At 49.0% G+C, this 142,306-nt stretch overlaps 3 protein-coding genes across 10 annotated transcripts in view; all 3 read left to right on the top strand.

The window, feature by feature from the left end:
* Positions 1-39,334: 39,334 nt before the first annotated feature.
* Positions 39,335-49,236, top strand: OPN4 (opsin 4). 2 transcript variants are annotated; one of them, XM_029201016.1, is made up of 11 exons: positions 39,390-39,533; positions 40,757-40,902; positions 41,467-41,502; positions 41,968-42,101; positions 42,423-42,626; positions 43,283-43,454; positions 43,826-43,990; positions 44,921-45,028; positions 45,864-46,044; positions 47,221-47,364; positions 49,198-49,236. In XM_029201016.1, exons 1-11 carry the CDS (start codon positions 39,390-39,392, stop codon positions 49,234-49,236), a joined length of 1,473 nt encoding a protein of 490 aa, XP_029056849.1. The 2 variants fall into 2 exon arrangements, with proteins under 2 accessions (XP_029056848.1, XP_029056849.1); XM_029201015.1 differs by lacking the exon at positions 41,467-41,502 and having other exon boundaries at positions 39,335-39,533.
* Positions 49,237-50,133: 897 nt separating this feature from the next.
* Positions 50,134-110,575, top strand: LDB3 (LIM domain binding 3). Of its 7 annotated transcripts, XM_029201160.1 has the most exons (14): positions 52,057-52,166; positions 61,547-61,698; positions 62,181-62,256; positions 67,821-67,843; positions 68,924-69,127; positions 73,742-73,911; positions 74,407-74,443; positions 86,743-86,925; positions 90,066-90,208; positions 95,494-95,908; positions 97,097-97,277; positions 97,893-98,013; positions 102,063-102,178; positions 107,532-110,575. In XM_029201160.1, the coding sequence occupies exons 1-14, from the start codon at positions 52,074-52,076 to the stop codon at positions 107,619-107,621; spliced, it is 2,004 nt and encodes a 667-aa protein (XP_029056993.1). In that variant the 5' UTR covers positions 52,057-52,073; the 3' UTR covers positions 107,622-110,575. The 7 variants fall into 7 exon arrangements, with proteins under 7 accessions (XP_029056988.1, XP_029056986.1, XP_029056989.1 ...); XM_029201158.1 differs by lacking the exons at positions 67,821-67,843; positions 86,743-86,925 and adding an exon at positions 63,642-64,009; XM_029201159.1 differs by lacking the exons at positions 67,821-67,843; positions 68,924-69,127 and adding an exon at positions 63,642-64,009.
* A 17,557-nt stretch (positions 110,576-128,132) lies between these two features.
* Positions 128,133-142,306, top strand: part of BMPR1A (bone morphogenetic protein receptor type 1A) — a 139,112-nt gene continuing 124,938 nt past the window's right edge. The window contains exon 1 of the mRNA XM_029244746.1: positions 128,133-128,384. The gene's annotated coding sequence lies outside the window, so the exon portion shown is untranslated. The remainder of the gene's footprint in view (positions 128,385-142,306) is intronic.

Consider the following 142,306-nt stretch of genomic DNA (forward strand, 5'->3'; position numbering starts at 1 on the left):
CAATTGTATTGCAATATAAATGTATCAAATCAACACACTGTACACCTTAAACTTACACAAAGTTTTATGTCAATTGCATCTCAGTTTTAGAAAGTGAGACCTGATATTCGGTTGTCACTCATCAGCCAACTCAGTGAAGTGTCTGGTTCACTTTGTCCTTCCCTTTTCTTACTGGAAATGCAATAAAAGACATGAGTGATGTCTTTAAAAAAGAAAATCACCTATAATATAAGAAAATCACCTAACATAGCAACCTTTTTTTGGAGTGTGTTTTCTGGTCTTTGTTCATTTCACTTCATATTATTTTACTATAGCTATAGACCATTTTCTCCACTTAAGTGTTTTTCAGTGGTGCAATGGTTCAACAAAGACTTCATAATTATCATTCTTTAATCACTGCATAATATTCATTGAAAAGATACACTGTAATTTATTTGACCTGTTGTACATTTATATTATTCTAGTTTTTTTTTTTTTTTACTTTTATAAGAGAATAATGTCATGGACACTTTTATACATCAAAGTTAGTTCTTGAGGCTCATTTTCCCACAGTTCCCGAAACAGGATTCCAGGGTATGGGGCTAAAGATGAGATACATGGTATCAGCACCAAACACTGCATGTCTAAGCTAAGTCCTGCAATGTTGGGAAACCTTCTGCTTTGTTAAAACAAACATGTTTGTGCCTCAGAAGGGCCAGGGTTTGTAATGGAAAGATCAGTCAAGCACGCTTGGGTGTACATCCCTGGCTTTGTGAGGCTATGCATTAAAAACCAATATACCACACTGAGATACCATTTGGAGATGGCTGTTAGTTTTAAAAAATGAAAAATAAGTGTGGGTAAGGACGTGAAGAACTTGGAACCCTCATATATTGCTGATAGAAATATAAAACAATGCAGTCACTGTGGAAAACAGCATGGCAGTTCCTCAAAAAGTGAAATGTAGAATTACCATATGACCCAGACATCCCACTTCTGGGCATATACCCAAAAGAACTTAGAGCAGGAACTTGAACACGCATCTGTACACTAACGTTCACAGCAGCATTATTCACAACAGCCAAAAGGTGGAAACACCCAAGTGTCCATCAACAGATGAAAGAGTAAACAAAAGGTGGTACATCTATACAATGGAATATTATTTGGCCTTAAAAAGGAAGGAGATTCTGACACACGCTACAACGTGGTTGAACCTTGAAAACATTATGCTAAGTTAAATGAGCCAGACACAAAAGGTCAAACATTGTACGATGCCATTTTATGAGGTACATAGAATAGGCAAATTCATAGAGACCGAAAACGGAACAGAGACACCAGGGTTGGAGGGAGGAAGGAACGTGGAGTTACTGTGTAATGGGTGTGGAGTTTCTGTTTCGAATGATGAAATGGATAGTGTTGATGGTTGAACAACATTAGGAATGTACTTAATGCCACTGAATTGTATGTGTAAAACTGGTTAAACTTATAAAATTTATATTATGTGTATTTTACCACAATAAAAAAGATAGATCCAAATGAAGAAAAAAGTAATTATAAATTCCTTTATTGTCATTTTATCGGGGTTCCCAGAGTCGTAAAATTAGATGCACATGTTTAATTCACTTTTTTATCTGCTCAGTGAATATGTATTAAATGAATAAATGAATCAGATCTAATGGAAGTGTTGTTGGACATATACAGAGGAGCAAACACACAAACCTTCACGGCTGAATCCCTTTTTCCCATCTGTCTTTTAAATTTCAAGAGCAATATATGAATTCATGGTTGTTATTAAAAATTATACACCCTCAAACAGTAACTATGTGACAGTTCACTTTCACAGATTCTCTATCCTACCCCCACTCTCAAGCTTTTACTTCCAATGATAATTGGCTGAAATTAACACCCATGTGTACCTGTCAAAGCTTGCCTTCCAGCTTAAGCCAGGACCCTGGTCCAGCAGCCTCTTCTCAGGAAAGCCTCTTGTGTTCTCATGTCTGACTCCTACCCGCACTGCTGTCCTATGAGACACGCACACACACACACACAATTTTAAGATTAAGGGGACTTCTGTAGCCTCTTTTACTTTTCCACCAGCAGTGCATGCCTAGAGATCCCTGCTAGGTTGTGGGTTCCCTTATTTGCTCTGATTTCTATCTAGAGAAACTCTGACAAAATCCAGATGCCTGAATCAGGGTTACTAGCTGCAAACAACAGAAGCCGACTCTGACAGATTTAAGGAAAATGGAATGTATAGCATGAATATGGGGAGACTCGGAGACCCAGGCCTGGAAAATGAACAGGTCCAAGGGAAGCTATGTAGCCAGAGCCACAGCAAATATTATGCTGTAAAACGAAACCAGTGATATAAAATGAGGCCGCTGCGGCATCTACTTGGTCTGTTAACATGGAATCTGGGACATCACCACCGGACCCACTGTCAGCCCTAGACTCTCTACTACCATTGTTTCTGGCCTACACTGTCCCAGCACCTCGGTGGCACCCTTGTTGCAGCTGACGGCCCTAGAAGGGATTCTTCACACCACTGGCTCTCACTTCAGGCTCTAGGGAGGATGCAGCTGATTGGCTAAGCCTGTGTTGTACGTGCCCATGCCCTGTTTGTAAAGGAAGCTGGAAAAGTGGGTATCTGGCCCTTATGGCTTCCATAGTGGAAAATGATAATCTCTGCCTCCCACCAAGAGACATAGATACGTTCATGCTTGGCAGCTTTAAAAGAAAGTCAAAGCTCCATTCTTCCCATCTTCAGCTAGATTTTTCCAAGCCTCCTGTGTCACTGTGCTAATCACTGCCCAGACATCACATTACTCTGTAGTGCAGAGCAGAGTTACTGAAGATTTAAAGAAAAACCAGGGAATTCCCTGGCGGTCCAGTGGTTAAGGCTCTGCGCCTTCACTGCCGAGGGCCCGGTTGGATCCCTGGTCTGGGAACTAAGATCCCACAAGCTGTGCGGTGCGGCCAAAAAAAAAAACAATCAACTGAAAAATGATCTCTGATGCTGGCAATGAATGATGCTTGCTTGGATGCAGATGGAGCTTGTGTGTGTGCATATGTGTGCATGTGTAAAATAATTTTATTACATTCTTCCTAGATTTGATGATATCATTCTTGTTGGGTTTTTCTTAAATTTTTAAAAATATTGGTAATACATTTACCTGGTTCAAATACAAAAACAGTATATAAATGTTCATGCTCAGAAGTGTTGCTTGCACTCCCATCCCCATCACCCCGTTACCTCGCTATCTGCTCTCTGCCGAGAACCACATGTATTCACTTATTGTGAATACTTAGTGTTTCTTTATGCAAACAAAAGAAAACACAGGTAAGTGTATATTACTCATCAAGTTGTATTATTAAATATATACAGTTTTTTGTAGGTCAATCAGACCTCAATAAAGTCGTTTATTTATACACATTTTTTCTCTCTTTCTTACAAAAACAGGTGGTGTGTTATTTACACTGTTTTGTGCCCTGCTTTTTCATTTAATAATATTTTCTAGAGAAATTTCCATATCAGTATACAAAGAACTTATTCTTTTTTTTTTTTTGCGGTACACGGGCCTCTCACCGCTGCGGCCTCTCCCGTCGCGGAGCACAGGCTCCGGACGCGCAGGCTCAGCGGCCATGGCTCACGGGCCCAGCTGCTCTGCGGCACGTGGGATCCTCCCGGACCGGGGCACGAACCCGTGTCCCCTGCATCGGCAGGCGGACTCTCAACCACTGTGCCACCAGGGAAGCCCCAGAATTTATTCTTTTTTAAAACTACCTGCCACTATATGGATGAAACATGGTTTATTTAATCAAAAACCCACAGAGGGACACTTGAGGAGTTGCCAATATTTACTATTAAAAACTATCTTATAAGTAAGTAAACTTGTATACACATCTTTTTGTCCATATGTAGGAATATCTGTCAGATACATTCTCAAAGGTGAGATTGCTGGGTCAAAATGTATGTGCATTTGTAATTTGGTGGTTATTGCCAAATTTCCTTCTTTGGGGAAGCTGCCGTTCTGCATCTGGACCAGCTATGCATGAGCTGCATACATATGTGACTGTCCCATACATGACTGCTTTCCCACAGTCTCAGCGGGTGTGTTATCAGTCTTTTGAATTTTGCCAATCTGATAGGTGAGAATGCAACCCCATTGTGGTATATGTTTGCATTCTCTTTTTATAAGTGAAGTTAAACATCTTTTTCATATTTATATTGCTTTTTCTGAAAACTATATTCATACCTTTCTACATTTTTCTGCATAAATGTTCTGCATAAATTGTTGGTCCTTGACTTCTTGATTTTTAGAAGTTCTTTATTATTAGAGAGATTGGCCTTTGTGATCTGAATTGCATATATATATATATATATATATATATATATATATAACCACACCATGAGGCTTGCAGGATCTTAGTTCCCCAACCAGGGATCAAACCCTGAGCCCCCAGCAGTGAAAGCATGAGTCCTAACCACTAGATTGCCAGGGAACTCCCTGAATTGCATACACACACACACACACACACACATATTTTTTTTCACTGCATTGGGTCTTTGTTGCTGCGTGCGAGCTTCCTCTAGTTGCAGTGAGCAGGGGCTACTCTTTGTTGAAGTGTGCAGGCTTCTCAATGCGGTGGCTTCTCTTGTTGCGCAGCACGGGCTCTAGGCGCGTGGACTTCAGTACTTCCAGCATGCAGGCCCTAGAGCACGCAGGCTCAGTAGTTGTGGCACATGGGCTTATTTGCTTCATGGCATGTGGGATCTTCCCGGACCACGGATCAAACCTGTGTCCCCTGCATTGGCAGGCGGATTCTTAACCACTGTGCCACCAGGAAAGTCCCTGAATTGCATATATTTTAAAAACCAATTTGAAATTTAAAAAATCAGCTCAATTGAAGCATAATTTACATATAATAAAATGTTCCCATTTTGAGTACAATTTGATGGGTTTAGAAAAACATACACACAACATGTAACCAGTACCACAATCAAGATATAGAATATTTTTATCATCCCTAAATGTTCCCTGTGCCCATCCCCAGGTGATCTACATGCACCACTCTCAGATCCAAAAAATCACGTATCTTCTTTCTCTAACTATAGATTTGTTTTTCCTATATTTTGTATAAATGGAATGTACAGTATGTACCCTTTTCTGTCTGGCTTCTTTTGCTCAGCAGATTGTTTCTGAGACTTAACCATGTTGTTGTGTGTATCAACAGTTCATTCTTTTTTTTTCTTCCTTTTCCTGCATAATATACCACTGTATGGATATACAATCATTTATTTATCCATTTACCTCTTGATGGACATTTATACTGTTTCCAGATTCTAGCTATTATGGATAAGGCTACTATGAATATTCATGTACAAGTCTTTATGTAAATATATATTTCCTTTCTCTAGGTAGTACAATTGCTGTATCTTATGGTAAGAATATGTTTCATTTTTTAAAAAAACTACCAAACTGTTTTCCTAATTGGTTTTAACATTTCATACTCCTACCAGAAATATATGAGAGTTCTAGTTTGTCTTTATAATCATAAATACTTGCCAGTCTTTTTAGCTTTAGTTGATCTAGTGGGTGTGTAGTGGTATCTGATCATGGTTTTACTATGAATTTCTCTGATGATTACAGACAACGAGCATCTTTTTCTGTTTCTTGGCCACTCATGTGGTGAGGTTTTTGTTCCTATTTCACCAGGCTTTTCTCTTTTTCCTTAATTGAAGGAGTTCTTTATACATATTGGAAACAAGTCCTTTGTCAGTTTTGTGTATTGTAGATATTTCCCCAGTCTGTGGTTTGCTTTTTCATTTTCTTCATGATGTCTTTCAAGCAGCAGTTTTACATTTTTGAAATTTATTTAATCATTTTTCCTTTTATGATTTGTGCTCTTTGTGTCCTATCTAAAATGTATTTGTTTACTCCAAGGTTGCAAAGGTTTTCTCTTATGTGTTCCTCCAAATGTTTCATAATGTTAGCTTTTTATATTTAGTCTATGACCCATTTTTTAATTATAGCTTTATCAAGATATAATTCACATACCGTAACTGTCACCCTTTAAGTGTACAATTCAGTAATTTTAGTATATTCAAAGAATATACTATAAAATTTTTGAACATTTTTATCATCCTTCAAAATAAACTCCATATGCAGTTGCTACCAATAAATACCAGTTACTCCCAATTCCCCCTCCCCAGGTCCTGCCATCACTAACCTACTTTCTCTATTTTGGATTTTCCTATTCCAGGAAAGTCATATAAATGGAATCATACAATATGTGGCTTTTTGTGGCTGGCTTTTAAAATCTAGCATCATGTTTTTGATGTTTAGCCATGTTGTAACATGTATCAGTACTTCACTCCTTTTTATTCCTGAATAACAGTCCGTTGTAGGGGGAGTTCCCTGGTGGCCTAGTGTTTAGGATTCCAGGCTTTCACTGCTGGGGCTGGGGTTCAGTCTCTGGCTGGGGAACTGAGATCCTGTAAGCTGCTCGGTGTCACACACACACAAAAAAAAGACCATTGTAGGTATATACGACACCTTGTTTATCCATTCATCAGTTGATGGACATTTGAGTTGTTTCTACGTTTGACAATTATGAATAATGCTATGAAACAGTCATGTTCAAGTTTTTGCATGAACATGTTTTCAGTTCTTTTGAGTATATACTTAGGAGTAGAATTGCTACGTCAAATGGTAACACTGTGTTTACCTTTTCGAGGAACTGCCAAACTTTTCCACAGTGGCTGCACCATTTACATTCCCATCAGTGATGTATGAGGGTTCTCTACATTCTTTTTAACACTTGTCATGTTCCATTTAAAAAAATTAAACCCATCATAGTAGATATGAAGTGGTATCTCATTGTGGTTTTGATTTGCATTTCCCTGCTGGCTAACGATGTTGAGCATCTTTTCATGTGCTTATTGGCCATTTGTATATCTTTTTTTTTTTTTTGGAAAAATGTATTGTGCTCAAGTTTAAAATGGATTTTTTAAATTGTTAAGTTGTAACAGTTCTTTATATATTCTGGATATAATCAGCCCTTTATCAGACATATAATTTGCAATTATCTTCTCCCACTCTATGGTTGTCTTTTCACATTCTTGATGGTGTCCTTTGAGTCCCCAAAGTATTTAATTTTGATGATGTCTAATTTATTCTCCCCCACTTTGTTTTCTCGTGCTTCTGGGGTCATACCTAGCTTAAGGTCATGAAGATTTCATTCTATGTTTTCTTCTAAATGTTTATAGTTTTAGCTCCAACAGTTAGGTATACGATCCATTCTGAGTTAAGTTTTTTTCCATATGATGTGAGCTAGTTCACTATGGCATGTGGATATCCAGTTGTCCCAGCACCATTTGTTGAAAACACTATTCTTTCCCTTTGAATTGTCTTGGCATCTTGTCTCTCAATTGACCATAAATGTAAGGGCTTATTCTTGGACTCTCAGTTCTACTTTATTTATCTCTCTAGCTATTCTTATGCCAGTACTATACTCTCTTGATTCCTGTAGCTGCACAGTGAGTTTTAAAATTGAGAAGTGGGACTTCCCTGGTGACACAGTGGTTAAGAATCCGCTTGCCAATGCAGGGCACACAGGTTCAAGCCCTGGTCCAGGAAGATCCCACATGCTGCGGAGCAACTAAGCCCGTGTGCCACAGCTACTGAGCCTGTGTGCCACAACTACTAAAGCCCGCGTGCCTAGAGCCACAATAAGAGAAGCCATTGCAATGAGAAGCCTGTGCACCACAACGAAGAGTAGCCCCACTCACTGCAACTAGAGAAATCCTGTGTGCAACAACAAAGGCCCAACTCAGCCATAAATAAATAAATTTATTTTTTAAAAAATAAATAAAATTGAGAAGTGTAAGTCTTCCAACTTTGTTCATCTTTTTCAGGACTTTTTGGCTATTCTGAGTCTCATTCATTTCCATATGAGTTTTAGAACCATCTTCTAAATTACTGCAAAAAAGTGGGGGCACCTGAGACTTTGATAGAGATTGTTTTGAATCTTTAGAACAATTTGGAGAGTACTGCCATCTTAATATTGTCTTCCAATCCATGAGAGTGCAACGTCTTTCCATTGATTTAGATCTTCATTAATTACCTTAAACTACTGTTTTGTAGTTCTCCATGTACAAACCACGCACTTCTGTGAAATTTATGCCTGATATTTTATTCTTATTGCTGGTACTGTAGATGGGATTATTTTCTTTTTCTTTCTTTCTTTTTTTTTTTTATAAATTTATATTTATTTATTTATTTATGGCTGCACTGGGTCTTTGTTGCAGTGCCCGGGCTTCTCATTGCGGTGGCTTCTCTTGTTGCAGAGCATGGGCTCTAGGCATGCAGGCTTCAGTAGTTGTGGCACACAGGTTTAGTTGCTCTGTGGCAACTGAGATATTCCCGGACCAGGACTCGAACCCGTGTCCCCTGCATTGGCATGCAGATTCTTAACCACTGGGCCACATGGGAAGTCCCGTGGTTATTTTCTTAATTTCAACTTCAGATTATTCACTAGGAGTGTATAGAAATACAATTGATTTTTGTATATTGACCTTACATCCTGCAAATTTGCTTAACTTGTTTATTATTTACCAGTTTTTAGTGCAATTTTTAGGATTTTCTATGTAAAAGATCATGTCATCTACACATAAATATAGTTTAATTTCTTCCTTTCCAATCTGAATGACTCATTTCTTTATGTCACCTAATTACCCTGACTAGAACCTCCAATACAATGTTGAATATAAGTGGAGAGAGAGAACATTCTTGTTTCTGATCTTAGGGAAAAATAGTCTTTCACTATTATGTTTGTTACCTGTGGGGTTTTCATAAATGCCCTTTAAAGCTTGAGGAAATCTCCTTCCATTCCTAATTTGTTGAGTGCTTTTGTCACAAAAGGGTGTTCAATTTTGTCAACTGCTTTTCTGCATCTATTCATGTGAGTGTGTGGTTTTGTCCTTTATTCTATTAAATATGTGTTAGGGAATTCACTGGCAGTCCTGTGGTTAGGACTCTGTGCTTTCACTGCCAAGGGCCCGGGTTCAATCCTTGGTCAGGGAACTAAGATCCTGCAAGCTGCGTGGCAAGGCCAGAAACAAAAAGAAAAAAGGTGTATTAGTGTTTATAGTATTCCCTTAAAATACTTTTTATTTTTGTAAGGTTAGTAGTGATGTCTCTTCCTTCATTCTTGATCTTAGTAAGTTTAGTCTTCTCTATTTCTTGTTCATTTTACCTAAAGATTTGTCAATTTTGGTAATATTTTCAAAGAACCAATTTTTGGTTTTGTTGAGCCTCTCCATTTTTTTTTTTTGCGGGGGGCGCTACGCGGGCCTCTCACTGTTGTGGCCTCTCCCGTTGCGGAGCACAGGCTCCGGACGCGCAGGCTCAGCGGCCATGGCTCACGGGCCCAGCCGCTCCGCGGCATGTGGGATCTTCCCGGACCGGGGCACGAACCCATGTCCCCTGCATCGGCAGGCGGACTCTCAATCACTGCGCCACCAGGGAAGCCCGAGCTTCTCCATTTTTAAAAAAAATTCTCTATCTCATTAGTTTCTGCTTTGATCTATATTATTTCCTTCCTTCTGCTTGCCTTGGAATTAGTTTCCTCTTCTTTTCCTATTTTCTTTTTCCCAGCTGTATTATGATATAATTGACATAGAACATTGTGTAAGTTTAAGATGTACAAGATGTTGATTTGATACACTTATCTATTGCAAAACGATTAACACTACAGCTTTAGTTAACACCTCCATCATGTCACATAATGACCATTTCTTTTTTGTGGTGAGAACGCTTAAGATTTACTCTCTTAGCAACTTTCAAGTACATAACAGAGTATTATTAACTATAATCCGGAGACATGCTGTGCATTAGGTCCCCAGAACTTATTTATCTTTTACTGTAACTGGAAGTTTGTACCCTTTGACAACATCTCCACATTTCTTCCACCTCTGAGCCCCTGGTAACCACCATTCTACTCTTTGTTTCTATGAGTTCAGCTTTTTAAGATCCTACATATAAATGATATCACACACTATTTGTCTTTTACTGTCTGATTTATTTCATTTAGCACAATGCCCTCAGGTTCTATCCACATTGCTGCAAATGGCAGTATTTTCTTCTTTCTCATTGCTGAATAATATTCCATTGTGTGTGTGTACATACATATATATACAAACATATATATATGTACACCACATCTTTTATTTTTAACATCTTTGTTGGAGTATAATTGCTTTACAACGTTGTGTTAGTTTCTGCTGTATAACAAAGTGAATCAGCTATACGTATACATATATCCCCATATCCCCTCCCTCTCGCATCTCCCTCCCACCCTCCCTATCCAACCCCTCTAGGTGGTCATAAAGCACCGAACTGATCTCCCTGTGCTATGCGGCTGCTTCCCACTAGCTATCTATTTTACGTTTGGTAGTGTATATGTGTCAAGGCCACTCTCTCACTTTGTTCCAGCTTACCCTTCCCCCTCCCCATGTCCTCAAGTCCATTCTCTACGTCTGCGTCTTTATTCCTGTCCTGCCCCGAGGTTCTTCAGAACCTTTTTTTTTTTTTTTTAGATTCCACATATATGTGTTAGCATAGAGTATTTGTTTTTCTTTCTGACTTACTTCACTCTGTATGACAGACTCTAGGTCCATCCACCTCACTACAAATAACTCAATGTCGTTCCTTTTTATGGCTGAGTAATATTCCATTGTGCCACATCTTCTTTATCCATTCATCCATTGACAGACACTTAGGCTGTTTCTGTATCTTGGCTATTGTGAATAATGCTGCAATAAGCATGGGAATGCAGATATCTCTTCAAGATTCTGTTTTCGTTTCCTTTAGATATATACGCAGAAGTAGAATTGCTGAATCATATGGTAGTCCTATATTTAATTTTTTGAGAAACCAGCATACTGTTTGGATGTACCAATTTATATTCCCATCAATAGTGCACAAGAGTTTCCTTTACTCCACATCCTCCAACACTTGCTATCTCTTGTGTTTTTGATGACAGCCATTCTACCAAGTGTGAAGTGATATCTCATTGTGTTTCTTTATTTTTGGCCGCACCATGTGGCATGTGGGATCTTAGTTCCCTGACCAGGGATTGAACCTACGCCCCCTGCAATGGAAGCGCAGAGTCTTAACCACTGGACTGCCAGGGTAGTCCCTCTCATTGTGGTTTTGATTTGCATTTCCCTGATGGTTGCTGATGTCAAGCACTTTTTCATGTACCTGTTGGCCATTTGCATGTCTTCTTTGGAAGCATATCTGTTCTGTTCCTCTATTTTGTAATTGGATTGTTTGAGTCTTTTTTTTGTTGTTGTTGTTGAGTTGTATGAGTTCTTTATATATTTTGGATATTAGCCCCTTATCTTTATTTTTTCCTTTCATGTACTTATTTTAGATTTAATTTGTTGTTTTCCTAGCTTCTTAATGTACTAAATTGGATTTTCGATGTTAGACCTTTCTTATTTATTTATTTATTTTTTGGCTGCGTTGGGTCTTTGTTGCTGTGCGCAGGCTTTCTCTAGTTGCGACAAGCGGGGGCTACTTTTCGTTGTGGTGCACGGGCTTCTCATTGTAGTGGCTTCTCTTGTTGCAGAGCAAGGGCTCTAGGCACACGGGCTTCAGTAGTTGTGGCACACAGGCTCAGTAGTTGTGGCTCACCAGCTCTAGAGTACAGGCTCAGTAGTTGTGGTGCATGGGCTTAGTTGCCCTGCGGCATGTGGGATCTTCCTAGACCAGGGCTCGAACCCATGTCTCCTGCATTGGCAGGTGGATTCTTAACCACTGTGCCACCAGGGAAGCCCCTTTCTTCTTTTTAAATATAAACATTTGAAGTTATAATATTCCCTTAAGCACTGCTTTAGCTTCATCCCACAAATTTTGAAACGTTGTGTCTTCATTTTCAATCAGTTCAATGTATTTTCTGATTTTCCTTGTGATTTTCTCTTTGATTAATGGTTATTTAGAAGTGTTGTTTAACCTCCAAATATTTGGAGATTTTTCTAGATTCATTTCTAATATTGATTTCTCTTTTAGTTCAATTCAACTACTAATTCTTAATTTAATCTCATTCATACAAATGTTAGACTGCTTGATATTGTCACATAGTTCATTGAGTGCCATTCACTTTTTTCAGTCTTTCTTTTGCTCATTTTGCTTCATTTTGTATTTGTGTAATTTCAATCCTTTTAATATTATTGAGGCTTGTTTTATGGCATTTGGTATATTTTAATAAATGTGCATGTGAAAATTATATATTGAGTAGACTGTTCTATGAATTTAAATTAAGCTGTTGATAATGTTTTTAGGTTTTCTACATTCTTACTGATTTTATTCCTATTTATTGAATCAATGACCGAAAGAGGCATGTTTGTATTTCCAAATATAATTGTCGATTTATTCATTTATTTTAGCTTTTCTGTTTATTTTTTCATGTATTTTTAAGCTTTGTTATTGGGTATGTATGTATTTAGTATTTTTATGTCTTCGTAATGTCCCTCCTTATTCCTTGTAATATTCTTTGTGTGATATTAATTTAGCCATTCTAGCTTTCTTATGATTGGTGCCTCCATAGTATATCTTTCTACATTCTTTTACTTTATTTTGTCTGTGTCTTTATGTTTAAAGCACGTTTCTTGTATACAGCACATTGTAAAGTATTGCTTTTCTATCCAGTCTGATACTTCTGCCCTTTAACTGGAATGTTTAGACCATGTACATTTATTGTACTTATTGTTATGATTGGGTTTAAGTCTACTATCTTCTATTTGTTTTCTACTTGTTCCAACTGTTCTTTCTTTTTCTACTGCTTATTTTTGGATTTTCTTTTTCTTTTGCAGTGCACGTGGCTTGCAGGATCTTAGTTCCCAAACCAGGGATTGAACCCAGGCAGTGAAAGTGCAGAGTCCTAACCACTGGACTGCAAGGGAATTCCCTTGATTAATTTTTTATGCTTCCATTTTACCTCTTCTATTGGCTTACTAGCTCTACCTCTTTGTTTTATTAGTTTTAGTGGTTGCTGTAGCACATACAATATACACCTTTAACTTTTCACAGTTTACCTTCAAATAATACTATATAACCTAATGTAAATTGTAAGAATTTTACAACAGCACACTTCCATTTTCCTTGTTCCACCCACTTTCACACATTTTACTTCTGCATTTGTCATGACCCCGAAGCATTTATGGTACCATTCCTTCCTGTCTATAGATCAAGGTTTCCATGTGTTTCATTTTCCTTACATCCAAAGAACTTCCTTTAGTATTTCTTCTGGTACAGGCCAACTGGTGACAAATTTACTCAGCTTTTGTTATTGTTGTCTGAAAAGTTTTTTATTTTATCTTCTTTTGTAAACAATATTTGATACATATGTATTCCAGGTTGATCATTCTTTTTAGCACATTAAAAATGTACCATGGCCTTATGACTTACATAGCTTCTGAAAAGTTTTCATTAATTTTTATCTTTATTCCTTTGTTTCTTTTTTCCTCTGGCTAATTTCAAGATTTTCTGTTAATAATATTTTGGCTTTCAGCTATTTGATTATAATGTGTCTTGATTCTGGTGCTGGTGGTGATGTGCATGTGTGTAGTCATCCTGTTTCGTGTTTGTTGATGTTTTTGGATAGTATTTATCACCTATGGAAAAAATTTTGACCACTATTTCTTCAAATATTCTTTTCCGTATTATTATCTCTCCTTTCTTTCTGGGTTTCCAATTAGAACTATGTTAGACCATTGGATACTGTCCCACAAGTCACTAGACTCTGTTCACATTTTTTTTTTTTTTTTTGCGGTACGCGGGCCTCTCACTGTTGTGGCCTCTCCCGTTGTGGAGCACAGGCTCCGGACGCACAGGCTCAGCGGCCATGGCTCACAGGCCCAGCCACTCCGCGGCATGTGGGATCTTCCCGGACCAGGGCACGAACCCGTGTCCCCTGCATCAGCAGGCGGACTCTCAACCACTGCGCCACCAGGGAAGCCCTATTCACTTTTTTAAGTCTTTCTTTTATTCTCATTGTTTCATTCTGAATAGAATCTATTCCTGTATCTTCAGTTTTACTGATTTCTTCTTCATTGTTTAACATGCTTTTAATCCCATCCAGTGATTTTTTTTTTATCATAGGTATTGTTTTTCACCTCTAGGAGTTTCATTTTGCTCTTTTTTTCCTATCTTTCATCTCTTTCTTTATTGTGTTCATGCTTCCTCTCCTTATTATGTTCATGTTTTCTTTTAAATACATGAAATAGCTATAATAGCTGTTTTAATATTCTTATTTGCTAGTTCTATCAAATCTATCATTGAGTCTATTTGTATTGACTGATTTTTCTCCTAGTTATAGATCACATTTTCTGGCTTCTTCCATGTCTAGTAAATTTGGATGTCAACAATTGTTTTACATTGTTGTGTGTCTTATTTTTGTTTTCTACCTCTATAGGATGTTGGGCTTTGTTCTCATGGTCAATGAGAACAGCTTGATCCTTTTGAGGCTCCTCTACAGTGTAATTAAAGTGTGTTTAGAGAGGCCTATATTCTAGGGGTAGTTGAGCCTTTCTACTAAGGCATGGCCCACTTAGGGCCCCAAGTAATCAATTAGATCTCTCTATTCTGGCTGGTCAGAACTCAAATGTGTTCCAGTTTTTTGTGCGTTTGGGGAACCATTCAGCTCATAGCTTCCCGGTTGGTCTCCATCCAGCCTCATGAAGTTTTATCCAATACATTCACATGTTAGTATTCAGCAAAGATTCATGGAGGTATCTATGGAGATTTCTGGAATTCTTTTTCTGCATAATCAACTCCTCTCTGAACTCTGCCCTGCAATTTCCAGCCACCTCAGATAATCCTGAACTCTGGCTCTTCATCTAAGCAAGACTGTTGGACTATGTTTGGACTCCTCTTCCTTACTCTATAGTTTGAAATACGCCTCCAGGCAGAAAGCTGTGGAGATCATAGGGCTCAACTCATTTGTTTCATTTCTCTCAAGTATCACAGTCGTGGGACTTCTCTGGTGGCGCAGTGGTTAAGAATCTGCTTGCTAATGCAGGGGACACAGGTTCGAGCCCTGGTCCAGGAAGATCTCACATGCCACAGAGCAACTAAGCCATGCGCCACAATTACTGAGGCTGTGCTCTAGAGCCTGCGAGCCACAGCTACTGAGCCCACGTGCCACAACTACTGAAGCCTGCGCACCTAGAGCCTGTGCTCCACAACAAGAGAAGCCACCACAATGAGAAACCCACACACTGCAACAAAAGTAGCCGCCACTCGCCGCAACTAGAGAAAGCCAGCGCACAGCAACGAAGACCCAATGCAGCCAAAAATAAGTAAATAAAATAGATAAATTAAAAGAAAAAAGTATCACAGTGTGTGTTGCCTGTTATTTGATGTCTGAGATCAATTTCACATATTCTGTCCAGTTTTTTGTTTAATTTGTCTTTTGGCAGAATGCTAAATCTGGTCCTTCTTATTCCATTACAGCCTGAAGTGAAAACCTGCCATTTTTTGGATAATTTGTTTCTAGAGTTTTCGTTTTGTTATTAATTTTTTCCATGCAGAAATGTCTAGATTTTATGTAATCAAATTGACTGAACTTTAGTCTACGACTTCTGAATTTTGAAGAACTTTGAAATTAAAAAGGATGTCCCCACTCCAAGTTTAGGGAGACATTCTAGGCCATTTCTTCACGCTGATTCTAACCTTGTTTTCCATGCAATTCATGTCCCTGTAACCTTGACTTGAACACTTCTAATCTCTTTGCCAGGTCATATTTGTCCTGCCTGTCCCCAGGGAAGTGGAAATTTTATCTCAAATGTGTGAAGTGGGGTTAATTTGGCATTTTACCTACAGTTCCCCAAAACAGTTATTTATGGCATAAGTTAGATGCCCTGAGTTCTTTTGGGCTTTATTTTTGACATCCAAGGCAAGGGAAAGCTTTGGGAATTCTAAAACCCTTTCTATCAAAGTGGTGTCTTTGTCACAAACTCTAAAAGCCTATTTTAGAACTCAAAGAGTTCTTTGATACCTATGCCCATTTGAAGTAATTGACCTCTATTGAGACAGAATTGGGAGACGGGCCTGGCTGATTGGTCTGGGGAGGGCCACAAGGCACTAGGAATTGAAAAGGGAAAAGCACAAAGATTAATATATCAAAATACGTTTCTACCACACCCTCTGTCTTCTGCACTTTCAGACACACCAGCAGAGTAACACCATCAAAAGAGCAAATGAAGTTAGCCTGATACTGTCTCTTCCTCATTCTGGGGTTCACTGCCTTTTAGGTCAGCTCACAAACCAACCTCTCCAAAAACTCAGTATACAATATGACCTTGGGTCTGCAGGAAGTTCACTATGGAGAATTCTTTTTTGGAAACTGGAAATGGTAACCAACTAGTTTTGTTAGCTTATTTGCAAGTTTTCCAGAATGTAATTCGTCAGAGCAGGAGACCTGTATTATTTAGAACAGTTTTCTTATTAATGCCGTCACCCATCTTTGGATCAACTCCCTTTTGGTGAACTTGGTTCTGTACTTTTCAGTACCATAAACAAGGCCTTTCTCAGAGTCATCTATCAATATTATGTCTTTAGCTTCCAACAGAAGACTCCATTTCTTGCTCCGTAAATTATTTGCAACCAAGTTTTGTATTCCCTGTCTTATTTGAAACATCAGTTGAATTTACCATTTTATATGCCTTTTAAAATATTAAGCTGCTTTTCCTTCTGGTGCGGGGGCTGGATTTTTTTTTCTAGTGGGCAGGACTCTTCCCATTAGGAAAAGTGACCTGTTAGCATAAAAGCGAAGCAGAAAGCTTATCCTGAGCTTGGAAAGTAAGACACTGAGCGCCCCACTGTCGACAGAGCTGTAGGAGTATTTCCTGACTTGGCAGCATAGCCATGGGACTCTCAGGCAGAGAGCCCTGCTGCTGGATTCATAGAGTCCAAGGCAGGAACAGGTCTCACCTCCCACCTAGCGCCCCATTCTGGCCAGCTGATAGCCCAGCCTCTCTTTGTTGTCCTGGAGCAAGGGTCAGGAAACTCAGCCTGTGGGCCAGATCTGGCCTGCTGCCTTTTTGCAAATAAAGTGTTATTGGAACACAGCCGTACCCGTTTCTTGCCATATTGTTTATGACTGCTTTCATACCACAGTGGCAGGGGTGGGCAACTGCAACATAGACCATATAGTCCACAAAGACTAAAATATTTCATTACTGGCCCTTTACAGAAAGAGCTGGCCAAACCCTGTCCTAGCACACTGGAACTGTGAGGGAATTTTGGTATTCTCCTTTTTCTAGGTTATTCCAGAGCCCTAACTTGGCATCAAGGAGTGATTATCGCCCTCAAACCCCCTGGCTCCTCCATCCTGGCTGATTCCCATTTCCTACTTGCTAACGAAGCAGAGCCTCTTAGGTTGAGTAGACCCAGGAGCAGATTCTGACATAAGGATTTAAATGAAAGTAATTTATTTGGGAAGGGCTCCCTGGAAACCCCATTAAGGGTGTGGGAAAGTAAGTTAGGGAGGGAAGTCAATATACAATGTTATCAAGCAAATTACCGTTGTGGGCAACAGGAAGCCAGGCTGGTGTGGAACTCTGGAAGTCAACGTAGAACAGCTGGCTCAGTGTTCTGCCAGCTGAGGAGTGAGGGAGCTGGGGTGTTTATACACCAACTCCTGCCTATGATTAAGTAGTGGGCTGCCACCAGGAAGGATGAACCCTCTGGCACTTCTGGACTGTCTTTGAAGGCACAGTGGGCTCTAGAGAATGGTCTCAGGCAATTAGGTGCACATGCCAGCATTCAGGCCAGCATAGAATGAAGTGATAAAGTTAAGAGGGTGCAGGTAAGGTAGCATCTGCTACAGGAAAATACAGAATACCAAGGTGACTGCCGGAAGATCCTCAGGGCAAAGGGGCTGGCTCTCAGAAAAAGAAAAACAAAACGCTCCTTGTGAAACATCTAGTTGAAGAGAAGTGAGCACTCACTTCTGACTGTGTGATCCTGGCCAAGCTCCCTACACTCCTGGGGGTTCAAGGGGCCCACCTGTAAGACCGAGGTGAACTGACTGACCTCCTCCCTGACCTGGTGAGGGGCAGTGTTTTGTTTTGGCAAAATTTGTGCACAGCAATTTATTTAACACAGGTTCCACTGTGGGAATTTCACAAGCTAAGAGCATACAGGATAATGTCTCTTAATAAGCCAATAACGAAATAACATACCCCAAACCACACTATTGTTCCAGGCAAGGGGAGAGGAAAGGAATAAAGTCCAAATTCAGCATGAGGTGTACCTTTATACAAGCTGGGAGGGGACAGATGCCTTAGCCAACTACTAGCTGATGTCCAGCTGCCAGGACAAAAGTCAAAGTCCCTTGTTGGTAGAGCACATTGCTAGGGAACGAAAGCGCTGTTGTTGATGGGTGAGATGGCCTCCTTGCAGGAGCCGCCGAGAGGCTTTCCCTACAGCCAGTAAAAGACTCACCCTTATCTAACAGGAGCTAATGTCTAACAGTCCCCCAGACTATTTAGTTCAGCAAAGGGCTGCCTGCCCAGACGCTCAGATAGCTCCACAAACACTCCGTATTTACAGGCATACCTTATTTTATTGCATTCCACTTTATTGTGTTTTTTCACAAATTGAAGGTTTGTGGCAACCTTCTGTTGTCAAATGGTGATTAGCATTTTCTAGCAATAGAGTATTTTTAAGTTAAGGTATGTACATTTTTAAGATATAATGCTATTGCACACTTAATAGACTACAGTTTAGTGTAAACATAACTTTCATATGCACTGGGAAACCAAAAGAAAAGTATGACTCGCTTTATTGCAGTGGTCTGGAACTGAACCTGCAGTGTCATCTCTGGGGTATGCCTGTGTCAGTTCTTCACATGTTCTTATCAATAAGCTCCCAGTGGGGTCCCTCAGCAGCTGAGCTACTGAGTGCTTACCAGTGACAACAGACCAGATGATGACTGCCTGACACTACTTACTTCATTCTTATATCAAAACAATTTTACCTCTAAAAACACCTTTTCTTTGGTCTTTGGCCATAAACAAGTAGATTAAAACAACTTCACTTCAGTCATAAACAAGTGGGTTTGAAATCATATCAAACCCATTCACAACAGGCAGATAACTCATGAAACATCCAAAGATATAGGGATTAAAGTGCTGGAATATTTGTTTTCTCCCCAGATGGAAACTCTGTTATTTTTACTGACCATAATACTAAGAAATACTACAAAAGTTTTTTTTTAATCCAAAAGAGTAGAAATAGGAAATTTTAAATCCTTCCCAAAGCTAGCTACTCGCAAAAGTTTAATGTGCTCTATAACTTTCCAGATTTTCTATGTATATATAGATTTCTATTTTTACTTAGAAGAACTCACAGGAACATACTAGTTTTTAATCTGCTTTTTTTTTACTTGACAATATATTGAAGATCTATTGGCATACATTAAGAGGTATGGATCTGGGCTTCCCTGGTGGCACAGTAGTTAAGAATCTGCCTGCCAATGCAGGGGACATGGGTTCAAGCCCTTGTCTGGAAGGATCCCACATGCCATGGAGCAACTAAGCCCGTGTGCCACAACTACTGAGCCCGTGTGCCGTAACTACTGAAGCCAGCGCCTAGAGCCTGTGTTCCTCAACAAGAGAAGCCACTGCAATGAGAAGCCCGCACACCACAACGAAGAGTAGCCCCCGCTCGCCGCAACTAGACAAAGCCCGTGTGCCGCAACAAAGACCCAACACAGCCAAAAAAAAAAAAAAAAAAAAACACAGGTATGGATCTACTGTATCCTTTTTAATAGTTATACGGTATTCCATTGTGTGCTTATACCATAGTTTAGCCAATATACTCTTTTATTTTTTTAACCAATCTACTCTTGATGGACTTTTATGATTTTTTCAATTTGCCTATAAAGAAAATAGTACTACAAGGAAAATCCTTTATATCTGTCTCTGCTTAGGTGGGCAGGGGTTTCCTCAGGATGAATTTCTAGAATTGGAACTGCTTGATCAACGAGTATACACATTGTGACGTCACTGGTGGCACAGTGGTTAAGAATCTGCCTGCCAATGCAGGGGACACGGGTTCGAGCCCTGGTCCGGGAAGATCCCACATGCCGTGGAGCAACTAAGCCCGTGCACCACAACTACTGAGCCTGTGCTCTAGAGCCTGCAAGCCACAACTACTGAGTCCACATGTCACAACTACTGAAACCCGCGTGCCTAGAGCCCGTGCTCTGTGACAAGAGAAGCCACCGCAATGAGAAGCCCACATGCCACAACGAAGAGTAGCCCCCGCTCCCCACAACTAGAGAAAGCCTGCGTGCAGCAACGAAGACCCAACACGGCCAAAAATAAAAATAAATAATTAACTGATTAAAAAAAAAAGAGTATACACATTCAACAATTTTTAAACTATTCTCAATTGAAAGACTGTATAAAATTACACACCTAGTCATAGAAAGTGAGGGCCAGTTTCATCTAAAACTGGGCATTTTTAACCTTTTATGAATTGTATTTTTCATCCCTTTTGCCCATGTTTCAATTGGGGTTCTCATTTTTTATTTGATTTATATGAGCTCTTTATGTATTAAGGATAATACATCACCAAGATACTGACAAAGTCAACAGTAAGCTCTTACTGATGAAATGACCAGACACAACATCACTTGCTTAAATCTACATATCTAAAATTTATAAAAAGACTCAGTGGTGTCAGGACACCCCATAAAGGGATTAGAAGCATTCTGCAGAAGAGGTGAGGAATAGGATAAATTCCCAGCTTCCCCAAATCCTCTCCTGGAACCCACAGTTGCAGAAAACAAAGTCTGTTCCTGGGGGTTGCATCATGCCTCTGGAAACTCAGTTGCCCCTCCTCCAAGGCCAGCTTCTGTGCTGAAGCATTTCTGCACCTAGTCCGGTCTGACCTGAAAGCTCCTCATCCATTTGGGGATGAAATTACATACAATCTGACCACAGAGTGTGGTACCACAAAGCCTGGGCCAAGTGCATTTCTTGACCTTCTTGCTGCATGACTCTTTGTAACATTAAAAGGTAATTGTTTAGGAGCAAACGGGCAAAGGCAGAGGAGAGGGCAGGACCAGAGGGCTTTATCTCCCTTAATCCCTATCAGCTCCCCTCAGGCCATCCTCCTCCCCTCCCCTCATTACTCAAATAGATAGTTACAATATATAAATTTTCTGTTTCTTTGCAGAACAACAGAAATGTGTAATTAAAAGCAACTTTGGAAAACTGCAATTTGTATTGATCTGTAATACACTATTTAAATGAAAAGGTTGTGCAGCCCTATACACGTGTTGCTTGCAGCAAAGCCCCTTGTGCCTCTTCTGGAATCTCTAAAAGGTGACCTGGACTCCCCAGCTGGGGTGGGCAAGTCTGGCTCTGGGGCTGGAAATTGGTGGAGGGGAGTGTGAGGAAAAGCCCCCTCCCTGGCAAACCCTGGGCACCTCCAAGCACCCTTATCACCTCTCACCAGCGTCACTTGTAAATGAAAAAAAGAGGCACAGAGTATCTGCTCAAAATGATACACCAAGTCCTGGCCTGCAGCCTCTGACCCAACCTGTCCCTCCTGTGCCTGCGGTAGGATTGTGGGCAGAAACAGGCGGCCCCTTCAAGTGATGGGTGTGCGTGGTAAGAGCCCGCCGACCCCGACGCTGACCACCTGCGATGCACGGGTTTGAAGTCTCCAATCACTACCCTCCACCAGTCCATCTTCACTTGAGCTTCTCTTTAGGAAGTCGATTTTAGTTCAGCCTTTGGAATGTGGGTTTCAACATCATGATGCATTAATTTCTGAATAGAAAATTTGAAAACAGAGAGTCTTGGTTCCATCTTTAAAAACTTGATGAAAATATATCTAGCAGATATTAAACCATTTATTTCCCTGCTGCAAAGTTGGGCCTATCAAATTTTACAGACTCTGTGGAGATCAACTGTGCTCCAAGGACAAAGCCATATTCTGGTTTTCCAGTGGGCCCTGGCCAGTCCTGAAGTGAGCACAGGGAGTCTGCTGCCCCCAGCTGCCCCACCTCCCAAAAGAAGACCGGGGCGCACCTTCAGGTCAGCAGGAAACCACATGGGCTGTTCTGTTGCTATTTGACTTATTTCCCCCCACCCTGTGGCTTCTGACAAACGTTTTGCATTTTCAACGTATTTGTGCACATGAAAGACCCCTTTTACAGATGCAGTCACTGAGCCCCAAGAGCTGTGGCATCTGGGCCCAGGTCCTGCAGCAAGGTGGCACCAGAGCTGGGACTGGAGGCCGAGCTCCAGGAGGGCCAGGAAGCGAGAGGACAGGAGGCCGCTAGTCTTCCATCCCTTCCAGGGGTTTCCAGCATTTTCTAGTTGTCCTAACACCAGGGGCCTCTCCACGTCCCTGAATTAAGTGCTTCACGGAAGTAAAGAGCACCCCGGGGGGGGAGGGGGGTACGGGGTTGCGGCACTGAGGCTCCTGTGCACAGAGGCACACCGCTGCTGACGGAGGCCTCCCGCCGCCAGCTGCCCTTCTAAGCGCCCTGCAGAATCCTCTCCCCCCACGCCACGTCCGCACACTTTGCCGTGGGAGCCAGCACCATCCCAGCCATCCCGTCCCAGCATGGCCTACAAGGAATCCTGTATCAGCATTCAAACACCTCCTCCCCCTCGCGCCCTTCAGCTGGAACCACTCGTCAGAACAATTAATTAGTTATCCGTGTGTCTCTCTGTCTCACCATGGGATCCTGGAAGGCAGGAACTATTTCTTGTCCCTCTTGTAACCCCAGTGCCCAGCACAGGAGGGCCCAGCATTGCTCCCACTTCTTTTTGTGGCTAGTATCCCGGCGGGCCTTCACCTTTCTTGAGGAGCCGCAACGCCACCCAGTGGCGGGCTGGCTGTACTGAGGATGCTGGCCGAGGGCTCTTCCGCTCCACCCCCTGCTGGTGGAGGCCGGTTACTGCAGGAGTTGAAGGTGATCGATGGGTCACCTTCTCGGCAGGGCCCTCCAGCACTCCACAGCCAAGGTTAAAATGGGGGTGGAATGTCAGAGAAGCAGGCCCAGTGCCTTTGGGATCCATGGGCACAGAGACTCAGCTCTAGGTTGCTGTATCTGCCTGAGGCTAACGTTGTTCTTCCCTTCCTGCTGTCCTTCCTCCCTTCCCACTCTACCAAAATGCACTTCCAGGCTCAGCTCAGACACCGCCTTCTTCCTTTGCCCCTCGTATGCATACAACCACAAGAATCTAGCTTATTCAGCCTAGATTCACATCCCCGCTTTGCCCGTTATCTGTTGTGAGACTACAAGCAAGTTACTTAATTTCACTGGCTTCAGTTTGTTTATCTACAAAATGGAGAATAATAATAGTACTGGCCCTGCTGGATTGTAAAGAATACATGAGTCCTTACAGGTAAAGTATGTGCAAGTGTTGTGCCTGTTTAGTTGGTGCTACTATTCCTCAGTCAGTTTCACTGCCTGGAGACAAGGACCAGGTCTAATCCATTGCATCCTCACAGGGCTGGCATGGCATATGGCAGGAACTCAAAAGCTGCTGCACCTGCCAAATGCATGGGAACAGTCAGCCTTTGACTTTGGTCATAGTGAGCAGTGGAGATGCGGGAAGACCTTCATCCTAGTCCTGGCTGTGACACTTTATCATTGTGTATCCTTGGACATGCCGCGCCCCTCCCTGGGCCTCAGTTTCCTTATGAATAAGTTAGGATATACTGGAGGAGGGACTATGCCATGGTGTGAATACTAGAGGCAGGGATCACAGGGGTCATTTCGGAGGCTGCCTACCGCACAGACTCCTTAAAAATAGATAGAAAAATATTTTTATAATCTTGGTAGCTAAGCATGTCAATAAATCCAGAAGGCAAAAAAGAAATATTGATCATTTTATCTACAGTATGGTAAAAGACATGACCAGTACTTCATTTCTCTCTTTTTAAATATATATATAGCTTCCTGGTTTTCTTTTGTAAAATTGCTTCTCTCTCATCGTGTGCAGTTTTGGTGGCTGTGATAGTCTGGGTATGCTAGCCACTGTAAAAACAACCTCCAAAACTCAGTCTCAACCCAGCAAAGGTCTCTTTCTGATTCAGGCCAGAGGTGTCCAGTTGGGTGACTCTCCTGCAAGCAGACAGGGAGCCAGGCTCTCTGCATCCAGTGACCCAATGGTCCCCAGGGCTCTTGAACTCTCCTCCTGCATCTGGCCAGCTGATGTGTAATGGGGGAACGTGGAGGGCTGCATGAGAAGTTTAAGGGCCAGCCCTGGAAAAGGCACACATTTGGTTGGCCAGAATTAGACATCTTGATACCAGGGGCTTGGAAAATGTAGCTTTCTTTACTGTGTGCCCAGGAGAAAAACAAATCAGTTTGGTGAGCACGTGATTTTGTGTCTGCCATGTGGACCTGGACCAGGATTTCTATTCTTCACCAGCCCAGGCTTGGCTGTCCAATGGGAGGACTCATTCTTTTCAGGACTTCGAACCATGAGCCAAGTGACTCCAGGACTGAATCAACTGGGAGAATTACTGGAACTCAGCACCTGAGCCTGCAAGGTCTCTGGGTCGGTCAGGTGTTTTTGACCCCTCATCTCTTTTCCCAGGGAAGTCCTGCCTTGTATAAAGAAGTGCTAAGTGACATTCCACGCACAGCTTCAACATCGTTATAAGCTTCTAAAATGCTACCCAAGGGAATTTTGCTGAATATCCTTCAATTTGCCTCCCCAGATGGACCTCTGACACTTCACCTTGCTCTGTTTCTCGGAAGCAGATCCGAATGCACTGCATCACGGGTGCCCTGGCCCTCTAACTTCCAGTTGGGTTCGGCCAACAGGAAGCACCAGCAGGAGATCCAGAAAGTGGAGTTCCTGGAGGATGTCATACTTAAAAGCAAAGAGAATAGCGTAATCATCCCCCAAGTACTCAGCAACCAATTATCAATTGTGGCTAATCTTGCTTCCGCTTTACTTTCCCCTTCAACACACACACACACACACACACACACACACACACACACACACACACTTCCTCTCTGTCTCCTCCCCAACCTCTGCTGCTGGGTTATTTTAAAGTAAATTCCAGCTATTATGTATCTTTAAGAAAAGCACTCAGGAATTTCCTGTTGGTCCAGTGGTTAGGACTCCACACTTTCACTGCCGAGGGCCGGGTTCGATCCCTGGTCAGGGAACTAAGATTCCCACAAGCCACGTGGCACGGCCAAAAAAAAAAAAGACTCTTTTAACATAAACACCATTCCATTACTTCATCTTTAAAGCCAATAATCATTTCTTAAAAACGTCTAATATCCAGTCATGGATAAAATTTCCCTGATTGTCTCCAAATGTTGGTTTGAGTCACACACTGCATTCTGTTGACATGACTTACATTTCCTTTAATCTATCGAAGTTCCCCCTCTTTTTTTTTTAATCTAAGGAACCCTTTTGGATCCTTTGTTCGTAACCTAACCTGCTGTGACCATGTCACAAGTCCCAGGGTCATTTGCTTTTCCCACCTTTTAGTAGACAGTGCTATGGGTGCTCCCTTGGTGTTACACCAGTCTCACACCTCCACTGAGTGGTCAAGTGGGTCCCCATTTCCACCTACAATAAGTGCACCATCTGAAAACTTATTTCCTTGAGACCTTTTTGATGGTAAGTGGGGAGCTGGAATTCTCAGGCTTTTTGGTTTTCTGTTCTCAAGAAATGACTTTTTCAAGAAACCTGTTGGATGGCTCAACAGGAGGCTTTCGGGTGATAAAGACACTGGGTTGTTTCACAAAATGTGGAATGGAACAAAGAAACATTTATAGATTGAAGTATCACTTTAAAATATGGTTTAAAGCATGAGTAACTAAATTAATAAACTAAATGAATGCAGATGTAACTATTTCCTCTATATTTCAAAAGTTTTATATATTCATGATGAACAAAAATTGGAAAAATTGAGGTATTTTGATGAAGAGTTGTCATGCGTTGGGTTGTATAAGGTGCTTTTCTAGTTACAGAACGACAGACTCATTTCCTAAGAAGACTGCCTCCCCTTGTCCCTCTACATTTTTTTATTTTGTGAAGTTACTTCTCCTTCCACTGCCCTTGATCAGGTGTCTCACTTCCTCCACACAAAGAACTCTGAATATGCTCTGGCTGTGGTCCCTAGTTATTGGCCATCCTTGGATACCACCAGCCCTGTCCCCTTTTATCTGAGTCTCTGCTGGGTTCTCACCGGTTCACTTCCCCTAACCGCACACACCCTTCATGCCAGCTGGTAGCAATCGCTCAAGTGCAGGAGACAAGGCAAACACAGTCTCAACAACCTCAAGCCTTAGGAAGCAGGAGTTAAGTTCCTTTATGTTTCCTCTGTGGCCAGGAGGGATGCTCCAGCGGCTTCTACTTGGCTTTTCCTGTTACAATAGACCTACTCTTTTTTTTTTTTTTTTTTCCGGTACGCGGGCCTCTCACTGTTGTGGCCTCTCCCGTTGCGGAGCACAGGCTCCGGACGCGCAGGCTCAGCGGCCATGGCTCACGGGCCCAGTCACTCCGCAGCATGTGGGATCTTCCCGGACCAGGACACCAACCCGTTGTCCCCTGCATCGGCAGGCGGACTCTCAACCACTGCGCCACCAGGGAGGCCCAATAGACCTACTCTTTAAGTCAGGGAGCAGTTCCATGGCAATCAGACCATCTGACCATTCAGAAACTGGGGAAATGACCGTGATGACTGCTGCTTCACAGGGCCCGCTGTTGACTCTAGCCAAAATTTCAGTTATCATCTGATGCTCTGAAAGCCCTGAGTGGTGCAGCAAGCTGGTGGTCTACGTATCAAGGAATGGGTTTTATCTCAGAGCCAGGGTCAGTTGTAACTGAAAGTTTGCGGGGGGCGGTTCCTCTTTACCTGGTAGAGTTACCTGGCAAAATCACCACAGGTTCCTCAGTGGAAGACTAGGAAAAAGTGCATAGTATGTGCTTGTGCTGTTAAAGCTGGTCAGGGGCCTCTTAAGTCTGGAAATGGGCTCATGAGGGGCTGCAACTCGAGTAAAATTGGGCCTCTATTCCCCAGACCCAGAGTACCTTCAATTATACAGTTCATCTGCAGCTGAATTATGCTGTTGATCAAATATTTCCTGCTCTCCACCTTCGGGGGTCCTGGTGGTTTGCACTTCCCGGCCACCTTGTGGTTGGGTGGGGTACTACATGACTAGTTCTGGCCAATCTGCTCTGAGCAGATGTGTGTCACTTCAGGGACAGAACATCTAATTGCTGATTTGTCGCCCTCTAGAACAATCCCTCTGCTTTTGAGTCTGGCAACATTCAGGATCATGACTGCTCCATCAGCCTATATCCTAGAGTGAGAAGGTGTAAAGTGAAGAGGACCTAGCAACTGGCAATAGATATACAGCATGAACAAGAAATAAACCTTCGTAGGGACTTCCCTGGAGGTCCAATGGTTAAGACTTTGACTTCCAGTGCGGGGGTGTGGGTTCAATCCCTGGTCGGGAAGCTAAGATGCCACCTGCCTCACAGCCAAAAAACCAAAATATAAGACAGAAGCAATATTGTAACAAATTCAATAAAGACTTTAAAAACGGTCCATATCAAAAAAAATCTTTAAAAAAAGTAAATAAATAAACTTTCATTATTTTATGTCATTCAGATTTTGACATAATCTAGCATACTCTGATTGATACAAAAACTGATGCTGAAAGACTGAGGGTGTCTTTACAAAATCTGACTTTTGTGACATTGATGAATGGGGCAAGGAAGATGATTTTGGAAGCTATTTTACAGGGGTACATTTGACAAAACCATCACCTACAATAACTTGGAAGGTAGGCAATGAACCAAGTAAGCTTGTAGCTCCAGGAGAGGGAGACTAGCAAACAAAATGTTAATAGCAGGTGTTGGTCAGTGTTGACTGCAGCCTGACACACCCACATCCCTGAGGCACAGGGAATGCTTGGACCCTCATTGGAGGGAGCTTCCTGAGCTGGGCACAGCCCTGTGGTACAGGCTGTGTCTGCCTAGTGCCACCCTGTCCAGCCACCTGAGCCTGCAGCACACCTGTCCCCCCAATTCATGCTGCATGTCTCTTCCTCCTGTCCTGAAGCTTGTCCCCAGAGAGACACAAGCAGCTGAAGGTCCATTTGACACCTCTGCACGCTTATTGGCCTTCCAGGCAGCCTGCGGAGTCGCGGGCTACAGGATGGCAGGTGGGGAGCGCCACTGGCTCCTGCCTACTGCCTGGCTTACCCCACAAGCTGTAGCCGGTGCTGAAGGTGCACCACCATGGCCTTGGGATACAGCTCTTCCAACGCCTGCTAGGGCCGCAGGGGGCAGCACACACAAGTGCAGGGCTGGAGAGATCCTGGCAAGGCCACCCAGTAAACACAGCAACCAGGGGGTGGGAGTTCGTGGGTCAATTCTTCTCCCCCACCCCAACCCCGAGGCAGACTTTTTGGCGTCGTGGTGGTTCCTATGGCCCCTCTGAAGATAGCTTACACAGCTGAGTGATTGCTCTGCTTATCACAGCACTGTGGCCAACTCAGTCATGCCTTCCCTCCCTCTTTGCGCGCCTCACTCCTGCTTCCCTGGGATTCACTCCCCCCAAGAAGTGTTAACATCTAAGCTTTTGCCTCAGACTTTTCCAGGGAATCGAGGCTGAGGCAAAGCTCATTCTTCGCACTTTGTTTTACAAAAGTTGCCCTGTGACATCAGTTCTGCTCATCACACAGGCACTTAGCACCTCCTCCTGTTTTCTGGGCACCAGGAGAGACCTCGGTGACACAACAGGTACAGTCTTTCCCCCAGAGCCTTTGGTGGGAGGCGCCAAGGGAGATGAGGGGGACAAGTTTCCCATTATGTAGGAAGCAGGAAAAGCAAATTCTAGAAGCCTTTACACTTATTGCTGGTCAGTTCTAAAACCTGTGAGCATGGAGAAAGGGAGCAGTGGCTAGATTTATAGGAAGTCTGCAGGCCGGATAATGTCTTTCCTGAAAGTCGACTAGAGTGGATGGGCAGGGGGGCTGGCGAGGTGAGTACTTGGGTCATGGTAGTCGTCTGAGAAGACATTGGCCCAAGACTCTTCCAGCAGCTTATTGTTCAGTTCGACCACAGGCTGGAGGACAGGACACTGGTGGACTCAAGAGAAGATGACAAATCTGGAATGTTAAACCTTCGAGAGGAAGGGACTCTCCTCTAGAGGGTGGAGCAGAAGCTGGGAGTCTACCTGTAGTGATCTCTGGCCCTCCTTCCCACTCTAGGATCCAGTGCTTCACTGAGCACCAGTTATCTTTCGGAAAATATCGTTCCAATTACTTGCTCAATGTAGCAGAAATTTTTGGTGCTCTGCCCAGGTCCTGTGGCCCGCATTCACCGGTCCTGTGAACCCACCCCCTTCTAAGGACTGGCATCTGGGTTTCCTCATCCCTGGGGCTCTGGAGTGAGCTGGGAGTACTTGAGAGTTTATGTCCCTCCAGGTTAGCCTGTAGCCAAGAACTGCTAGGGAAGGAACACTAAACTTCCTTGCCTTGATTCTGGGTCAACTCTCAAAGGTAATTTACACACCAGAATTCCCAGAAGATTCAGGCAGAGTCTAGGACTTTGCCTGAAATGGCACCTTTGACTGCCATTCTGCTGACCCTACTCCCAGGTCTGGTTGAGCCCTTTCCACCCTGATATTTCAGTGTTCTTGAATCTGAAGTACCAAAAATTTCAAATCAAAAGTGGCAATAGGGTCGTCTGGGTAGGCCCTCGAGAGCTGGCCAAGAAGAATGCCCCTGCCCCTGGGGCTCTGTGCAAATGGGCAGGGAGCAGGTCCTAGTGGCTGGCAGGGTGCAGTCAGGGCCTGCAGAGCTCCAGCCACAGTCCCTCACCTTGTAAAGCTGGAGGGGCACAGGCAGGAAGTCTTTCCTGGGCCTCTCTCAGGTCAGCCCCAGTCAAACAGCACTGGTGCATGGTCTGGTTGGGAACCAGATCTGAGCACAGGATGGGAGGCCAGGTGCAAGAGCAAGGCAGAGGGGAAGGCAGGGAGCTGTCCTGGATGGGATATACTCCCCCTGATGTGGCCTTCAGTGAGGCACATATGTGCTCAGACGGGTGTCTCCACCCTTCTCAGGGGTGCATGAGGCCCTGTTCCAAGGGGAGGCTTTGTCACTCCTGGTGCCAGTTTCCTCCTCAAGGCCTAGCCCCACTCCCACCTCCTGCAAACATGTGTCTTTGTGTCTTCAGCAGGTGCTGAACCCAGGATGGAGCTTTGCCTATGCCAGGGGGCTCAGAGGTATCCGAAGCCTCACACCCAGGCCTCCTGGATTCCGGCCTCTCCAGGGACACTAACCAGAGGCAGGGGTAGCAAAACCTGTGATGGAGAGAAATGCAGCTCAACTTTCTTCCGTGAGTTTGAAAACAATATACTCAGGGATCCCCATGCCTGGATTCTTTCTCATGGGGAAACATCATTTCTGTGCAACAGGTCTAAAGGTCAGAAAACTGAACGTGAGGAAACGCTAGTTCAGGGCTTGTCTGTTTGGGGGAGGGGTTTGAGGCTCCGATGGTGCTTTTTTTTTTTTTTTTTTTTGCTGTGTTGGGTCTTCGTTTCTGTGCGAGGGCTTTCTCTAGTTGTGGCAAGCAGAGGCCACTCTTCATCGCGGTGCGCGGGCCTCTCACTATTGCGGCCTCTCTTGTTGTAGAGCACAGGCTCCAGACGCGCAGGCTCAGTATTGTGGCTCATGGGCCCAGTTGCTCCGTGGCATGTGGGATCTTCCCAGACCAGGGCTCGAACCCGTGTCCCCTGCATTGGCAGGCAGATTGTCAACCACTGCACCACCAGGGAAGCCTCTGATGGTGCTTTTTAATTAGACCTGGGGCTTGAGGAGGGAGTCAGGGGCAGGGAGAGGGTGGGTGTGCTTTAAAAACTTTTAGGTTTTTATGCTCAGGGTTCTGTAAAATCCAAGTAATGTTTCCCCATCTTTCTGAGCAAGATTCAGTGCGTAAGCCTTTTATTTATTAATATGGCGATAAATAACAGCAAAAAAAAATACTAAAGGGTTGAAAATGGTTGCTTCCAGGAAGGAGAACAGGGGAGTAGAAGCGACTGGACTGGGCACTATTTTTGTATAAGCCTTTCAGTAAGATTTCATGTTTTTGTCTTTTCAGTATGATTTCAGTTCTAAAGGAAGTGCTGGTATTAATTAGATCACACAAATAAAAACTACAAAATAAGTCTAGGAATTCCCTTGCCCTGACCCATTCTCGGGGATTCATGGGGGGCGGGGAGGGGCGTGGGTGGTGGGAGGAGGCCGTGAGCTCTCACTCTTTAATCCCATCACTTGTTACTCACCCCTGCCCACTGCTGCAGATGTCAAGTCCTGGAGCAGGAACTCCTGGGCAGGGTGTTGGGAGCAGCTGCCCTTCAGGCTGGTGTGAAATCATAGCCTTCACAGTCCTGTGGGAGAAGGTGTGAAGGTTTTGCTCTTAGAACTAGGATGCCAAGAAGCTTTTAGATGATCAGGAAAAGACTGAGGCTCGTGGTGGAGATGACAGCCTCTTGGAGTGAAAAGAGCAGAAGTGCAGGCCTGGCTGGAGGGTCCAAGTTACAGGGCGTGAGTGGGAGCCTCTTTTTTTTTTTTTTTTTTCAAGGTTTAACATTCTCCAATTTTATTTTATTTTTTTAACATCTTTATTGGAGTATAATTGCTTTACAGTGGTGTGTTAGTTTCCGCTGTATAACAAAGTGAATCAGCTATACGTATACATATATCCCCATATCCCCTCCTTCTTGCGTCTCCCTCCCACCCTTCCTTTCCCACCCCTCTAGGTGGTCACAAAGCACCGAGCTGATCTCCCTGTGCTATGCGGCTGCTTCCCACTAGCTATCTATTTTACGTTTGGTAGTGTGTATATGTCCATGCCGTGAGTGGAAACATCTTTTGTGTCAAATGGCAAGGGATGGGGGAGCCCCAGGCACTGGAAGTCAGCCCTGCACCTGGTTCCCACCTCTTGGCCTCTGCCTCCAGCTCCGCGCTCTGTCCAGCCCTCCCTGGAAGGCCCGGCAGCTCCTGTCTCTCCAGTGAGGCACTGCCCTGAGTGCAGCTCACCTGCTCAGACTCTGTCTCGGGGCAACTGGCACACCCCGAGGCTCTGGGTGGCCCAGGCTTCCTGCAGACTCTGCACCCTCACAGTGTTCGTCAGCTCTGCTGGCTGCAAGGACTGCAGTTTACCAGAGGAAAGGGGAAGGCAGGCCCTGCAGCCAGGCACCAGGGCTCAGGGGTTGGGACGGATAATGGGGGCTCAAGGCCAGGAGGTTCTTGTCAGACTCCGGCTGGCTCGGCTGGCTCAGGGGACCCAGGCAAAGCTAAACAACCGGGCCTGTCACAGACCAAGTCTCCCAGCAGAATGGCTAGTTCTTAAGACTCCCAGGCAGCCCTTGTGGGGGGTGACCCAAGGGAGGCCACTTCCAGCCCCCAGAATTATGGCTCCCATCTCCTAGTCTCTGAATACCCCCCTGCCTCATCTTCTACTCCACTTCTACTCCATCTTCTACTCCACTTCTACTTTTCTGTGCCAGGGACCCCTTTGGGGTTCTGTGCAGCCTTAAAAGGAGCCCTCTTCCAGAATTTTTTTTTTTGGCCGTGCCTCATGGCTTGCAGGATCTTAGTTCCAGGACTGGGGAATGAACCCGGGCCATGGCAGTGAAAGCGCTGAATCCTAACCACTGGACCGCCAGGGAGTTCCCCAGAATGTTTTCAATGAATGAAATAAAAGACACAGAATTACAAAAGAAAACGATTACAGTGAGATACTGTTACTAAAAAATTAAATAATAAACTTGTGATGGAGTAATATGTGTGCTTCTTAACGAATCATCCAAAAGACCTGGTGGGGGCTTTAAGCAGACCCATAATTAGGAAGTAGTGATGAGTAAGACCAATATCACGCCATTGTCTGCAACAACTCTACGGTCACAGAAAAGGAGCAGTGATTTCCAACGGTGACAAAGTCATGGGCACTATTACTTGGGGTTTTGTCCACGTTCGTAATGAAGGGAACTGCTAAATTTCAGCTAGAGGTTAGTGCAAACAACAGTATACTTTTTTTTCTCACCCGAGTTCATGGGTGCCCTGAACTCTACCCGCAGACCCCGGGCTCAGAACCCTGCCCCCTCCTCCTGGCCCCGACCTCATGGCTTCTACTCCTCACGTTCCCTGCCGCCAGACTCCTCTCCTGGGCTCCTCTGCCCCTCGGCATCAGGCCCTGGACGCCCCTGCACCACCTCTTTTCCCCACTTTTCAGGGGCTCAGACAGGCGGTTGAGGTCTGAATCCAGACCTTGCCCTGAGCAATTGCAGGTTGGAGAGTGTTGGGCTGCACCCCTTGTAAGCCTGCGCTCGCCCAGCTTTAAGACCAAAGAAAGAGCCTGGGGTCAGCAACAGAGACATCAGTGGTTTAAAGGATGGGGGGATCTTACATGTCTGAAGCAAGGTCCTGGAGCAACACCCCACCAAGTGCAGCACGCAGTGGGCAAGACGTGGTGGCAGTCTTCCCTCCTAGCGGGGAAGGGGAGATTACCGGTTATAGGGGAATTGAAGTCAGCTGGGCTCACTGGTTACCAGAGAAACAAGCTGAGGGGCACGCCCCTCACTGCCCCTTTGATGAGAACAATCACCAGCTGGGGCCTGGGGCGAGTACGAAGAAGGTCAGTCGTATGCGTAGAATATAGAAGAAGCAGGCACTGGTCGGGCAGGGGATGGATAGAGAGCAAGAGAACAGCCATCTTGAGTGGCCTGACCATACAGAGAGTTTGCAAAGCAGCAGCAACGTGCAGAGCAGACAGAGCAGAGAGCCAAGGTGGGTGGGAGGGCCAGGGCGGGGCCCACCTGTGAATCCAGGTGTGTGCATGGATGGCACTGGCATAAAGATGTGAGTCAGTGCCTACCACTCTGTGTTCGGCAGCGTTTTTAAAAATCCCAATGCCTAGACCCCACCCCAGGCCAGCTAACCCAGTCCCTGGAGTTGGGCTCCAGGTGTCACAATTTGTTAAACTCCCAAGTGACTCCAGTGTGCCTTGGGGGCTGGATGGGAAGGCAGAGGACAGGGTAGCAAGCAGGAGGAGAGAAGAGAGGCCTCAAAGGGCTCCCAGATGTACATCTGTGTGCTGAGGGGGGGCTCAGCCTGGAGCCAGAACTGGCCCGAGTAGGGAAGAAAAGACAGGACAGAGGACTGGGGCTCCCTGAAGGTTTCTGCCGAGTTTGACAATCCTAATGTGGAGGGTGCCAGCCATCACCAGCCACTAACTTTGGCTGCCTGAAAACTGCTAGCAGCTCCTGGAATTAGCTTGTTTTCCAAAAGGAGGGAACGAGCACCTTCCCTACCAATCCGGTCACCGCCCTGCAAATAACTAACTCCTGTGGCCCCTGAAGGTGGGGAAGCTGGGACCTCTGGATGCTGTGGGGCTGGCCGTGCTTGGCCATGAACTCCCATTCATGCCAGCTCACTTCCCCTCTCTGGGAAAAGGCTGTGGCCCACATACCTGCCTTACCTCCCGCTGCTCCTCTGCCCCCTCCCAGAGGGTCTGGGAGGGGCTCCCTCCACCACAAAATGGCCCATGACAAGAGCTGCCTGGGCCCCAGAGGGAGAAGGGAAGAACCCGTAACCAGCCCCAGCCTCAGCAACCGGGCGAAAGACCGGGGGGCTGACACTGCCGAAGACTGCGGTGATCCAGGCACTGTGCCAGGTGATTCAAGTTTCTTGTCAAATTTGATCATTGCCGCCAATGAGGCTGCCATTGCGATCTCCCTTTTATAGGTAAGAAAGGAGGCTCAGAGGGCAAGAGTCAGCCAAGGTCACGTGGTTCCACACGGCGGTGCAGGCCGGGCTGACCCCCGTGTCCTCTGGTGATGATGCAGACATTAGTGCTGTACAGAATTTGCCCCCCCAGGCAAGGCAGCCCCTGCGAGCCTCGGGGAGGCACGCTAGTGTGCTCTACGCACTTTCTTACGAATGAAGCAGTTTTCGTACCTCAATCTATGGGTGAGGAAACTAAGTCTCAAAGACGTTCTTTGTCACTCCCCAGACCCTCACGGCAGATAGGGGCAGCGCTGGGCTGGTGTGAGAGGGAATTCACAGTGCTTACAGCTTTGGGATTCTGCCGGCAAAGCTGACATGCCTATAGTCACATCAAAGACAAAGCCAATTCCACTGCAAGGTTTTCGTTCAGAAATCTTCCAGTGCCACTCATGCCATGCTCAGATAAACGAGGGCTTGTGGGGGGTCACTGGGAACAGACCCAGCCACACATTATATGTCAGAATCGCTCTTCACTAAGAACATCTTTGTGTTTCATGTAGATTCCCATTCTGTCCTATGTATCTTCTATACCTGTGCTCTCTGAGCAGTCAGAAATTGCTCTAGGATGTCATAAATCAAAGTGGGTACCTTCCTCCTTTCCTCTCTCCCTCAGACAAATGCTCCACTTCATGGGAAACTGCTAAGGAACACGGCTAAGATCAGCTAGAATATTTTAAAGAAAAGTGTTTCTCCTGCTGTTCCAGCATATCAACAAAAGGTCAGAAAAAGTATATAGTAATTCCTAGGGTAGATCAAGCCTCTCTGCGTGCCCCAGTTAGAGTGCTCTGTGTGCCAACTAGGAAATGTCAAAGGCACTAAGGAATGAATTTCATGTTTTTTTTTAAATTGAGATACAATTGGCACATAACATTATATTATTCTCAGGTACACGACATAGTTCAGTATTTGTATAAATATTGCAGAATGATCACCACAATAAATCTAGTTAACATCCATCACCACACGTAGTTACAGAAACTTTTTTCTTGTGATGAGAACTTTTAAGATCTAGTTTCTTAGCGACTTCCAAATATACAATACAGTATTATCAACTATGCTGAACACTACATCTTAGGAATTCGTTATTTTATAACTGGAAGTTTGTATTTTTCAACTGCCTTCACCACGTCGCTCACTCTAAATTTCAATTTTTTTTTTTTTGCGGTACGCGGGCCTCTCACTGCTGTGGCCTCTCCCGTTGCGGAGCACAGGCTCCGGACGCGCAGGCTCAGCGGCCATGGCTCACGGGCCCAGCCGCTCCGTGGCATGTGGGATCCTCCCGGACCAGGGCACGAACCCGCGTCGCCTGCATCGGCAGGTGGACTCTCAACCACTGCGCCACCAGGGAAGCCCCTCTAAATTTCATTTTTTAAGTCCGGTAGCAAATTCTTGCTTTTGGTGGGCTGCTGGGTGTGCCCAAGGTATGTGAAATACAAGATCGCCCACTTCATGGGTTGTTTTACACCAACATGCCCCTCTAGGGTATGTAATCAGTTCTCTACTTAGAAGTTTATTCTTTTGGCCTTACTCATGTTTTCCTTGACTTTTTGTTTTCTAAGTCCTCTCTCACACCTATTAACTGGCCCTGACCCCCTCAACAGAAGCCTCCAGCTAAGGGGTGGAGGGGGGAAGAGGCCACTTTCTGAAGGGTGACTATTACTTAGCAAGCTCGCCCGGGACAGCCTCTGTGATGGATGCCAGCCCAGGGCATGGCACACTGTTGTAGTTGTTTGATGAATGCATGGCACTTGGATGGGTATGAAGTTGAAGACCACCAGGCTGGACTCGCTGAAATGACACACATGGGCCGGTAGGAATGGCATAGGGGCAGCTCCAAGTGCCTGGGTCAGGACCCTAGGCCAGGAGTGCGAACACCAAGCGGTGTCAAGCCCAGGAGCCAGCCACGGAATACAGTGCCACAGTGCTATGTAGACTCTGCCCCATGGCTCTCCCCCTGCCTGCCCCCTTTTGGCTAGCATAGGCTGCGTAGGAGAGAACTCAGTGGGAGCACCCCAGAAGGGGAGTAAGGGGGGAAAGAGCAACAGAGAGAGAGCCTGGCCACAGAGACATTAACAGGACTACTGGGTCGATTGGCTGGCACCCGATGGGCACGCGTGCACTTGGTTGGGGAGGGAGGGAATGGACGGCACTTCTAAGCCCAGGGCAGGTAAAAGGGCAGAGCTACACCTGCTGCTATACGATGTAAGGCAGCAGAAGAGCAAGGATTTTCTCAGTTTCTGCTTTTATGGTCCCTCCCTCAGGCCACAGGAAGAAGGAAGGGCCCTATCCTGAGAGGGTTTGCCTAGAACCCAGCAGGATCCAGGTGAGGGAGGGTCCAGGTGAGCTGCTGGCCAGGTGCCTACAGGAACACATTCACTGAGACATTTAATATTCCCCCGGCAACAGCTCCAGGGAGTTTCCCAGGAGTCTCTGGGTAACCAGATAGCCCTGGCCAGCCCCAGGTTGAGGAAATTGATCCCCAGGAGTGGACAGGATGGGAATGGCATTACCGTGCTGCCTGCTAGGCCATGCTGGAGGGCAGGAAGATCCGCCTCCCTCCCCAGATGCTGGGTGCTACCACCAGACAACAGAAATGCAGGGCCCAGGGGCTTTTCTTACAAGGGCTTTCACGACTTCTCTGCAAAGGACAGGAATTCTGGGGCTCAGGAAACCTGTATGTAAAGTCGGCATTGGGGGTCTGTGGACAGTGTCATGAGGCTGGTTGATCACAGTCCCTCAACAAGTGTGGTTACGTGTCTGCTGAGGGCCCACTGATCTAACATCAAACATCATACCCCTGCCTCCCGAGCCCCCCCACTGTGCAGATGCCCAGGCCTTCTACGTCACCCCAGGGCAGCTTTCAGGCCTCTCCCTTCCTATGCCCCTAGTTCTCCCCTGTGGGTGAGGGACCTGGAAAGCTTTTCCCAACTCCAGCCACGCCAGCAAAGCGTGAAGAGCAGACAGTGAGTCAGTGCAGAGCTGTGGGCGAGGGCTCCGGGTACCACAGGCACCCTGGACATCTTTGGATCTCCCTGGCATGGCAAGTGGGATGGTGGGGGGAATGGGTGTGATCACCTATAAACTCCTAGGCCAGGCTGAGCAGAAGGGTGGCTCGGGCTGGTCCCAGGGAGCTATGGAGACTGGCCAGGCAGAGAGCTGGTACCACTGCCCACCTAGGGCATAGGACATTTCTCCATGAGCAGCCCCTGGGGTGGGGTGAGAAAATTAAAGAGCGAGAACATCCACAGGTGAAGTGGGAGGGCTGACCTCCTGGCCAGTAGTGGGAGTGGAGGGGACCCACACTGTCTACTGGCAACAGTGGCAGGCGGGGGTGGTGTGGAGGAATGACGCATGTGGGCTCCGTAACCCTTCCCTGCTCTGCTCTCTGTCAGAGGGAACCACATCTCTCAAGCCCCCCTACCTCTGGCTTCCAGGTAGGTTTGGCCATTGCAAGGCACCTGAGAAGGACAGATCAGGAGAGTGGTGGGTGTTCATAACCCGCTTTCTGCTCACTGTGGCGCTTCTGCCAGCAGTCGCATCCCCACTCGGCCTCCCGCTCCCACCTGTGAGCGCCCTCTCTCTGTGACACCCTGCTGTGCAGCCCCAGCCCCTGGAATCCCACCCTCCTCCTGCTGTCCTCCCCCAAGAGGTAGGCGTGGCCTGGGGGTCCCCTCCACCTCTCTGATACTCACTCAACTCACGCCAGGCCTGCAAGCCTGGGTGAGCTCCCAGGTCTCTACCAGCTTTGTGGGTTTTTTTTTTTTTCTTTTTTTTCAATCTTTCAATTTCATTAAAAAGTTTATGATCAAAAACCAACAAACAAAAGATGCCTCGTGATCTGATCTCCCCCCTGATTGCTATATCCTGGTGTATCCTCTTAGCTTCTGCATCTGTGACATGGGGGGACCAGCCTTGGTTCTGGATGGGATGGTTGTGAAGGTGTGATGGGTTATGTGGGCGGACACGAAGGGAGGGCGCCCCGTGGAAAGGCTGAGGGGGGGGGTCTTGGGGGCAGCAGAGGCTGGTCTTGATGAGCTCAGGGAAGAAAGAGAGCCTGGCCAGAGGGGAGGACAAAGTGCAAGGGCCGGAGACTGGCAATCTCTTCTGAAATATACACATACACACATATTCACATGGACACACACTCTCATACTCTCACGCACTCACTCGCCCACACATTCACACGTGCGTGCCGCCATCATCAGGGACCTGTGTCAGAGGGAGCTGAGGAACCGAGCGATCGGGCATGTACACCCCCATCTCCACTACTTAAAGGTGGGGACAGACCCTGTGACTGTGAGTCGCCATAACTGAGACACTCTCTCCTTTGTGCTTCACTGGACGCAGAGCAGCCACCAGCCCCAAGAACAGCTCCAGGCTGGGTCTACGCCGGACACAGGAGCAGGCAGCCGGTAGACCGTGAAGGGGTGCTGAGGATGGAGGAACGTTGGGAGGCTGGGCACAGCTAATATCCTGAGCTCCCCGTGCCCTTGACTTCTCTGTGGGCTTGAGAAGGGCCACCCCACATCAGGATGAACTCGCCTTCGGGGACAAGAGCCCCACCGGACCCGGCCCAGGAATCCAATGGCATAGCCACCCCAGCTTCCCGCAGCAGGTGGGACAGCTCCTGGAGCAGCACCTCCAGCCTGGACCACCCTCCGCCCGTCAGCCCCACGGTAAGCCTGGGGCGAGCGTGTGCACGCAGAGCCTCCCTCCTGCTCCCTGGTGCTCTTCCTAGGGGCACACGGGGGCTTTGACAAGGTTCCACAACTCTGCTGTGGGACCTTGGGCATGTTACTGAACTTCTCTGAGCCTGTCCTATGCAAAGAGACCAATAGAGGGGAGTGTGGCAAGTTTTCCTTCCTCGTGGAGAGCATCCAAGGAACAAAAAGGCCAGCCCTGTGGGACAAAGGGCTGGAATGGCACGTCCATTTCTTTCTGAGGGTAGTAGGATGCCCCCCAGAGCCTTCCAGAGAGGAAGGCCTGCCCTGGGCCTCTGGGTTTGTCCCAGCCCAGAGCGAGGTATTTGGTGCCTGCTGCTGCTTCCATCATCCTAGCCAGGGCCCAGGGCCATACCCCAGCAACCCCACCATTAACTGGGGAGGGATGAGGGCACCCTCAAGACCATGGGATGCTGGCCTAGGTTCTGGACAGGATGAGAAGGCTCCAGTAGCTATAGGAGCCAGGACAGGACAGAAATTAAACCACTCCCTTCCCTGGCAAGGAGCTGGGGTGGGAGGAGTCTTTAAAGCCTTTTGTACTGGCCTCATAGGATCGTGACCTCCCTACAGTGACCTAGGAGGCCTGAATTTTCTTTTTAAAAGACAATTCTTTTTCTCGCTCTCACACCAGGTGTCAAAGTCAGCCGTACCCAGTTATATAGTGGGAGAGTACAGCCTCCTTCTTTGAGGCTGGGAAGGGTGTGGGACTCCTGAGAAGAGGGGCTCCACCCCACTCTACCTCCCCAGAGTGAAAGGGGACTGGAATACCATTGCTGACTGTCTCGGGCACTTGGGATGGGGCCCATACAGAGGGGAGGAACGCACCCAGGAGATGGCTCTGCCTTCTCCCCAAGGAAAGATAAAGTCACTCCAGCCATGTCCCTGCTTGCCAAACATGTGTCTGTCTGTCCTACCAGCCTCCAAAGGTGATCTGAGCTCACTTCTAGAAGACTTTTGCGTCTGGGCCATGGTATAGGAACTTGGGCTCAACTAGGAGACCTGTGTTTCCATTCCAGCTCAGCCACTTGCTAGCTGTGTGGACAAACGGCTTTGCCACTCTGAGCCTGCCCGCCTGCAGCGTTTTTTACCTGCCCCATTGGGAACACTAACTCTTCTTCTCCGGACTATTTGAAGGTGATGGAGTCATGTGATGCCCTTGTTTCTCTGTCTCTTTACAGGCAGCCAGGGCTCAGGCTGCTGCCTGGGTCCCCTTTCCCACGGTCGATGTTCCAGACTACGCCCACTACACCCTGGGCACGGTGATCCTGCTGGTGGGGCTCACAGGGATGCTGGGAAATCTGACGGTCATCTATACCTTCTGCAGGTGCCTGGTTGGCAGGATGGGGGCCTGGGCACTGAGGGCAGCCAGCCATGCAGAGACAGGGCAGAACACAGGGTGGAAATTCTGGTGCCAGCTCTGCCAGGGCACTGTTGAGTCTGTGTGGGGAGGCCAGGGCCAATGGTCTCAGGCTCAGGCCTCCATCTTCAAACCCAGGAAAGGGGCCCAAATGTAATCCAGGGCAGCTTGAATGGCACGTTTAATTGGGCCCCAGGCACACCGTCTGTGTAGGGTATGTGTCCCTATGACACACACGTCTCTGCCTATTCTGCCCTGCTCTCGGCTCACCTCCAACACCTGTCCCAGTGGGCACCTTCCCTCTGCCTCAAAGAGCAGCCCTGGTACCAGGGTCCTGAGTCCTCAAGCCCTTCAGCAACCAGCCCTGGCCACCACCCTTGGCTTCCTTCCCTACCTGCCCCACTCACCGCCTGAATGGCTGAGACAGGCACGTGGAGAAGTAAACTCCTGGCTCTACCACCTATTAGCTGAAACGACCTGAGCAGGTTACTTATCTTCTTTGAGTCCACTTTTCTTGTCTGCAAAACGAAGCTGTGATTTACTTCATGGGGTCAACGTGATGATTAAGTGAGTTTTTACATGTGCGGTGCCCAGCAAATGAGTGAATCCTGGCTGTGTCACTTACTGAGTCTTGTGACCGCAAGCCACTCCACAGGTGGAGCCTCAGGGTTCTTATCTGCAAAATGAAATGGGGTGAATGCGTAGATGTGAAGATGGATGATTATGGGAGATGAGCTTTGTGAAAGCACCTGGCCTGTGGGCACCATCGTCAACTCCTCTCCCCTTTGCCAGCCCCGAAGGTGAGGACTGCAGGAACACTGGCAGAAGGGGAACAGGAGTGGCATGAGTTGCTGCCTTGAGGGGTTTCACTTCTTAGCCCACAATGCCAGGCTCCAGAGCTGTTTGGCTGGTACTTGCCGGGCAGCGGGATGGGCCTGTGGGCCAGCAGCTCGTGCCTGTGTGCAAGCATACACGTGTTTGAGGGAAGCTCCCCAGCAGAAGCGCCTCCTGACAGTTTCTGACCCCTCACAGGAGCAGAGGGCTCAGGACTCCCGCCAACATGTTCATCATCAACCTCGCGGTCAGCGACTTCCTCATGTCCTTCACGCAGGCCCCCGTCTTCTTCGCCAGCAGCGTCTATAAGCAGTGGCTCTTTGGAGAGACAGGTAGACACTTGGGACTCCCTTTTGCTGGAGGGAGGAGGAGGGTTGGGACGGGGGATGTCCACAGTGGAGGGTGGCCCAGATGAGAAGGCGATGTGCTCTTCCTGGGCAAAGAGTGGGTAGTCACCCTCAGTCTCATGAGTTAGCAAGAGGTTTCCGTGAGCCTCTGTCAGATGCATGTAGGCGGGGTGGAGAGGAACTAGGCCTGCTTTCCTTGAGAGGCGGGCGTATGAGCTGAGTACACGCAATCCACAGACCCCCCTTCCCCTGGGGTATCTGATGGGCTCCCTGCCAAGGACTGAGGTCAGGCAGCTGTGCCCACAGGCTGTGAATTCTATGCCTTCTGTGGGGCTGTCTTTGGCATCACCTCCATGATTACCCTGACGGCCATCGCCCTGGACCGCTACCTGGTGATCACACGCCCACTGGCCACCGTCGGGATGGTGTCCAAGAGGCGGGCGACGCTTGTCCTGCTGGGCGTCTGGCTCTATGCCCTGGCTTGGAGTCTGCCGCCCTTCTTTGGCTGGAGTAAGTGGGCTCAGGGAATCAGGGGAAGGGAAGATAGGCTGGGAGGGGTACGTTCAAGGGGCAGGTAGGTGGACTTGGGTTGACCAGCTGGCAGGAGGGGCCGAGGGACTGCTTAAGTCTCAGAGCAAATGGACATTCAGGGGGCATGGCTAGCAGCAGGGGGAACTGAGGCTGTACCATCAACAATCAGAGGATAACCTGGGCTCCCATCCGCAAATACAGACGGGCAGACCACGTGGTTCCTAGCTGGCGGGAAGTGACAGGTGCATCTGATGCCGAGTTTGCAATGAGTCAGACAGGCAGGAGTTGGGGTGTGAGGCCTCAGCACGTAGGAGGGTCAGCAGCAAGGCACCCGCCCTTCTGAGGCAGGACCAGGAAGCTGGCTGAGGTCTTGGGGGAGTAAGACCCTGCGGCTATGGTGAGGTCTCTCTTCCAAACTGGCAAGATTGGGTGGCAGTGGACTTTGCCAGCTGTCTCCTGCTAGAACCAGCTTGGAAAGCTCCCCTCCACGTGCCCCGGCTTCCTCACTCCACTGGGCAGGGCTGGGGCCGGGGCCAGTGTTTGAGAAGCTCAGACCCCACATCCAAAGCCCCTGCTGGATGAGGAGCCTAAGTCAGCGCCGCCCTGCAGGCTGAGCACCCGCCCCTGGTTCCCAGGTGCCTATGTGCCCGAGGGGCTGCTGACCTCTTGCTCCTGGGACTATGTGAGCTTCACGCCATCGGTCCGCGCCTACACCATGCTGCTCTTCTGCTTTGTGTTCTTCCTCCCCCTGCTCGTCGTCATCTACTGCTACATCTTCATCTTCAAGGCCATCCGGGAGACGGGCCAGTAAGAGCTGGGCGTGAAGGAGGGGCTCCGTGGGAGGGGGGCTGTGCCCCTTGGCCAGGGCTGCCCGTGACTCACATCCGTACCCACAGCCCAGGGCACTCCCAGCTCCAGATGGGCAAAGACCAGCTCAGTACGTGTGCTTATGGGATGGGGTGCCGAAAGGCCAGTACAACCGGGGTGCTTAGAAAAGTCGTCTTCTGAAGCGCGGGCCTTCAGCCTTGGTCAGGGGGCGCGGGGGGAGAGAAGGCACGGCAGGGCTGCCTGCACTGGAAGGGACGGCCGGGTCCAGGAAGGCTCCCTGACAGCAGCCATGACCCTGGCACTCACTGCAACCCGAGTGGGGTCAGACCCAGACTCTGCATGCTTCCTAGAGCTCTCCAGACTTTCGGGGCCAGCGAGGGTGGTGGTGAGTGCCCCTGGCAACGGCAGCGTCTGCAGAACGAGTGGAAAATGGCCAAGATCGAGCTGTTGGTCATCCTTCTCTTCGTGCTCTCCTGGGCCCCCTACTCCACTGTGGCCCTGATGGGCTTTGCTGGGTGAGGGGCTGGGGCAGGGGCTGGAAGGGTGGGAGAAGGGTAAGGGGACCCTGGGGCAGCCTCTCCCTCCCCAGCCCAAGCCCAAGCCAGCCGTCCTCACACCCTAGGTCCAGCCTCACAGGCTTATTCTCCCCCTGCTATGAGATGCCCCACGGGAGCCAGGCCTGTCTCATTCCCGGAGGCACTAGGAGACATGCTGGGGGAGTTCTGGGCCACACTGGGTTTGGTTTGAGGGCCTGCAAGGGCTGCCAGGTCCTGCCAGATCCCTTGGGAATATGCAACTTTGCCTGAGGTTCTGGTTTCCTCTTCACCCAGACTGTGGGCACACAGCCAGGGTGCTACTCACCTCCCGCCCTCTAGTCCTTTGTGGCTAGAGTCTGCGGACTTTGCTACCTGCAGCAGCGTGGAGGCAGGCCAGACTTCAGGAGCACTTTGAGACAGTGAGAACTATGAGTCCTTGCAGGTGCTTGGGTATGAGACCCTCTCCTTGTGCAGGAACGGCCTGGTCCCCTCTGGGGCCCTCCTGTGCCATTACTCTCAAGGAGCCAGGGGCGCAGCAGGCAGCAGAGTTCGGCGGGGCATGGGGAGAGCTGGGCAGAGGGCCAGAGTCTCTGGGGGTGGGGAGGGTTTACTGCCAGCAGGACAGGCTCCAAGGGACAGTGGGACCTGGCGAAACCCCCAACCTGGCACATCTTCTCAGCACCCCTCCCTCAACTGCTCCCTGGGTTCCCACTCCCCTCAGATCAGGATTCTCCCTGGCATTGCAGTCCCTCCCCCGGGGATGACTTGGTCCTGCTGGTTTGGACCAGGCTGGGCTGTGCCCTGGCAGGGCTTGGTTGGCCTATGAAGAAGGTTCCTGAGAGGGCTGGTGGGTTGTGGAGTCCCCAGGGAGGGCCAGCTGGCAGAGGGACCACAGCTTCTCTGTCCTAGGTACGCACATGTCCTGACGCCCTACGTGAACTCGGTGCCAGCTGTCATCGCCAAAGCCTCTGCCATCTACAACCCCATCATTTATGCCATCACCCACCCCAAGTACAGGTGTGGCCCTCTGCCAGAACCCAGCCCCAGATCCCCAGTCCCACCCTCATGGGCATAGAGGGCCTGGGCCTATAAATGGGGGCAGAGGCCAGCCATCTTTCCTGTCCCTTGTGTACATGCATTGGGTGGGGAACTCTAGCAGCTGAGAACTGGATGGGATCTGGAGCGGGTGTGACCCTCTCTGCTGTCCCAGCTTCCTAGGAGGCTCAGCTTGGAGGGACATCAGAGTTCCCTGGGCAGTGTCCAATACTAACTGGGATTTTCAGAGCTGAGGCCAAAAGGCAGCCAGGATGGCTGATCAGCAGTGCTGCAAAGAGAGGCCCCCAGACAGAGGCAGCCTGGAGGGATCACAGCAGGGAGAGCTCCATTGCACTTCAGGGGCCCTGGCAGAGGCCTGGGGTGCTGGCCCAGAGTGCTCTCTGCCGATAGAATCCCAGCACAGCTGGCCTCTTCCACGAGGGGGCCTTCAGTGCTTCCTTTTGCCTGGTGGTGTCAGTAACTCAGCACCCCGCTGAGGCCAGCTGTAGGCCTTAGCCCATCCAGCTCAGAGGCGGCTCAGGAGGGTTCTTGGTCCCCATTTGCAGAAATGTGGCTTAGGTCAGCCACTCGAGAACTGAAAGCAAGCATCTGGCTGAACCTGCCACCCTAAGGCTCTCCCTCCATGCCCACGGACCCAATGTCTGTCTGCCTATCCTCATAACCCCAATGTCTTTATGTCCCCAATTCCCCAGAGGCTCTTTGTCCACTCCTATTAGCCCAGTATCAGTCTATCCATCCACCCCCATCTCCTCAAGTCTGTCTGTCTGTCCATCCCCCTAACCTGCTGTCCTTGCAGAATGGCCATCGCCCAGCACCTGCCATGCCTCGGGGTGCTGCTGGGCGTGTCAGGCCAGCGCACTGGCCTGTACACCAGCTACCGCTTCACCCACCGCTCCACACTGAGCAGCCAGGCCTCGGACCTCAGCTGGATCACTGGACGGAGGCGCCAGGTGTCCCTGGGCTCTGAAAGCGAGGTGGTAAGGAGGCTGGGCTCTCACTGACTGGCACCTCGCCATCCTTTCCTCTGGGCGGGGCTGCCTCTGAGACTCAGGGAGACTCAGGGACCCTCAGGGACCTAGGACGCTGGCAGGAAGAGCCCCTCACCACCCACCCCCCCCACGGCCCTCCCACACACCATCATCCCTGCCAGACAGGGGCACTGGGGTCAGAGAGGCAACATGTTGGCCCAAGGTCACCCAGCAGCAGGGCCTGGACGAAACATGGGTCTTCCAAGTCCAGGCCGCCTCTTTTCCATGCCAGCACTATCCCAGGGCCTTAGAGCCTCAGATTGAAAAGACTAGCATTTCCGACGCTAGATGGGCCTCTAGAGAGACAGGCAGGAGCTAGCTCAGGACCCTTCATCCTCAGTATTAAGCGCCCTCCTCCTGGAGCTCACAGGATACAGTGGAAGGAGCACTGGCTCTGGAGGTGGGGGACCTATGTTCAAGCCTGAGTTCAAGTCCTTACTGTGTGAGTTTGTGCAGGTCACTCACCCTCTCTGAGCCTCTTTGTCCTCCTCTGAAAGGGAAAATCATCATGTCCACATCTAAGACTAGATAGGGTGCCCATGGAGGCTGACCCCACCGCTGTGGTCAGCCATGGGAGCTACCAGTCTGCCAGCCCCTACTTGGGGCCTGGAGCTCTGATGCCCCCTGATGTCACCAGGAGAGTTCCCTATGACCTGAGCCCCTGTCCCCAGCTCCTCCTTCATTGTGCCTACAGGGCCCACTCTGGGCCTCACCAAGTGCTTCCACTTACCTCCTCCCACTGCCCCCATCCCTGAGGGTCTCAGTTGAGGGGCTGAGGGAGGAGCTGCCAGAGGACCCATCCCTGAACTAATGTAGTAAACATCAAGGAGTGAATCTTATCCATTAAGAGGGCCTAGATCCTCATGAAGACATACCCATCCTACATGCTTAAGAAAGCACACCAGCACACACACACACACACACACACACACACACACACACATCCCAGCAGACGCACGCACAGTTTGCAAGGGTTTGGTGACCAGCAACCCTGTAAACAGTATTGTGGGCTTCACCCCAGTGAATAAGTGTAGAGAGGATGGAGAAAGGCCTGGTCAGGGAGGGGGCAGAAGCAGGGATGCAGAATGTCCCCCTCACCTCACAGGGACTCTCCCACTCCCCCAGGGCTGGACAGACACGGAGGTAACAGCTGCTTGGGGGACTGCCCAGCAAGTGAGTGGATGGTCCCCCGGCAGTCAGGGCCCGGAGGATGTGGAAGCCAAGGCCCCTCCCAAGTCCCAGGGACAGGAAGCAGAGGCTTCCGGAAAGGTAACTGGGCCCGGCACCTGCCAATCTATAAAAGGGCGGGGATAAGGAGCAAGTAGCCCAGGGAGCGGCCCGGAAAAGGGAGCAGGCCCAATGTCCTCTGGGAATCACCCCCTCCCTGCACCTCCCAGCTTTCCCTTGCTCACCTGGGGGTCCTGGGTGTCTCCATGACTCCAAGGTGTTCTAAGCAAGCCTGAGTGTGACTGTGCCTGAGAGTGTCTGTGTGTGTTTGTGTGACCTTGACTGTGCATGTACATAGCAGGTGGTGGTGGCTCTACCGCACTGCGATGAATGTACGTCATGTATGTAAATGTGTGTGACCATGTGCCTGGCACACACATTCTGTCCCTGTGGCACCGTGGGGCATGGGATTGAGTGTGCCCTAATGTGTCTGCTCTAAGCTGTGCATGTGACCAAGTGTGGGTGGCACGTACCTCTCTGTGTTTGGAAACTGGGTGTACCTGGGGGCGTGGGGCTGCAATCGGTGTATGTGCTCACTGCGAATGCCCTGAGATTAGGGTATCGCCCAGAATACTTGTGGCTATTAAAAGAAGGCCAGCTGTCAGCCCAAGTGCCTATGGAACGGAATGTTGATGGTGATTAGAGAAGGCCATATTCTGGAACGCTGGAAACGCCGTGCGCACAGGTCCTGAGGCTGCCCTGCCCCTCTGCTGACAGCTCCCCACCCTGCCCCTCCACTCACACCCACACCACACCCCCAGCTCCTGCCTTCCTTCCCCCGGGCTGCTCCCCTGCCTGTCCCAGAGAGGGGGAGCCCTGGGCTGCTCCCTGCAGTTGTGGGGCCCCTGCCTCTTCCAGCGTTCCCACCCCAGGGAGCACCACTCCCCAGGTGCCCCAGCCCTGAGCCCGGGAACTGCTCATGACCACAGAGGCCAGGGCAGAGGCCGGCAGCGTCCCCCAGGCTGGCCGGGCAATGATGAAAGGCAGTGTGCCTCTCCTGGAGAGAATACCGGGCTGGGGTGGGGCGCTGGGCAGAGAGGCACAGCACATCAGCCGTCACCTAACGCGTGTGATAAGCACTGCCAACGAGGTATCAGCACACAGGGTGCTGAGAGCAGAGGCAAGTCCCCAAGGGCTCCCGGGAAATGTGGAGGTAAAGCAGGGATTGCCAGGCAGGATGGGACCGAGGAGCGGGGATTGGGCGGTTCAGGCTGAGGAAACAGCCTGTACAAACATAGCAGGGTGTCCCGGACAGAATGTTTCTCTGTGACCCCAGGGGCAGCCAAGGGGCTCTGGGAGCTGGCGGTGGGGATGGAGGAGGGAAGGGGGCAGGAGGTGGTAGGAGCCATGGGGAGGCCCACTAGGTGCTGTCATGAGGGGTCTCCAGTCACAAGCCTGGGGGACAGGGAGCCCTTGGAGGGCTTCACGGGGCACTGAGGGGCTTGGTCAACTTAGCAGATTAGCCGGGCCTCCCCGCAGTGGCTGCGGAAGGACAGGTTGAGTGGAATGGGCCGGCAGAGAGAAGATGGGAGGAAGTCGGTAGGACAGGCAAGGAATGAGGCATTTAAGACCGCAGGGAGAGAGGAGACGCCGGAGCATGTGGAAGAGGACTGCAGGGAAGGGGGGAATCGGATTGTGGGGGTGAGGAGAGCTCAGTCCCGACCCCAGGAGTCCGAGAGCCTGGGGACATCCCAGAGGGACGGCCTGAAGGTGGCTCGGACATCGCCTGGAGAAGGCCCAGCCCCCAGCCAGGACGAAACCTGGCCACACAACGCCCCTCTGTCACGCGGTGCCCCTAAACACAGAGGGTCCCTGGGAGACTACTCCCAGTGGGATACTCCTTGAGCTAAACAAATGTCTGCTGTTTGCTTTCAGACCAAAGGGCTGCTCCCCAGCCTGGACCCCAGGATGTAGGGTGCCCATCAGTTTGTCTTTCTGGGACATGCCCATGTCTCCTGGGACATGTCCAAGCCCTTCACCTCCCCCTCACACACACACAGACCCAGGATTACCCTGTGGGCCTGCGGGCTTTGGAAGTGGCCCTGTCACCCAAGCTGTGCTGGATTCGCGGCCCTGTACTGCAAAACTCCTGCTCTGCAAAGTGGTCTGCACCCACTTCTCAGCTCAAGAGCCTGTGCCCCAGGCTCAGCCTGAAGAGTGGGCACCCAGGCCCTCTCGCGGCCCAGAACACAGACCTTCACTCGCTGGAACCCGTTACTCACCTCTGGCTTTCCCCCCAGAGTGCTATTTCCACCATGGACCACCCTCTTCTGCACATGTGCATTTTCGGGCACACTCTCCTGTGTGTACATATTTGCATGCGCACCAGGTGCACGAGTGCACTCACTGCACCTATGGATTGTTTCAAATCAGTGTCTAATTCACCCCAGGGTGTGTGGCTCTGGCAGGATGTAGAAAAATAAAAAGCGGAGAAGGTCTCCGACAAGCACAGTCTCTACCTATTGGTGCCACCGTGGGAGAGAGACCCAAGGCCTGGCCTCTGATGCCGACAGCAGCCTCTCTTCCTCCTCTCCCTCTGTCCCCCACCTCATGACTTTCACTCCTAAAATCCCATCTCAAACTGCAGGGAGCAGAGTGGAGGAGGGGCAAAGACCAGGCTTGCCCCCATCCCTGCTCCCCGATGAGCTGCTGTTACTGGGAAGCAGCTCACGCCCGGCTTGTGAGTACCAGCTGCTCTCTGGCTGGCTTTGGATCTCCCAGGGGAGGCAGATGGAGGGAGGCTGGCCTTCCCCTTTAAGAGCATCCTTCTTGCTACCCCTCCCTTTCGCCGGAGGCAGCATCAGGCATCAGGCGGGTGCTTGAGTCCAGAGAAAGAGCCTGCAGCTCCAGGTACACCCTAGCCCAGGGTTCCCCATCCCTGTGCAGGATCAGCTCCTTCCTTTCCCCACACTGGTCATGCACTGCTGCTGGATCCTCACCAGCCTGGCAGGACAAACACCCTCCTCCCCTGGAGAGGAGATAAAGCTGGAGTCAGGGATGGATGGGGTGGGGCCTGGGGGAGGGGCAGGGGATGGGATGGGGGAGGTCACGGTGCTGGCCATGAGCTGCTGGCCTCCCGGGCCAGACCTAGGAAGGCAGGACAGCTGGGCTGCATGACACAGGGCAGAGGAGGTGGTGAAGTGGGGGAAAGAACACAGGTCCCTCCCTGGCTTTTCCACTTGATATTTCTGTGACCTTGGGCAAGTTACCAAACGCCCCTGTGAAGTGGGGACTCCTTCTTGTCATGCATGTTGTATGTGCTAGGCCCAGAGTTTGAGGTGGGGTGTTGGCAGCTGGGAAATTTCTCACACCCAGGCCAGTACTGAGTCCTCAGGGCCCAGCTCAGGCCAGAGCCCTCCAGGAGGGCAGAGAACAGAGGGCCCAGTTGCCTTCCCTGAGCCTCAGTTTCCTGAGCAGTGTGGGCCTTGATCTACCCCCAGACCACACAGAGCCTGAGGTCTCTTCTGAGAAAGGGCTTCTGGAGGTATCTTGGCTCAAAGACCACAGTGGCAGGAGTCCCGAGGGGCCTAGGCCCCCATCCAGAACATACTGTCTCTGGGTTATGGACTGACCACAACACACGCATTTTCCCCTCCCGGCCCCTTCTGGCCCCTTGTCCCAGCAGCTGAGCAAATGGCCTCTCCTCCTCTCCTCCCTGCCCCCTGCCATTCCGGTGCAAAGGGCACGGGGGCCTGGCATGCAACGCTGGCAGCTGGAGCTTTCCATGCTGCTGTCAAGTTTTCAGAGCACAAATGAGACAGGAGAGCCAGGAATAACTGCTGGGCCCCAGAGGGTCTGGAGGGTGGGGGCCTGCCCCAGACCTGCTTTCAGACCCTGCGCTGAGGGTGCAAGCAGGGGGCCCCCACTGCCAGCTTTGGGTATCAGGAGGTGCCTGCCACCACCGGCAGCCCGTTATCTGGCACGAGTCCCCATAGGAATGAGCTCAGACTCCAGTATGGCTTGGGTCTACTACCTGTGTGACCTTGGGGAAGTTACTTAACCTCTCTGAGCGGGACAAGTGGCAGCCTCTCAGGATCTGAGGAGATAAAGGCGTGGAGGGTCCAGAGCTGAGCTTGGCCATGCCCAGAGCTGCTGCTATTATGATGATTGTTTTTATGGTTGGACAACTCTGGGCCCTGAAGTTGTCCCTTATCTTGGGCCACCATAAGGATAAGAGGCAACTTCAGTGTCCTCACCAGAGAACACAGGGCAGCAAAGACCCAAGTCACAAAGCCCCTGGCCAAGGGAGCTCAGCCACGGTTTTCTGGGCAAGGGGGTGGGTACAGCCAGGCAGAGAGGGCAGCTGGGCAGTCTGGGCTCTCCAGAGGGTGGAGGGAGCAAGGAGAAGAGAGCAGGGGGGCAGAGCATTATCACTACCCTGGCCAGGCCCCTCTCCTGCCCCCTGGGGGGTGCTGGGTGCCGGACACCCCTCCCCAGGGGCTATATTAGCCTTGTGAGTCACAGTGGACCCGCTGGGAGGCCGAGGGCGGGCGGGCACAGTGTAGGGTTACAGTCCATTTATGGGAGCAGCAGAGGGCAGATATCAGTGTCGATGGCATTCGTTCCCAGCTATTCTTAGGAGCCTCTCAGGAGCTGCACACAGCCCGGCCAGGCAGAAAGGGACGGAGCAGGCAAGGCCGGGGGGTCGGGGGCAGGGGCCGAGGTACGGGCTGGGGAGGCAGGGTGCGTGAGGGTCCTCTCACTCTACTCTTCTCCCTTCATCCGCAGAGGCCGCCGCTGTCAGCACCAGCATGTCTTACAGCGTGACCCTGACCGGGCCTGGGCCCTGGGGTTTCCGTCTGCAGGGGGGCAAGGACTTCAACATGCCACTCACCATATCCCGGGTGAGTGTGCACGGCCCACGGCCTAGAACCCACAGGGGCGGGGCACGCTCAAAGGAGGGTGTGTGCGTCCATCCCTCCATCTGTCTGTCCTCCCTGAGGCTCTTGGAAAGCAGAGCACACTTTCCTGGTCTGGGGGTGGGACTGGACCCAACTGGATACTGCCGGCCGCAGGCCCCTGGTCTTGGCCACAGCTGTTGCCCACACTCGTCGGCTGGCCTATTATGAGCATGAAACATGGGCAAGCGGCTGGTGTTTTGAGCAGAGAAAGAGATGCCAAGTTTGCAGGCCAGGCAGGCAGGTGGACAGAAAGTACAGGGCCTTCCTAAGCCTTTCTCCGGGAGGGTGGGCTCAGGGTACCACCCAAGCCTGGAGGTGGGCAGCGGCTCTGGGGCAAGAGCGCTCCTAGCATGGAGGCCAGGCGACAGGCGGGTAGATGCTTAGATGTGCAGACTGCTGACCTCGGCTGCCCTGCTATCAGGGCTCGGAGCTGGGCTGCGCTGGTAACCGGTCTCCTGCATCCACTCCATCCCAGACCTGAGATAACAGTCGCCTTCTACCCCCGCCTTCCTGGGGCTGCTGTGGGACCTCACACTGGCTGGCTTTGTGGAGCTGGGCCTTCCTCGCTTGCTGGAGGCCCTAGCCATTCACCTACAGCTGCTCTGCCTGCCTGTCTCAAGTCTGGTTCGCCATGCTCACCTGGGGAAATGGCCTGTGTGTTCTGCAGTGTCTGTGATCAGGGAATGGCACTGCCTGATGGGAAGGTCACAGATCTTTGGAGATTGTCTGAGTAACTCTATTGCCCAGCTGGAGACACTGAAGTACAGAGAAGCAAGAAGCTAGATCTGCTTGAGAGGAAGCGGTCTGTGAGAAGGGACTTTGTTTTAAACACTGCTGTGTCCCTGGCACCTAGACCAGTACCTAGGACATAGTAGGTGCTCAGGCAACACTTATCAAGTAAAGGGAAGTCCAGCAGAGGGGCGCTGAAGGCCCCAAGGCTCAGGGTGGACTGTGAAATGTGCCAGGGCAATCACAACCCCTGCCTGGTGGGGTATGCTGAGACTGAGCCCCAGCAGTGCTGGTGTGGGCACAAGGGGGCAGGCTGAGGCCCCAGGCTGTCACTGGAGGGTGATGGATGGGCAGGGGTGTCTGGGTCACTGCTCACCTGGAGACAGGGAGACAGTTTCTTTTCCAGGGCATGGAGACTTGTCTTGGGCCTGAGGGTGGGACGGGGAGGGTGGTGGGGAGGCACTGAGGTAGGCAGCCAGGGAAGGCCTGAAAGGTGCTTGGCAGAGGGGGCAGGGAGCCAATGTCCCCACTGGAGGCACAGTCCTGGCTATGCAACCAAATGTGGACACCTGGGGGGACCCTAAGATGGAAAGCTCCACTCAGGGGTGTTATGGGAGCCTCACGACAGCAATAGCCTCACAACAGCCTCACAACTCCTCTGGGGTGCTGGCCTGGCTCTAGTCCAGGAAGAAGGCCTTGGCCGCCATCCTGAGGGAGGTCTGGCTTATTCCAACCTGAGTCTCCAGACCCACTGCCCTGGAAACCCCAGGGTGCCATATTAGAAGGGCACCCATAGACTTACACACTCAGTCTGATGATATGGTGACACAGGGGCATTTGAGCCCCAGCAGACACACCCCCTCTGCCCCCAGGACCCTGCACAGCTCCCCACACCCCTGGTTACAGGTCTCCTCCCTGTACAAGGCAGGACCCTCCACCGTCACTCTCATGGGTCCACCAGCTTCCCACGCCTGGGACTGAGCCTAGATCTCCCCCAGCCCCACTATCCTCAAGGCCTCCACCTGGTGGAAATTAGCCTCCTGGCTCAGTGGCACCCAGGATAGCCGATGACCTCATCCGGGGTCTATGCGCCACCTGGCCCCAGCCAGCCCAGGGCTTAAATTGCAGCACAGAGGCCTTAAGCTAGACAGACAGCAGGAAGAATGTCCTCACTGTAGGCAGGGGGTGTATTGGGATGTACTAGAGCCAATGACTAGGGGGGACTTTTAAAAATAGAACCCGCAGCTCAGGCAGGGCATCAGGGGATGGGTCTCTCAATTCCCTTCAGAGGCGTGCCCCCAAATCACTGAGGCCATGGAACCAGCTGGACTGGGTGCTGGGGCCTTCCCAGGGCTTGGAGCTTCTTGATAAGTCCTCTGGTGTGCTGCTGATACCCTGGGCTCCGGCGTCCCAGGCTCAGCATTGCTGGCCAGGCAGGCCTCGGGGCACTAGCCCTGCCCTCCCAACAGGGCTGTGGTATTTCCTGCTGGGGCGCTCCAGGTCCTTCTGCACCAGGAACTTCTCCCCTAAGGGGATGCAAGGCCAGAGCTCTCTGGAAGAATCCTATTTCCACTGCAGCCCTGACCTGCTTCCCACAGAGGGGCAGTAGATGTCCTGGCCTGAGTCTTTGCAACAGGGCAGTAGTGACGTATTGTGGTGGGGGGACTCGCAAAGGCGGGGCCGGCTCGTTCTCAGCAGGGGCCGGCACCCCTGGGCACACGCACTGTAACCTTGAGGCAGGTGGTCAGGCAGGCAGGTCTGGGATTGGCATCTCACTTCAGAGCCGGGCAAACTGAGGCTCCAACTTGCTCATGCGCTCCTGTGACCTTGGTAACCCCATGCCTGCTTCCTCACCCTCTGGCTAGGGGCTAGTAGAAAAGCACTGCGTGGGGCCGTCCCCTGTATGCCACAGCTCCTCCTGTAAGAAGGCTGGCCACGTGCAGCCTGGGTGGTAGCTCCTGTACCCACCCCACCCTGCCCACCAGCCCCACAGAATCAACCTTGGGGCAGTAACAGCCCCTCAAGTCCTCCCTTCGGTGGGTCTCAGCCTGAGGACCCACAGAGAAATGGGCTCAGGAGGGAGACTCGGAGGGTGGAGGGGAAATGCCTTTATTTATCTTGGACAGGTGTGGCTGGGCCTGCAACATGAGCCGCCCTCCCACCCCCACCCTCCCCCAATCCCAGCCAGTCCTCCAGGAAGTGGGGAAGGGGTGGGAGCAGCCAAGAGGGAACAGTTCCAAAGGCCCAGCCCCCACCCCTGGCGGGGCAGCTAGGCCTGAGGCCAGGGCCACTGTCTGGGGCCTTGCCTCTTGGCGCACGAGTTGCAGCCCTTGATTTTATGGCAGCGACGTATGCTTTTGTTTGGCTCTGGTACTCACAGCTGTGTCACCTTAGAAAAGTCAGTTCACCTGCTCAGCCTCAGTTTTCTCATCTGTAAAATGGGGATGGTACGTCGGTAAAAGTACACGTGAGAGTTCTTTCTAATGTGCACTTATGAATATACACCTATTTTTCCACATGGGCTGCTTGTGAGGATGGGGGAGTGGTGAAACTGAGCCTGGGCCCAGGGGGGTCCTGCCTTTCTGCTCCAAGGCCTCCACTCCTTACGGCCTTACCCACAGGCCCAGCAGGCTCACCTCTGCCCCTTTGCTGTTCTCGGTTCCAGTATTTGTCAGACTCTCCTGGCTATGGTGGCGACACAGAGGACAGAGGGTCCCCGAGAGGGGAAGGGGGACAGGCTGAGATTTTTCTGGGGCAGCTGCACTGGTGATTCCTGGAATTTTGAGGCCGTGGTGCTGTTTCTTGGGCAGCGCCTAGCAGTGCTGACAGCAAGTGTTTATAGCCATGCTGAAGGTCAGGCAAGCCTCTGGAGGGCTGCTGCAGGGCTGGCTCCCGAATGAACGAGTGGGGAAGATAACCAGACAGTGGCCCACCGCTGGGGAATACATCCTTAGAGGTTCCCAGGCCAGGCCCTCTCCCAGCATGCTTCTTCTCCCCGGTGCACAGAGCTGTTCCTGACCCCGGGAGGTCCCTGAAGTGAGTGGGCATGAGGCTGGCTGGGTCCTGGGGAGAGGGCCTTCTGGGGTCCTGGGCCGGGACATAGGACAAGAGCAACTTCACTGGCAGGCCCCCGGGGGCTCCTTGGGCTGAAGACGTTGTGAGACGGCAGCAAGTGCGAAGAGGGCAGGGCTTCCTGGGTGATGTCTGCTGGGCCTGCTGGGGCAGCTGTCCTGCCTGGGAGATATCTCCCCAGTTCCCTGAATCTCCCTCTTGTCCAGGGGCTAGCCATGATTGAAAGGCCCCCACCCAGGGCCCTTCCATTCCCAAACACAGCTTCTCCACCCCTTTGAAGCCAGGATCCACCTCTTCCCAGGAACCATTCTAAGTGGCATGAAGCAGACTTTGCCATCCAGGACCTAGAACTGGGGGACAAGAGGAGAAGAAAGAGACTCAGAAGGCCAGGGAAGGGTGTGGTCAGCTAGAGAGGGGGCCAGTGACCCCTGGCTTTGGCACAGGGAAGTCATTGGTATGTGTGGAGTGGTGGGGGCCAAAGTCAGATGGCTGATGTGAGAGGGATGGGAGACTGTAGAGGCCAGGCCTGCTGGTCACTTCTTGGAAATGCCTGGTGGTGAAGAAAGGGAGAGAAACAGGGCAGGAGCCAGCTGGAGCAGCTAAGGCTTTTTTTTCCAAGACAACTTTTTGAGAGCAGTTTTAGGTTCACCGCAACATTGAGAGGAAGATAAAGGGATTTCTCATAACCCCTCTGCCCCCATGCATGCACAGCCTCCCGCATCACCAACGTCCCCCTCCAGAGTGTACATTTGTTATAACTGATGAAACTGCACTGGCACACCATTACTACCCAGAGCCCATAGCTTACGTTAGCGTTCATGCTTGGTGTGTACGTTCTATGGTTTTGAACCAATGTATTATGACATGTATCCACCATTATAGTATCACAGAGAGTATTTTCACCGCCCTAAAAGTCCTCTGTGTAAGGAGAGGCTTTTTGAGCACAGATAAGACTCTGGCTTTCTTATCAGCCAGGGTGGGGCTGGAGAGAGGGGCCATGGGAAGACAGAAGCTTCCAGTGAGAGGGCAAGGGATGGAGCAAGGCCCCAGGGGAGGCCAGATGGGAAGGGAACAGAGCATGGCATGACAGTAATTTAATCACACAATGTAAAATGCACTTAGGGCTCCCTGGAAATCCCCTGGGACGTCAGCCTGGGAAGGTCAGGAGGAGGTGCTGGAAGCTGCACAGCCCACAGCACCCACTCATTGCCTGCCCTTGGCTCCCATCCCTTGCCGCACCTACGCTGGCAGGTCTAGAGGGAAAGGAAGTCGGGGACCTGTCTGCCTTTAAGCACTAGGAGTGATGGCCGGGACCTTCTGCGGAGCCCAGTGGCCCCCTCTGCTGCCAGGGAGCGAGGGAAATGGGAGCCAAGGGCATGCGTGTGCCTGAGCCCCAGCCGGTGCCTTGCTTCCCTGGGACCGTGGACAGAACTTCTCTCCCCTCCAGCTGATGCTCAGGCCCCTCTAGGGACAGGACGTTGGCTCAGGGCTGATCGGTCAGGGCTGGCCCTTCGCACACCACCCTCTGCCAGCCCCCGATCTTGTGTCCTCTGGAGGCAGGGGCTGCAGCCTCCCAGACTCCAACCCCTGGCACCTCCCAGGGGAAGGGGTCAGGGACAGCACTTGCACCTCCTCGGTTGGGAGCTTCCCTGAAATTGTCTCAGCTCTGCACTGTCTTTGTATAATGCCCTATTTAATGATGAAATCCTCTCCACAATCCCGGGAGAAAGGCATCATGGCTGTCTTTACGCAGAGGTCATGGAGGTTGGCACTGCAACCTCAGGTCTGGCTCAGACTACAGTCCGTGGTCTTTGCTCTACTGCTTCCCCCCAAGGCACCCGACGGTCATGGGGGCCACAACTGCTCCCTGGCACCGGCTATCCCTGTGCCTCCTCTGGGGTGCCCTAAACCATGGCCCAGCAAGGAGGGTGGGCTAAGTGGCCATCTTGGCCCCCAAACACCTACAGCCTGCCTTAAGGGCTTCCGAGACAGGACCTCGGTCCTGGAGCTCTGCCCATGGCTGGGTTCCCTGTGGAGAGGTGGCTGGTGGCTAGAAAAGGTGAAAAGTGAAATGGGAATGAAACAATCATTACAAAGAATTTTTCAAATGCTACAGAGGGGCTAGAAAGACTTTAAAGAAAAGAAAAAGAAATCCTCCAAGGATTTAGGAGCTTTGGGTCTTTTCTGGGACAAGGAAAGCAGAGGGAGGGGGCTAGGGAGTCAGACAAGAGGTACATGGGTACCTCACACCTGGACTGCACGCTTCACAAGCCCTGGGCTCTGGGCAAGTGTTCAAGTGTGGCCACACCCTTCTGCCACGCAGGCTGCTCCTGCAGAGCGAGGAGGGATCTGACGGCCCTTGGCCAGAGCTGAGGGGCAGCTTCCTTAGGGTCCCTGCCTCCTTCTCTAGGGAGACCTGGGCAGAGCTAGCAGAGCACCTCTCTACGAGAGGATTATAGCATCCTCCACCCCACCAGCCCGAGGGGTCTTGAACCCTGCTCAGGGCAGCCAAAGGTCAGGCCAGCTGAGCCCTGACGAGCACACACAGGTGCAAGGAGAGGCGCCAGGGGCAGGCTGGAGCCAGCTTGGTGGCAAATTCCTCAGGGGGTTTGGCTGTTGACCAAGCCTGGGGGAGCCTGGGCTCTTCCCTGGGAAAAGGATCATCTCAGTCTATACCTGAGGGTGAAGGGGAGCCAGCCAGGGCCAGGCAAGGGGAAGGTGGGAGCCCTGTGGGAAGGTATGATGTTAGCTAACCCATGCCTGAGGGAGAAATAAGTCCTCAAGGCAGCCTGGAAGGGAGGGCATTCCAGATGGCCCCGTGGTTTGCCCTAGCTGATCTGGCCCCAGCCTCTCTTGGATGTCATTCTGGTGTCCTTGTTCACACTTAACCCATGATCTCCTGGACACAGCTCTGGTCACCTCTGCAGGCATGAGGCCCTCCCCTCTGTCTGGGGTCTGTGGCTGTCCTGCCTGGGAGGTCCCTGCTGCAGGCTGATGGCCCCCTTCTCTGTGGATGCTTAGAAGCATCTGGGGGAGCCCTGGGTCGGGAAGCCCTGGCATGGGGGTGTCCTGCTGTGGGGAAACCCTGTGGGCAATCCACTAAGACAGCAGAGGCATTGCACGATTCACCCTGAACGGGAGCATACTGGCGTCTGCTACTTTCTCTGAAATGCTTCAAACATAATATGGATTGATGGATGGAGAGAGGGATGGACACTTGACCAGCAAGTTGAGTGAAATGCTACAGTAGAACCTCGGTGGTGGGTATTCGGGTGCTCCCTGTAGAATTAGTTCTGCCTTACTGTGTTTGAAGGTGTTTACAATAAAATACCTGGAAGAGCAGAGGCCTGAACATGAAGCTAGAAGGTGTAGGGAAAGGTGATTTTCTTGCAGGACAGGCCTGGCTGGGCAACTCAGTTTGCCCTCAGGAGTCCCCTCTCAGCCTAGAAAGTGTTTTGCTTTTCTTTGTTGTCGTTTTTTACCCTTTGCTTAACCGCTTAAATCAAAGGAAACAACACACTCCTGTCACTAGTAGAGGCTCTGTACGGCCATTGATTTGGGGATAAGGGCGACGTGTGTTTTGAGATGGCCCGAGCGCTTCCAAGATACCCCTACGGGAGCCTGGAGAGTAGGTGGGGCTTGGCAAACCAGACAATGTGGCTTCCTGACAATCAAGGCATTTGTTTATTGTCCTGGCCTCATCCCAGCAGATTCCAGGGGCGGTGGGGAGGCTGCTCAGGGCACAAGGTGGCCAGTGTTTAAGAAGGTACCATAGTTCCTGGGTCTGAAATGGCGGGTCAACGGCAACTGGCAAGAGTTCTCCTGGTCTTGCTATAATCACTGGGTTAACACACATGGTTCCTGGCCCACCCTGTAGAGCCTGTCTGGGAATGGGCTGGAGGCTGGTGACTGCAGGGCTCTGGTTACGATGAGAGTTCCCTCCGAGGGGCCTGGCAGGAAGTTTCCATCCATGTCTGAGAGCCCAGAATCTGGCCAGAGGCCCACCGAGGCCTGGCACCCAGGGTATGGGACTGTCCCCAGGACCTCTTTGGGCTCCTTCTAGGATGGTCCCCAAGCCTGGGCCAGAAAATGGCTTCTGCCAGCATTAGGAGCCAGCCTTGTCCTTGGGGCATAGCCAGGAAGGTGACTGGGATGTGCCCAGAGAAGCCAGGAGGACTGGCTGGTGGGCATGTTGGGGAGGAAAAGCCAAGGGACACCCTCTAGGCACAGCTCAGTGGGGGGTGACTCCCAGGGGCTCCTCTTTCCTATGATGTCACTGGAGGCAAGCCCTGCCCGGCACCCCATGTGATGTCACAGCGTGCTTCCACATTGTGTCGTGGGGGTCAGGTTATAAAATCATTCTGTGTGATGTCAGGAGTGGGTGCAGCCAAAGTCTCCACGACATCCCATGAGACGCCTTTAGGGATGAAGCTTCACCACGCTCCGTGTAATGTCACTAGGGGCCGGCCCGCAAGCTATTTTAGATGATGTCACTAGGCCTTCCAGAATTCCGCATTTCATGGGATGTCACTGTATAGGAGGCCACCATGGCATTCAGGGTGCTATTACTGGGGGCTGGACATGCAGAATTTGGCATTGTGCATGTCACTGGGAGTGTGGTCACTGGGAGTGTGGTCTTCCAGACATTGCATGGGGGGGTTGGTGGGGTGGCATATCCATGGCATTCTATGTGATCACACTGGGGGTAGGGCCCCCAGACTCTAGCATTCTGTAATGTCACTAGAGTGCAAGATTTGGGAACTGGCCTCCACATCTGTACCTCCCCTTCGGGAAATATGAAGCCAACCACAAAGCACTGAGCTGCATGTCCCAGCTGACCTTGCTCCCGCAAGCAGGCCCGACAGCCCTGCCAGCCCTCTCTGCACACCTGCCACAGTAGAGTACGACACACTTACACTAGGATGCTTTTGTGAGGGTGCGTTTGGCCGGCCTACTGGCCTGGCAGCATCTCTACGGTGGTGCTGAGTCTTAGCTGCTGAATCCTTCTGGAGCCTGGAAAGTGTGCCATGGGTTTTCAAGGTGCAGATGTTATAGTAGGCTAATTGGTGTAAAAAACAACCCCCAGTTCTCTTAGCACGGTGGAAGTTTATTCCTCATTCATGCAACATCCAATTCAGTGCTCCTTAGTCATCTCCCCTCCAAGCAGTGACTCCATGATCCAGGTCCCTCACAGACAGTGGCTTGGCTGTCCTCCTCTGGGTCCTCTGCATCCAGTCAGCTGACAAGCAGAGAGAGTGCAGGATGGCAAGATGGTTGCTAGGGGCAGGCCTGGAAGTGGTGTGCATTGATTTCAGAGCTAATCTCATGGCTGCGCTCAGATACAAAGCACCAGGAAATGCGGTAGCTCTGTGCCAGGAAAAGGAAGCAGGCTTGGTGGTCATAGTGAATGAAAGACAAAATGGCAAGCCTCTACTGGATGATCCCTGGTGATTCTTCCCTGAGGACAGGTCCATCCTCAGGTCACCCTTCTTATGTTCACCTCCCATCTGCTACCCTCTCAGATCACACCGGGCAGCAAGGCCGCCCAGTCCCAGCTCAGCCCGGGTGACCTTGTGGTGGCCATTGACGGCATCAACACAGATACCATGACCCACCTGGAGGCCCAGAACAAGATCAAGTCTGCCAGCTACAACCTGAGTCTCACACTGCAGAAGTAGGTGGGAGCTCTCCAGAGCAGGGGGCAGAGGTTGGGTGTGGGCACCAAGGGCCTGGGAGAGGAGCTGTCCAGCATGGAACCAGCCTTGTGCTACCGGACCGCACAGGGAAGTGAGGACAGCCTCTGGACCAGAAGAAGGACAGGCCCAAGTCATCAAGCACCTGCCATGTCTGTGCCTCACTTTACAGATGAGCCTCAGAGAGGGTGGATAACGGTGCTGCTGGTATGTGGGCAGCCGGGCCTGGAAGCCAGGGTCTTCCCTGCTTCCTCTGTGCACAGGCAGCCTCCCTGAGACCTAGCAGAGGCCCGTGGCTGCAAAGTACCCCAGAGCCATGACTTCTCCATGCTGGTCAGGCCCAGGGGACACCCAGGTCCTCTGCCCTGGCTCCCTGGGTTCCGGATGTTCTCCCCTCTCCAGTCCTTCTCAGGCAGGAGCTCCTGGACCCAATGGCAACTGTCTTCATTTCTGGTTTTTCCAGGTCAAAGCGTCCCATTCTCATCTCCACGACAGCGCCCCCGATCCAGTCCCCTCTGCCTGTGATCCCCCACCAAAAGGTAGGTGCTGACTGTGGGTGGCAGGCTCCACTCTGGGCCGTGGTTCCCGGAGTGCAGCCCCTGGTCTGCCTGCCTGACCCTCGGCTGGCCTGACTCTGGCAAGGTGGGGGGATCAGCCCGGCCCCAGCCCTGCCCTGCCTCGGCTGATGCCGGGGAGGTGGCGCAGACCCCCTGGGGAGAAGCGTTCAAGCCCCATAAAATGCTGCATGTAGGGGTGCCCGCCTGGGTGCTTAGCCAACACCCTGGGCCTCATGGGCGGGCTGACAGGAAATCCACTTAGGCAGCGGTGTTTTCAGGAAAGGGACCATTCTCTCAGCCAAGTAGGGACAAGTGTCCAGAAGGCTCTGACCCTCATCCTCCTGAGGGCACTGGGGAGGGGGGTGAGCGTGGCATGAAAGCCGAGGCCCCAGTTTGAGCTGGTCACCCCAGGAGGAGCTCCCAGGCATGGGGGGCCTGCTGGCCCTCAGGGTTTCTCCTGTGTCACAGGCTCTCTCCCTCCCATTTCCCTTTCTCCTCCCAGTTGCACGCTCCTATACCACACTCAGAAGTGCTGGTGCAGCCAGCAGGTACCAGGCCCCTTCCCAGCTCCCTCTAAGCAGCTCAACCCTGAGGGACCCAGAGCATGGGAGGCCTACCCCACCGCTCCTACAGGACTACACACTCCCGCCACTCTCCACCCCTCCTTGCAGGACCTCATACTGACCCTGCCTGTCCAGTGGGGCAGAGTGGGTGATGGGCAGGGTGGGGAGAGGGGACAAGAAGAAGATGACGGGGGGTCTGGGGTGGGTAACAGATTGAGGAAATGGGCAGAGGGCTGTTGGGGAGAAGCTGCAGAGGCAGACTGAGGGAAGCAAATGTCAACCCCCCTCCTTCCTCAGTTTCCCCTCTGCACCTCTACTCTGCCTGTTCACCACCAGCCCAGAAGGCCCCCTCTCACCGGCCATGTGGGACATTGCAGAGTGGGGTCAGCAGAGCAGGAGGCAGGGCTGTGCTCACCAGGTGCCCCCATTCAGGGGAAGGGGGAACAGGTGTAGGATGGAGGGGTCTCCCCACAATTCCCTGAGACCACACCCCCTTTTTTCCAGCCCGGCCGGCAGGCTGGCTTGGCCTAGCTTTCTGTGTGGGGCTTTGCATTTTGTCCAGGTGGATGACAGCTTCAGGGCCAGGAGCTTCACCCCTCTCTTTTTGACAAAACCCTTCTCTTCCAGGTGTCCTTTGTATCCCCCTACCCTGACCTCGGTGCAGTGGGCTGCAGGCTCCAGGGTGGTGGGCTGCTAGGCGCTCGCACTAACCCCTCTGTTTCAGGTTCACGCAGAAGCGCTGGGATGGGCGTGGCCTCTAACTGCTCTCTTCTCTCTCCCCTGCATGGTGCTGCCCCGGGCCAGGACTCTGCTCTGGACACGAACAGCAGCCTGGCAGCACCCAGCCCCAACCCCGAGGCGAGGGCCATCCCGGGCACCCCAGGCAACCTGGAGCTCGGGCAGACCCTTAGCTCCTCCTTCTCTCAGACCTCCGTCTTCTCCTCACACATGGAGGCCTCTGACGCTGGCCCTCCATGGGGCAGCCCGGGGGCCAAGGTCAACCTGGAGGGGGCCCTCGACTCTCTAAGCCCGAAAGCCCCGCGGGGTTCGAGGCAGCCAAGGCAGTATAACAACCCCGTTGGCCTGTACTCGGCAGAGACCCTGAGGGAGATGGCTCAGATGTATCAGATGAGCCTCCGAGGGAAGGCCTCAGGTGCTGGACTCCTAGGAGGGTAGGTAATGGGCTCACAGCTCTCCACTGGTGGTCAGGGGCCATCTGGGTCCTCAGTGCTCGTAGAGGCCTGGTCAGGTAGTCAGAGCGAGGAACTGGCCTCATTCTGGCCAGCCCCAAGCCCATGAGGCAGTGCAGGCTAGGAGCAGTGAAATCAATTATCCTATTGACATTTGCCATGAGCCGGGCCCATCATTGCTTTACACAACCTGGGGCGATGTGTCGGATTTTGCAGAGAGGGAAACTGAGGCTCAGAGAAGGTTAAGTCGAGGTCCAGCTGTCCAGCTACTAAGTGGCCAAGCTGGGCCTGAATACAAGAGACTCTGACTCCCAAAACTTTCACATCAGGTCACCCACCAAGACAGGACAAAGCCTAATAACTCCAGGAACTCTGGGGCAAAGGGACAGGCTTGTTGCCACCCCTTTGGGAGTCCTGAGAGGTGGGAGAGCAAGTTCTCTAGGTCTGGCAGTGGTCTGGGAAGGCTGCCTGGAGGAGGGAGCACCTGAGCTGGGTACAGAGAGACTGGGCAATAGGGTGAGGGGAGTGGGTTGGCAGGACTGACCCTGGCTAGGGTGGGGAAGCAAGGGAGCAGGACCCTGAGGAGAAAGGGGCCCTGCAGGAGAACAGCAGGCCACCCCCTGCTCCCCGAGGTCTAGTTAATGGTACTCTTGGAGCACAGGAGTTAAAAGAACTAGAGCCAGTGCTAGGGTGGGCATTGTGGAGGGGCTGAGGGGAGGGAGGTTCCCAGCAGAGCACATATTAGCTTCCAAGTCCTGAAGGTTTGTTATCTCATTGTAACTTCTTCCATAGCCCCATGCAATTGGTATAATCGTCTCTGGGCTGGAGGCAAAGCAGGCTGAGTCAAGGCATATGGCCCAGTGGCTAGGGTTTCAGGGCTCTTCCATGAGACTGTCCGTATCTCAGGATTATGGGGAGGATTGAAGGAGATAACACGTGCATAGTGCTGAGCTCTGTTCTGGCATACTCACTACGTGCTACCTGCCATCACCGCCTGGACTCACACAACAGGTACACAAATGAGTCAGCATTGCAGTCCAGGTCGGTGTGATCCAAGCCCACACCCTTCCTTTGACCTAGCCGCACATGGTATCTGTGCTCTGCCCGTTCACTGCTCCCCTGGGGATCCCCAGCTCCCCCAGATCCCATAGCTCTTTCTGGGATCCCGAGTGAAGCTGGGTGCTCTACCGTGTGAGCACTTGGACCCTGGCTTCCCTGGCCCAAGATGGCAAAGCTTTCTACCCCCAGGCTTTTTCCAGCAAGGGGCTTCTGCCAGAAAGCTCGGGGAAAGACAGAGTAGAAATGGACTCCTTCTCCTGCCTTGGGTGGGCTGATAGCTCTTCCTGGTTCTCTTTGGGCCTGGCCCCCAGCAGGGAGGTCATGCTCTGGTGGACCTGGACTTCCATGGGGCCCACCTGCAGTGATGGTAAGGTCTTCCCTCACAGAGGCCTCAGTCGAGGCTGGGGGCTGGTTAACATTCCATATGCTTTATCTAACACAACTCTCTCAGCAACTTCAGAGGGGGGCATCATTCCCTCATTTTATAGCTGGAAAATAGAAACCCAGAGAGAGCAAGGAATTTGCCCAAGGTCACACAGTTAACGAGTGGTAGATAGGACTGGCACTCAGGTCAGTCTGACTTCTCCCTGCATGGAGCCAGGGACCTACCTGCCTGTCCCACCCCTGTTTCTCCCGACTCCCGACAAGCCCTCCCATTGGCACAAGGGCTGCTCAGAACCTGACAAGTGTTAGATTATTACTTGACACTCAGAGCAGCAGGGTCCAACAGTTTCTTCAAAGGGAAGATGGGCTAGGGAGGGAATATGGTGCGTGCTTCATTCAAAGTGAAGGCTGATGCTGTGGTCCCAGCAGGAAGGGCAGAGCCTCTGACCTGGGCTAGCCGAGGGTTGAGGCCACCACCTCACAGGAGACAGGGTTGGCAAATGCTACTCCCCATGTCTGTTCATCACACACTTAATCCATGCTGAGGGCTTTACACTCAGGATTCTGTTCAGTCTGTGGAGGGCACCACCCTCTCGGTATTATGAATGAGGGGACTGAGGCTAAGACAGGTGGGTAACTTGTCCAGAGTCACAGCTCTAGGAAGAGGTAGGGTCAGGATTTGAACTCTGTCCTGTCTGGCTGCAAAAGGAAGCTCCTTCCCATACTCTCTCTCTCTGGGTAGCTTCAAGGTGATCCCTTGGCAGCTCGTATGCCCTTGGGAGGAGTGGAGAGGAGCAGAGGGGGCGAAAGAACAGCCGGGCCTGCAGCCCCCTGATCCTTGTCCTCTCTGGAGCTGGTACTGAAGGGCAGGGTCCCTCAGGCCAGTTGGTGCGAGGGTCCCCGGGGCGTTTTTACATCTTTGTCTCATTCTCCCCAAGACCTGGCTGCCCCTCTCTGAGCTCTGTCTGTTGCAGGCATCTCAGCCTCCGGGTCCTCAGGCAGAAGCTAAGCAGGGGGCAGGAATCAATGCCAAAGAAGGAGATGGCTACCTAGGCAGGGAAGGGCATAGGCAGCCCCTGAGGCCAGCACTGCCCTCTACAGGGGGCAGTGGGCTGGTCAGGGCAAGAGCTGATCCTGCAGTTGTCAGCACTGGCCAAAAATGGAGAAGGAATTGGAGATCTGCGATGGCCCTTTCCTAACATAGCTCCACTTACAGCTATTTTGAGCCTGGGAGGACAGAGGGAATTTTATCAGCCCTGAGACAGAGTTGGGCCGCCTGGGACTGGTGGGGGTGGGGATGGGGGGGTCTCCCTGGCTTTGGTCTGGATCCCCAGGGTCATGGCCAAGGGGTGACCAGGGCCAGGCCAGCTGAGGCCCAGGCTCTCCCAGCCAGAGCCCAGAGTAGTCAGATATGGGAAAGTGGCAGGGTGTGGGGAAAGGGACACCACTTTCTGCACTCTTCTCCCCTCAGGTTTCTGACAAGGGTCTGCCACTGCAAGGAATTTGCATTTAAAGAAACATAATGCAGGCAATGCCTCCCTCAAGGAGATGATACTCCAGGAGGCTGGCTCTCAGATAAGAGTGAGGTTGGGGTCCCTTTTGTAGTGTCCAAGCTGGGCTGCCTTTGTGGCGGTTTTCCTGCAATACAGGACCTGCACTTCACCCAAGCCTCCTCACTCCTCCATCCTGCCTCACTGCCCATCCACAGGGCCTTTAAGGGCAGTTACTGGGAACTGCACAGACCCCTTATTACTGTGCCCCGGGAGGAGTGTCCAGGGCTGCCTGACCCTCCTCTGGGAAAGAGAGCATGCTCCCGGGGCTGTGTGAAACCCCACTGCACACAAACCCCAGCACCACTGCAACTCCTGCTCAGGGAACAGAACTCCTGGAGCTGTCCCCCATTAAACAAGGGTAAGTCCAGAGCTACTGTCCAGCCAGGAGGCACCTGGGGCCTTAGGTGTTCCTGGAGCAGCCATCGCTAGTCCAGTCTCCATCTCCAGCTTCCTCGCCGGGGTCTACAGACAAGGTGTATGTAGGAGATTCATGTACATGGTAAATGAGCACCTATGAAGATGGACAAAAAAAACCTTTCTCCCTGGCAGAGCTTCAGGTACTGTGAACCTACGCTGCAGCTGGCATCTCTGATCCAAACTGAGCGGTTGTGATCGGGACTCTGAGCTCTTCCCCCTCCTCACTCTGCACTCTCCTCACCCAGTGCCAGTCTGGGCTGCCTCTGCCTCCACTATGGCCAGTCTGAGGACCATCCCTAGGTCCCTACGCTCAAACCCTCTGGCAGGACCCTCACTCTGATAGCCCTGTTTTCTTTGCTTTTTCTCTCCCCCACCCCCAGGTGGTAGCCAACTCTCCAGCCAAGTTAGTATCAAAGGAAAGCACGTGTGTGTGCTTGCCTGCATATCCCAGCATGCGACCGCGTGTCTGGGGGACTGGGCAGCGTGCGTCTGTGTCAGCGGCATGTGGACGTGTATGTGCATGCGTGAATGGGGGTGCATTTGTGTCCCTGAGTGAGCCTGCATGTGCGTGGAGCTGTGAGTATGGAGCGGAGGCAGTGCGGAGGGCGCTGGGGCTCCGGCAGGTGCCCCGGACCATTGTGTTCCCGATTAGCTGTTGCAACTGCTTAGACCGCAGGCTGGCTCCGGTGGGCGGGGGGTGGGGCGCGTGCTGACGCCGGTTCCGGGAGAGCCTGAAGACATTTCTCGCCCGGCCGGACCACTCGGAAGGGCTGTACCTGACCTTGTCTTTGCCTGGGGAGCACGCTTGACTGTTGAAGGGAAAAGCCTCCCTGGGTAGAAGCTGGTGGGCCACGCAGCAAGTTGGACATGGGGGCGGGGCCGCCTGAGCACCGAAGCCCTGCTCCGAGGAAGAAGCACATGCACTGAAGAGGCTGGCGGAGCAGAGCCCCGGGCCACCCAGGATGAGTCCCTTCGTGGAGGAACCAAGCTCAGAATCCCTGCGGGTGCCCAGTGGGGCTGCTTTTTGCCTTTGGACGTTCTGGACTCCGCTTGGGCTGCCGCTGCCTCTCACGCGTGGCCCAGCTCCTGTCTCCTAATCCCAACCGCCACTCCGCACCCCCTTCCGTTTCTGCTTCCCTGCGGGTGTGGTGAGAGAGCTTTCAATGCCTGGCGCCCCCTGCTGACCCTGGGCGGTAGCTCAGGCTGAGCCGGGGCCTCCAGGGATCTGGGAAAGCGGAGACGGGCAAGAAGAACCTTCCGCAAAGGGCTCTGGGGAGGGTGAGAGTTTTTTCCCGACCAGACCCAGCCCGCCCACGTCGGTCGGGGGGACTTGGGTAGCCTTCCTGGGATCAGGCTTAGGGAGGTCTCTCTCCACACCCCTACACCACCAGCCCTCACCTTGAGCCGTGTAACACCACCCGTTGCCCCTTCTCTCCTTCCACCCCCCTCCCTCGCTCCCCTGCTCCATGCTCCCCTCCCCCAGCGCCGACTACCAGGAACCGTTCAACCCCAGCGCCCTGAAGGACTCCGCCCTGTCGACCCACAAGCCCATCGAGGTGAAGGGGCTGGGCGGCAAGGCCACCATCATCCACGCGCAGTACAACACGCCCATCAGCATGTACTCCCAGGACGCCATCATGGACGCCATCGCCGGGCAGGCCCAGGCCCAGGGCAGTGACTTCAGTGGGTAAGCGCCTCCCCTCCTCCACTGGCGCTCGATGCCTCTGCCTCGTCATCACCGAGGAGGGCACCGGGCCACTGGGCGCCATCGGAGACTTTGGGCATCGGGACCAGCTGTCCTCCATCGTCTTGATCCTCCCAGGGTACAGCCCTTGCAGGAGAGCCAGCCTTCGCCCGGGCCTCCCAGAACGTGGTGTTCTCTCTTCAGAGTCAATCTCATGGTCAGCTTTAGGAGAAGGGTGGAGAAATGGAGAAATGCAGCATGTGCTTTTCACAGCCTCTGCATTTTCCCAGGCTCCATGAGGGGGCTGGTTTAGAAAGAGACTTCTAGAATCCTGTTAACCAGGGTCACATTCTGGATACCTCAGCTTCTCACAACTAAGCCATTCTTTGGGGGGAAGTTGCTGTGTTCTTCCAATGATGAGGGCAATTCAGGTTCATGAGTGGGTTTCTTGTTTGGGAAGGGGCCTCCGGACCAGCCATCCACAGTGCTGTTGACAGTCAGCCCCGCCACAGAGCTGGGGGGCACCCAGCACTCGCCTCCTCCTGTTGGCCCCAGGGAAGCCCAGCCTCAGGGCGGTGGGACTTAGGACATCCTTGGTTCCTGACTTTGCTTGTTAGCAATGGTTGAAGAACTTGAGGTCTGAGTAGGGAAAGAGTTGGCTGAAAATCATTTGTGGATGAAACGGGTAATAGTACAAACATTAATGTGGACCTCTCTGCCTCTTTCAGAATTTCTTTCTGTCTCTGTTTCTCTTAGTCTCTGTTTCTTCTATTTCTTTCCTTCTGTGTATGTCTCTCTTTCTGTCTCTATCTCTCTGTCTCTTTTTCTGTTTCTGTGTGTCTCTTCCTTTCACACACACACACACACACACACACACACACACACACACAGAGTCCCTTACTGTATTCTACTTGGAAATACTGTTAGTATTGACTTTCAGAACTGATTATCTCTGTGGTAACATCTTATCCCTGAGTCAGGATCTCCAGCAATTGAAGGCAAGAAATCTTAAAATGATGGTTGTCCTTTTTTCCAAAACTAGGAAAAACAGATGTTGTAAGAGGGATAGAGGCGTTCAAAAGTCCCGGAGAACTCCTATAGCGTTTGGCCTTTGTAGAGCCCAGCCCTCGTGGCCATGACGAGTGTGCAGGTTATAAAGTGCAGGTTCAAGAGGCCAAAGGATGGGACGTGGTGTGGACTTACTGGCGCTCCTGGTCAAAAGGAGCCTGGCCCTCTCAGGCGCGCAGTACTTCCTTCGGGCCACTAGGGGGTGGATGGTTGCTTGCCCTGGAGCCGTGAGTCAAACCCGCCACCAGGGGGTGGATGGTTGCTTGCCCTGGAGCCGTGAGTCAAACCCGCCAGGCTCAGGTCTGCAATTCTTTGCGGAATTCTCTGGGCAGGGTTGACTTACTTAATCCCATCGTTCAAAGCAGAAAATATGACCATGCAAGTTTAAAAACACAACTGTTGCTCATGTGTACCCAGGAAGACAGGGCTGCCCGATTAAGCCAAAGAGTTAACGGGGATTTCCTGTTAACATTTGTTTGCCACGTGTGTCCTTGGTGTGCTCTTAAAAGTGGTAGCATTGGCCAAAGGGAAGCACAATGGAAGATAATGGAAGAGCTGCTGTTCACTAACTTTATGTTTTCTGCACCTTGGGAAAAGACTACAAATCATTTGGTTTTACCTCTAGGTCGCCCATGATATATTTTTTTAACATGATGCACTGTTGATCTAATCTAGGCTTCTCCTTCCTTTCCCCTCCCCTCCCCTCCTTTTCCCCTCCCTTGCGTGCCTGGGAAGCAACATTCTTCCTTTTCCTTCTAACTCAGCCCTGCTGGGTTGATGCTGTCGTGGTGCCAGTGGGTAAAAGCTGCCCTTGTCTGCCATGAGGTGTTCCATTTCTGCTGTTAATTTCCATGATTCCTTCCTCACTGACAGTTTTCTTTTTGTCTCTCTCTCTCTTCCTCTTTTATCCACCCCACTCCCCCATAACTCATTTCTGATCCTAACCCTGCTCCCTTGTGTATGCGCCTCCCCCCGCCCTCCCATGATGGACATGCACTCACTGCTGGGTTTTCCTCTGCTTGGCAGGGCGTCACCGCTGGCGTAAGTAGACCCCACAGTATCTGTTCCGTCGTCCGTCTGTCTGGTTGCGGGATGGTGTGTGGGTTTGGTGGGATGTGCCTGAGGACAGTGGCTCTGTCCACGTTCCTCCTCACACCCACCTCACAGGTAAATGACATGCCCCGTGAACTCTACAGGCAAGTGCTTGTCTTTTGGGGTTTTCCCCCAAATAATGTCACTATGGACATAGAAATCAGAGTAATGACACCACACTGGCTGGGGGTGTATCCCGTGTTCTCCTTGCTGTGCTTTGCGGGGGCTCCCCCCAGCCTTTCTTGTCTACACTGGGACAGCGTAGATCTTAATGTCAGAATCCACATGGGGCCATTATTCAGGGAGAGGATGCTAAGGGGGTCTGTTGGAGGCCATTCCCCAAATCCTCATGGAAGATGGATCTGGAGGACCCAGTGCCTGCCAGGACCACCCATAAGAGGCAAAAGATGAGTCAGACTTGGGGGCAGTGTACAGTGGAGTAAATGCCCACAGGTGACCTTGATGTTGCGGGGACCATGGAGTGTTTTTGTTGGCAAGAAGTTCATGCTGGAGTGGCTCCAGAGAGTGGCCTCGGACCCAGGCTCCCAGAACTGGAGGGCCTGTCCTATCCCCTCTCTGTATATATTCTTCCTGAGCCCCAGATTCTCGAAAGGCACAGCAGTTCCTTCGTCTGGTTCCCAGTGTCTGTTGCGGCAGCACCACAAGTCCCTGGTCTTTGCACAGCATTGTGGGAAGGGAAGCCGACAATGTGACTCCCAAGGGACTCACTCCTGGGGTTCACTTTATTGAGCCCTTGGAGATGTGGAAGGAACAGGGAGCACCTCAAGGGCATGTTCCAGGGAAATGGCAGCCAGTGCCTTCCATCTGTTTCAGGACCCCTTAAGACTCCTCCCTATGCCAGAAATGACCTCTCCAGCGAGATCCCAGCTTCTCCTCCACTCCCTGGTCTTCCCTATCTGATCCCAACCACAGCCTGACAGACCTGTAGCTTTCCAGGCCAGGGCGAAGCAGCTTTCCAGGCCAGGGCGAAGCCTTGAGAGAAGTAGGGGTAGCTCCACCCAACCTTGGTCAGTCACCTTCCATCACCTTTCTCCACCTCTGCTCTCATAGCCCACCCTGAGCTGACTTAGGGGACCAATCCTAGGAGACTAGGCCAATTCTTCTGTCCAGCTCCTTGCAGAGAGGGTAGAAGACAGGGGCACTGGGGAGGTCCCCTCTCCAGCTAGCCAGCCCTCGAGGGAGCAAGGGCAGGTAGAGGCAGTCATAGCAGCAGGCAGGGCGATGCTGGACAGGGGGAGTGTCTGCGCTGGGCCATGTCTCCAGATGTGGAACATCTGGGGTGTGCAAGTCCCCAGTGGGCAGAAGTAGCCTTCCTGAGCCCTGTCACTGCAGAGGGTCTGATGGAAAGGACACTGAGCTGGGAGCTGGGAAGCCTGGGTTCTAACTCAGTGGGGCCCCTACATGACGTAACCTGGAGCTAGTCGGCTAGCCTCTCTGGACCTCAGTTTTGGCATGTGTAAGAGGAGATGGCTGGGCCACCGGTCCACAGGCTGGGGAGACATGCTGTTATTGCTGTGAGCTTCTCCTGAGCCCACCCTGACTGCTGAGAGGGCCGGCTGGGCAGCCTAGATTACCCAGCCCTCCCTGGTTGGGATAAGTGGTCATCCATAAAGCTTTTAATGTATCTTGCCCTGAAGTCTGATCTGGGCTGAGAGACCCTGGACTCAAGGGGCTCTGGGGTCCCTTCTAATTCTGATCTAGGATTTGTTCATTCAACTACGTTTTGAGCACCTACCATGTGCCAGACCTTGGGAGTCTAAGGGAAGGTCACCAGGTCCCCCTCGGGCGAGAAACTGCGCTACCAGGTCTCCCCCCCCTCGGGCGAGAAGCTGCGCTATCCGTGGGTGATGCCAGGCTTTAGGGGCCTGATTGCCTTGTTTCTCCAACTGCCTCCTCACCGAGCTTCCCTGTCTTTGCAGAGTGGGAGCCCACAGTCCTCCTCCAGGGCAGTCATGACATTGGTGGCTCCCTGTTTGGATCTCAAGCTTTGAGGAGGCCAAGGGACTGACCGTGAGGAAGCCTCTGAGTCCCCCAAATGGCCTGTCCTCACCCAGCCCCAAACTCAGGATCTGCTCAGGGAGGTTGAAATTACTTCCAGAAGACCTCTTCTGCCTCTTCTTTCCTTAAAGGAGATACAGCTCCTGGGGGCGGGTGTCTTCAGGCCTGTGTCTAGAGTTAGCCTGGGGTGTGGGGGGTACTGGCAGGAGGGTCTGAGCCTCCTGACCCTCCGTGAGCGGAATTCACTGTCTCACTGTGACCACCCTGAGCACTGAGGACCCAGGTCAAGCCGTTATTGCAGGCTCTCAGAAGGGCGTGGTGGATCTAGACAAGTAGGGGTTACCCACATGCATGGGGGGGGTGCGCCACGGGGAGGCGCAGAGGTCAGGGGCAGGGTTCCAGCCCTGCCCTTGCCCATGGCCCCTCTCTGCATTTCAGGAGCCTTCCTGTCAAAGACCTCACCGTAGACAGCACCTCTCCCGTGTATCAGGCTGTGATTAAGAACCAGAACAAGCCGGAAGACGAGGCTGACGACTGGGCCCGCCGCTCCTCCAGCCTGCAGTCTCGCTCCTTCCGCATCCTGGCCCAGATGACGGGGACAGAATATAGTAAGGGAGGGCTGTGGGGTGGCAGGAAGGGGCGACGATGAAGGGCCAGCGAGGGTCCTGGGCCCTACTCCACAGTCCCACGGAAGCCGGGGAGTCGAGCCCCCCACTCTTGAAGATGAGCTGGCCTCGATAGATAGTTAGCAGCCTGCTGCGCCCCTTCTGGGTCCCTGGGGCAGGCACAGTGACATCAGCCTGCTGCTCGGCTCCTGGACTCCAGCGGTGGGCAGCGGCCTGGCTGTGGTGCTTTCCGGATTGGGATGAGAGGACTTTGCAGGCCACACCTCTGGCTACTCCCTCCCACCAGCGCCTCTTCCTCTCATGCCCCCTTTCTCCCCCTGCCCTGTGCCCAGCACACAGCCTTTTCTTTCCAGAGGTCACAGGTAGGGAGCAATAACTGTCCCATCATGGGTGGGGACTCCGTGCCCACCGAGCGCTAGTAGCTTTTCTTTCTGATGTTCCCTGTGATTCCTCCTGACCTGCAACTTCTACCCACAGTGCAAGACCCTGATGAAGAAGCTTTGCGAAGGTCAAGGTAAGTGCCTGGACTCAGGCTCTGTGGCCTTGCCCGTTCTAATCCCCTCCCTCCCAGGGCAGCCCCTAGGTCAAACGACTCATGGAAGGAACGTCTCAAGTTAATGCATTTGGAAATTCCCGACCCCTGAAGGGCTCTGGCAGATGCTGGCTTGGGGCGTGCATCCCGGGTCGGTGAGGTGGGTGCCTGGAGCTGAGACTCTATCCCCTGGGCCCGGGCTGCACGAACGAGGACTCTGGGCTCTCCCGGCTCTGTCCCTGGGCAGCGGGCAGGGCTGCTTTGGCCTTTGCTGGGCTGTTGAGAATGAGGGCATCTCTCCCTGTGAGGCACCGGGCAGGCTGCCTGGCCTGCCCACTCATCTCAGGGCCTGTCCCCTGTGAGTCTGAAGGGTAGGCACTGGGAAGCAGGCACGCAGAGGGCCGTGCTGGGCGGGGCTGACTGACCCTTGGACTCAACTCTCCAGACCCATGTTGAGGTATCAGTTCCACAAATTGCTCAAAGCACCACAGCTGCTGCAAGGAAGCAAAGCCCTGGGTATGAGGAGTGGTTTGTGCAGGGCTAGGTGTCTCTGAGTATGGTCTCCCCGATGGTGGCAGGCCTGAGGCCCCAGCCACTGGCCTGACACCTTTGGCCTGTCGGGTGCTCATGGCCCTGTGCATGATGGGGGCACACTGCCCTGGAGCCCATTGGAACCCGCTAGGGCCTTCCATGGGAGGCATGAGGCCCAGTGTGATTGTGCTTACACTTCTGGAATCAAATGTGTCATCTGCATGTCCTTCCTGGGAGAGTCTGCCTTGGGCCAGCACATCCTGTGGTGGCCTTCGTGTGAGGGGCTGGGGCCCAGAGGTGCCTTTCCACCCTGGGCCAAGCTTTCTGTTCTTGCTAACCAGTGTGTAGTGGCCACAGGACTGTGTGGAGAGTGGGACTCTGGGGTCAGCTTGAGTTGATGTGGAGTTTCTTTTCGAACCTCTATTTCTGCCAGCTGAAGTTGCTCCCACTCTTTGGCTGGGGCATCCAGTCCTGAAGTGTGGTTCTCCCTGGCCTGCTAATAGTGGCATGCGGTTCCAGTGGTGGTTCTTAACCTGTCGGTGCCTGCAGTGTGTCTGTAAAAAGCCTGAAATGCGATGGTGTTTGATTTAGTGCAAATGGTAGTATGGAGCTATTGGAGGCGTGACTAAGCTGTCGGCTCTCCCCACCCTGTGCTCCTCTGCTCCTGCGCCATTTCTGTGTTTGTCTCACCTCCTCTTCGGAGCCACTCACAGAGATGCTCCAGTGGGCAATGTAGTCTTTACTGAAGATTTGATGGAGGGGCTGTACAGTACATACCCCATAGCAAACCGCTTAGAAATCTCCAGGTCCCTTCCATCAGGAAACCAGCAGGGACCTGCACTCTTTTTCCAGCCGCCGTCACCCCCTCTCAGTCCTTCTGGTTACTTTACGTTTCTCCCACCCGTCAATCTAAGGTCGCATCTCAGTAACCAGACACTGTTTAGAAGGTGGAGGGGTGCTGGTGGAGGTAACTTACATGGAACTTCGGCTTCGTGCTTTCCCTGGAACATTTGCGGGCTCTGTGAAGCTACGGAGTGAGAACACAAAAGGCAGCATCAAGGGCGGTCTGCAGGCCTTGGCGTTGGCCTTCCCCTTCCCTCCTTTCAGAAGCATCTCTTGGGGCTTGTTCGGCCTGGTCCTGTAGTCCCTTTCCCCCTGGGGCCTAACTGCCCACTAGCTCCATTCAGATCCCAGCAGAAGGCAGGGGCTCTTGAGAACTCTTCTGCAGGTCTTGGAGTCTCTCCCTCAGCCCCTGCAGGGTTTTGCTGGAGGGAGAGCTGGAAAGGGGGTGCCAAGAAGAAACTCTAGCCTGCTCCCTCCCTCTGTTCAGGCCCCCATCCTGAGAAAGCAGCTCCCCACCCCCTGCCCCACCAAGGCCCTGTGCCACTGTCAGCCCCTCCCTCTGGGGTCTCTGGCCCTGCAGTGTAGGCGCTGAGGCAACCAGCAAGCCTTCTGCCCAGGACTGGAGGGGCCTAAGCCTGCTGCCCTTCTCCTTTTTTTCTGACTTTAATTTCTGGAAGGCTGTCTTCATGGCCTCCCCTAAAATGCCCATTCTTTCCATGGCCACAGGAGGAAGGTAGGTGTTTTTATTTCCCTGAATCCCAAGCAGCCTGTGGCCCAGAAGTGAGAGGTGGGGGGTCCAGTGGGTCCAGTGGTTCAGTTCTGTTTGTGATTAATGACCGAAGTAGTAACTGACCACTGGTCACGGGTGGGGTCACAGACTCATCCGAGTGGCCATCTGAGCAGAAGGGAACACACTTACCCCCGCCCTGGGTCCAGGCTGGTTAGGGATCTTGCTCCCTGGGGATCTGAGCCCCACTGATATCTGTTCCCCCTCCAAGTTGGAATCTGCACCCCCAGATCCATCTTGTTGGCTGAGGACAGACACGGCCTCTGCCTTTCCCCCTCCCAGTTTAGCCTAACTCGCAGTGGGGAATCTGAGGGTCTCTCACGAAGGCTGCACCTCCCCAGAGAAGCTTCACTGCACCCCGCTTCCAGGTAGCTCACTCCGGCACGGCCTGAGTTTGCTAAACCCAGTGCCCAGCAACCTGGGCACTGTGGCAGCCTATACAGGCTTATACATCTGCTGGGGCGCTTTCTCCTTCCTGTTGCTGTGTCCTGGAAAAGCTGGCAGGGATGCCAGGTGTTCTGTACCAGGAAGGGCACTGGTGGCCTCAAGGGCAGTAGTAATCTGCAAGTTAGAGGACCCTGCAAACTTGCCCCTCACCTGTCACTGCTCCACCTCCGAGACCTGCCCCCGCAGAGTCCCAGAGCAGCTCAGAGCCCTGCCCTGACCTCCCCTCCTCTCCTCTCCGGCCCTGGCTCCTGGCACTGTGACGCTGTCTCTGTAGCTGGTAGCAAGTAGCTTCCCTCCGAGGCTCTAGTGCCCACCTGCTGGCCTAATCTCCAGGGACTCTGTCTTTACAAGGGAGGCAGGGGAGGCCCGGAGCAGTCCAGGCATCAGCTGCAGACTTGGCTCACCTCCCAGGAAAGACCCAGCACCTTAGCAAACTGTCCAGGTGGGCTTAAACACCAGCCTACTGCCAGGTTCAACATGGCTCCCAGCCTTCACCTGACGTAGCAGAGCCCCATCCAAAGCTGAGCCTCTAATCTCAGAGAGGTCACCACGGCTTCTGTCTGACTTCCGGAAGGCATCCCAGGGCCCAGATGGCTCAGAAGGTTGGGTCCACGTTGGGCAGCCCTGACAGGGGTGGGAATACAGGCAAGCCTAGCTTCATCCTAGGCAGGGCTTGAATCTGCAAGGCATCTGGATCCCACCGCTTGGGCGTAACCGTCCTGGAGGGCCCCGGTGTGTAACTCAGGCATCTCCTGGTCCCCACCTTGTGGTGCCGCTGTCTACACGTTCAGTCTCTGTGTCTACATAAATGCTCCCCTCAGGAAAGAGCTCCGCGTCTCTTCCCGGTCCCCCAGCATTAAGGAAAATGTTGATTTTAGTGACCAGTTCCCAGGGGAGTTGAAGGTGAGGGTTACGCTGTACAACAGTGCATCGCAAACAATGTAAAAACCCTCTGAAGCCCCTTCTCTGACGTGCAACCGTCCAAGGTTCTGTTTCCTCTCCACCCCACCCCCACTTCTAACAGAGCACCAGGACTCACTGGTTTCCCCCTCCTCCCCCTGCAGCCTCCCTGGGCATGTCGGTGTCCTCCTTCTTCCCCGTGCACGCTCAGCTCTGTCCCGGCTCACGGGCAGACTCTCCTGGTGCTGGCGCAGCTCAGGGCTGGTAGCGAGAGTTCCGTGGATTTTCAGTCTTTGGTGTTCTGCCAGCCTAGCAAGTTCAAAATTCACAACTAGAGAGACCAGGACGCCCCCAGGTGTCACCTGAGCAGCCCTCGTTTGTGTCCTGGGACCTCCCTCCCTTTCTCTTTCACCCGCTCTCCAGTCTCTTCCCGTCTCTTCTCTTCCTCCCTCTTCTTGCTTCTCTCTTTGGCTAGCTGTGAATTTCCCAACCGCTCCAAGCAGAGCAGACTCACTACCCTCGCCGATTCTCCAGGACTGTTCCTGACCCTGTCACTGAGCATTGATGAAAAAGGCTTGGGCCTGGCTGGGCAAACTGGCCGCGTCTGTGTCCTGGGTGGTCTCTATGGGCTGGTCCACTGTTGCCGCCTGTGGTGCTGTCTGCAGGGGTATGTGGGCTCCGCCACAGGGCCTAGGCTTCTGCTGTCATTGCTCCTTCTCCCCAACCCAGGAGAGGCAGTAGCAGGGGATGCCTGGCACTTAGATCGTGGTTCTGCCTCTGAGTTTCCGTGTGGCTTTAGGCTATCCATGTGATGTGTTTGGGCCTTGGCTTCTTCTTGGTATTAGGCAAGTTTGGACCAGTGGTTTTCAAATATGTTAGCAGGGGGCCCCTCTTGTCAAACAGGATCTTACACAGAGACCCATATGCAGGACTTAAGGTATAGGGGAGAGTCTGTCAGGTAATACAGATGTGGGAAGGTGGCCAGGTGTACATGTGGGGACACAGGACTGTTACCATACAGAAACGTAAGACCAGCGTTGCCCCGTCCTCTGACTTGTAAAGACCTAAAGCCGATCTTCCTGATCTTTACATGCTGGCCATTCATTTGTTAAACTATTCATCTTGAGACAATTACAGATTGGCATGTAGTTATAAGAAATAATACAGAGAGATCCTATGGAGCCTTTATCCCCAGTGGTAGCGTCTTGGCAAAACGATAGTACAATATATCCCTACCAGGGTGTTGACCCCGATACAGTCGAATGCAGAATACTTCCATCACCCCGGGATCCCCCCCATGTTCCTCTTTCATACCACACCCACCTCCCTACTGTGCACGCCCTGTCCTTAACCCACAGCAGCCACTAACCCGTTATCCGTTCTCTGTTTCTATAATTTTGTCATTTCAAGGATGTCATGCAAATGGAATCATACAGCCTGAGACTTCATGGGATGGGCTTTTTCAGTCCGCCTAATTCTCTGGGGGTTCATCCAAGTTTTGGAGTGTACCAATGGCTCATTCATGTCTTTTTATTGCCAAGTAGTATTCCATCATCTGGATATAGCAATTAATTTTTAAAATGAGTTTTCAAAACTGTCCAGGTTAAACACACTGCGTTTGTGGCTAGATGTGGCCCCTGGGCCACCAATTTGCACCTCTGTTCTGGGGGATGTTAGAGGCCCCTCTGGCCTGGAGAATCTAGGATTCTGGCATCTGCGGCCCTGGCCTTTCCCAGGCACACTGTCTCCTCCATTTCTACATTTCTGGCCGTTCCTTACCTGCTTTGTCCTATGCCCTCGGCTGAGCAGGCTGTGGGTTGAGCCCCAGAGGCCCTGCTGGTGGGAAGTCCTGGCCCTCAGTATGTGTGCCAGCGGCCTTGTGAGTATGCGTTTGCACGTGTGTGCCTGGCTATGCTCAGCCCTAGGTGGGTGGGGCAGTCAGTGGTGTTTGAAGGCTTCTCTCTGGGGACAGAAAAGGGTTGGGAGAGACTGGGGCAGCACAGGGAGATGGCAGGTCTGCTCACCAAGCCTCATCACGGGGACAGGCGTTCTTCCTTCTTGATGCCCAGCTAGGGGACAGAGACCATGCAAGGCTCACCTGCCTATGGGGTTCAGTCCCGAGAGCCCACAGCCAAAGCAGCCCTGCCCAGCTCTAACCACATGGGCCAGGGAGAACCCAGAGACCCCCCCATTTGCCCAGCCTGCCCTCAGACTCTTTAGCCAGGCCCCTTCTGCATGGCTCACTCAAGTCGGGAACATCAGTCCCTCCATCCTGGTCCTTGCGACTCTGCCTGACCCCCTGGAAAGTACCCCCTGGGTGGCAAAGCCTCTCCAAGCTGAATCCCTTCCTCCCTCCCATGCCCTCTGCCCCAGCTCTCAGACAGGGTGATGGCGGACACACCCCCTAACCCCTTTCTTTCTTCCTTTCTCTCTCTCTGTCTCTGTCTCTCTGTTTCTCTCTTTGTGCCACAGGGAAAGGTTTGAAACGGAACGTAACAGCCCACGTTTTGCCAAATTGCGCAACTGGCACCACGGCCTTTCAGCCCAAATCCTTAATGTTAAAAGCTAAAAGGCTGTCTGGAGCCCCTCACCCCTCTCAGGCCGGACCCCCTCCCTCCTTCCCCCCACACAGATCTGGCATGTGAGCCCCACAGTGATGCTTGAGAATGTATAGCTGTGCTGGGGGGCACCTTCGCTAGTCACCTGCAGCAGTTGTGCTCTCTGCCCGCCCTAGAGCTGATGGCCGAGGCCCAGCCCCACGCAGCACTGCACCCACTCTACCCCCACCCTTCAGTGCAACCCTCACCACCCCCCAGATAGCCCAAGCCTCTGCTCCCCTGTACAGGACCTTTCTGTAGATCAGAGAGAACGTGATGGGGTTTGCTGGCAGAACACCCCAGAACCAAGGGAAACAGAATGTGTCACTGGTCCATTTCCCACCAACCTCAGCTCCTGGGAGGGGCAGCCTGGCCTAGTGCCATCCTGGAACAAGCTGCCCATAGATCAGGGTCCCGAGAAGAGGCCAATTCCCCAGCCCCCCTCACTCCTTTGTGCCCTCTGGAGCCCAGGCAGCCCAGGACAGGGCTCCCTATAGAGGAAGAGGAAGCCCCAGGGTGGATGAGGTAGAGGCCCTTCCTGGCCATGGTGAGATTGGAGCAAGTATTATCCTCTCTGTGCTGTGTGTGCTGGCTCCCTAGTTCTCTCTCCTGTACATACAAGCATGCTCATTCTGAAATAAAGAGGATTTGAAATGAACCAAACCAGCCCCAGTCCTGCTGTGCCTGTGTGCATGTCACCAAAGGGGGCAGGTCTGAGACGGGGAGAGGATAGGTACCTACAGAAGAGGTGCAGGGGCAGTGCCCGCCGGGGCTGGCACCTGGTGAGCTCTGCCCACCACTGTTTTCCTGCCCCTAGGGCCCTGCCCAGGGCTGCAGGGCGCAGACAGAGAGGACGGCAGGTGAGAATCTGTGCTGCGGGCTGGTGGGCAGCCTTAGCCTCCTTCGGGGTAGCGTGTGCGTGGACAGAGGAGCGGGATCTGAATGCCCGCGCCTCTCCTCCCATACCCAGCCACAGCCAGCAGGCCGAGCCATCCCTCCCTCCCATCAGAAAGCGTGCCACAGCCCCTGGCCCAGGAAGGCACTGCTCACGCTCAGCCCTGGTCCAGGAGGGAGACACACCTGAACTAAGGAGCGGCTCACAGGGGAAATGCTGGGGGTCCCCCGTGGGCTGGGCCCCGGCTCAGGGGAGAGGAGCTGGGAGGTATGCCTGGTGGAGTCTTGCTCAGGTGGCAGGAAGTAGGGGAAGGCCCTTGCTCCTGGCCTCCACACACCTATGGCCTTGTCCTGGTCCTGAGCGTTTGGGAAGGGCCGGGCTGGCAGGCTTATGTCCTCCCCACCCACCGGTCTGCCCATCAGCCTCACCCCTGACTGGGGGAATCACAAGCTGAGAACATGAGATCGTCGGCGCTTGGCAAATAATGACAGGTGCTGAGGCCCATCCCTCAGGGCTCCCTCACCACCCCTGGGGCTAGACTGGGCCACAGCCTCATGCCCACCCCCGCTGCCTGGGCACAAGCTCTCTTTCTCACCCTGGGGACCTTGGCAATCCGGTCTAGAAGAGCTGGCCAGGGAGACTGTTCTGTCCTGCCTACCACCTTGAGATGCTCCCCAAAGCCCCCCACCAACCTGTTCCACCTTGGCCTCCCATCTCTTCCTGCCTCTAGCAGTCTGACTCCAGGGCCAAGGCGAAGACCAGGCGAGGCAGGCTGGCTAGGGGATCAACTGGGGAGGTAGGGGGAGGGTGGCGGTGCTTCTGCCTGCATCTAGGCATCCTGGAGCACACTCATACTTAGCTGACCTTTTACTGAGGACTTCCGAGGCCAAGGGTAGGTTGGGGGCTGGGGGCTGCCAGACAGAGAGAGGCCCCAGGTAGTGGGTGTCCTAAGGCTGGCAGAGGACCTGAGCCAATCCATCGGAGCTGGTGGCCTCCCCATCCCCCGTCCCCATCCCCCCGGCCTGTCAGAGCCCTCCTGGATCCACCTGATGGTTTGCTTTCCAGCCTGCCTGGTGCCTCCCCAGTGACCCCAGGCCGCTGCATGCAGCACCTTGGGTGGCCCCAGGCCAGGGCTCTGTGTAAAGCCCTCTGGAGTAAATGGGAGAGATGTCCTCATTCAGCATTCTGTGTCCTTGGGCATTAGTCAAGGCACTGTGCCTAGCTGCTGTAGGTACAGAAGGAATCAGGAAGAGCTGATGTGATTGTGGCTGACCGTGATGCAAGGCTGATCATGTGAGGTCCAGAGACAGGGGGCGCTCCTCCGACTGGAGGATCAGAGAAGGCTTCCTGGAAGAAGGGGTCTGTGTGTTTGATCTTCGGGAACAGTTAGGAGTGGGGCATGTGCAGTTATGGAAGGCTGCGCAGGTACTCTAAGCAGACAGAGCAGAGGTGCTGGGTCAGTGTCCCAGAACCCTGACTTAACCATTTTGGCTGGAATGGAGGGCGTGCAGAGAATGTTATGGTTGGTAGCGGTCTGGAGCTGAAATGCCAGGCTCTGGGTTTTGACTGTATTCCAACACAATGTGGAACTAGTGAAAGCTGCAGGGCACCAGTCGCACTACAGCCTGTGGGGATCGTTGCGGACTGCACAGTTCTTGAGGGGTGTCATCACCTAGACTACAGTGTCAGTGTGGCCCCTGGAGTCATGCAGGGCAACAGCCCAGCTGCAGAGTGACATGGTCAGGGCTGCCCTGAGCAGTAGTCATCAGGCTGCAAGGTGGAATGCTAGGTAGGCAGGTGGCAGCATGAACAATTTCAAGACCAACCACTTGACTGGCATTCTGTCATCATCCAGTCAACAGAGATGTTCATATTCCATTCTCCATCATCACCCCAGTAATGGCAAACAGCGCCCAGAACCATCAGTCACAGCACCTCCACCATCGTCAACATTTCCAGCCTGAGCCCAATGACTACAAACCCCCAGGCCCAGCACCACCACCATCAACACCATCCCTATCCTTTCCATACCTAGTACCATCGTCATCAGTAAGAGCATAACCAAAGGCTACCACAACAGAGCAGGGTGCAGGGTTAGCACACTGCACCCTGATGCCAGCTGGGTAGAGGGATGGGCTGAAAAGGGGACTGGAGCCAGGCTGTGTTTCTCCTTTGGCCACACCCTCCCCATGCAGCCACCAGCAGTTAATATAGTTGGGTTGGGTTGGGTTGGTTTTCGCTTAGATGTTTAAGGTGAATTATGACCAAGGCAGGAGGCAGCTATAGAGTCCTAGACCAGGCTGGGGTGATCTAACGGGTACTGTCTTTAGGACTGAAGCCAGGGTCTAGTAAGTTCTCTGCAGTGCTTGCTTTCTGAGACACCCCCCCCCTCCTTGGGATTTCTGGGGGCTCAGGGAACTTCAGGCAGGAACTGACCTGGAAAAGAACCCAAGATCCTTCAGGATGCTCTTCAATGCCACTCCTACCTCCTCTAGGCCCTGGTTGCTTGGTGTCTGCAGACAGCGGTCCTAGATAGGATACCCCTCAGCCAGAACCCCAAGCAGCAGGCTCACGTGCATGTCCTTGGTCCTGCCCTATGGTAGATGATGAGTTTTCCTAGGGTCACATCCAGCCCCAACTTCACCCCACAGAATCCAGGGTTGACATGGAGCTATGCCTGGGGAGAGCCGCAGGTAAGCTGGTCTGACAGGGAATTGGAGCACAGGGGACAGGCAAAGCCAGTTTCCTATTTGCCCTGCAGAATACTTTCCCCAGCCTGGGTATTTTCATCACTGCTGTCCTCAATTCCCAGAAGCCCACTGGAAGCATGTGGCCGTGTCAGGGAGAAACAGATAAAGGAGAGGGGTGTCCTCTGTCAGGCGGAGCCTTCCCAGGCCATACGTGTCCATGCCATGGGGCTCTGAGCAGCCAGTTCAGCAGTATGGTGTCAGGACCTGCAACTGTTTCTCTGAGGCGGCCGCTTCACAGGCATGGCTTCCAGAAGCCAGGTTCTTTCATGAAGGGTGAGGAAGTGGCCTCATGGAAGGGCCAGGGCTGGGTACCACCACAGGCCTAAGAGCTGGGCTGTCCAAGGCTTCCTCTCTGAACCACTAAGCTGGGAAAGAGCTGCACAGGGCATGGCCACTGCCCTTGTCCACCATGGATGCTTCCTATGCAGTCACAGAGAAGAATGGTGCGCCCTCCCCTGAGGCAGTCAGCTCAGCCTTGCCTCTTCTCCAGTCCTCTTCTTCCCTGACCCTCTCGTGCTATTTCATGCCTTTCTCTACCATACACTTCACTGGATGGAGGCGAGCACGTCGTGATGCTTTGGTCAATAGCTCATGGCCCCCTGGCATCCCTACCTGGGACAGACCTTTGTAGTACCTTGGTACTCAAAGTGTGGTCCACGGACCAGCAGCATCAGCATCACCTGAAAGCTTGTCAGAAATGTAGACTCTCAGCCCCACCCCATACCTACTGGGCCAGAAGCTGCATTTTAACAAGATTCCCAGGCGATTTGCCTGCATGTTAAAGTCTGAGAAGTGCGTAGTGGTTAGCGGCCACGCCTGTCTCTGCCAGTTGGTAGCAGTGTGATGTTTTAGCAGAGATTCAATCTTTCTGGGCCTCAGGTTCCTCATCTGTAAAATGAGGATCTTGATACCAATCGCCCAGTGAGGTTGAAAGGATCAAATGGAGTAACGGGGTGCCGCTCATACAGCTGTTTAGTGCAAGGCCTGGCATATGGTAAGCACTCAGAGAGGGAAGAGGATTATTCTAATTATTTCAAATAAGAATAGAGCCTTTTGTTGGGGAAAGATTCTACTTGACTGATTGCATGAAGAAGGTTCTTTGTTCCTGTATGAGGGACCACTTGAGGTACTAGGTAAGGCTTCAAATCCACATGCCTCAGTCAGAGCCTGCTGTCACTACCGAAAAGTTCTAGGAGCTCGAGCAATTCAATTCTCTCAGTCTCCATTCCTTCACTTATTAAAAAGAATTGATAATACCCACACCAGAGGGTTTTTGTGAGGATTAAAGACATAGGCCTGGCACATAGTAGGAGGTCAATAATTGAATTTCATAGCATAAGGAAAATCATTTCCACCTATAGGAGTTGCGGTATCCTGTCGCCATTGTAACAAGTACAGACATATCTTAGTCCAACAAACCATGTACATTTCTTTGCTTCCCTATAATTTAATTTTTATTCCCTCCCTCATTTCACAGGTGGCCGAAATCTAATCTCATCGACCCAGGCTCTGATGCTCCTCTTGTCTGGGGTGGTTTTGGGAAAGAGGGGCTTGCAGAATGCCAAGGAGGGTGGGGTGGGGAGTCTGGGCACCTGGTCCTTGATCATGGTCCACCTGTGCTGGCATCTGCTGGGGTATCTCCATCCGTCTGGTCACACTGGTCCACACTGGCAGAGCAGTCACCTCTCATGTTCCCAAATACAGGGACTTTCAGATGTGCAGGCGCTCAGGGCCACGTCTGTGTCCCTCTCAGCTGTGTGGGAAACTGTCTACAACCCCTAGGCCACAGGATGGCCTACAGGTCTTTGGGCTGCCTCAGGCCTGCCTGCCCCTTCACCATGGGCCTAGGCATAGGGGACCCTGGGGTCCTGCCACTTCCCCAGGGTTTGCCCAGAAAACGGGCACAGCTGCCTCTATTCTCGAATCCCTCACGCCACGTCGCCCCCTTTCTGGTCCAGATGACCTTGATCTGTCCGGCATGGTAGCTTTCACCCATCTTCCAAATGTATCATCAGTGCCCTGAGTGCTTCGCAGCCTAAAGCCCAGGCTGTCACAACTTCAGAGCTTAAGCCCTTGACAACAAAATACCTTACCTCTGCTTTTTTCATTATATCATCCCTTCTCAAAGGCAAAGCGTGCCTCTGACTAAATGAGGAAGGGTGAAAGAAAGGAAAACAGGAGGGAGGAGAAACCTTGGTTGATAATTTAGACTACTTTTTGACCGCACTGTTTTTATAGTACACGTTGAGAAAGACAAATTAGGAAGTACACAAAAATGGGAGGCAGGGGAATCTCACTAGGCTTGAAAATATTTTTGACGTTACTGTGATCTCCCTGTGGTCTGAGCCCTTCCGTCTTGGGGTCCTGGGTGGGGGTATTCTTTCCCTGAGCCTGGGGACAGGACTTCTGGAAGATCCTGCTCTGTTGGCAGTAAGGCTGGTACCTTCCGCCCAGCCTGCCTCTTCTGCAGCCACCGCCCCCCAGCAGAGGGGCGTCCTTGACCTGTTGTCTTTCTCGGTCCGCCTCGTCAGCACCCCCATTGAGCATGCTCCAGTGTGCACCAGCCAGGCCACCACCCCGCTGCTGCCCGCTTCTGCCCAGCCGCCTGCTGCTGCCTCTCCCAGCGCAGCCTCGCCACCCCTGGCCACAGCCGCTGCCCATGCTGCCACCGCCTCTGCCGCAGCCCCTGCCTCAAGCCCTGAGGACAGTCCAAGGTAACTGGCCCACAGGTGCCAGCCCTGGCTGCGGGGAAGGGAGGCAGGAAAGGCCTCCCCCAGGTCCATCTGTTGGCAGCTGTGTTGGGTCCTCAGAAAGGTCCATCCAAAGCGGTTAGGACCCCAGGGCCCTGGGGACGCCAAGGCTCTGCACTGCTTGGTGCTGAGAGTGGAGGGGAAACTGGAGGTGCATTTCAGGGAAGCTCACTGGGACGTGTCACCCTGCCCCAGGGGCACATGCTCTAGGGAGAAAGGTGAAAGTCACACACACACATACAAAGTTAAATAACGAAGGGAGACTGTGTGGAAAGTCCGTGTTCCTGGAGCTGGGATTACAGAGAAAGAAGGGAAATCAAGGAGGCCTCCGTGGAGGAGGCTGCGGTAACCCACTGAAGGCAGGTCAGATTTGGGCAGATATTTAGCAACTACCTTGCCTTCTTTTGATGGAGAAGCATGCTAACTCCAGAGGCGCCTGATGGAGTGGGATTTACATCTCTGCTCTACCACTTACTGCCTCTAACCTTCAGAAAGTGATGTAACTCCTCTGAACCTCAGTTTCCTCATCTGCTAAGGCATTAATGCAAAGCCTATTTTATAAGGTCAGGATAGAAAAAGTGTACATAAAACACCTAGCACATAATATGCTCTCAAGTATTGCAGGTTACTGCATTCCTGCCTGCCCTCATGGATACTCAGCCAAGTCGGGGGAGGGGTGTGTTGAAGGGTGTGTTGAAGGGTGTGGGGAGGCAGAGGGGGTGGGCTGGACAGGTCATTCTGGAGCAGCCAGGCAGTGTAACAGGCCAGGCAGGCCCAGCTCTTTCTGGGCTGTGTGGAGCTGCCAAGTTGGTGTTTGGGGTCAGAGCCAGCTTTCCCAGTCGCCACACTCCCCTCCCAGGGTTTTGCTGGAAAGAGACGGTTCTAGGTCAGGGTGCATAGTTCCCTGGTGTAGCCTGAGGCCCATGAAGGGTCGGCAAAGTGGCCTGTGTGCTGCGCCCCTACCCCCGGGCTCCACAGTGACCCAGGTGGTGCTGAGCCCAGCCTTTCCCCATCCCAACTCAAGCATCAAGGGTGAGCCTGGCCCAGGCTTCCAGTGCTCCTCATATCCCAGCTTCCTGGGGACATGTAGCAAGCTGCTTCCCTTCTGCACACCGGAATCTCTTCAGGTAATCTCTTCAGAATCTCTTCAGGCCTTGCTCCCTGCACAAAGAAGAAACCTTGAGAAGGATAAGATATATCCCTGCTGTCTAGTGAGAAGATGCCTCCCCAGTTTGAAGGGAGTCTTTAGATGCTGCGGCCCCGTGGATGGTCTAGCCTCATCCCTGGGGCCTCAGCCCTGTTCAAGGGCAAGCTCCAGCACCCGCTCCAGGCCTCCATGTCTGGGGGCCCTCGGGACTCCCTCAACAGGACAAACCCTTCCTCTACTTTGCCTTGCAAAGAGATGTGAGGCCTGGTTGGAGGCTGGAGAAGGACCTGGAGGGCTCCCTGCATCAGGCTGGAGCAGAGGGGGCCAGGGGACCACGCTCTGGGCCCAGCTACCTTCCCTCCTTGCACACGGGCTGGGATGGAGCTAGAGGGAGCCAATGGGAGACAAATGGACGCCCAACGTGGCCTCAGAATTCTTGCTGGGTATCTTAAGTCTCTGCTTGCGGCCCCAACACCAGTCTCTGCCAGAGGACCTGTAGTTCCTGGGATGCTGGGAAAGCATCCTCCACTGGTGGGAGAGTCTGGCCTTCTCCTGCCACAGTGGAAGCTGGGCACCTCTTGGACACGGCCTCTTTCTCTTCCACTGAGGCTCCTACTCCACTGGTCTTAACAGGGGTATATCAGAGAAGGGCAAGCCCAGGGAGGGGAAACAGTACCCTCATTCAGCCAGAAACACGGCAGCTTGGCGTGGCAAGCCCCCAGGTCTGGGACACTGGCTCTCTGAGACTCATTCTACCTCCAATTGTCTGGGACGTCACCACAGACCCTTCTGAATCTATTTAGGAGCCTGGCGGTGGGTTCTTAGCTCAGGGCAACCCACTCCCAGAGCCCTAGAGAAGAAGGTATTCCCTTATCCTGTGACTCTGCCCAAAGGCAGGCAGGAAGCCATGGGTGGGCAGGGGTCAGTATATTTTAAGGGGCTCACTACTCCAGCGCTCCCATCAATGCCCCATTTGCCCTAGGGGTGGTCATGTCATCCCCGTTAGGATGTGAAAGATGCAGGGAGAGACCAGGGACATGTTCTATAAGGTTTCATTAGTTGTAAATGAAAAAAAGAAGGGGGGGGGTTCACTGACTAATGGAATTGGGAAACACTGGATCAGACAAAGTTAAACAGACTGCTTAGCTGTAGGAGTTCTTGGAGCCTTTAGTTCTCTAGGAGGAGAGGCCAAGCACAGCATTTCCTGAGGGCAATGAACTGGAACTTTTTTGTTTTCCCATCTCTTTGGTCCCATGGTCCCTGGGTCACAAGTGGGAAAAGGCTGCTTTAAGCTTCTTGGCAGCTATTCCACTGGGAGGAGGGCAACAGGAATCCTGTATGGAAGAGGAGCCTCTAAGTGTGTGTAGGGGGGCCGGGGGGGGGGTCTCCTGGCCTCCCATGAGACCTCCCCAGAGCACTCTTGCCCAGAAACCTGAGACTCTGCTGCTCCCTCCAGCAACAATAGAAAGGGGGAGGGGGAGGAGGCCAGGTGGTCTGAGGCTGTGAGGTGCCCCAAAAGGTCAGGAGGTGGAGGGAGTAGGGTAGCTCTGAACATCTCCATCTCCCCTCTCTCCTTCCTCTGCCCCCTTCCCTGCCCCAGCCCCCATTCCACAGTCTCTACCCAGGGGTTGAAGGGTTTTCACTGCTCCTATCTGGCTGGTGCCTTTACTCCCTCTCTCCTAAGGCAGTGGCACCAGCAATGGGCTGTATTTCTCAAGGTGTCTCTGCTACTCTAACCAGACTCACCAAGACTCAGCACCCAAGGAGCAGCTTCCTCCCCCTGAGACCTCCATGGTCTTTCCTTCTCAGCCTCTGGCAGCTCCCCAGGGACATCTTTGTCAGGTTTCCTCCTGAGAGGCTCCTTAAAGATCTGGGAGCCAGCCTGCTGTGGCTCCAGGCCCCAGGGCCCGGGTGGGGCTGTCCTTCTGGCTGTTAACTCTTACCCCCTTGGTTCCAGGCCCCAGGCCTCTGCCTACAGTCCCACTGTGGCCACCTCTCCAGCACCTGCCGCCCATACATACAGCGAGGCCCCAGCTGCCCCTGCACCCAAGCCCCGGGTTGTCACCACTGCCAGTATCCGGCCTTCTGTCTACCAGCCAGGTGAGAGGCAGAGTGGGAAGGGAGGCTGTCTAGGCTGGGCGTGGGCTCCAGGGCTCAGCTCCAAAGCCACGTCCCCCTGAAGGATGGTGGTTATAGAGGCGCTGCTAATGAGGTTTCAGCCTTCCTTCCTCCAGTTGTGGGCCAGAATCCTATGGAAGCTGCCTCTGGTGCTGGGGAGACAGGTGGCCAGTGCCAGGCAGGGATGGGGCCTCCCAGCTCTTGGGAAGAGGACATTCCTGCCTGGGGATTTCCAGGCTCCAGGTGAGGAAGAGAGGGTTTAGAGGGGAGGGGCTTGTTCCTCCAGGAGTCTGGATCTGGCTCAAGGCAGAGGATAGGCAGCTGTAACAAAACTGCCACGGGCTTTGAACAGACCTATGGCATAATGTGATGCTGGGCAAACTGCTCACCTAGCTGGTCTTTGGTTTCTTCAGCTGGGACAGGCTAACTAGAGGCATGGAGAGCACATGTGACAGGTGGGAGAGTGGCCCACACAGGGTCTCCAGGTGGCTGGCCTCACTGGCTGGCTGTTCCATCGCTCTGGTCCCCATTCTCATCACTGCGGGGACGAGGGCTCAGCCTCTGTCTTCCCTTTTCCTAGGCAAAGTTGGGCCTCTCCCCAGAGCTCCAGGGCGGTTCTCAGGCTGGCTTAGACCCCTCCTTCCCCTGCATGCCCCTGCTCAGTGAACTTAAGGGAAGATAAGACAGGGACTGAGGCAGGAAGCACCTTGCTTGGGGGAGTTGACTTGATGTGTAGGGCAGAGGAGCCACAACCAGCCCTCTGTTCTATAAGTATACTCTGACATTAGTGCTGAGTGTGTAGACGTGGCTTTAGCATCAGACTCCGGTGCCAGGCTCCGCTCTGCTATCTAAGGCAAAGTACTTCATCTCCCAGGCCTGTATTTCCTCGTTTAAAAAATAGGCATATTATGTACACCTGGTGCTCTGGGGATGAAATGAAGCACCCAGCACAGTGCTTGGCACACAGGAGGTGCCCTTCTCTGTCTCTTCAGAAGCAAGAACACAAAGTTCTGAGGTTAAAAGTCCACAGGATTAGGAAGCAATTTGCAGCGGGCTGCTGTGGTGAAAAATCTCCTATGGAGGTAGAGGAAGCAGCTGCTCTGCGGAGATGGGGGGCACAGGAGGGAGGGTGATAAGGAGTTGGGAGGAGCAGCGGCGGATGGAGGGGGCGCAGGGAGAGTATTTCCGCCCGGGTGCGGGCTCCGGTCCCAGGCAGGTCCTTCTGGGCATCTTCCGGGGCGGGCCCTGGGTTTCGGCTCCCCCGCCCCGGCCGCCGGCTCTTCTCTGCAGGCCCGCCAGGGGGCGGCACGGCTCCGGGGGCGCGCACCGCCAGGCCCCAGACTGGCGTCTGTCTCCTCCTCCTTCCGGCACTGGAGCCCGGGGCGGGGCGAGACGTGCTGGAGCCCTGGAGCTGCCGGCCTCTGCTGAGTTCCCAGGCCTTGCAGACGTTAACTCATTCCTGCCCGGAGGGAAGGAGGCCGCCGGGCGGCGCGCGCCTGAGCAGGCCTGCCTCTGCCCCCTCTCCTGAGGGTGGGGTCCCAGGGAGGCTGGCAGGTGGTGTGGGGAGAAACGAGGATCGTGGACCCGGGACCCTCCCCTCCTCTCCACCGCCGACCCCGGGCCCGGGGAGAGCGGGGAGCCCGCGTGCCGTCCGAGCTGCAGCTCCCCGCGAGGGCTCCTCCGGGTCCAGAGTGGAGTTCGCAGCCCAGATCTTATCGCCTGCACCGAGGCTGGGTGGCCGCTCCCCGGAGCACCTGGGGCCCGGGAGAGGGCCGTGGGCAGGGGGCCCCCCACTTCCACCCCGACCCGCACCCCCGCGGGGGCTGTGCGCTCGCAGGAGCCGGGCCCGACCTGGAGTGAGTCAGAAATCACCTTGTTTAATTACACCATTCCCGAGCTAACGAGTGCGATAGGGGCTTTTGAACTTGCCAATTAGAGATGAAATATCACCTTCTAATTTGGACGGGCTTTATTCCGTCAAGCAGAAATAGCAACAGCCCAGGGCTCGCAGATGGGATATCAAGTCTCTCTCCTGGCACGTCGGGGATGGTGGGGCCAGCCAGGCTGAAGGGCGCAGAGGGAACGGAACTGGGAAGCAGCTGCTCCTCACCGGGGACCTGATGGCTGAGGGAAGCTGCCGGCCTGTGCCTCGAAGAAGGGAAGGGCCCTAGCTCTGGGAGGGTGTAGTCTTGGGCAAGGAAGCAGCCCACCCGGGGCCCAGATGCCAGGTGCCTCTGACATGCTGAGACCTTCGTGTGGTGGGGATTTAGAAAAGGGGGGTGGATCATGGAGTCTGGAAGGCCTTCCGAGGAGGGAAGAGAATGGCTGCCAGGCAAAGGGAATAGGGTTAGTGTTGCTGGAGGGAAGCTGGAAGTGGGCAAGGGCCCGATTTGGAAGGGGCGTGCTAAACCTTGTTTTGCAGCCTAGGGAGTGGTTAAGCAGGGAATCTGGAGTTGAGACCCGCTGCCTGAGTGCCAGTTTCAGCTCGGCGTTTCTTAAATTCTCCAAGCCTCAACTCCTCTTCTATAAAATGGACTTGAAAGTACTATCTGCCTCATTGGATTGCAGCGAGTATTACGTGAAATAGTGCACGTAAGGGCCCTGGCATGTGGAAGCGGTCAGTACCCGGTAACCATTGTTCTGATTAGGACAGCGCCGTCCAATAACAATACATTTCCTAGTAGCCACACTTGTTAAAAGGAAGCAGGTGAAATTAATTTTAATATATTTTATTTAACTCAGTATATTCAAAATATCATTTCAATGAACAATCAATATAAGATTATTAGTGAGATATTTTACTTTCTTTTCTTGTACTAAGTCTTTAAGAATTGGTGTGTATTTTATATTTATAGCATGTTTCAGTTTGGACTAGCCGCATTTCAAGTGCTTAATGGCCACATAGGGCTATGTATTGGATAACACAGGATTAGGGCTTTCATTCTTAATCCCTTTTAGCAGAGATTCCCCCCCCCACACTTTACAAAAAAAAAAAGGAAATAAGATCTTGCACAGAACCCCATTATTCAGAGAGGGCTGAAGCTGCTCTAGCATTTTGAGACCCTCTGTTCCAGGCACTTGGGAGCTATGCAAGCTTGTTAGGGAGGGCGACAACACCTCAAATATGGGCTTCACAGGTTTACTAGTGCATGCAACATGTCACTCCAGTAGGTCCCCACCCTGTGAGGCAGACAGGGATGTCACACCTACCACCACTGATGACTAGACTCAGTCCCAGGTTACTGACTTCAGGGGTGCCACATCTCCCACCGCCTACATCCCACAGTCTCCCTGGGCTGGTTTCTCTCAGGTGACCATCAAGCTGTGAGATGAGCTGACAGTTCATCTGGACCATGAGACCCAGGAGTCACTCTCCTCACCATCTTCACTAACATTTAATGACACATACACAGTGCCAGGTACAAGGCTAAGCCTTTATAGTTCTTATCTCCCATCATCCTTATAACAACCCTGTGAGGTACTAAGAATTATTATAGCCATTTTTAGACGAGGAAATTTGGGCCTAGAGACGTTAAGGAACTTGCCCAAGGACACACAGCCAGGATGTTGTAGAGCTGGGACCTGAACCCAGGGTTCTTGATGGCTGTGCTACATGCCAGACCATGCAGCCTCCTCCAGGTTGATAGGTACTCCTCCATAATGTGGTGCACCCAAATCTTCTGGAACTTGGACTCATGTTTTTTACAGAGGCAGCTTGGGGTGATAGAAAGAATGATTTTGGAAATTCACTCTGCCACTTACTAGCTCTGTCTGAGCCTCAGTGACCTCAACTGTAAAAGGGATTAATCCAGATGACCTGTTATGTGCCTAGCCTACCCTCTTAGTAAGTGGGAAGAAGATTTCCTTATGGAGAAAGTTTTACCTTTGGAAGCCAGTGTCACTCCCAGGATGGCTCTAGGGCAGGGCTGGGGAGGGTTTTACCCCTTCTGTTTTCAACAACACAGGCCGGGTCCCTATCCGTTCCCAGCACGGGGGTTTCCATGTCACCCACCTCTGAAGGGCCAATCATATGGGAGTAGAAGGTATGGGGTTGGAGCAGCAGGCTACAGGCCACCTAAGGTAATCTAGGGGAACCAGGTGGGGAGAGACCAAAGGCCAGGCCGGGAACTTTAGCCCTGAGAATGTCCTTCCTTTCCAGGCTGGAGCCTGATGGGGGCTGCCTCAGCATCTATCAGCACAGTCCATTCACCAGGCCAGACTCAGGAATGGGGAGGGAGGCTGCCCCGACACGCTTCCTGGGGTAGGGGGAATGAGGCCTCTTTCCAGAGGAACAGACTGTAAGCTGAGGTGAGGCTTCTGGAACCTCCCTCCCTAGGAGGGGAAGCTGGTGAGACCATGTGTGCTGGACACAGCTGGGTCTGCCCCGGCTGGCTTTACAATGGGAGGCAGCAAAACTTAGAAACCTGGACTTTGAGGGCCCAGGCCTCGGAGGGCTTTGGGTGAGCAGCTGCTATGCTCCTTTGTGTTGCCGCCCTAAATCAGTTTCCACCAAGGTGATGAGGGGGAGCATGTGTCCCACAGAGGCAGCCACAGGCTGAGGGAGCAGCTACACCTAGGCTGTGTCACCCCAGCATCTCTGCCCAGCTTCCCTCCGAATACTGCCTTCAAGACCCACCACCCAAATGAAACCAAAATGGAATTTCCCCCCAGTACAAATCAAGCCAAGCTGTTTTTCAAGAAAACGATTGTAGCTAAACCTGAAACCTGAACCTGAAAACCTAACTGTCCCGTCATCTGCTTTGTCCCAAAGGCTGGACTTGGTCCAGTTCAGCAAACGCTTGTGATTGAGGCATTTCAGATGTCAAATCACTGGTCAGAGTGCAAACAAAGGCATCTTCCAGTCAAGGCCAAGCTGACCCACTCCCACCCTCTTCCTGGCCCAGGGGATCCAGATATGAGCCGGGCCCGGCCACCCCTGCCCCCGTCCCTGTCTCCTGCAGGCCTCTGGCAGCCAAGGCCTGGCAGAGCCGCACCCCGCACAGCTGCAGGTATTTATAGCTCTGTCCCTTCCCAGCCCTGTCCAAGCTCCCGAGGGCTCTGCTCCGACGGCTGTTTATCTCCCTTGGCTCCCTGCTGCAACTTCAAATCGAGGCCATCAAGAAGTTGAGGGACGCGTCTCCTGTAAAAACTGGCATTGTGCTGCTCTCATATTAAAGTTGTCTTTTCCAGTTCTCTGGCTGGGGGCGGGGGAAGCTCGGAGAAATGAATTCCTGACACATTTTTCTTTGGGTATTTTTGGCTTGCAGTGCCTGCATCTACCTACAGCCCATCCCCAGGGGCCAATTACAGTCCAGCCCCCTACACCTCCTCCCCTGCCCCCGCCTACACCCCTTCCCCTGCCCCCGCCTACTCCCCCTCCCCAGCACCAGCCTATACCCCCTCCCCAGCCCCAAGCTATAATCCTGCACCCTACAGCGGGGGCCCTGTGGAGTCTGCCAGCCGTCCCCCATGGGTGACAGACGACAGCTTCTCTCAGAAGTTTGCCCCTGGCAAGAGCACCACCACTGTCAGCAAGCAAGGCCTGCCCCGAGGGGCCCCTGCCTACAACGCACCACCGGCTCCGCAGGTGTCCCCCCTTGCCAGGGGTACCGTGCAGAGGGCGGAGCGCTTCCCAGCCAGCAGCAGGACTCCACTCTGTGGCCACTGCAACAGCATCATCCGGTAAGGGCCAGCTGTGCCGCTGTGCTAGGGTACTGGGACGAGAGGGGGACGGGAGGGCAGATGTAGGGAGAAGGCCGCATGCAGGACAGCCTCAGGTCCCTCTGGCTTGCCATCTGGTCTGACCCTCTCTGAGCTTTGGCTTCCATACCTGCGTGATACCCACTTCCCTGGGGAGTTGGGAGGATTCCACGAGGTGAGTGGGTGAAGCTCCCAGCATGGTGCCTGTGCCAGCACCGCCCCCTTGGGCTAAGGCTGGGTTCTGGGAATTGCAGGTCTGGATGGTAGATTTATTGGGCCTGTTGCAAGCTGGCTGACAGTGCTAGTTTTGACCCAGCTTTCCTTCCTTTCGAGGTGCTCCTGGGTCTGTCCACAGACAAGCCCGTGCTGCTCAGGTCTTTGGTGGGCATCTGCCACACTAAAAGGAAAACAAGTCATTTCATGCTTAGAGGCCAAGGATCATGGGTGGTACTTGTTTGAATATAGTATGTTTATAGTATGTGCATATGTGTGTGTGTGGGGGGCTTGTGTATATGAAAAATACACTTTTATTTAAAAATAAAGTATCATTAGAAAAAATATACTCATTAGAGAAGAATTAGAAAATTCAGAAAAGTAAAAATTAAAACATGAAGCGTTTCTTCAGTCCCACTGTCTGACTACTAACCTGGAGCCAGGTTTGTGTCCCAGGTCTACCATACCAGCCCTAGAGCCTTGAACAACTTACTTAACATCCCTGTACCTCAGTTTCCTTATCTGAAAATGCGTATCATAATAGTACCTGCCTCATAGGGTTGTCGTGAGAATTAAACACGTTAAATAATGCAAATTTCTTCTTGAATGGTACCTGGCACAGAGTAAGCGCTTAATAAATGCTAGCCATTAGCACCGTCATCATTGCTCTTCTTACTACAATTATCAGTAGTCAACCTAATGGATATTCCATAACATACTTACCCAGTCCCCTGCTAGTGGATGTTCGAGTCGCTTCCCCATCTCTGTTTGTTGCAAGTGATGAAACAACATCTTTTTGCATGGAGCTTTATCTGAATTTCCTGTTATTTCACTAGAACAGTCACAGAAGTTATAGCGTTATAGGGTCAAAGTGTGAATATTGTTGAGCGTTTTGAAATATCTGGTCTTAAGCTTTGGGGGCTGCCTTAGAGGAGGTACTATTCTCTGCTTCCCCAGGGGCCCCTTTCTGGTAGCCATGGGCCGCTCTTGGCACCCAGAAGAGTTCAACTGTGCCTACTGCAAGACCTCCCTGGCAGACGTGTGCTTTGTGGAGGAGCAGAACAACGTTTACTGTGAGCGGTGTTATGAGCAGTTCTTTGCCCCGGTCTGTGCCAAGTGCAACACCAAAATCATGGGGGTAAGTGGGCTGCATTCCTCTCCTCTGACCCTTGTCTCTTTTCCAACCAATCTCTCCTCCTCCGCAAGGTTGTGGGGTCCTATTTGGAAGCCAAGAAGTTGCTGTGCTAACAGAGCAAGAACAACTCCATTTCTGTCCTAGAAGGGAGTTGGTTTGCCACCAATGAACTAGGGAGTAAATGAACTTGAAGCAAGAGATCCGTGGGCCACATCCCTGGCCACACAGCTTGCAGTGGTGGCAGAGCTTCTGCAAAGCAAGTTACTGCTTCATAGCCTGACCTCACCGTGCACCTGCATGTGGCTTTGACCCTCGATGCCCCTTTGGTAAAATGGCGATAACACATAGTACTTCCCTCCCAGGTTGGGTGGGAGGGTGAAGCATCACAGCTTATGGAAGCACACACAGAACCTGGCACCCAGCAAGTGCTGCACGAGTAGGAGCCTCTCCTCTGCCGCCCCTAGCCTTCTGCGGTGTGTCCAAGGCCCGCTTCTTGGGCTCTCCTGCCCTGCTCCCTGAAGGGATGCTCCGGCAGTGACCGGGGCTGGTGTGGAAGTTAAGCCTGCCTTCTTCTCCCTCCTGGACCTTTCTGTCCTGAGCTGAGGCTCTTTTCCCCAGGAAGTGATGCATGCCTTGAGACAGACGTGGCACACCACCTGCTTTGTCTGTGCAGCCTGCAAGAAGCCCTTCGGGAACAGCCTCTTCCACATGGAAGATGGGGAGCCCTACTGTGAGAAAGGTAGGACCTCTGTGCTGTGGGGAGGCCCCACAGTCTGGGAGAAAGGGGTAGGAGTTCCCTTTCACACACGTTCAATCTGTGCTGTTTTCCCTGCACCAAATATGTGGACCACAAGTCGGCATCTTGTGACCGCTTAGGAAACCTTGCAGATGATTTTGATCTGAAGACCACAAGGTCTAGTCTGAAAAAGCTTTGGCGCCGGCCTTTGTCCTAGGTTCTGTTCCAGGCTCCTGTTTCAGGCTGGCTTTGTAACCCTGATTGAGTTACTAAACTTCTCTGAGCCTCACTCTCCCCATCTGTAAGAGGGGGAGATCAACACCTGCCTCCCAGAGTTGTGGTGAGGATTAAACCAAAGAAACTTCGGAACTAGTCAAGTACATGCAGGTCCCCTCCCAGCTCCTGTGATGTTTACCAGACTTTGATGTTCCTTCAGCGTCCAGCCAACTCCCTGTCTGAATTCGGAGTTTCTCTGTTCTCCCCATACGCTATATGTTATAACTTGGAGTCAATTACGGTAAATTCTGAAGATAAAGCCATCTGTTAGAGTTGGGCATCCTGGCTAACTAACCATTCAGTCACTCACACATTCACACACTCATTTATTCATAGCCTGCCTCTTTCAGATAAGGATTTGAGGCAGGTTCCAACAAAGGTGACAAAAACATGAAAGTTAAGACAATAGAACTAGCAAAGCAGCACCAAGAAGAAGAGGGAAAAGGAAACATGCTGATTATGAAGAATAACAGAGCTGCACTGACTGGGTAGCAAATGTGAGAGCAAAAAGAGAAACACAGTAAGTTAGTTTACTTTAAAACCAGAAAGGAGAAAACATTCCAGTTCTTCAAGGGGAAAAGGAAAACAAAATTAAAAAATTTTTCCCCCTGACAATAAATTATAGAAGAAACTTCTTGGGTTCTGAGGTACTGGTGAATTCTCTTTCCAGCTCTGAGGCTCACTGAATGACTTTAAATAAGTCACTCAGTCATTCTGGCCTCAGAGTTCATATCGGTAAAAGGGAGAAGATAACACCTGTCTTTTCCCTTCTTAGGAGGAAATGGTGATGATTGGTAATTAATAAAAGTGCTGTGGTACCAATACAAATTGCTATTGTTAGTCGACTAAAAGCATTATAACTTTCATAATGTGTGATAAGCCACAATTTATGCGTGAGGCTTGTGAAAGAATGATAGATTAACACCATTACCAGTGCTCCTCTCCCTAGCACCCCCCCAAAAAAGATTTTCAAAAATGATGTTTTGATTAAGAAGACCCAGGAAAGGGATGGTCTACTGTTAAGAAAAGACAGCAAGGAAGCAGGTTTAGCCTCAGCCTTAGGCACCCTGAGAGACCCTGTCTGAAGGCCCACAGGGGCCTCTTCCAGGCTGTGTGACCATGGACAGGATGCTTGCCCTTTCTGAGTCTCTCCTTCTTCACTTAACTCTCAGAGGCTGTTGTGAGGATTAACTGAGATAATGGGTGCACAGCTCTGTAATGGCTCCGGGAGACCCACAGCTCTCCAAGGAGCACAGTTTGAAACTACTTCCTTAAGCGATGGGAGTCACTGTGATGTTTTAAGTAAAGAAATAACACAATTTAATTTTTATTTTGGAAAGAGCATTAGAAATTTAATATGCTTGTTGAATGTGATAAGGGTGATATTCTTATAAACAAAGTAAAGAAAGGAGAGCTAGATGATCCAATAGTGAGGTAAAGTCAAGCCTGTTGGTTAACCTGCCCTAGATAAAATATCAGAGTCAGCCCCTGTTCCCGTACCATGGGACACTGTGTTTGGTTCTGACCTTGTCTTTTTTTTTTTTTAATTATCGTGGGGGAAAAAATACACGTATAAAATTTACCATCCTAACGGTTTTTTTTTTTTTGGCTTTTCACTTTTTAGTTTATATTGGAGTATCACCAATTAACAATGTTGTGATAGTTTCTGGTGCACAGCAAAGGGACTCAGCCATACATATACATGTATCCATCCTAACCATTTTTTTTTTTTTTTTTTGCGGTACGCGGGCCTCTCACTGTTGTGGCCTCTCCCGTTGTGGAGCACAGGCTCCAGACGCGCAGGCTCAGCGGCCGTGGCTCACGGGCCCAGCCGCTCTGCGGCATGTGGGATCTTCCCGGACCGGGGCACGAACCTGTGTCCCCTGCATCGGCAGGCGGACTCTCAACCACTGCGCCACCAGGGAAGCCCCATCCTAACCATTTTTAAGTGTACAGTACAGTAGTGTTAAGTATATTCACACTGTTGATTGATCTGAAACAGATCTCCAGAATTTTTTCATCTTGCAAATATGAAGCTCTGTACCAATTAAACAACTCCCCTTTTCCCCTCTCCCTCCAGTCCCAAAGAAAATTATAAAGACCTAATAGGAGAAATAAAGGAAGGAATACATAAATGAGAAACTAGATTATTTTCCTGGTGGGAAAGGCCCATGCACAAACTTTATTTAATACCAATTACATTCCCCTTTTGTAGAATAAATGAGGAAAATACCAGCTTTTTAAAAAAATGTATTAGGGGACTTCCCTGGCAGTCCAGTGGTTAAGACTCTGCACTTCCAATGCAGGGGGTGTGGCTTCAATCCCTGGTTGGGGAGCTAAGATCCCACAGGCCGTGGGGTGCGGCCAATAAATAAATTAATTACTTTTAAAAAATGTACTAGGGTCACACCTGTGATACCAAATTCATAGTTCATAGCCCCCACTTCATGTTGACTCTCAGCAGGTGGCCTGAGACAGTGACTAGGCATACTGTCCACAAGGAGATCTGAGCAGAAAACCTCTGTAAGAAAAAGCCAACTGTGGCAGAGCTGTGGAGAGACAAGTACACTTCTAGGAGAATGAAGCCTTTGTAAAAGGCATCAAGATTCTTCTAGAAGAATCTGGGAGAGTTCTACAGTGAGTGCAGTGGGAGTGCTGCCCACTACCAGGCCCAGACAACTGGGGCTGAGAAGCACAGGCCTGGCCCGCTGTCTCACCTGTGTGTCTCTGGCTAGGCCCTTCACCTCTTCCAGCCTCATCTGCAAAACAGGACAAAAACAATTTCGCCAAGACTAAGTTTATTCATTAATTTATTGATTCAGTGATTCATCCATTCACTCATTCATTTGACATATGTGTTGGGTACTGACTTGTGTGCCAGGCACTGTGCTGGGAGTACAAAGAAAACTAATACATAGGGCTTCCCTGGTGGCGCAGTGGTTGAAAGTCCGCCTGCCGATGCAGGGGCCATGGGTTCGTGTCCCTGTCTGGGAAGATCCACATGCCGCGGAGCGACTAGGCCCGTGAGCCATGGCCGCTGAGCCTGCGCGTCCGGAGCCTGTGCTCTGCGACAGGAGAGGCCACAACAGTGAGAGGCCCGTGTACCACAAAAAAAAGAAAAAAAAGAAAACTAATACATAGACCTTGACATTGAGATACTAGCAAATAATACAATCTACGTGAGGATGCTTGGTAAACTGTAAAGCATTATGTAAATAATATTTGGTATTATTATCTCTTTGGCTGGGGGAGGGGAACATGTCCCAACAAAATAGTTCAGGTATTGTTTCTAGTAGTAAAAATTTATTATCAACACAGATGCCCAATGACAGAAGAATGACCAAGCAAAGAACATGCTACAACTCTAAGAAATGTTAAAGGCTCTCACTCTTCCAAAATAAGCAGAGCTGCTGGGAAATAGGATGTTTTTTCTTTCTTGGGATTGGTCTGTTTGGACCGTAAGAGGTGACAGAGCAGAGGAGAAAATCACCCTGCAGAAAGTTAATGACAGTTCCAGAAAGTGTTTGCAGATCAAACCAGCACAGGGTGGTGACTAAGCCTGAATCTGCACCACACCAGTGCAAATTATTGGAAAAGGAAAAAACCAATCATGTAACTGAGTATTTTGTCTGCAAGATGACAAGTAACCAATTAGGTTTCATCCACTGCCCCCAGCCCAGTGATTTGGGGGGTTGTTCTGACATTGGGTCGATGTGGCTGGGACACTCCTTCCAGCCTGCCTGGATGCCTGGTCCTTACTCTGCCTTTCATTTCAGACTACATCAACCTGTTCAGCACCAAGTGTCACGGTTGCGATTTCCCAGTGGAGGCCGGTGACAAGTTTATCGAAGCCCTGGGGCATACTTGGCACGACACCTGCTTCATTTGCGCAGTATGTTTTTTGCTTGGGGTTCTGACTTTCTGAGAAGAGGCAGGAGGGACCAAGTGGGGCCAGATGACCAACCCTTTACATCCCTTTCAACCCTGGCATTCTAATATTCTGTCATTTTTAAAAGCCGGCAAATACCATGATGCCTTGATATGTCACAGCTGAGCAAAGTTTTATTACTAATAATGATTTATTAACCAATATGGCTTTGTTACTCTCCACTTCATTAAGGACAGAAGAGTGTCTTAGGATCTGGCAAACTAGCAGCTTTCCTCAGCAGTGATGCTCTCACTAGGTGGGAAGAGTGAATGATGTTGGGATTTAATAGGGGCAGGTGGCTTCCCATGGTTATAGGTCATTTAAGATACGATGACATGATTTAACGGTTTTCCCCTAAATTTTCACCATGAACACTAGATTGGAGCTTATTGACTAATCCTATGAAAAGCTGAGATAAGTTTTCTTTTGACTGAACCTTTAGAAATCAGGGCTGAGTTTCATTGCATTTTCCTAAATGGTCCTGTTCTCGATATATAGTTGCCAGGAGATAAGCCCTAGATTAAGTATTAACCATGTGCAGTTTATTTCTGCTGAACAGCCAGGTCATTTTTACCGTGAGATTGAAGTTTTCCTTCCAAGGGCTTTGGGTTGGGGAAGGGACAGGGCAATGAGCCTGCCGACATTTAGAGTCTGCATTAGAATTAGAAAACAGTCGTCCCTGATAAAGCCCCGTAATGTGAGTCTATAATTGACTAAACTTTATTTGGGAAAATCAATGTACTACTACTGCTTTTTTTTTTTTTTTTTACCAGAGTTGCTCAAGGTAAATTTTGGGAATGTGTGAAAGGTGTACATAGTTTAAACTTGAACAATTATTATAGACTTATGACATAGGACAACCATAGTCATAATGTTTACTGCAATTCACTTCAGCTTTTATACTTCATTTCTATATCCCCTCCCATCTGTGGGGTGCATTGTATTCACTCCATATATTAGTTTGCTAGGGCTGCCGTGACAAAGTACCACAATTGAATAGCTTAAACAACAGACGCTTACTCTGTCACAGTTATGGGGGCTAGAAGTCCAAATTCAAGATGTCAGCAGGGACCTGCTCTCTCTCCTAGCTGCTGGTGGTTGCCAGCCATGCTTGGTGTTTCTTGAATTGTAGCTGCATAACTGCGATCTCTGCCTCCATTGTCACAAGGCTGCCTTCCCTCTGTGTGTCTGTGTCTTCACATGGCACTCTCCTCTGTGCAGGTGTCTGTCTCTGTGTCTCTTCCCTTCTTATAAGGACACTAGTCATATTGGATTAAGGGCCCACCGTACTCCATATGACGTCATCTTAACCTCAGTTTTAATTTAGTCTGCAAAGACCCTATTTCCAAATGAGGTCACTGCTATGTCCCTGTGCTGGATAGGCTGGAGGTACTCGGGGTTGGGACTTTAACATGTGAATTTAGGGCGGCACAGTTCAATCCATAACACTTTTTCCAGCCCTTTGAACAGATTCTCTAATTGCCTTTTAAAGGGTCCTTAAGCTATATCAGGACCTCCCCTCCAAAAAGGGACAACAATATAAATATACCGGCTTTGAGGTTGTCCCCTGAAGAGCCACAGCTCAGCGAGGCACCGTACAGGGCTTTCTGACCCTTACCTTCAAGCCATGGCTTGTCTGATCCTAAGATGCTGCCTGCAAATCTGGTTACCCAGCTTCTAGAAAGATCTAAGAGACTTGGAGGAGGTCCAGGGAAGACAGAGGCGTAGAAGGCCTGTTCTCCAAAGGCAGGCTGATGAGAGGTCTGTGTCACATGGAGAGGGAATCATGCAAAGGTGAGCATGGGTCTGCTCCCTCAAGCTTGCCGTGTTTGGCTGAGTCATGATGGCACAAGTCCCAGAGAGAGACAAGAAGAAGCGGTAAAGCCTGGGGTTGTTCAGGCTGAGATTACAGATAAGTTCCAGTCAGGTGTGAAAGACCCACAGCACTGCCCAGAGGGTCTGCCCGAAGAAACCAGTCAGATCCCGTCCTCTGGAGAATCAGCACAGAGAATCGTTACGCCTTCCCCCAAACTAGCCCTGCGTAGTACTCACTGCCCCATGAAGCTATATCAAAGTGGAATATGGTTTAATTTTTGGAAAGCAATATTTTGATTGGAAAACTTTCAGGGTTTTGTTTTCTTTGGTCCTTTTTCCATCACGTTGTATTTCCAAATCACTTTTAATGAGCATATATTTTCCTGTAACTTAAAAAAAAAAAAAAAAAACTAGTAAGAAAGGAAGATCAGGACTAGCTCTTGCGGCTGACATGCTGTTTTCCCATCAGTTAGATCTCAGGGGAGCACATACTTCAGACTAATTCAGTTGAGTTTTGGGAATACAAAAGTCTCCCAGAACAAGTCTCTACCTTCAAGGAATTTAGAATCTTGAAAGGAAAACAAAGCTGACATGTATGAGCAATTAACGAACAGAACAAGACAACATCTCTAAAGTCCCAAGCACATAAAATGAAGGCTGAGAAGGGCAGTGCGGGTCAGGGTGAGGGTTTACCTCCTGTCTGGCTTTGGCACTTGAGTCCTAATGGAAAGGATGTGAGTCCTACCTCAGTTGGGGAAACATGTCTTACTGGCCCTTCTTCTCCTTTAAGTCTAGTTGGTATCTAGTTGGTGTGGGTACCAGGAAGGGATGTGATGTGGTGTAACTTTTGTGGGCAGTCGAGGGGCCTCTGCAGCTGGCCTATTTCATCACCTTCCACTCTGTCGTCAGCACTCTATGGCCACCACTCCTTCCCAGCCAGGCCCTGCTGCCACTTGACCACAGAGCCTGGGGGTTGGACCATCCCTGCTGTGCCGCTGTGATGGGTAGGTTGGAGGCCTCCTCCACCATGGAGCCCCATTGCATCCCACCTGCAGGCTCCTGGCCCAAGGCACTGAGTACGACCTCTCTATGACAGTTCTTTCCCTCAGTCTCATCTTATCAGTGAGCCACCTCTGAGGCTCTGGCCTTTCCTCACTCCTTGGTCCTCAGTCTCCCAACACCCTCTCCAGCCTGACTCATCCAGAGTTTTCACAAGCATCCAGCACTGTCTCAGACCAGGCAGGGTCTCCTAGCCAGAGCCCTGGCTGTTGACCAGCAGCTCCTTGCCAACTCATTCCAGAGCTGCCTTTCTGTCTCTCCCAAAACCCATCCTCACCAGTTGGATCTTGGGTGCCACCATCTTAGACTTGTCTCCAGGTTGTCACCACAGCTTGAGGCCACCACAGGAGCCTGGTTACACTCAATATCACTGCATCTACCTGGAATGTTTTGAGACACTTTCTCAGGTCATTGGCTTCCAGAGCCCATTGGCAGCCCTGTGTGATCTCAGGTATAACATCCTCAACTGGGCCATCAGGGTCTCACACTTGGGACCACCATGATGCCACTTTTCTTTCCAGCTTTCTTGGAGCGGACACATGCTCAGTGGCCCAAGCTCATCTCGGAAGGGTGATTTCTGTATCCTCATGCTTACCTCTACCTGGGAATTCCACCTGCACTTCCTCTCATGTCAATGTCCTGGATGTGGTCCCCAATTCTGCTCCCCACTAGGGATCTTCAGTGCCCTCTCTGAGGCTAGGGCCTGTCCCAGCCTATGTGACTTCCGAGCTGACTGGCAACTGGCAGATTGCCCACCCAGGACCAGACCTCATACTGGTAGTCCAGCAAGCTTAGTGAGCTACCTCGATACAAGTCCGTAAACCCAGAACAATTTCAAGTAAACATAGCCCCTCTCTGCTATGAGGTGTGGGGAGAATGAGCTTAGAACTGGAGTCTCGCAGACCTGAACATGGATGCCCAGGTTCTACAACTTTCTAGGTCTGTGACTTGAGCTAGACACTTGGGCTCTTTGAGCCTCAGCTTTCAATTGTGAAATGGGGAACAGTCATACCTATCCCATAAAGTTTTTGTGGGAATTAAATGAGACCATGTAGGGACCTCCCTGGCGGTGCAGTGGTTAAGAATCTGCCTGCCATTGCAAGGGACACAGGTTCGATCCCTGGTCCGGGAAGGTCCCATATGCTGCGGGGTGACTGGACCTGTGTGCCACAGCTACTGAGCCTGTGCTATAGAGCCCACTTGCCACAACTTCTGAGCCCACATGCTACAACTACAGAAGCTCGTGCACCTAGAGCCTGTGCTCTGCAACAAAAAGAAGCCACCGCAATGAGAAGCCCGTGCACCACAACGAAGAGTAGCCCCTGCTCACTGCAAGTAGAGAAAGCCCACATGCAGCAACAAAGACCCAACACAGTCAAAAATAGAATAAGATTAAAAAAAAAAAATGAGACCATGTATACAGAGTGTCTGGCATCGTACTTGACCCACAGTAGTCTCAACAAATATTACTGATCTCCCTTCTTTTTGTTTTGTCAGCATCTTCAAACTGCACTCATATGTTGTCATCATGGGGATATATAATTTTGCCTCTTTTTTTTTTCCAGTCAGTGTTTTCCTGCATACACTTTGCCATATTTGATTTATTTTTTCGTGGTGGCCTGTCATTGGAAAAATGCACCTTAAAAATTAACTTAATCATCTCCCCATTGAGAGAAATATTAGTCGTTTTTCAGTTTGTAGTTGAGCATATGTTGCTTTCCTGTTCTGTGCAATAGTTGCTGCAAGATGAAATTCTCCAGAGTGGTATTACCGGGGCACAGGGCAGGCACATCTTCACGGCTTCTCTTCAGTGTTGCCACATCCCCTGCAGAAGGCTGCGCTGATTCATGTGTCCCTAGCAGTGACAAGGAGGCCTGATCCCCTTTTGGCATTGCTGACTTTTGACTGATTACTTTTTTTTTTTCATTTTCTGGCTCCAGTCATATAAGGTTAAAGGTGACAAGCTATTGAGGCTTTTTGTTTTATTTATTTTGCTAGATTAACAGGTGTCTAGTGATATCTCATGGAGGTTTTAATTACTTTTCCCTTTAATTATTAGTGAGGATCATTTTTCTGACATTTTATATTTCTTTAGGTGTTAATCACTTCTGTGGATATTGACTTACGAATTTGTATTGGTTCCTTATAAATTTTGGATAGCATCAGTTGATCACCTTATTGTGTATATGTTCCGTACTCCATTAATTAAATTTAATTTAACTTGAGTTTATTCCATGTTCCTCTTTGGAAGTCTTGACTTTTAGATAGCTCAACGCATCTACACTGCTTTAGCTGTCAAGCACTTGTGGTAGGGAGAAGCAGGCTGTTGCCTATTCTCCCATCTGCCTGTGACAGCACTTTGTCTTAAAGGGGTGGCTGAAATCTTTTGTTTGTGTCCCCCTGCCTCATGGGCTGTCTCATGCCTATCTGTTCTCTGTCCCAGGTCTGCCACGTGAATCTGGAGGGGCAGCCATTCTACTCCAAGAAGGACAAACCCTTGTGCAAGAAGCATGCACACGCCATCAACGTGTAGGGAGCCCAGGGTGTCTGCTGGCAACGAAGGATTCAAGGAGGCTGATGTTTCTTTTTGGGGGGAAAAGGGAGAAGACAGGAAGTGACTGAGCCCTTTTGAAGTATAATTTTAGTCCTTTCTTCTGCACACAGATTGTGTATTTGCATAGTTCAGACTAGAAGCCAAATGAAGATTCCTGAACCAAGCTAGTAATTAATCCAAGACTGGAATTGTACTCCAAACACTGAGGACAGAATTCCAAGAACTCAAAAGTGAAAAAGAAAAAGTAACTTTCCCCACGCGATACACTTCCCTGAGGTCACCAGAGCAGGGACAGAGCTCAGAGCAGTTATGGAGAATCTGAAGCATTCTGCGGAGTTCTTTAGAGCTCCTCCAGCAAACAAAATGAAGTGCCAAACAGCCCTCGCTGCAGGGTATTTTTAGAGCCATAGCTGAGCGCTTGTTAGCTAAGACCGATTGGGCTTTCCTCACCAAAAAAGGAAGTGTTATTCCATTACTCGCGTCATGGAGCTACCTCTGCGCATCAGACTTCAGACCTTGCACAGGCTTGAACATTCTCAAGGGAGCCCAGACATCGGAGGGATGTCTTCTGGGAGCCTCTGGGCAATCGACAGGGCTTCAGGAAAGGGTCGGGCTCACACCACAGACAGCTGAAGAAAGAAGGGCTCTTCAGCTACCCTCTTTCAGTCTGAAACATCCAACGTCCCCAGAAAGCTTAGCTTCTTTTTGAGTTGTGGTGGGAAGGTGGAATTGGGTTTTTCCAGTTTTGCTTTGCTGTTTGTGAGAGGAGATTTTAAAACGACTCTGGGCTGTGTTTGGCCTCTGTTTGGCTTTACGAGGTTCATTAGCATGAACGTCTAGTCTTGTGCATGTGTTTCATTCCCAATACTATGACTGCTCACTGCTGAAGTCTTCCTCAGCACCCCTCCCCCCAACAGGCTTAGTGACCTGTGGAAAAGAAGAGAGAGACAGTGTCTGAAACAGGATGGCAGAAGAGGCTGAGAACATGCCCAAACCCTGGGTGGGGAAGAGGAACCTTCCTTTCTGCCAGCCTCAGTAAGAACGCAGGAGCTGGCAGGACCTCCCACTTCAGAGCTGCTCCATCCTTCTCGTATCTTCCTTTAAACGCAGTACACTGATTATATACAATTGTGTTGACTGCTGGAAGGGAAAGATGATATATGATATATACACGTTTGCCATTTTGGCCAATATTTTGAAAAAGTATGAGCTGAGTTGATCTAGCAATTATTTAAGCATTTATTGAAATAGACTTGGGCCTTCAAACTTCCTTAAAGTATTAGTGATAGTTTGAGTTAAGCAAGCGTTTTAAAGCTGTTTGGTGATAAAGAGAGAAGCTTAGTTTTTGAGGTTGGAAGTGGTATATAGTCTCTTTCCCTTTTAGGAAGCGCTGTTATTTTGCTCATTGAACATGGCCTTGAAGCAGGTGGTTTGAGTGGATGTTTCTCCCTTGAGCACAATATTTAGGCTCTCTTCCAAATCACTGGTACTCTCTCCTCACTCCTGTTTTGGATTTTCTCTTTGCATGTTTGAAATGTTTTATGAGAATGCATTAGAATACTTTTTCTTCTGAGAACTGAGGCTTCCAGGGGACTGCCTTTCTACCTGAGGGAGAAGGAAGCAGCTAGATGTGTCTCTAACAAAAGGCCCGAGGTTTTTTTCCCAAGGGTGAAGTCACCAACATCCCCCAGGGAGCACCAGGAGGGACATAAGCGTGCTCCTACCACAGGACCCTTCTTTACTTCTGGTGCAGGGAAAAAGTCAATATAAAGCACCAGGCAGGGTAAAATCTGCAGGGAGTGCCTGGAGATTTTTCAAGAGTTGCAAACAAGCATTCTTTTATTTTTGGAAAGTTCAAGTACACAGGAACAAGGAGGTTGCTGACTGTACAGAAAGGCTCTAGGCAGGTTTTCTCTTAAAAAACAAAAATAACAAAAAGAAACCCACAGCTTTTAAATTATCAGGGACTGGTCTCAAGGAAAGGGAAAAAATTTCCCTAGAGTTGTTTCCAAAAATATCGTTTAAAAGATTTTACACACACGTACACACAAGTGTGCCCATTAAAACGTGTATGATCATGAAAAAGAAAAGTAAAATCTCAAAGGAGAACTTCATCATAGTCATTTATTGAATCATTTTTTCTGCATTTCAGAGCTAGTGTAGATTCTGAGGGACTCTTTTATTTACCAAAACACAAAATCAACAACAACGGCAACAAACATTTTAAAGGTAGCAGGAAAAGGAGGTAGTTCTGAATATGGTTCCCTCGATGTTTGTAAGTTTGGCATAGCGTTGGGTTAAGGTTGTGTCTCTTTCAAGTTAACATCGTGGATGCCCTACAACACCAAACACAATTTTTAATAGTTCATGGTGGGGAGTACACTTTGGATCTACAGTTCTTGTCTCCTCATTGTTGACATTTATTTAACATTTATAAACATTAACTTTTTGCAACTGAGTGACTTATGTCTGCAGTGTTTGTGTTAGGAATCTAGCTTTTATAATGTTAACTTTTCAACCCAAGTACTCTTGCTTTGGGATATTTTTTAAAATTTTTAACATTTCAGAAGTGGAATATAGTGTGTTAGAAGTGTGCACAAAAATATTTTGCATTTTTTTTTTTTTTTGGCCTGTGTGAATTCTTTTTAGCAAAATAAAACCCTAAAACGGATGTGCAAATACAGATTTTTCTGTGTAAAGTTTCTTCACGTGACAACCAAAAGTAGGTTATTTCTATATGGCTGCAAATAAAAGTTTGAGACAAAACAAAATGCCCTGAGGAGAAGAAACATATAACTCACTTGCTCTTTTGGCTATCTGGCCCAACAGCAGTTTAATCGTCTTGTTTAAACAGACAAGGATATGCGGATAATACAAATGTTTTGCATACAAAATGAATTTACCAAGTAAATAACCTGAAGACCAGGCTTGGCCTTTTCCTTTGGAAAGATTTATTTATTTAGCTACTTTAGATTTATTTAGATAGTTCCATTTTTTTTTTTTCTGTTCTAAATGACTTGATTTCTAGAAAAGTTGCTATATTTTCTTCCATATCTTTTGTCTTGAAATAAGCTAGAGTAAAATCCTCTCATGGCATTTTTTCAAAATAATGAAGACCCCTCTGAGGGTACTATGTTTAACACAACCAATTCATTCTTTTTCAAGGTATTCTATTTCTAGGCATTACTTTAAAAGAAAGGGATACTTTTCATAATTTATTTGATTTTTAGTACCCGAATCAGAGTTTCAAAGAGAAATAAAATCTTTTTATTTTAGTACTTTGTAAAGCTATAGCAATTTTTCACAGAGATGATGGAGAAAAAAAGGCTCATTGTCACAGAACTTAAAGTTGGAACCTAAGAGATCACCTGGGCATTTTCCAGATGTACGAACCGAGGCCCAGAAAGGGGAAGTGGCTTCCCGGCATATACACAACCAGCAGGGAGGCAGCCAGGTGCCATGAAATAAACATAGACTTTGACATGATAAGACCAGTGTCTTATCAAGCCTAGATCAAGGCTGATCTAATACCACCTGAATGATATCAGAAGAGTCTCTCTAAGCCTGCATATCTACCTGAAAATGAAGGTAATAACACCTGCATTTTGTTTGTTTTGAGAACCAAATGTAATAACTTTTGGAAGAAAATTGCAATGCAAATGTTCCTTGTTATTATCACCAATAGAGTGGGCTCAGAACTCCTCACTCCTGCTTCATTTTCTTAATGCCTTCAACTTGTCCATTCAGAAAAAGTACATTGGGAAAACCAGCAGCAAGAATAAATATTCCACAAATATCCCAGAAGTATGAACCATGTGAATCAGAATTTGGCATAATTACCTGGTACCAAAATTTCTGCCCTCTTCACCGAGGAACTGTGGACCAAATAAAAATTGTTTGTTCAATACTTTACAAAGCCAGCATTACCCTGGTACCAAAACTAGACAAGGACACCACAGAAAAAGAAAATTATAGGCCAATATCTTTGATGAACATAGATGCAAAAATCTTCAACAAAATATTAGCAAAACAAATCCAACAACACATTAAAAGGATCATACACCACAATCAAGTGGGATTTATTTGAGGGATACAAGGATGTTACAACATCCACAAATCAATCAACATGATAAATCCATTGATAAAAGGAAGGCTAAAAATCATGTGATCCTCTCAATAGATGCAGAAAAAGCATGTGACAAAATTCAACATCCATTTATAAGAAAAATTGTCAACAAGGTAGGTATAGAGGGAAGATACCTCAACATAATAAAGGCCATACCTGGCAAATTGTATGTCCCATAAGGGGTTAATATCCAAAATGCATAAAGAACTCATACAACTCAACAATAAGAAGCCAGACAACCCATTTTAAAAATGGGCAGAGGATCTGAATAGATATTTTTCCAAAGAAGACATACGGCTGGCCAACAGACACATGAAAAGATATTCATCACTAATTATTAAGAAAATACAACTCAAAACCACAATGAGGTATCACCTCACACTTGTGAGAATGGCCATTATGGGAAAGACAGGAAATAACATGCTGGCAAGAATGTGGAAAAAAGGAAACCCGTGTACACCATTGGTAGGACTGTAAATTGGTGCAGCCACTGTGGAAAACAGTATGGAGATTCCTCAAAAAATTAAAAATAGAACCACCAGCTATTCTACTTCTGGGTATGTATCCAAAGCACACAACTAACTCAAAAAGATATATGCACACCTATGTTCACAGCAGCATTATTTTTTTCATTACTGCAGCTTTTTTTTTTTTTTTGATTTATTTTTGACTGCATTGCGTCTTCGTTACTGTTCGCGGGCTTTCTCTAGTTGCGGCGAGGGGGGCTCCTCTTTGTTGCGGTGCGTGGGCTTCTCATTGTGGTGGCTTCTCGTTGTGGAGCACGGACTCTAGGCACGCAGGCTTCAGTAATTGTGGCACGCAGGCTCAGTCGTTGTGGCTCGTGGGCTCTAGAGCATAGGCTCAGTAGTTGTGGCGCACGGGCTTAGTTGCTTCGCAGTATGTGGGATCTTCCTGGACCAGGGATTGAACCCGTGTCCCCTGCATTGGCAGGCGGATTCTTAACCACTGTGCCACCAGGGAAGCCGCTACTGCAGCTTTTTAAAAAAATTTTATTGAAGTGCAGTTGATTTACAATGTTATGTTTCTGGTGTATAGCAAACTGATTCAGTTATTATATATATATATATGTATATATATATATACACACACGCACACACACACACACACACACACATAGATATATGTTCTTTTTCATATTCTTTTCCATTATGGTTTATCACAGGATATTGAATATCATTCCCTATGCTATACGGTAGGACCTTGTTGTTTATCCATCCTATACACAATAGTTTGCATCTGCTAATCCCAAACTCCCAATCCTTCCCTCCCCTCCCCTCTTGGCAACCACAAGTCTGTTCGTTATATCTGTGAGTCTGTGTCTGTTTCGTAGATATGTTCATTTGTGTTGCATTTTAGATTCCACATATAAGTGATATCATACAGTGTTTGTCTTTCTCTTTCTTACTTACTTCACTTAGTATGATAATCTGTAGGTCCATCCATGTTGCTGAAAATGGCATTATTTCATTCTTTTCTATGGCTGAGTAATATTCCATTGTGTGTATGTGTATATATATATATATATATATATATATATATATATATATACTGTATCTTCTTTATCCATTCATTTGTCAATGGACATTTAGGTTATTTCTGTGTCTTGGCTATGGTAAATAGTGCCAGAGCAGCATTACTTATAATAGCCAAAATATAGAAACAATCTAAGTGTCCCAAGTGTGCATCAATGGATGAATGGATAAAGAAGATGTGATATATATGCATATATATATGTGTGTGTTTGTATATACACACGCACACAATGGAATACTCTCAGCCATAAAAAAGAATGAAATCCTGCAATTTGTAACAGCATAGATGGAACTTGAAGATATATGCTAAGTGAAATAAGCTAGACAGAGAAAGACAAATACCATATGATTTCACTCATATGTGGAATATAAAAAAAAACAAATGAACAAAGAAAATAAACTCACAGACACAGAGAACAGATAAGTGGTTACCAGAGGGGAAGGGGATTGGGGGGCTGGGTGAAAGGAGTGAAGGGGGTCAACCGTATGGTGATGGATAGCAACTAGACTTGTGATATTGATCACTTTGTAGTGTGTACAGATGTTGAATCATAATGCTGTACACCTGAAGCTTAAATAATAAAAATGTTTATTCATTTGCTTATTCATTCTTTCAACAAATATTTATTGAACACTGAATGTGTACCAGGCACTGCTCTGGACACTAAGAATGTGATAGTGAATAAAATAGACAGAAAACATTGTTCTCATGGAATGGAATCAGCCAAATTATGTATCTAATAATTTAGGTAAATGACTAAATTATTTTGGGTTAGTTCTGAGGAGAAATATTTTGACTATTTAAAGTGGCTCTGCCCAGTGGCACTGGCATTCAGCTGGACTTAAGCTCGTGAATGATAACATGGCATGAAGAATGGATTCTGGATCAAATGTTAGGAAATAGCTGCATATGCTATTCACCCTAGAGAGTCACAGCACACGTGGGAGCTGTGTGGGTACTGAGCCCCTCAATAAAGAAACCTGTTTAACTTATTTGAGAACAGAATATGGAACTCCAATTTGGGAAACGTTGCCTAAAGTTTTGGTTTAGGCTTTCCTGAGCTCTGACTTTCCCAGGACAATCCTAATGTCAAATAATCTTTCTCAACGTTCCACTTACACACTTAGTTAAACCATCAACAGCTTGGGCAATATACCTTTTTTTTTTTAATAGACTTTATTTTTATAGCAGTTTTAGGTTCATAGCAAAACTGAGCAGAAGGTAAACAGATTTCCCATATACCCCCTGCCCCCACACATGCACGGCTTTCTGCATTATTAACATCCCCCACCAGAGTGGTGCATTTGTTATAATCAGTGAACCTAAATTGACACATCTTATCACCCAGAGTCAGTAGTTTATATTAGGGTTCACTCTTGGTGTTGCACATTCTGTAGATTTGAACAAATGTATTATGGCATGTATCCACCATTATAATATCATATAAAGTTGCTTAAGAATTCACTGTGCTCCACTTACTCATATCTCCCTCCACCTTAACCCCTGACAACCACAGATCTTTTTACTGTCTCCATAGTTTTTCCTTTTCCAAAATGTCATATAGTAGGAATCCTACAGTATGTAGCCTTTTCAGATTGGCTTCTTTGACTTAGCAATATACATTTCATTCTCCTCCATATTTTTCCATGGCTTGATAGCTCATTTCTTTTTAGCATTGAATAATATTACAGATCGACAAACACTCACTAAATGGCTAGGCTTTGTTGTAGGGATAGAAGATGACAATACAGACAAGGTTCCTGCTTTCATAAAGCTTACCCTCTAAAGGAAAGAGACAAGCAATAAACAAGTAGTATATAATCAATACACTGTAAGTTAATGAGTGCTACGGAGCGATGTGTTGGGGGCTGGAGTAAGCTACTTTTGGTCAGGTGGTCAGTGAAGACCCTGCTGAGGAGGTGACATTTGGGCTGAGGTCTGAATGTTGAGAAGAAACCAACCACACCAAAATTTGAAGTGGAGGGTAAGAGAAATGTGGAGGCTTTCAGGGTACAGTTTGGGCACAGTGAAGGCACGGGGCTTGAGAGCAGAGGTGAGGAGAGGGCAGCAGGAGAGGAGGGAGAGAGCACAGAGGTCCTTGGAGCCTGTGGTAAGGCAGGCCAGATGATGCCTTCTAATGCCTGCCAGTTGCAAAGAGATGAAATAAATATTTGACTATAAGTGAAGGACTTCACTTTTGGTAGAAGAATACATTTTATTTTTCCTATAAGACTTTTGAAAAACAATGTCAAAGCTGTTCATCAAGCAGTTCTGGATGAATACGGGCAAAGGTTGTATGCAGGGAATTCCCTGGCAGTCCAGTGGTTAGGACTCTGTGCTTCCACTACAGGGGGACCAAGTTTGATCCCTGGTGGGGGAATTAAGATCCCGCAGATCCCTCAAATCCCAGAAGCCGCGATGCACAGCCAAGAAAAAAAAAAACGGTGTTATGCAGTTGTCTAAAGTCTGGGAAACATTAGTTCTGTGTGGATACAGCACAGTGTTGTTTTCTGAAATCTGGGAAACACAGACCTATTCTTGTATATACACTCACACAAACTGCACACACACTTTGTGTTTACTTAATTGGAATCATACTATATATACTGTTCTGAGATTTGCCTTCTTTTTAAAACAGTGTATTTTTTAAACTATGAACTTCACTGTTTGATCCTACTTAAACCTCTCTAAAATACATTTTAAAGGTTATCTGAGTAATAATGATCATGAGGGCTCCATCTACAGTTAGGCATTAGATTGGAGAGATTTAGAACCGAAATGACAAAAGGATGCCATCCTTGTTATCGCTTAGCTGGGATCTGTGTTCCTTTTTTCATGAACTAATTCTATTAAAAAAACCAAAACATCTTATTAAGAAAATTCTTCAAGGACCTACTGTATAGTACAGGGAACTATATTCAATATCTTGTAATAATCTATAATGGAAAAGAATCTGAAAAAGAATATAAATACATATAACTGAATCACTTTGCTCTACACCTGTAACACTGCAAATCAACTATACTTCAATTCAAAAAATTTTTTAATGTTAAAAAAAAAAAGCAAAAGTTCTTACAGACTACCTTTCCATTTGCAAGTCAGTTATCCCCTTACCTCTCTCTAGTTCAAAGTCCACTGATGCATAAAAATAGGTATAAAGAGACTGTTTCAAAATAGTTTTTAGATTCAGGGGAGAAGTCAGCTAACAGAGGTTTTCTCTTTTACTTCTAATGAAGTACTTGGGAATGCTAAAGGGTCCTAGCATTTGTGGAAGGAAGTTAGTACAAGGCGCCCAGCATGTGCCCGTAGGAGAAGATGGAACGCAGGTAGTGAGGGTGAGTCTACCTCGCATGGAGTCATCACTACAGAGACCCCTGCGGACCCTCCTCTCATACTTGTGACTTTCTGGTGAGCTGTAGGGTAGGGAGATATTGGAGAAAAGTAGGCACAGGTTTTGTGGAGCCATCTTTAAGAAAAAGAATATAAAATTTCAAACACAAAATTAACTACAAAACTGAGTATTTATTTAGAATGACAAGAAAGAATCACAACAAATTCCTGGAATCATGGCTCTCTGTGTCTTTCTTCTGAAATCTCTTAGGCAAACTTATCAGAAAAGCTTACATATGAATGCTCCGATTGCAACCTGACTTCCCCTCTCAACCTAGAACATTTCAAGGAACTCTCAGCATAAAGAGGGGCCTTTGAAAGTGAGGGACCCTGAAGCTTAAGCTTCATTAGTTTCCCAGTAAATATACCCCGGACCCAGGCCAACAGAACGAAGGACACAGCCATTTGGGGATCCCGATTCCCTGGCTCATGCTCTAAGTTAGGGATTGGCAACATTTGTCTAGGACCAGGTTCTGTCTCCAGAACCAGGATCAAGACATACCTCAGAGTTGGGAGAACAAATCAGATTACTGAGTGAAGCAAGACTTGAAATGGGTCCTGACTCTGCAGCTCACACTTCTAACAGGTAGTTATCTTTCTCCACCTTCTAGTTGAATTATCTCTATCTTATAAGCCCAGGGAAGGTGACCAAGACAGTAAGGAAGCCGTTGGATGGTATGGTAATATTAGGTTGGAGGTTTAGGAGGAAGGACCAGGGTGCTGCAGAAGCAGCTCCAGGCAGTGGCTGAGACTTGAGCCATGGGTACCATGTCCGTTTTAGGTTGCTTGGAATGACTGAAATGACCAGAATCATCTCTTAGCTTGTAGATTAATGACTAGAATGTGACTTTAGAGAAAAGTAAAGAAGCTTTTTTCCATGCACCTTCTATGTGCCAAGCGCAATTCACTTTGTGAATCTTTTCTCATTGAGTCTTCACAACCCTACCAGGTTGGGAAGACAAAGGTCAGATAGTTTAATACCTTTCCCAAAAGTACAGCTAAGATTGTGATCTAACAGGCACTCGATGTGAAGTCCTGTCGGTTAAACAATTTCAAAGTTCCTCTCCTTGGTGGATATACTATAGTTTCCCCAAAGTACTGGAGGAAGACAGAGAGTTGGGTTCAGCTCCATAAACTTGCATGGAGCCTCTACTCTGAGCCAGGCCTCATGCTAAGTAGCTAAATTCTGTGATTCAGAGGCAAATAAGGCACAATCCCTGCCCTAACAGAGCTCACGGTCTGCTGGAAGAAACAGACTAGTTACCGTGTGATTTCACTATCATATGGCAATAAATGTTTCTCCAACTCCTCTGAAAAGCAGATCTAAAAGCAAAGGACAATGAACATATGTCTTCTAGGAACGCTCTACAATTGTGAATTTTTTTTTTTTTTTTTTTGGCCACACTGCATAGCTTGCGGGATCTTTGTTCCCCAACCAGGGATCCAACCCGTGCCCCTTGCAGTGGAAGCACAGAGTCCTAACCACTGGACCACCAGGGAATTCCCTGAAATTTCTTATGTAATCTAATATTTTGCCTTTAAAAAATATATATATATATATGCCCTTTGTTTTATTTATTATTAGATAAAATTGATGCTGTGGAGAAGATGCCTTATAACATCCCACACTCCATGCCCAATGCTGGGTACCCTGGTTTGAGAAGTAGAATGCAAGGTAAATGATAGGACAGAAACAAGCTTGGGGTGCCATGGGACTACTCGGGAGGGACACTTAATCAGCTTGGGAGTGGGCAGCGAAGGCTTTCTAGAGAAGGAAATTCCTGAGCCAGGGCTGGAACGAAGAACTGGAGCCCACCCCAAGCTGAAGCAGAACTCATATACTAATTACTGAACTGCACTGGGCTCTGTTTGAAGTAAGGCTCATTAAGAGTTTTACAGTTTGTTTTCCTTCCCCTTCAATAGAACACCAATGGACCAATCACTTCCTAGAATGAAAAGGAAAGGTAAGTGAAATTAATTGAGTGTGGATTCTGTGCCAACTGTTTTCCAAATACTCTCAGTTAATTCTCACATCTGCCTCATTAGATTGGTATTATTTATCCTCATTTTATAGATGAAGAAATTGGGATTCAGAGAGGGTGACAAACTGCCCAAGGTCAAAAATTAGGAAGTTCAGCCAGAATTTTGACTCCAAAGTTGGTGTTCTTCCCATCATTTAATGTTGCTTAGCTTGTATCTGAAGTGTCTCTCTACTTGGCGGGTGCAGTAGCAGTCAAGGAAATTGTGGATTGGCTTCAAGTTTCAAGGACAAAAGGAAAGAAAAACAGAGGCTTTCCATGATCTCTTGACCCTCTCCTTTGGTCATGGAAAGTTCTGGAAGGGGACTTTTGGGATACTCCTTTGGCTGGCATTGCGGCACCCTATCTCACCAAGCCAGATCTGCTGAATCTGGACTTGGAGAAGTAAGGGTTCATGGGACATCCTTTGGGAGTGTTCACTGAGGTCTGCTTTATACAGTTTATAATTTGCTGTAAACAGCTTGCTGTTCCTAATTAAACCTGTATGATCATGCCTGAACTTTTAGGAAACAAGGATTTCTTTTTTATGGTTCTCTTTTCGGTGGTAAAAATAGAGCTCTCCTCAGCTCCATGAGCCTCCTTAACCTGTTGGGCCTTGATTCTGAGACTCTGAACTATAGTCTAGAAATGCATGGATCCTGGCAAAATGCCCAAGAAATGCCTGGGTGAGACAATTGCTAGTGATCGTGAACCATCTCTTCCAGATGGATGTTCTGTGATTCTATTTGGCAGGATTCTAGGACAGGTTCTCTGATGCTTTTCATGCTAGGATAGAAGGGAATACAGATCTCGCAACTAAAAGCTGTTGGCTGAGTTTAATCGTTAAAGAAACAGTTGCTCAAAATGACTACTTCCTCTCTTTAAAGGCAGGGGCTGGATAAAACCACCTTAGTTTGAAACTGGTGACAAAAAAAATGAATGGGTTTAAGTATCTTAAATGTGATTTTTACTAATTAAGAAAGGAATATGTGCTTATTGAATAACCCCCCCCCCAAAACACATATAAATAGGAAGAAGAAAAAAGTAATCATGGTCCCACTACCTGGAGATGCCACAAACACTATTAACATTTTGGTCAGTTTTCTACCGTTAAGAAATATACATATGTATCTATTTATTTTATTGTGGTAAGAACGCATCTTACATAACTGTAACCTTATACCTGTTGAACAGCAACCCCCCTATTTCTGGTGCTCTACGTGTTCAGAGAAACTTGTCAAGTAACAAACTGTAGAGATGATCCTGAAAGTAGCCTTTCTACCACTTGTCTTGAATGGTGAGCACAGAAATATCAATTCAGAAGATGGGCTCAGATACTGTTCAGGAGGCCTGAACAGAGCAGGTCAGTTTATAGCAACACTGTCCAATAGAACCTTTGTGAAAATGGACATGTTCTATCACTGCACTCTTCCCATATGGTAGCCACATGGTAGCCATGTGGCTGTTGAGCACTTAGTGAGCTGAGACTGAGAAACTGAATTTAAAATTTTAATTTCATTTTAACTGATTCAGAATTTACATAGCCACACATGGCAAGTGGCTATTGCATCCTGGACAGTGCAGGTCTATACAGAGGATTTATAAAAGAGTCACTTGCTGGTCTCAAAGTAAACGGTGGGCAGGGATTGAAAGCTGGCACTGAAAATGCCTCTGTCATTTCAAGTAATAACAGAACTCGGAATATCTCTCAGCAGTGAGAAAGGCCACGCCAAGAAAACGTACAGAGATGGGCTCACAATTAGTCTCAGAAAAGGAAGTCAGGCATTAGCTACCTTCTGACATCCTAGCAATTAACCAGTCTTGGGAGAAGAGCAGGTATCTCCAGAGAGGTGCCAAATAAATAGGAGATAAGAGACTATAAAAATGAAAAGCCACTTGGTCTTTCATCACAGGATAATCCAATGCATGTGAATTAATGGCAAAAGGCTCAATAATAGCTTTTGTGAGGAAATAGGAGCAGTGTAGCAGGATATCCTTTTTCCGCACTAAAGCACCCAATTCTTTCGATTTTATATACAACGGAAGCAATTAATTGTACTAGAAAGAAATCCACAGCTGGCTTTTCCTGATGGCCCCATAAGCAGCAAGCACTATTGTTCAGCTTCCAGGATAAATGTAAAGTCATTCTACTGCACCGCTGAGATTTTTCTGATCGTTTAGTTTGACTTTTTCCAAAGATAAAAACATGTCCATTCCTCTTGTCATTGCACGTTTTCAGTATAAGCAGATGTCAAAAAGTTAATTTTTTATTTGTAATGTAATCCAAGCTTGTGACTTGATGCTAGTATTTCTTCTAAACTTTGTGTGACTGAATCATGTTATTCACTTTTGTTTTACGTGTCTATATGCAGTTGAACTGTACTGTCTCTGCTCTTGTGGTTAACATTCATAGTGTGGCTATTCGAGGATCATGCATAATAAACAAATAAGTTACATGTCAAAAACCCAGAAACCTAACGTTTCAAACTACTGGACTGCATGGTGTTGTTTTGCCTTTTAGATGCATTAATACACACTGTATTTCATCAATTCTTAGACGCACATTTTTTGACATTGTATCACCTCTGAAATTAAGATGTCTTACAATTAATGACGTAACATAGTTTAATTGGCAGTGCTTTTCTTTCCTAGTTGTACATAAAATAACAGTGCTTATAATTAATGGTATCTTAGTTTTGATGAAATATGGTATATATATAAAATTTGATTAGCATGATGCATTATTGCAAGTATAACAACAGAATAAGTTTTGTTATTGAGCATTTACATTGATCAAATAAATGAACATTTTGATTAATTACACATCTTATATGAGATTCTAATTGACTTAATTCTAAAAAATATTCATCTTGCCACTTTCATTTCCCCCAAATGCCCTGAAAGGTATATAATGTTATATAATAAAATACAGTGTTATATCTATATCTACGTAATATATAATGTTACCTATAGATATATAATATTAATAATAATTTTAAAAAGCTGGTTCTTTAAGCAAGCTAGGGACTAGGCTCCCTGCCTGCAATTGGAGTGGCTCTTTCATGGTGTTCAGTGGGGCCAGGTGCAAGTTGCGCACCGCACAACTCCAGGGAGCATCTTTCACAAAAGGCAGGATGGCACCCCTTGGAGTCTTGCAACGTAGCCACCCGAGGTGCTCAGTGCAGTGGCTACAGCAACTGTGCTAACAATCGGGGCAGGGGAGGGTAGAAAGGAAGGAGGAAAAGGAGTACCCTCTTTGACCTTGAGGGACAGAGCAGCACAGCAGACGCATTGAAAAGTATGTGACCAGCCCTCCACCTCCAATTGGACCTTGAAAACTAAGAGGCAAGAATTTTGACTACTACAATGGTAGGCTCCAGCCTGGGGCTGCTATTTTGATACCTTGTGTATTTTGATACCCTCTACACTGTCCTTCCCCAGGCTGGGAGGCTAGATAGCCCCTATTCATATGTAAGTGAATAAAGGTATGAAATCATATTTGGGAGAAAGACATAGGAAGAGCTAAACTATGCAAAAACATCAGTGATATAGACCATAGAGAGAAAAGCCTAAGGGGTTTAGGATGGAGCCGTCAAAGATGACTTCCTGCAAGAGGTGGTACTTGGGCATTGCAGGCAGGAGAATGGCATTAAAAGGAGAATCAATGTGGCCCATTCTGCAGGAAGTGGAGTGACCAGTCTAACAGAACACTGCCATACAGCAGTAGTTCTCAGATTTCGATGACAGTGGCATTTCATTAAGTGAAATCTGGAAAAACTCAGCAAGATCGGTTGAAAGAGGGAATGACCAATTAGGAGAGCTGGTATAATTCAGGTATACAGCGAGGAAGACAGATTTTAAGGTGGGTAGCAAACCAAACGTAAAACCTACATTTTAAAAGAAACACTGACAGCTACTGATTACTGATTGGATATTTGATTATGTTTCCCCATGAGAGAACTGAGGAAGTTGTTTTTTAAAGAGCACATGGAACTTCAGAACTCAAGCACTGTTTGTTGAAGAGTTGGTAAATTTAAAGTCAGTGATAGGGAGCTCCCTGGTGGCCTAGTGGTTAGGATTCTGGGCTTTCACTGCCGTGGCCTCAGGTTTGATCCCTGGTATGAAGCCTCATGGCGTGGCCAAAAAAAAAAAAAAAAAAGTGATAGTCAGTGATAGTTCTGTGCTATCATTACAGCATTTCTTAGACTCTCATTCCCTCAAGGTAAGTGCTTTAACACTAAGCCTCAAAAATATTAAAAACAAAAGCCAAGAAACCAACCCTGCCTTTGTTGATAAAAATAGAAGAAGTGAGTGAGGGCAAACTATCAGTAGAGAACAAAATGAATTAGCAGCTAGTTGAAGGGCAATAAATCCTGACTCAGAAACAAACATCAAATAAAGGAATTATGTACACATCTTATTTTACTACCTTTTAAGCTTTTAGGGGACAGGAGTCTACTACAGTGCCTAGTACACTTAGTCATTCATTCATTCAGTATTTATTGAACACCTACTGGTGTGCCAGGCAGCGTGCTAGATCCTAGGGAAACAATGGAGTGAGAAAAAGACAGTTTCTGTCCCCTAGAATTTTGTGTCCCACACAGGGATAGGTACCCCAACATATGTGGTGGATAAACTAGTATGCCTATGCACATTGGTAGCACCACACTACACCAAGGAATACATTTGGATAACCATGTACAGCATGTACAGTTGATACGGTATGGCTGTTAATGACATAGCATTCCTGATCCAGGATTGTTATCTCCTCAGTTATCTCAGCTTGAATCTTTATCATGACACCTTGTCTTTCTTTGACTGATCATTCACAAGGTAATCATACTCAGCTCCAGATGCTGGGACTTCTGGACTACGAGTGCCAAAGGAATTCTTTTTATTTATTTATTTATTTTTTTTTTTTTTCCAAAGGAATTCTTGAGTAGAATCAGTGTTTAGGAGTAGTAAGTAGAGTCAGATATGGGTTATACATGTACATATGTGTAATATAAATATACATATATATACATATATACACATACACATATACACATATTACAAGCACTTATTACACTTCATTTTTTAACCAGACAAAAACAAAAACCAACTATATATGTTTATATATATATATATATATATATATATATATATATATATATATACACACACACATATACTTTCTATTTGTCTTTATTTATATCCGGTTAAAAGATAAAGTGTAATAGGTTATAAACCCACTGCTCTCAGGACACAGAAAGGCAGGGAGGTGAACTGCTACAGGACAGGGAAGGACAGATTTACCGGGGGCTGAGTGGAGCTGGGGTAGGGAGGCCCCAGCTCCAGGTGTTGGGTGGGAGGAACTCCAGCCCTCTAGGCAGTACCTGATAGCCAGAGAGCAGTAAGCAAACAACAGGTGGTAGTCCAGGAGAGCAGCAGGCATCAGGATGTCCAACTTGAGGTAATGGGGGAAAGGAGGCCTGATAGATGGGTATAATACAGACTCAGAGAATCTAGGAAAAAAGCTGAAGGCAAACAAGCATTGCTATCAGTGCACAGAAGGGTCTGTGTTATAGGGCTGGGGCAGACTCCAGAGAACAAAGTCCAGACAACAAGCAGAGAAAATCAAGTTCCACACAGGCTAAAAGGCCATGGCTTCAAGAGCAAGTAAAGGGCTGTAAGTCAGTGCTTAGAAGGGGGCCAAGGTTAGGGCTCCCCAAGTAGGTAGCAGAAGCAGCAGGAGGCTGAGTCCTGGGCTTGGGACCAGAGCTCTGGGAAGTCTTCCTGTCACAGGGCTAGGAGAGGATTGGGCTCTATGGTAAAAGGTGTACCGATAGTAGGGAGAGGTCTACAGAGACCATGGACTAGGCAGGACCAAGTGGTGACTACTTTGTAGCAAGAGCCTCACTAAACCATCTTTTAATCATAGGAAACAAGTCCTTTGAAACAAGGAGAAGTGAAAACGGAAATGGGAAAAGGAGCAAGTTATTTATAAGTGAAAATAGAATGGGAAATCAAGTATTATACCATTACAAAGAAAAAACAAATTCAGATCTTTAAACTTTTCTCTATCTTGTGCACTGAGTTATATTTATATATAACCATCTCTTTTTCTCAAACACAATTTCTGTTTTGGCTTGGTCCTTCTAAACCATGACAGGGTATTATTAACCAATAAAATGATGTAGTAGTGTCCATGCTGAAAAATGTAGCTGTTTCCTCTACTCTTCACAGCACTCTTGTCCATTAATATTGGGTTTGAAACCAACCTAAAGCATCACTCTGTCAAGGGCATCCCTTCACTATTCCCTCCTTAGTGGACTCTAATTTATCTCCATACCCACGATGACTTAGTGCTGCCTTTGCCTCATAAAGTCTTTACAGCAGGAAAATGACTTTGGATGGATTAACTTGGATGAATCTATCGAACTAATGCCTTCCCTGAAAGCAGATGTCTCCTTTTCACTGAAGATGGTATAACCCATAGCTTCCCTGATCCATCCTCACCTTTTCAACATAGTCCAAGCCACCCTCTAAAACTTGGTCTTGGGATTCCCTGGCAGTCCAATGGTTAGGGCTCCACGCATCCACTGCAGGGGACCCGGGTTTGATCCCTGGTCAGGGAACTAGGATCCTGCAAGCCACGTGGCACGGCTAAAAGAAAATAGAAAATAAATAAATAAATAAATAAAAACCTGGGTCTTGATGACAAGGTTCAGAAATGCTTACAGGAAATTCTATCCTTATCTCACTCATTCATTTAACAAATATTGAGCACTAGATATGTGCCAGGAACTAGGCTCTGAGGAAACAGTTGAGAACAAGATTGACAAGGTCTTTGCTCTCACGGAGTTTACATTCGGGAGGGTCAGAGAAACTCAGACCATAAACGAATAACTAAATGAACAAAGTAAATTCATATAGTAAAAAGTGGCATAAAGAAAATAAAATTGGCTGTGTTGAGGTGCTAATTTAAGACAGGTGATCAGGGAAAGTGTCCTTGAGGTCCTGAGAACTGTAAGAGAAAGGTGATTTTGCATTCCAAACTAATGCTATGTGATTTGGGCATGCAACTACCACTCTTGAGATCTGTACCTCAAACAGACTATGCAGGGAAAAAAGGCCCATTTCCAGAGCATTCTATTAAGCTACTTAAAGGAAAACCATCACATTAGAGAATGTTGAATTTGGACCTTGAGGTGTTGCCTTTGAGTTTGGGGGCCAGACTATACGTGTCCAGATGTCTCCTTGGGCTTCCTGGCTGCTCTTGTTCATTTAGTGGGCAGGCAAACCAGAGAAACAGGCCAGCATGCATACATGTGCCAGGAACCAGAGAAAACACCATGCCCTGCTCAGTTGTCAGTAGGTAGGTTGCCCGCTGTGATAAAGCTAAGGATTTCAGCCTGGGCACTAAGGTGGGCCTTATCCAAGGAGAGCAAAAGGATGTCTAGTAAAATTTCCAAAAACTTGAAAAGGAGATTCTTTTGTAGAGAAGCAAAGATGTCATGACTTAAAATTTGATGCTTCAGTTTTGCTCTTATTTCCACATATAACACAACCTAGGCAACACAGATTTGTACATTTCGGAAACTTGATGTACTAAACTACCAACCTGAGGTTGTCTATTTTATAGACTGATTCATATGTCTGAAAATTGAACTAGGCTCTAGAGGGTATATTAACACACTTCTCATAGTTTTATCTGCCATGACACATTGCTCAGCTTACATCAATGAGTTCTTTAGTCCATCAGTCTGAATCTCCTCAAGCAAAAGGTCCACCCTTTCCCTTGATATCAAAGCAGTGTCCTATGTAGAAAACTTGAAAAAGTGACAAATTTTAGGAGATGCAGGGAGACTCATGTATCATACATTCATCCTGCATAGCAAGATCCATGACTCTCAAACCTGACAGGTATAGAGTTCAGGAAAAAAAATTAAAGAATAAATAGAATTGAAAAATAACTTGGAATTATGGAAGGTATCTGAGGAATTAAGGGCAAAGGTGGATGTATAAAAGGGGGACAGAATAAAAGATGGACAAAAAACCCCCATTAAACAAGAATGTAAGGGAATTTAGCTATTTAAAGAAGAATATAAATGGAATCTAAAAGCCTGGAATCTAAATGTCTCTCAAGGGAGAATGTGTGTAAAACACAAACATCAGGGCCTGGAACATTCTTTTCCTTGCCTCTTTTTACCCACAGTTTAAAAAGTGATTTTATAAAGGTAACTTTAAAAAAGAGTATCTTTTGTAAAGAGACTTAACACCATACATTCGTTTAAAGACTTACCAAAGAGATCAAGGTCACATTTGGTTGTTAAAAAGGGACCTAGACTCTTTCTTCACATCCAGGACATTGAATACTTTTAACGGCATTTTCCAAAGAATGAGGACAAATGGAAGAAAAGAGGTAGTGACAATTATTTATGTTTTCCAAATGGAGGGAATGAGACTTCGGAGTGTACCCGAGGTCCCTAGAGTGAGCCAAAGGTAGAGAAGGGAGCAATATTTATAGTCCGCTGACTTCAGTTCTGTTGGGTTAACGCCGCTCCTCATCTTATGCCCTTGGAATTCACGGGCTCCATCACAGGGTCCGCGGGCGGGCCAGGCCTCGGAGCTCCAGGACCGACGCGGAAATGCTCCTTTCCCCTGCAGCTCACTCGGAGCCTGTCCACCTCCACCTCCCTACCTGCGCCTCGGCACGCTGGCAAAGAGCCCAGAAAGAGAAGCCGGGGAGCTGTGGGTGAATAATCGTTGTACTGTGGCTACATTATTCTTTTCTTTGTCGCAACCACTACTACCACGATCGGGCAGTTCCCCGCCGTGGCGTGTGAATTCTCAGCGATTAGGCTTATTCCGCAAGTGCTGACCTGCCCTCACGTGTCAGAGTTTTTGTTGAGTTAGTTTGTCGGGGGGAAGGGTCCACACGAAGGAACCCCGGAACACTGGCAGAGCCGGGGGGCCCGGCCAGCGCGCAGGAAGGGGCTACGATGTCCGCGCCGTTCCACGGCGCTCAGTCGTGTGCGGCGCGAGCACTGCGTCTGCTCGACACGGCTTCCGGACACTGGCCAGCCCCGCCACAGCGGCAGTGGGGCATCTCGGTGAGGAGGGGCCGACGGGGCCGCGCGGAGGAGAACCGCCCCCTCCCCTACGGCAGCCCGGCGCCCCCTTGCCGGCTGCCAGCCCTCCTCCCCGGCAGTGGGGCGCCGAGCACCTCAGACCCTTCGGTCACTTCCGCCGCGCGCTCGGCTCCTTTCGCGTCCCCGGCCGGGCGGGGCCGGCGCCCTCCCAGTGCGCGCGCGCTGCAACCAGTCTCGCGGAGGCCCGCCCCTCCCCCCAGACCCCGCTCCCGTGCGGGCCCCCCCTCCCTCCTCCCTCCTAGGCGAGTGTCGGCGGCGGCGGCGACGGCTGCCGAGATTGGAATCCGCCTGCTGGCGCTCGGCAAAGGAGGAGGGAGGAGGGCGGGCAGGAGGGCTCGGGCTGCGCCGCGTCCGTCCGCGCGAGACGAGAATCGTACGTCCGCGCGAGGGGCGACCGGGCTGGGGCCGCTGCACGCCCAGGGCGGAGGCCGAGCCGGGCCCCCGCCTTGCCCCGGCGGCTCGCCGCGCCCACCCCGCTCCGCGCCGAGGGCTGCAGGATGAGTTCCCCAGGGTCCGGGTGAGTTGGCTCGTCCGGAGAGTGCGTGTGTGCGCGTCGGAAGAGGCCGGCCGCGGCAGGGAGGCTGGCGCGGGCTCGGGGCGAAGTTTTGGGGGGAGCCGGGAGCGCGAGGGAGGCCCGAGCTGGGGGCCGGCGGGCCTGGCCGCTCAGCAGAGTACCCGCTGCCCCGGCTGTGTCAGGCCGCGGCCGACTGGGCCCTGCCGCCCCGGGCCTGGCCCTGCCGGAGACCCGGGCCCCCAGGCTGCCCCCCGCGACGCCCCCGCCTCTGGGCCCCTCTTTGTTCCCCACCCCCGGGTTTCAGGCCGAGCTTGGGGAGGCTGTGTGGGCGAAAGCCGCCACCAAGGACGATTCTTGAATCCTTAAATGGGAAAGGCGCTCACCTCCCCGCGCGGGAGCTGCGAGGGTGATATTCGCGATTTGTCCATTATGTTTCTGCAAAAAAAAGAAAAGAAAACGAATGTCTGTTTCGTGGGGCGGTAGAGCCAGGAGGAACTGCCAGCCCTCCCGCAAAACTTGCCCGCGGGAAGGTGCCAGGTTTCTCGGAGGTTCACCTGTTGTCCTGCGCTGCCTCCGCTGCCATGTCTGTTGTGATTCTGCACTTCAGTTTCTGCAAACTTTGTGCTGGATTGAATGTAACCCTTTTTTTCTCTTTCCAGACTCCCAGTGGAAAGGTTTGGCAAGGAAAAAAAAAAAAAAAAAGCTTGCGTCAGGGAAGAAACATAATGTGCTGTGTGCTAGGATCTGGCGTTTTGTGACTTGTGCTCTTTCAGGCTCTCGGATGTTTTAATTTGGTCAAAGTGCTGCAGGTTTTGTCTTTCAGACGGTTAGCAAACTGTTCTGAGTACATAGTACGAACTTGGCACGTTCACCTGTGTTACGTCATTTAATCCCTATGATAATCCTGGCTAGTATATTCCTCATTTTTTAGAAGAGGAAACCGAGACGCTAAGAGGTTGTATAACTTGTCTAAATGAGCTGGGATTTGAACCCAAGATTTTCTCTATTATTCAGGATCTGTTAAAGTGAGGCATGCGAAGAGTTAAACGACAGCTACAAAAAGCCTTTCTCTGCAGACACTCTGACGTTTAGGAGTGCTTTTCAGTAAACTCATACTTGAAATGATCGCTCATTGTTGCTTGAGTTGAAAACAACTCCTTTATTGTATTTATTTCAAAAGAGGAGTTCAAGTCTGAATTAAAGTAGAATGTATCAATGCTTATAACTTTTAAGTTGTTGAAATAGAAAGTTCCTGAACTAGAATTTTATTTAAATATTTAAAATTAAAGCTAAAATACGGGCAGTTCTGAGCTAGAAATGGGTTGCAGTTTACAAAAGGCCAGTTGAAATTTAGAATGACCTCTTAACAGAATCAGTGTTCCACTCTTGTTTTGCACCACCACCCCGCCCCCCCCGCCCCCGCCCGCCCGCCCGCACATTCTCCGTAGAACTCATTTCAAACTTTTTCTGCTTTCTTCACTTCACGTCCTTTCCTGAAAACATTGAGGCATCCAGTGGGAGCTCCTTCCAGAATTTACTGGATTCCTTTTATCATCTTCTTTCCTTCCATCTTAGTGGAAGAATATTTTTTGTCCTTCTTCCTGGTTAACACCTTATTTCATTTTTCTCTTCTTTTCTACTTAATGGAGTATAAGTTACTCTTTTGTCTTAGAGTTCTTACAAGTACGAATGTGCTTAAGATTTCTTCAGTTTACAAAAACCTTCCCTTGTGTCTGCTACTCCCTCAACCTGTCTTGTTGCTGCCTTTCCTTTTCAAATCATATTAACAATAAAAATAAATTAGGTCCTTATAAAAGTGATACATGTTCGTTAAGAAAAATAGAGCAAAATGAAGTAAAATTACAATTCACTCCTTCATAATCCCGACTCTAGACATTGCCAAGAGCAGTTTACTTTTCCTGCCTTTACTTCCTGGCAATCCATTCACTTCTTAACCCCTTATTATCTGGATTTCACCTTCACAAAGGTCACCTGTAACCTAATAAACACTTTTAAAGCCCCCTTTCCAAGTCAGCTTGAGCTTTTTGTAGCATTTAACATCGACCCATCATTCTTGAAATACTTTTCCTTGTCCATCATTCACCTGTCCATTTCATTCAACCAATACTTACTGTATTCTAACGTAACACACGAGTCAGTAGGAGGCAACAACAGATACGGCGCCTTGCCTTCGTGGAGCTTAAAGTCTACTGAAGGAGACGTATATTGAAGAATGAATTCTATAATTAAATATAATTGTATAGATAAAGTACAGAGTATTTATAAGAGCTTAAAATGGGGGCCTGACCTGGTGCTGGTGTATGTTGGAAGAATCTCAGAAGGCCTTCTTAAAAATGTTACATTGGAACCCTGTGACAGTTCTGAAGGATGAGTATGAATTAACTAGATGAAAACAGGGCTTCTGTGACATTATACTGACCTCGTTACTCTTTGCCGCTTTTCACTTTCTGTTCTTCCTTCTTCCTCATTAAAGTAAGTGTTCTCCAAGTTTCACTTTTCAGATCATTTTTCATACATCTCTGGTCCTTTGACATTGTTTCAGACCCTTCTGTCTGAATAATTCTCAAATCTCTATTCTTTATTTCCCTTCTGCCCTTGAATTCTGGTTTTTCAAATTGTTTTATGCGTACCTCTACCTGATTTTTCAGGTTCAAAGTGAACTCGTCCTTCTTACCAAACTTGTTTCCCTGGTGTTCCTTATTTTTGTTGATGTTATCCCAAACTTTGTCCTTTCCCCATCCCATCACGTGTTGTCTGTAGCCAACATCTATTGGTTCTGCTTTCATGGTATTGTCACTCTTCTATCTGTTCATGCCAGCTCTGGTACAGCTCTTAATACATGTTGGTAACAAGGTGATAATAGATTACAAAATGAGTTGGGCCTCTTTCCTTCTTTTTTTCTCTTTTCAGGAACAGTTTAGACTGGGATTATCTTTTTTTTTTTTTTTTTTTGCAGTACGCGGGCCTCTCACTGTTGTGGCCTCTCCCATTGCGGAGCACAGGCTCCGGACGCGCAGGCTTAGCGGCCATGACTCACGGGCCCAGCCGCTCCGCGGCATGTGGGATCTTCCCCGACCGGGGCACGAACCCGCGTCCCCTGCATCGGCAGGCGGACTCTCAACCACTGCACCACCAGGGAAGCCCCTGGGATTATCTTTTACTTGAGAGTTTGGCAGAACTCACCTGTAAGAGCATTCAGGCTTACATATATATTTTTTTCCTGGAGAGGAATTTGAGTACCATTTCAGTTTATTTAATAGCTGTTGATCTGTGTAGGTTTTCTATTTCTTGTGTGAATTTTAGTGTTTAATATTTTTTCCAGAAATTTATTTATTGAGTTTTCAAGTCTAATGTTATTTGGTTTTCACATAATTCTTTAAATTTCTTTGACTCGATATACTTGTATACAATATTGTGTCCTGTGTATATATTTGTATATTTGATAATTTTCCCTCTTCAATCTTTTTTTTTTTTTTTTTTCCTGCTAGCTGAATCAGGTTCTCATCCCACCTGGCCTAATGTTATGATCTTCTTGCCTTTACTTCCACCTTTATCCAGGTTAACTTATGCATTTCTGCCTAAATTAATCTTGAATCCCATTCTTGTCACTTCCCCACTTAGAAGTTTCCAGTGTCTTCTATTAAATGAAATTGTTTCCTTGGGATTTGCCTCAGATTTGCCAGATTCTTATCTTCCACTATTTTTGCTTCCTGCACGAGTTCTTTCCACCCTTCTTCTGCTGTTGCTTATAACTCTCTCTCTACTGGGACTGCATAAATAGTTAATTGTCGTATGTACAAGTCCTGCCTCCGTCAAGCTCCATTTCAAATTCCATCTCTTTTTGAAGTCTCCCCATTTTCTAATTCTGGATGGAACCCCTTCTGAAGAAAGGGATTTTCTTTTTTTAATAAAGAATAAATAAATTTATATACATATTTATTTATTTTTGGCTGCATCGGGTCTTCATTGCTGCACATGGGCTTCTCGTTGCAGTGGCTTCTCTTGTTGCGGAACGCAGGCTCTAGGCACGCAGGCTTCAGTAGTTGTGGTGCACGGGCTCTAGAGCGCAGGCTCAGTAGTTGTGGTGCATGGGCTTAGTTGCTCCGCAGCATGTGGGATCTTCCCGGACCAGGGATTGAACTCGTGTCCCCTGCATTGGCAGGATTCTTTTTCTTAACATCTTTATTGGAGTATAATTGCTTTACAGTGGTGTGTTAGTTTCTGCTTTATAGCAAAGTGAATCAGCTGGCAGGCAGATTCTTAACTGCTGCGCCACCAGGGAAGTCCTTATAGCCAACTTTTAATAAATTTTATTGAAGTATAGTTGATTTACAATGTTGTATTAATTTCTGCTGGATAGCAAAGTTGATTCAGGATATTGAATATAGTTCCCTGTGCTATACACTAGGACCTTGTTGTTTATCCATCCTATATATAATAGTTTGCATCTGCTAATCCCAAACTCCCAATACTTCCCTCCCTCATTGCCCTACCCTTTGGCAACAAGAAGTCTGTTCTCTATGTCTGTGAGTCTGTTTCTGTTTTGTAGATAAGTTCATCTGTGTCATACTTTAGATTCCACATATAAATGATATTTGATATGATATCAAATATCTTTGATATTTATCTCCTGTGTCTTCTTTACTTCGCTTAGTATGATAATTTCTAGGTCCATCCCTGTTGCTGCAAGTGGCATTATTTCGTTCATTTTTATGGCTGAGTAATATTCCATTGTATATATGTACCACATCTGATCCATTCATCTGTAGATGGATATTTAGGTTGTTTCCATGTCTTGGCTATTGAAAATAGTGCTGTATAGCCAATATTTTAAAGGCTGTCAGTTCTAAAAAAATACTGATAGGGGCTTCCCCGGTGGCGCAGTGGTTGAGAGTCTGCCTGCCAATGCAGGGGACACGGGTTTGAGCCCTGGTCTGGGAAGATCCCACATGCCATGGAGCAGCAAAGCCCGTGAGCCACAACTACTGAGCCTGTGCTCCGCAACAAGAGAGGCCGCGACAGTGAGAGGCCTGCGCACCACGATGAAGAGTGGCCCCCGCTCGCTGCAACTAGAGAAAGCCCACGCACAGAAATGAAGACCCAACGCAGCCAAAAATAAATAAATAAATAAAAATATTGATAGAAACAAAATGACATGCTCAGAGATCCCCAGTAATGGTTTTTGAAGAAAGCACTAGAGTAGGGTCTTAAGGAGATCAAATGATTAGTGGAATCCATCTTGTGGACTCGGGGGGGGGGGTCCCCAAACCAAGTTCATAAGGGCAGTTAAATATAGAACTAATGAATAGGCACAAACTAGATAAGGAAAGATATTCTTTAGTATCTTTTATTAAAAACTGGTGAATTTGAGCTACCCTGATCTTATGGACACTGTTACTCTTCTATACTTTTATGTTTCTGATGAACCTTGTTTTCTTACTGTATACATTTTTTATACCACTAATAACATCTGAAGCTGTGGAGCTTGGTTGTTGCTCTATCTGTATATAATTGGGTGTTCACTTAAGGAGGATAGTGGTATGTCAAGTGTGGGGATAAAATAGTCAAATTTGCAGTTTTGTGAGATTAGTTACATAGCGGAGAATCAGTTTGAAGAAAAGAAGACTGAAGACACTGAAACTGTAGGGAAGCTGTTCCATCCTGGCTCAGACTAGGATAGTGGCAGGTAATTAGGGCATAGAATGGACAGGACTTGCTAATTAGCTGGGGGAGAGAGGAGGAGTGGGATTGTCAAGAATGATTCCCAGGTTTCTAGATCGGAAACCTGGTAGGGTAGATGTGTGTTGTTGGCTGAGATGAAAAAAGTGGAGGGAGAGCTGGCTTCTGGAGGAAAATAGTTTTGATCCTCTGAACCACCAGGTAGAGAGTTCTACTTGGCAGTTGCTTGCATATATTGGTCTGGAGTTTGACAGTGATTTGGGCTGGAGGTAGACATTTGGGAGTGATTACTATACAAGTTGTATATTTCAACAGTGGGAATTGGGTGGCTCTCTGAGGTGACTTATGCTTGCAAGTGACAAACCTAACTCATAGTTTAAAGGGGAAAAAGGCTCCCCTCCTATCCCGCCCCTCACGTTTTTGAAAAGACTGGAAGTAGGTATGGCTGGAGCTAAGTGTTCAGATGATGTAATCGGGGATCTCTCTTCTCTGTTTACCATTTTTTTTTTTTTTTTTTTTTGCGATACGCGGGCCTCTCACCGTTGTGGCCTCTCCAGTTGCGGAGCACAGGCTCCGGACACGCAGGCCCAGCGGCCATGACTCACGGGCCCAGCCGCTCCACGGCATGTGGGATCTTCCCAGACCGGGGCACGAACCTGTGTCCCCTGCATCGGCAGGCAGACTCTCAACCACTGCGCCACCAGGGAAGCCCTCTGCTTACCTCTTTTTTGGCCTCATCTGGCAGAGAGGACCACTGGTAACTCTAGGCTTATAATGGGCCTTATTGCTATGGATTCAAGAGAGGGAAAAAGCACTTATTTCCCAGGTGCATGTATTCTGTCTCGTGGAGAGATTGTTATCGGGTCTACATGGAGTCTGGGGTACCATCATTGGCCAGAACTGGCTTATATGCCCACTGGAGCAGTCAGGGATGAATAGCCTTCTTGGAACCACGTGAGATGGGCAAGTGGTTGTTTCCCCAAAGAAAGGATGGCTCTGGGTAGGTACACAACATAAATCTACTACTTTTGGTTCTTAACCCTTTTAAAGGTCATTTTTTGAGTATCTGAAGAAAAATACACAAATGTAACAAGCGTATAATTTCACGGTTATGTTATGGACCTCATTTCAGGAACTCCTGGTATATAACAGCAGAGAGCCTAGAACAGCCCTGAGAAACAGCAGTTTAAGACCTACGTAGAGAAGATAGACATTAAATAATTTCACAAATAATTATCTAATTATAGTTACTTTAAGATATACAAAACGCAACTACAGGGAGCTTATAAGACTGTGTAATAAGGGAACCTGGTCTGTTTAGGGTGCAGGTGCTTTGGAAGGCCTTCCTGAGAAAGTGGCCTATAGAGTGAGACCTTGGACCAGAAAGGAGAGGGAGAGGGCTCCCGGAAGTATTTAGTAGTTTTTAAAGCAAACATGTTTTGCTCTTTTAAAAATTATAGGGCTTCCCTGGTGGCGCAGTGGTTGAGAGTCCGCCTGCCAATGCAGGGGACGCGGGTTCGTGCCCCGGTCCGGGAAGATCCCACATGCTGTGGAGCGGCTGGGCCCGTGAGCCATGGCCGCTGAGCCTGCGCGTCTGGAGCCTGTGCTCCGCAATGGGAGAGGCCGTGGCAGTGGGAGGCCCGTGTACCGCGAAAATAAAGAAATTATAAAAGCAGAACTTCACTGGTGGCACTGTGGTTAAGAATGCACCTGCCAATGCAGGGAACACGCATTTGAGCCCTGGTCCGGGAAGATCCCACATGCCGTGGAGCTACTAAACCCATGCGCCACAACTACCGAGCCCGTGCGCCACAACTACTGAAGCCTGTGTGCCTAGAGCCCGTGCTCCACAACAAGAGAAGCCACTGCAATGAGAAGCCTGCACACTACAACGAAGAGTAGCCCCCGCTCGCCACAACTAGAGAAAGCCTGAGCGCAGCAAGGAAGACCGAACACAGCCAAAAATAAATAAATAAATAAAATTTTTTAAATTATAAAAGCAGTATACCTACTGTGGATAATTTGGGAAATATGAAAAATTTTAAAGAAGCAGCGGAACACTTAAGTATTGGCTTCTAATTTTTTATAAACTAACATCTAGTACTGGTACTACCACTAAGCTAACTGTGCGGTCTTGGATACTGCATTAACTATCTGATCTCTGTTTCCTTACCTTAAAAAGTGAAAAGACTTGATAAACCTTAAGGTTATTTTATGCTTAAAGAAAAAAAGAAAGAAAATTCCATGACTTCAATGTAGAGCAGTTAGTCACAGAAATTGCAGGTCTTATAATGCTTTTGGTCCTGATGACAGCACTGGATTTCTGACTTTTGGCTGAAAAGTCACTCTTCCTGTCCTGGCAGTCATTTCAGGTAATGAAGGGAATAGCGTGTGACCAGTGGTATTCTTCCATGCTCAGCTTTCTTATCTCCTCTTTTGAGCATAGCCTTTAGGTAAATTATCTGCAATGTTACAGACTCTCAATTTTGAAGTTAAGTCTGGAGGAGACTTGGCGTGGTTGTCATACTGTTTTGTGTATATTGAAATTTTTAGGTAGTTTTCTTATTCAAAATTAAAATGTTTTTAATATTTTTTAGGAATATAGAATGTCTTAAATTTGTATTTAACTAAGAATATTTTAGATTTCTAGCTGAAAGGAGCTCCTGATGGGAAATGTTAAAGACTGTTAAATTTTGGTGAGGTTGTTAAACGTATATATTTTTCAAAAAATCATTTTAAAATGTCATGAAATAAAAATATTTCAACAGTATCCAGAAGTATCTTAAATATACACCAAATCAACAAAATATGGTCACTTGATAACAGATAACTTTTATTGTCTACATTTCAGTAGTATGCCTTGTCCCCTGCATTGACAGGTGGATTCTTAACCACTGCGCCACCAGGGAAGCCCCTCTTTTTAATATTTAAGATTTGTTAGAAACTTTTCATGGGTAACTTTTTGACTGGCATTCTTTGACTTTCCTAATGTTTCCTGTGCATTGTAGAAAAAAGGATATTAAAAGGTCAGTGGAATACAGTTACTTTTTAAACATCCAGAACCCTTCTCGTAAATATTTTTTTAAATGAGTATTCTGGGACTTCCCTGGTGTTGCAGTGGTTAAGAATCCGCCTGCCAGTGCAGGGGACACGGGTTCGAGCCCTGGTCCAGGAAGATCCCACATGCTGTGGAGCAACTAAGCCCGTGTGCCACACTACTGAGCCTGCGCACTAGAGCCTGTGAGCCACAACTACTGAGCCTGCGCACTGCAACTACTGAAGCCCGTGCGCCTAGAGCCCGTGCTCCACGACAAGAGAAGCCACGGCAATGCGAAGCCTGAACACTGCAACAAAGAGTAGCTGCCACTCGCCGCAACTAGAGAAAGCCTGTGTGCAGCAAGGAAGACCCAACGCAGCCATAATTAATTAATTAATTAATTAAAATAAATAAAATAAAATTAGTGTTGTATATCTCATTTCTGAGACATATATCAGTTTAATTGTTGATGATGATCACAAAGACAAGCCTTTTTCACAGCTTTACCATGGCTTTTACTCTTAAAGTAGTTGAAATTGGGTAGATATTTGTAAAACATAATTATGTTATTTGTATTGTTTCTTAGAATACATTTAAAATCCTGTGAGAGAACAGGAAGAAAAATATTTAAAAATGCTGCCACATCAATTAAAAATGAAAGTGAATAAGCTCATCTAGGGGGCAGTTTTGGGAGTAAAATAGGTTGAGAAATGAAACCTGATTTTTACCTGTTAATGATGCTGAGAATATTAGTAAATTGCTTATGTTGTTCCATAGAAAATTTTTAAACATAAGTGGTTATGGCATGTAGACATTTAAAAAGAATCCTTTTCCTCGCAGGTTTCTCTTTAAAACAAAAGCCTTTTTTGCCTCCTTATTACAGAAGTGGTGCTCACTGAACAAATTTAAAACACAGAAAAGCCCCAAGAAGAAAGTAAAAATCTGTTATATTCATGCTACTCAAAGGTGACATCTGTAAACATTTTGGTATATACAGTGTAAGTTTAAAAAAATCTTACTGCTTAATGTTTCTGCCATAACTTAAGAATTTGATGAAATTAGGTGAGTAAAGCTGAAATTCTGTGCGTACATTAAACTTTTATGACTGAACCTGAAATATAAGAAACTTAGAATTAAGGGGATGGGGTGGGGGGGAGTTATCTAAATAGAAATAGAAAGTTTTGGAAATTTGGCTGTCTTGTTCTAGTTATCTGTTCATCTTTTTTTCATGTATATTCTCCTCTTTTCAGCTGTGCAAGTTTTAAGCTTTAAAAAAAATTAAGGTGTTTCAAATTTGAAGTGTTTTTCTATAATAATGGACTAAAATAGAGTAAGATGTAGGGAGGTAGAACCTAAACTGAGGAAGGTCAAAAACCATATGGAAATAGAAAATCCAAAATCTCTTGCAGAATGAAGCTAGGAAGAATGGAATCTAAACACTGAAATTATACATCTGCGAGGCAGCTGTGCGTTCTTTGTTCGTAGGTTCTGTTGCAGAAATAGCAGAAGAAACTTTGAAAGAGAAACATATCCTAAATAGACTGAGCTGATATTCTTACAACTAATTATGATATGGACAATTTTAGTGTTACAGTGTGTATTAAGTCATCTTTAAACGAATTATTCCCTTTTCTTAAGGAGTTATAAAAATTCTTTTCCAAAAGTAACAGATCACTTTGGGGGATTAAATGTGGGTTTCCTATTGAAATCTTCAGCACTGAATCAACATTTTATTAGATTACAGATCAGGGGATTTTCAGTGATACTAAAAGAGTGTGATCTGTTGTAAATTTGTTGGTTGCTTTCGTTTTTGTTAGTATTCAGGGATGTGTGGTACTTTAATGTTCTGCCCTTCAAAAATCAGCTCTTATGAATTTGTTTAGACAAAATATTTAAGTTTTAAAATAATTAGGCATTTAAAAACAGTTGAGGGACTTCCCTGGCAGTCCAGTGGTTAAGACTGCCTTCCAGTGCAGGAGGTGTGGGTTCGATCCCTGGTCAGGGAGCTAAGATGCTACATACCAGCGTGGTGCAGCCAAAAACTAGAAAAACTAAAAAAATAAATAAAACAGTTGAAATTTAAAAAGGGAAAGACATAAAAAAGCTTTTATTTGGTTTTGGGATGCTTAAATTACTAATATTTGAATAGCTTTATAGTTTACAAAGCACTTTTTAGTATCCATTATCTCTGGTGATTCATTGTTTTGCTAACATTTTTTACCTCTTGAAAATTAAGGCAGAACACTGTCAGTTAAGTCAGTGCTTATAGAATGCTCTTTAGTTTTTACTTACTATAGGGATGATACATATTCAGGACTCAGAAAACATGGAAAAGTAGAACCAAAAGGAAACACATCCCCAGCGTCTCATAACAACCATTGTTGACATTCAGTATAATTATTTTCGGTCTTCTTTTTCTACTCATATTTTTTGTGTAGTGTGCCCTGATTCTGAGGATGCAATGTTTGTATCCTTTTAAAATTCACATCTTAAGCATTTCTAATAAAAAAATAGTTCTTAACCATTTGGGGGGGGTACTGTTTCAGTAAAAATTTTTTCTACTTGAGGGAAAACATTTTATCCTAGGATCATGTGTTATAAATATATAGTGGTTAAGAGCATGGACTCTGGTTGGGTTTAAATCCCAGCTCAGCTTCTCCCTAGCTGGGCCATCAGCAGTTTTGATAAATTGAGTAACATCTCTGTGTCTGTTTCCTCATCTGTAAAATGGGAATAATGGCTCCTACCTCATGGAGTGGTTGTAAGTTTATATATACTATATATATATATATGTCGTATGTATATATAAAACATATGTATATAATATAAATGTATTTTATATCTTAGAACTGTATTTGACCCATTGTAAACACTGTGTACATTACCTAAAATTTTAGGTCAGGGACCATGACCACACTGACTGCTGATCAAACTGGCAGACAGAACATTAGTAAAGATACGGAAGGTCAGGTGATGCAACAAAAAAACATAATATATAGTGAACATCACACCCAGTAAGGATAGAGTGTGACCCATTTGCTGGGTCATTAAAGCAAGCCTCAACAAATATCAAAGGATTGAAATCATTCACAATGTCCTCTGACGATAATGGAATTAAATTAGAAACCAATAACAAAAGATAATGAGAAAATCTTTGAAATTAAACAGTGCACTTCTAAATAACCACACATGGATCAAATAAGTTACAAAAGAATTAGGAATTATTTGGGATTCAAGAATAATGAAAATACATGTCATATCAAAATTTGGGATACAGTTAATTCTATACTTAGAGGAAATGTTATAGCTTTAAAAATATATGTTAGAAAAGTAGAAAGCCTAAAAATAAACGATTTAAGTGTCCGTCTCAAGAAATTAAAATGATTGGGATTTCCTCTTTCTTAAGTTTGATTGGATGGGTTGTGGGGGAATTTTAGTTTCATGTTTTACATCAAATTCCCTTTTTAATAAGACAGGAGGAAAGGTGTGATTGACCAAAATAGGTGTATTTTGTTTTCCTGTTAGTACATTTGAACTCCATCTCCCTCGCAAAGCTTGATTCCTAATTTACTTGATTTCTAGGAGGCTTCAGTACCCTTTATGAAAACCTCCTATTTTCTTGGCACTTGCATAGAGCCCTTAACTTTTCTAAGGAGAAAGAAACAGTCTTTTTGAGGAAGCAGAGACAAGAATTCTGAGATGATCAGTTTAGTGTTGGTAATTATTTCTAAGTCTTTAAGACTTGGAAAGTATAATTCAACTTGATAAGTGTGTAATGAGCACCTGTTACAGACTAGAGACCGTTCAGACTTGGTTATACAATAGTGAATAAAAATAGCCCTGAGTTCTGCTTTCATAGAGCTTATGCTCTAGTGGGGGAGACCAGATTAAAAAAACACAAACCCACCCAGTTATGTCATGACAATGCAGTATTGGTGCTAGGAAAGAAAAGTGTAGAGTACTAGGAGAGTGGTTAGTAGGGGACCTAACCTTATTTAGGTTGAGAATGTGGTGAGATATGTAAAAATTAGAATAAAGCGGGGGAAAAGACCCATGGAAAATCGTAGAAAGTATATTTTTAAAAGATAAGAGAATACATCTTAAAATGTGTTATCTTAACTGATTTAAACAATCCAGAGGGCCTGAGTGGTTATCCTTAGTCCAGTATTGACTATTGGATAGTCTCATTCAGGACATGCTTTAGGTCTCAGTTCTCTGTTATGTAGAATGGAAGTGGTCAGGACTAGACGAGATAATGGCTAAGTTTCTAGTTCCAAAGTGCTAATTCCATTGAAACTTTTATTAGCTCTTTAAAGAGTATTTTTCTCTGATTGTGAAAAAATATATATACTATTTTAAGAAAAATTTGGAGACTATAGAAAAGAAAGACTCTGTCCCCAAATTTCATTTGTACTGGTGATGTCAATTTTATTATAAATAGAGAATATAGAGAGAATTTGACCTCCTTGCAGCTTTCGGAGGTATTGGTTAACAGGACAGTATTGATCAGAATAGGCTAAATTATGCCACATTAAGGAAAAAATTTCTCAAATTTCAGTGGCTTGACAGAGTGAAAAGTTCGTTTCTCATTCCATATTCAGCTTGGGTCAAGTAAGCAGTTGAGAGAAAGCCTGTCAGAGGCTCTACCGTCTTGTAGCTGTTCCTCTGGAACACATGGCTTTCTTGGTTGCTATGGAAGGAAGGAGAACATTGGAGGATCTTGTAACCAGCAATTATGTATGTAACTTTAGTAGTAGGAACTAGTCATTTGGCCTTACCTAACTGCAAGGGGGTAAAGAATTGTAGTTCTTCCATGTCCCTGGAAGTAGAGGAGACCTGGCTATGGGTGAGCTTTAAAAAGTCTTTACAATAACGACCTTGCTCTTCCTGGCCATAGTTGAGTAGACTGAAGATGGACCTCTAATTCAAGTGGGGCCAGTTGGATTGTTTTGCCTAGGATTTTGCTTTCGGGCCATTGGTGACTGGAGTGTTCAGGCCATTAGACACAGAGGGTTTGCTCCTAGTCAGGGTGGTGGGATTCAAATACCTAAGCAATCAGAAATTTATCTGTAGAGAGAAGAATGAATCAAATCCATTGAAGAAATAAGGTGTACCTTATTTGGGGAGAAAAAATAACTATTGGTATTCAGTGGCTTTGTGGGGAAAAAGATAACTGTTGGCATTCAGT

Source organism: Monodon monoceros, unplaced genomic scaffold (assembly GCF_005190385.1).
Source record: "Monodon monoceros isolate NGI ecotype Baffin Bay Population unplaced genomic scaffold, NGI_Narwhal_1 Super_Scaffold_4, whole genome shotgun sequence".
Taxonomy (NCBI): domain Eukaryota; kingdom Metazoa; phylum Chordata; class Mammalia; order Artiodactyla; family Monodontidae; genus Monodon; species Monodon monoceros.

Bases quoted from the DNA above. Each gene is read 5' to 3' on its own strand.
- OPN4 (XM_029201016.1), top strand. From the start codon at position 39,390: ATGAACTCGCCTTCGGGGACAAGAGCCCCACCGGACCCGGCCCAGGAA. The intron at 41,503-41,967 runs GTGAGTTTTTAC...GACCCCTCACAG, and splicing joins GGGGTCAACGTGATGATTAA to GAGCAGAGGGCTCAGGACTC. The intron at 46,045-47,220 runs GTAAGGAGGCTG...CCACTCCCCCAG, and splicing joins TGGGCTCTGAAAGCGAGGTG to GGCTGGACAGACACGGAGGT.
- LDB3 (XM_029201158.1), top strand. From the start codon at position 52,074: ATGTCTTACAGCGTGACCCTGACCGGGCCTGGGCCCTGGGGTTTCCGT. The intron at 73,912-74,406 runs GTAAGGGAGGGC...TTCTACCCACAG, and splicing joins GATGACGGGGACAGAATATA to TGCAAGACCCTGATGAAGAA. The intron at 74,444-90,065 runs GTAAGTGCCTGG...CCTTGGTTCCAG, and splicing joins GAAGCTTTGCGAAGGTCAAG to GCCCCAGGCCTCTGCCTACA.